The sequence below is a fragment of the Nothobranchius furzeri genome, chromosome 17 (genome assembly GCF_043380555.1).
Source record: "Nothobranchius furzeri strain GRZ-AD chromosome 17, NfurGRZ-RIMD1, whole genome shotgun sequence".
Classification (NCBI taxonomy): domain Eukaryota; kingdom Metazoa; phylum Chordata; class Actinopteri; order Cyprinodontiformes; family Nothobranchiidae; genus Nothobranchius; species Nothobranchius furzeri.
Genome location: NC_091757.1, coordinates 21,172,404 through 21,316,582, shown reverse-complemented (window position 1 = coordinate 21,316,582; position 144,179 = coordinate 21,172,404). Strand labels below are relative to the sequence as shown.

The 144,179-nt window shown below is 45.2% G+C and overlaps 2 protein-coding genes across 5 annotated transcripts; one reads left to right on the top strand and one right to left on the bottom strand.

Annotated features, from left to right (window-relative positions):
- Positions 1–36,965: 36,965 nt before the first annotated feature.
- ptar1 (protein prenyltransferase alpha subunit repeat containing 1) lies at positions 36,966–92,335 on the top strand. Of its 2 annotated transcripts, none has more exons than XM_015975045.3 (7): positions 36,966–37,111; positions 44,512–44,681; positions 62,135–62,201; positions 67,519–67,623; positions 87,929–88,178; positions 88,924–89,195; positions 91,513–92,335. In XM_015975045.3, the coding sequence occupies exons 1-7, from the start codon at positions 37,026–37,028 to the stop codon at positions 91,856–91,858; spliced, it is 1,296 nt and encodes a 431-aa protein (XP_015830531.1). In that variant the 5' UTR covers positions 36,966–37,025; the 3' UTR covers positions 91,859–92,335. The 2 variants fall into 2 exon arrangements, with proteins under 2 accessions (XP_015830531.1, XP_054590285.1); XM_054734310.2 differs by lacking the exon at positions 91,513–92,335 and adding an exon at positions 90,521–91,503.
- Positions 92,336–92,387: 52 nt separating this feature from the next.
- On the bottom strand, positions 92,388–128,425 carry rad17 (RAD17 checkpoint clamp loader component). Of its 3 annotated transcripts, none has more exons than XM_054734309.2 (16): positions 128,127–128,425; positions 106,276–106,470; positions 106,091–106,165; positions 105,795–105,933; positions 105,571–105,710; positions 104,744–104,796; positions 104,543–104,668; positions 103,955–104,024; positions 103,772–103,883; positions 103,537–103,704; positions 96,893–96,975; positions 96,672–96,818; positions 96,210–96,338; positions 93,131–93,251; positions 92,943–92,995; positions 92,388–92,861 (listed from the first exon to the last, which is right to left on the bottom strand). In XM_054734309.2, the coding sequence occupies exons 1-16, from the start codon at positions 128,166–128,168 to the stop codon at positions 92,772–92,774; spliced, it is 1,743 nt and encodes a 580-aa protein (XP_054590284.1). In that variant the 5' UTR covers positions 128,169–128,425; the 3' UTR covers positions 92,388–92,771. The 3 variants fall into 3 exon arrangements, with proteins under 3 accessions (XP_054590284.1, XP_054590282.1, XP_054590281.1); XM_054734307.2 differs by having other exon boundaries at positions 92,943–93,000; positions 128,127–128,424; XM_054734306.2 differs by having other exon boundaries at positions 92,388–93,000.
- Between the last annotated feature and the right edge of the window lie 15,754 nt (positions 128,426–144,179).

Below are 144,179 nucleotides of genomic sequence, written 5' to 3'. Positions count from 1 at the left end.
TGCGGAGGTGCTGCAGGAGGGTGAACGCACGCAAAGCTACTGGTCCGGACAGGATTTCCGGCCGCGTCCTAAGGTCATGCGCGGCCCAGCTGGCTGGAGTGTTTACACACATCTTCAACCTTTCCCTCTCTCTGTCTGTAGTCCCAGCCTGCTTCAAAATGGCCACCATTGTCCCTGTACCCAAATCCTCCACCATCTCCACATTGAGTGACTGGCGACCTGTAGCCCTGACGCCCATCGTTAGCAAATGCTTCGAGAAGTTGGTCAGGGACTTCATCTGCTCTGCACTGCCCGATTCACTGGACCCTCTACAGTTTGCATACCGCCACAACAGGTCCACTGATGATGCCATAGCCCTGACACTCCATGCTGCCCTGTCACACCTGGAGAAGAGCGACACGTATGTGAGAATGCTGTTTGTAGATCACAGCTCAGCATTCAACACCATCGTTCCATCGAAGCTGGACAGGAAACTGCAGGATCTAGGACTGAGCAGCTCCCTCTGCAGCTGGATCCTGAACTTTCTGTCCGACAGACGCCAGGTGGTCAGACTGGGCGGCACCACCTCATCCCCCGTCACACTGAACACTGGTGCTCCGCAGGGGTGTGTGCTGAGCCCTCTCCTGTACTCACTCTACACCCACGACGGCACGGCCACGAGAAACTCCAACATCATTGTGAAGTTTGCGGACGACACCACAGTGGTAGGTCTCATCACCAACGACGATGAGACGGCCTACAGGGAGGAGATCAGCGCCCTGACCCACTGGTGTCAGGACAACCGTCTCACCCTCAACGTCACAAAGACAAAGGAGTTGATAATGGACTTCCGGAGGTGCAGAGGAATACACACCCCCATCACCATCAACGGCGACGCTGTGGAGAGGGTGAGCAGCTTCCGTTTCCTTGGAGTTCACCTGGCTGAGGATCTTACGTGGTCAGTGCACACGGACAATACAGTGAAGAAGGCACAGCAGCGCCTCTTCTTTCTCAGGAGACTGAAAAGATTTGGCATGAGCCGCCGCATCCTCAGGACCTTCTATCGCTGTGCCATTGAGAGCATCCTCACTGGATGCATCTCCACCTGGTATGGCAACAGCACCGCTTACAACCGCAAAGCTCTCCAGAGAGTAGTGCGGTGTGCAGAATTGATTATTGGAGGTGAGCTTCCCTCCCTCCAGGACATCTACAGGAAGCGGTGCCTGAGGAAAGCGGGGAGGATCATCAAGGACTCGAGTCACCCCAGCCATAAACTGTTCAGACTACGTCCATCAGAAAGGAGGTTCTGCAGCATCCGGTCCAGAACCAGCAGACTGAGAGACAGCTTTTTCCATCAGGCCATCAGACTGCTGAACACCTCACCCTCACTACTGAAACTCCAACATTACACACTCCACACTGTACATTAATGCCACTGTTTGCACATACCAACCTCTGTACATTTTATATCTCTTATCTTATTGTTTACTTTATTCATTGGTTAAATATGTATATACGCGTTATACACACACTCACATGCACACACGTAGAAAAATAAAAAATAAAATACTAGCACACACATTTAGGAATGTATATACCTTACATAATATACATATTATTACTTAGATTAGACATTTTTATATTTTGCTTGTTTTTACGTAATTGTATTTTGCGCAACTGTTGCTGTGAAGCTCGCACACAAGAATTTCACTCGCATGTACTGTACCAGTGTACCTGCACATGTGACGTGACAATAAAAGCGATTTGATTTGATTTGATTTGATTTGATTGACCAACTAACATATAGCATTCTACCACCGGATGTTTGGATCAGAATGTGAACCAATCAGGTGTTAGATCAGGTGAGAACCAGGCCACAGTACGACTCTCACTCGTAGCTTTCAGCTTCTGCTCAAACAGTGCGACTTCCTTGCAGAGCAGATCTCACGAGTCATGCTCACACTGTACGTCTGGTAGTAACACGTCGGCCCTAAAAAAATGCTAAAAGTAGCAGTTTTTACACAACACGCTAGACTTTTTGGCCATGTTCGAGATTAGCCAGTTCTGCACATATTAGACCAGCGGTGACCGGCGAGCAGTGCATGCCGGTTAGATTTGTGTCCGACTTGACGCCGACTTGCTCTGACGTCATGCATACGTAGGCAACGATAACCTTGTGAGATCAAGGCGGCCGCAGATTTTGGAGCAAGGCGCTGCAGTTGCTCTCCACCGGCTGCAAAACCTAGAGGATGACGGGAAACGCCTGGCTCTCACCTGATCTAAGATCTGATTGGTTCATATTTTGATCCAAACATTCGGTGGTAGAACATGAAATCTTAGTTGGTCACATGTATTCTGTAAATCACGTTATGTTGAAGATGACAACAATATAGGCCATAAAGAGAAATGTGTTTTGTGTTCTTTTGTCACGTTTCCTATGAGCACGCTGAAGCTACAGCTGATAACCTTCACTTATTATTACAGTCAGGTTTTCATATACAATATATGATATCCACAAGCACGCGAGGATGTGTTTCAGCTGCTAACAGGCACCAGAATTAAAACTGAAAATTAAACAAGTATGAATGCTAACGCGATATCTTCATCCATCGTCACCCCCGAGCTACACATGTAGGAAATTGTGTCCGGCTTAAACGCCGGCTTTCAGCCACTCCCCCTGCTGCGACTGTCTGCTCTCGTCTGGTTTCCAGGCGAGGCGCAGCTCAACTTGAACAAGGTCCTTGTGTTGTTACTGATGTCTGTGGTGCTGCAGGAGGACACACAGGGATTTATGGGGGTTGGAGGAGGAAAACGAGAGAAAGAAAGTGTAGTATATTGAGCGCATTATTACCCTGGTCCGACAGGGGGAGCGGTCACCCGGAAGTGTTCAGTGTGTTGCCGGGGTTTTCCAGAGTGAGGGAGTTCAAACATGTGGATGCTGATGAAATGCATTAAAGCTCGAGAGTTCTACCCAATCTTGTGTGGAGCTGCTTATTACAAAGTCAAGTTGTCACATATTGGCGATGAAGATAGTGGGTGGCGGCGCTGTCTACCTGATTCCAGATGGATGACAAGCAAACTGGAAGGAAGGTGAACGAAAATGAGTGCTATGCTAGGAACGCGGTCAGCCTTTGATGTGAAGGAGCAGACCTGGGAAGAATACTGCGAGATTCTCGATCAATTCTTTGCAGCGAACAAGATCGGGGATGAGGAGAAGCAGAGGGCTATCCTTATTAGCATGGTGGGACCAGCCACATATAAACTAATGAGGAACTTGGTGAGTCCAGCTAAACCCAGCACCAAAACACAGTGAATTGGTGGCAGTGATGAAACAGCACTTCAATCCTAAACCGAGCGAGATTGTCTAAAGATGCAAATTTGATTCTCGGTTCCGCCAGCCTACAGAAACCATCAGCGCATTTGTGGCCGAGTTGAGACGGCTAGCACAGGATTGCAATATTGGCACAATGTTGGAACACATTTTAAGAGACCGGCTGGTTTGCGGGATTAATGAAGATAGGATACAATGACGTCTGTTGTCGGAGACCGACCTCACGTTCGAGAAAGCGTATCAGATTGCTGTGGCTGGGGAGGCTGCAAACAGAGACATTCATGACCTGCAGAAGCTGGCGGCGTGTAATAGCGTGGTGTCGGAGGACAAAGAAAGGAGCAGCGGGTAGAAAAGTGGAGCAAAAGAGTGCTACCGATGCAACGGTAAAAACCATAACGCCACGGGATGCAGGTTTAAAGACGCTAAATGCCGCGTTTGTGGAAAAGAGGGACATATTGCCAGAGCATGTCAGTCCAAAAGAAAGAATAAGGAGTAAGTGCACACCAGGCAGGACACCTCACACGTTCGTACAAGTCACATAAGGTACGTGAGACTATAATCCTGAAAGTGATTCTGATCAAGAAGAAGCATTTGCGCTGGCATGTTTGAGGACAGACTGTTCCATTCAGAGGGTTAACCCATTCGAAGTGGAAATGGAAGTAAATAGCAAAACAGCAAAGTTTGAAATAGACACTGGCTGCCGTGTTAGCATCATGAATGAAAACCAGTTCTGTGACACCTGGCAGGAAGGAAGTAGGCCAGAAATAAAAGAAAGTAAACTCTCTCTTAAGTCATATAGTGGAGAAAACATATCAGTGGTGGAGGTCGTAAAGGTTGAAGTGAAATATGCGAGCCAGAAGAAAAGGCTGCCCCTAGTGGTCGTGAAGGGAACAGGACCTAGTCTTCTAGCTAGAGGGTGGCTGGAAGAATTAAAGCTCAAGTGGGATAAAATCAAGCAGGTGAAAGCTGAGACTCAGGACTTACAGGAAGTTCTTGCAAGACATGAGGAAGTCTTTAAAGAAGAATTAGGCATGTTAAAAGGAACGAAAGCAACGATCAGAGTATCTGCAAACGCATGCCCCAAATATTACAGGCCCCGCTCAGTTCCATATGCCATGAAGACTAAGGTGGGAAAAGAGATTGAAAGACTTTCAAAGAATGATATCATAAAACCAGTTAAGTATTCTGAGTGGGGAGTGCCTATAGTGCCTGTCCTTAAGCTCAATGGTTCCATCAGGATATGTGGTGACTATAAGCTGACTGTGAATAATGCGTCATCACTGGAACAATACCCAATTCCCCGACTGGAAGACCTATGTAACGCATTAACGGGAGGGAAGAAGTTCACTAAGCTAGACCTAAGTCACACATATCAGCAGATTGTGATGGATGAGGAGTCTAAGAAGCATCTGACCATAAACACACATCGTGGGCTTTTCACCTACAACAGGCTGGCCTTTGGGGTGTCATCGGCTCCGGCCATTTTCCAGAGAACGATGGAAAGCCTGTTGCAAGATCTGCCTAACGTAGCAGTTTATTTCGATGACTTACTGTTGATAGAGAAAGATACTGCAGAGCACCTGAGAACACTACAGGAAGTACTAAAAAGCCTGAAAGAAGCAGGTCTACGACTCCAGAGGCACAAGTGTGTCTTCCTACAGGACCAGGTACAATACTTAGGTCACCAGATCGATGCTCAAGGCCTACATCCTGTTCAGAGCAAGGTGCGAGCCATTGTGGAAGCTCCATCTCCAACAACAGTAGCTGAGTTGAAGGCATATTTGGGTCTCCTGAACTACTACAATAAGTTCTTGCCTAACCTGGCCACTCATTTGGCTCCAATACATCAACTGTTGAAGAAAAATGCTCAGTGGAGTTGGGGTAGGGAGCAGGAAGAGGCGTTCACACAGTCTAAACAGCTACTGAAATCAGCTGAAGTATTATGCCATTACTCGGCTGACAAAGAACTGGTGCTGGCTTGCGACGCGTCACCCTATGGGGTGTGCACTGTATTGTCACATAAGATGGAAGACGGAAGTGACAAGCCTTTGGGTTTCATGTCAAGGACATTGACACCTGCTGAAAAGCGTTACTCTCAGCTGGACAAAGAAGGATCAGCTATTATCTTTGGAATCAAGTGTTTTCACAAGTACATACTAGGGGTTGCATGACTTAATTTTTTTAAAAGTCGACAGTCAAGTAATGAAAATCGAGTCGACTTCGACTAGTCGTTGATGACGTCATACACCTGAAGCGGCCGGGGGGGTCGGTAGGTTCGCTGGAGTTTTTGGCAATTAAAATTGTGCCCACATTTCTTTTAACAACGGTAGTTCCTGCTTCAGCCCTCTCCCCCCTCCCCCTGCGCAGCGGCCGCAATCTCACTGATGCGCCTGCAGCCTCTCGGAGTTCCTGCTGCTCTAAACATTAAAATAATTATTTCATTTTCTGTTCCTCACTTCTGATTACCTTCAATGGTGTCTGTTTGTCGCAACCACCAGGTACAAAAACTAACTTGTTTTTATTTAACTATTTTTCTGTCCGGCCTGTTTATTATCTTCCTGCATCTCCTCTCAATCCTAAAGAGAAACTGCTACCTGTGTTCATATATATTCACCTCATGAGTTACCTTTGAACTGCAGTTCTAAAAGATCTACCGACCACAAAAACAGCGGAGTGCCGCTGCTCGCCGGCCGACTACAATGGGACCGTTTTTGCTGTGGAGTTCGTGCCGGAGCGGAGCGGAGATAGTGGAATCTTGGGGGTGCGTCACCGGAGAACAAAACTGGTGAAAAAAGGTAAAAAAATATGGACCACGAAATTAGACTAGGCGGCACTGCTGCATGATTTGTGTAGTAGTAGGGCAGGCCTACAGTCTATGGTGACAGGCTGATAGCACCATCTCTGCTGATAAAGCAGGCTAAAAGTAAATAAAATAAAATAAATTTTAAAAAAAACATCCGGGGAACGGTGCAGTGCGTCGTGACGTTAAGTCACAGCGCATGTTGTAACAACAACACTGCAGGCTACAGCGAGCGAACAAATATTAGCATTAGCACCAAGTTGGTGCCACCAACTGCCTTGCCCCGAAAGAGCAGAACAGTGGAGTCAAATGAGGTCAAAATTGAGGATGCTCCTCCTGGATACAGGTCATCTGTCTGGCAGTATTTTGGCTTTCCGGTTAAAAAAGACAATAACGGCAAAAGTTAAGCCCATTTTAAAAAGGGGTCATCTCCATTCAGTTGTCCATGCATTTATTACTTCCCGTCTCGATTACTCTAACTCAGTGCTATACGGTATCTCCTCCTCCACTCTCGCTCGACTTCAGCTTGTGCAGAACGCAGCAGCTCGTTTCTTGACTGGCACCAGGCAGCGGGAACACATCACACCGGTTTTAGCAAATCTCCATTGGCTCCCCATCCATCTCCGGATAGAGTTTAAGATCCTGGTTTTTGTGTTTAAATCCCTCAATAACTTAGCACCTGGCTACTTGTCTGAACTCATTCACCCATATGTCCCTACAAGATCCCTCCGATCAGCTGACCAACACCTCCTACATGTCCCTAGCTCTCGCTGTAAGTCCAGCGGGGAGCGTGCCTTTTCAGTTTGTGCACCGAAGCTCTGGAACCACTTGCCCCTCCCGATCAGACTCTCTACCTCTCTTTCCCTTTTTAAGTCTCGGTTAAAAACTCACTTTTATTCTCTGGCTTTTAATTCAGTCTAACTTATTCCCTTTCTCCTTTTCTTTTCGAGTTGGATTACTTGATTTTACTGGATTTCTTGATTTTAATGGATTTAGTTTTTATTTTAGATTGTTTTTATTGTGTGTTTTTGTTCAGCACTTTGGTCAGCTCTCATGCCGTGTTTAAATGTTCTATATAAATAAAATTGGTATGGTATGGTAAGCTATGCTATGCTGTCATTCCGTACACCACCTCCAACACAACAAACATGAACCACCACCTTCAACGTTACCATAAAAATGTGAAGACGGCCTTGGCGAAAACAAGCCTACCGAAAGGACAGCTGACCATGAAACAAGCACTGACACCAACTCTACCTCCGTCAAGTCCACGTGCAAAACAGATAACCCGGCTCATTGGTGAGTTCATAGCGGACTACATGGCTCCATTTAACATAGTAGCGAACAGAAAATTCATCCAAATGTTCAAGGTGCTGGAGCCCAAGTTTAAGATGCCATGCCGGGGACATTTTTCAGAGAAGGTAATCCCGGAAATTTACAATGAAACGAAACAAAGCGTGAAAGAGTGTCTAAAAAATGCCGACCGCGTCGCTCTGACCACCGACAGCTGGACCTCGCGTGCAACTGTCAGAGTCCAAGCCCCCAGGCCGGGCTCTCCCAGATGACCGGCTTCCATCTGGGACCACATTACCCAGCATGCCCCTCGTGGGGATTCCCTCCACGTTGCACCTGCGTCAATCCATGTCTATATACGGAAGACGCCACACCGGCTCTTCACTCAGTCATCGTTCCACTGTGATCCATGATCAGAGTATTCCGAAGCTAATACAGCTAAACCTCTACCTTTCCCCCTCAGACCTCATCCAACTGTCAGCCTTTCCAGCAACACTTTCAGCCAGCAGTCTGTAATAAAAGCTCGTACTCCCGAACCCAGTCTTCGAGTCTATCAGGATGACTGAGTCCATTAATCCAGCGGAGTTTGAGCAGGTGAAGAGAAAGATGGAGCAACTGGTGAACGAGAACGTTCAGCTCCACGCTCAAGTCGATCGGCTTAACACCAGACTGAACTCCCAGACCGATCTCTCCATGCAGTTGTCTACTGCCGTCACGGCACTCCAGCAGCAGGTTCATGCTCTCCAGCAGCAAGCCCTCACTCCACCGACGGCAGAGCCACACTTCAGTCTCCCGGAGAAGTGGAATGGAGAGACGGGGAGTCCAGACGGTCTGCTCGCTAACCTCGACAGGCAGTTCGAGTGCCACCCGGGACGCTTCCCCACTGCACGCTTTCGGGTGGCACAGCTCACCTCCCTGCTCACCAGATGCGCGGCAGAGTGGGCTGCTGTGCTCTATTATTCCAAATCACCGGACTGCAATGACTACGCTGCATTCGTGGCCGCCCTCAGAAAGACATTTGTTCCACCCAGCAGCGAAATGGGGGCAGAGGCACGACTCCTAAAACTCCGTCAGAAGGAGCGCTCTGTGTGCGCATATGCGTCAGAGTTCCACACCATCTCCGCCAAGCTGCGCTGGGATGACTCTGCCCTTCGAGCCGTCTTCTTGGAGGGACTGGCAACCTACATCCGGGATGAGATGGCGGGAAAGGAGCTGCCCCAGACCCTGGATGAAGTGGTGGATCTGGCGTTGCGCATAGATCAGCGGGGTTTGGTTCGGCCCAAGCCCCTCATTCGCCCATCCAGGGCACCTGGACCTTTTTCTCGTCCTCCCACGTCTGCTCCCGGACCCGTTGCTACTGAGGAGCCCATGCAACTGGGCCACCTTCCTCCAGAGGAGGGACAGCGACGGTGGCGTGAGGGTTTCTGCGCCTATTGTGGCTCCGCCGACCACAGACGCATGAACTGCCCACTCCGTTCGGGAAACGAAGGAACCCACTGAGTCTCGGGGTTGCTCAGCCTGGGTTGCCTCCAGCCCCTGCCCTTTCCAATCGGCTCCTTCTGCACGTCACCCTCCTATACGGCGAGACCTCGCTCCAGATGCACGCGCTGGCGGACTCGGGTGCCGCTGACAATTTTATGGATGTGGACCTGGCTAAACGCCTACTGATCCCCACTACCCCCTTGGAGAGGGTTGTACCAGTGACTACGGTGGACGGCAGGCCCCTCCAGCCTTACCCTGTCCAAAACCGAATGCAGTCCCTCCAGATGACAGTCCAGGGCCACCGGGAAACCCTTCATTTCCTGATCATCCGTGCTCCCTCCTCTCCTCTGATCCTGGGGTTTCCCTGGCTCCGCCTTCACGACCCACGGATCTCCTGGTCTCAAGCTCGCCTTCTAGAATGGGGGGCCCAGTGCCGGACCCACCTCTCTCCTCCTCCTCCCCGACCTGACTGCCCGGAGGGTGGCTCCGGTTCCGCACCGCCCAATCTACCACTGCCCTATCGGGACCTGGCCGCAGTGTTCGATAAGCAGCGAGCCACCGCGCTGCCGCCTCACCGTCCATACGACATGGAGATCAAGCTCCAGCCAGGGACCACTCCACCCCGGGGGCGCCTTTTTTCTCTCTCTCCCGCCGAGTCCAGAGCTATGGAGGACTATATCGACCAGGCCCTCCAGCAGGGTTTCATCCGACCCTCGTCGTCCCCAGGTGCCGCAGGCTTCTTCTTTGTGAGGACAAAGGAGGGTGATCTCCGCCCCTGTATAGACTACAGAGGACTGAACAAGATCACAGTCAGAGATTCCCATCCTCTGCCGCTCCTCACGTCCACCCTGGATGACATCTCCCAGGCGCGGATTTTCACCAAGCTGGACCTCCGGAGCGCCTACAATCTGGTCCGTATCAAAGCTGGAGATGAGTGGAAGACGGCGTTCATCACCCCCACCGGTCACTGGGAGTACCAGGTCATGCCCTTCGGGCTGTGCAATAGCCCCGCCGTTTTCCAACGCTTCATCAATGATGTCCTCCGTGACATGTTGGGACTGTGGGTGTTTGCCTACCTGGATGACATCCTGATCTACTCCAAGTCAGAGGCCGAACATCACCACCATGTTCGCGCTGTCCTGACCCGGCTTCTGGACAACAACCTGTTCTGTAAGCCCGAGAAGTGCTCCTTCCACCAGCGGCCCGTTTCATTCCTGGGCTACCTGATTTCGGATCAAGGTCTAACTATGGACCCTCAGAAAGTCCAGGCGGTGAGAGACTGGCCCCTACCAACCAGCCTGAAGCAACTGCAGAGTTTTCTGGGTTTCTGCAACTTTTACCGTCGATTTATCAAAGACTTTAGCACCATTGTAGCACCTCTCACCTCTCTCACCTGACCGAGCCCACCTGGTCAACCGTTCTGGCTCACCCCAGAGGCCGTTCGGGCCTTCCACTACCTAGTCGCTCGTTTCACATCGGCTCCTATCCTGCGCCATCCGGATCTGGCAGTCCCTTTTGTGGTCGAGGTTGAAGCCTCGGATGTCGGCGCCGGCGCCATCCTGTCCCAAGGTCGGCCCAGATGACAGGCTACATCCTTGCGCCTACTTCTCCAGGAAGTTTTCCACCACCCAGCAGAAGTACGGCGTAGGGGATCGCGAGCTGATGGCCGTAAAATGGGCGTTGGAGGAATGGAGGCAGTGGCTTCTGGGCACCACTAAGTCGTTCACCATCTGGACTGACCACCAGAACCTAACCCACATACGGTCCGCCAAGCAGCTCAATCCTCGCCAGGCTCGCTGGGCCCTCTTCTTCGAACCCTACGAGTTTCATCTCGCCTATCGCCCCGGGACAAAGAACCAGAAGGCGGACGCCATTTTTTGCCAGTTCACACATCCACCGCCCACGTCCGAGCCGGCACCTATTCTCCCTGAGCACTGTTTCTTGGCCCACCTGAGGTGGCCACTGGAGGAGGCTATCCAAAACGGCCTCCGGGACGATCCCGCGCTTCCAGAGACCCCCGCGGGTCGGCTCTACGTCCACACGGCCTGTCGCAGCGAGGCATTGTCCTGGGCCCACTCATCACGCCTGTCTGGCCACGCGGGCTTCTCACGAACTCTTAGGTTCCTCAAACGAGCTCTCTGGTGGCCATGTATGGAGAGGGATGTGAAGGACTATACGAGCGCCTGTGACGTCTGCACCCGCTCCAAGACATCGAACCAGGCCTAGGTTGGTACCCTCAGACCTCTTCCGGTACCCAGCCGCCCCTGGTCCCATGTGGGGTTGGACTTTGTCACAGGACTTCCACCGGTCAACAACCTTAATACCATCATACCGGTCACTGACCGGTTTTCTAAGGCTGTTCACTTCGTCGCCCTTCCGGGCCTCCCCTCGGCCCGACGCACAGCTGAGTTGTTTCTGGAGAATGTGGTGCGTCTCCATGGGTTTCCTGTCGACATGGTCTCGGACCGTGGACCCCAGTTCACAGCCCGGTTCTGGAGGGCTTTTTGTCATGTGGTGGGAGCATCAGTCAGCCTATCTTTGGGCTATCACCTGCAGACCAACGGCCAAACGGAGCGGGCAAACCAACAACTGGGACGGTACCTCCGCTGCTTTGTCTCGGCCCAACCCTCGCAGTGGCCTAAGTACCTCCTCTGGGCTGAGTTATCCCACAATCTCCACACCTCCTCGGCCACTCTGATGTCCCCGTTCTAAGTCTGTTATGGCTACCAGCCCCCGGTCTTTGCCCACCAAGAACCCGAAGTTGCGGTGCCGGCCGCTCAATCCCTGGTGAGGCGCTGCAGGAATGCCTGGATCAAGGCACGGGCCTCCATAACACGAGCTAATGCCCATTAGTCTCACCAACATCTCCGCCGACACCGTCCTGGTCCCTCCTATGCTCCAGGGGATATTGCACAGCCCGAAGGGTATGACTTGGTACTCCCAATGACCGGTGGGTGTGATGAACGCGGTCTTCCATTCATCTCCAGCTTTAATACGGACCATATTGTAGGCACTCCGGAGGTCCAGTTTGGTGAAGATCCGCGCCTGGGAGATGGCGTCCAGAGCAGACGTGAGGAGCGGCAGAGGATGACGGTCTTTGACTGTGATTTTGTTCAGACCTCGGTAATCGATACAGGGGTGGAGATCACCCTCCTTTTTCCTTACAAAGAAGAAGCCTGCGGCACCCGGGGAGGAGGAAGGTCGGATGAAACCCTGCTGGAGGGCCTGGTCGATATAATCGTCCATGGCTCTGGACTCGGCGGGAGAGAGAGAAAAAAGGTGCCCCCGGGGTGGACTGGTTCCTGGTTGCAGCTTGATTTCCATGTTGTACGGGCGGTGAGGCGGCAGCGTGGTGGCGCGCCGCTTGTCGAACACCGCAGCCAGGTCCCGATAGGGCAGTGGCAGATTGGGCGGTGTTGGGCCGGGGTCACCATCCGGGCGGTCTGGCATGGATGGAGGAGGAGAGAGGTGGGCCTGGCACGGGGTCCCCCATTCCAAAAGGCGGCCCTGGGACCAGGAAATCCGGGGGTCGTGGAGACGGAGCCAGGGAAATCCCAGGATTAGAGGAGAGGAGGGAGCACATATGATCAGGAACCGGAGGGTCTCTCAGTGGCCTTGGACGATCATCTGGAGTGGCTGGGTTCGGTTTTGGACCGGATAGGGTTGGAGGGGCCTACCGTCCACCGAGGTCACTGGCACAACTCTCTCCAAGGGGGTCATGGGGATCCGTAGGCGCTTAGCCAGATCCATGTCCATAAAATTGTCAGCGGCCCCCGAGTCCACCAGCGCGTGCATCTGAAAAGTGAGGTCTCACCATGAAGGAGGGTGACGTGAAGAAGGAGTCGATTTAAAGGGGCAGAGGTTGAAGGTGGCCCAGGCTGAGCGACCCCGATACTCAGTGGGTTCCTTCGTTTCCCAAACGTAATGGAAAGTTCACTCGTCTGTGGTGGGAGGAGCCACAATAGACACAGAGACCCTCGCGCCACCGTCGCTGTCTCTCCTCTGGAGGAAGGTGGCCTAATTGCATGGGCTCATCAGTAGAAGCGGGTCCGGGAGCAGGCGTGGGGGAACGAGGAAGAGGTCCAGGCGCCCTGGATGGGCGAGCGAAGGGCTTGGGCCGAACCAGAACCCACTGATCGATGCGCAGCGCCAGATCGACCACTTCATCCAGGGTCTGGGGCAGTTCCTTTCCCGCCATCTCGTCACGGATGTAGGTCGCCAGTCCCTTCAAGAAGACAGCTCGGAGGGCAGAGTCATCCCACCACAGCTTGGCGGAGATTGTGCGGAACTCCGACGCATAAGCGCACACTGTGCGCTCCCGCTGGCGGAGCTTTAGGAGTTGTGCTTCTGCTCCCACTTCGCTGCTGGGTGGAACAAAAGTCTTTCTGAGGGCGGACACAAAAGCAGCATAGTCATTGCAAGCCGGTGACTTGGAATTATAAAGCGCAGCGGCGCACTCAGTTGCGCGTCCGGAGAGCAGGGAGGTGAGATGCGCCACCCGAGAGCGCGCAGTGGGGAAGCGTCCTGGCTGGCAATCAAACTGCATGTCGAGGGTGGCGAGCAGACCGTCTGGGCTCCCCGTCTCTCCATTCCACCTCTCTGGGAGACTGAAGTGTGGCCCCTCTGTTGGTGGAGCGAGGGCTTGCTGTTGGAGAGCATGGAGGGCTGTGGATAATTGCAGGATGAGATCGGTCTGGGAGTTTTGTTTGGTGTTGAGCCGATCGATCAGGGTGTGGAGCTGAATGAGATCATTCTCCATTTGCTCCATCTTTCTTTTCATTCGCTCGAACTCTGCTGGATCTACGGACTCAGTCATCCTGTCACGCTGGTCGACTGGGTACGGGAGTTGAGCTTGGTAAGGATGTTTGATGTCTGGATTATTAGGTAGAGAACTCTGATCATGGGTTTCAATTAAACGATGACTGAGTGAAGAGCCGGTGCGGCGTCTTCCATATATAGGCTTGGGTGTGACTGGGAGAATGCCGGGAGTTCCCACGAAGAGCATGCTGGGAAATGTGGTCCAAGATGGAGGCCGGTTAGCTGGGAGAGGCCGGTCCGGGGGTTTGGGTTCTGACACCATTGCTTGTGTCACAGAAAACGCGAGCAACATGGACATTGCTGTGAGAGAGAGCGGTCTCCACCCTCACATCAAGTGCTTGGCGCATGTTGTGAATCTGGCCAGTAAGAGAGGCTTGGCTGTATCCCGCGTTGCACGCCTTCTTGGCCGTGTGCGAAGAATAATTACATTTTTTCACAAGAGCACCACGGCCACCGCAGTCCTGACCAACAAGCAAACCCAGTTAGAACTGCCTCAGCATAAACTCATCACCGATGTCCAGACCAGGTGGAACAGCACGTAGGAAATGCTGGCGCGCTACCTGGAGCAGCAAGCAGCTGTCTCAGCAGCGTTGAGCTGCCCAGAAATCCGAAGGAATACGAGAGAAATCGACACTCTGGATCACACTGATATATCAGATGTAGAAGACATAGTGAAACTGCTTAAGCCACTGAAGACAGCCACAACTGTTGTCTGTGATGAAAAAGAGCCCACTGTTTCACTGATAATGCCACTGAAGTACATGATCGAGCAAAGCATGTCACCAAACGGAAATGACACACAGACCATCGCCAACATGAAATCTTACTCGACATCTCGGACCGATGCACCGGGGACTGTAATGACGTGCTGCAGGAGTGCACAGCGCTTGACCCACGATTCAGAAGCCTGTCCCATCTGAATGATGAACAACGTGAGTCCATCTATGCCCGAATATGTGAAAAAGCTTCAGCACTTCATGAGCAGCGCAACCAGGTAGGCTAACTTTTATTGGGGAAAAAGAGGTTTCCTGCTGCATGTGTGTAACTGTATGTATGTGCAGGCCAGAGTCTGAAAACTTAGTTCTCATGTTTTTTATTAGTCCATCAGAGAGAGAGTGAATGAGAGTGAAGGACAGAAATGTTTAACTAGTTTTTCTATTTTATTTATTTTCAGACCAGTTACACTGATGAAAGAACCACTAGGGCCAGTGCTTCAACATCAGAGGCAGCAGCAGAGCAGGCCAGGGTCATGGTTGAGGCAGCACAGGGAGCAGAGCAGAGCCAGGAAGAGCCAGTAGAAGGAGAAAGGCAGATGCAGGATGCAACACAGCCTCCCCCACCAAAGAAGACAGCGTTGGAAGATCTCCTTGGGAGCTCCTACACTACTGTTGAGACAGTGCAGACCAGCAGAGGGATTGAAATGGAGATACTCTCCTACAGGAGTGGGATTCCCATCCCACTCAACAGAAGTCCACTTGAGTGGTGGAAAGTTAATGCTTATGCTTACCCCATACTTGCCTCCCTTGCCAAAGCCTACCTTTGCATTCCTGCTACATCAGTGCCCAGTGAGCGTGTCTTTTCCACAGCAGGAGACATTGTGTCTGCTCAGAGATCACTGATTACACCAGAACATGTTGATATGTTAGTTTTTTTTGAAGAAGAACCAGTCCTGAGATAAGATAACCAAGGCCTATAGCAGCACTAAGGGTGTTCCTGTTTGTGTTTGGCCTGTTAGGCCTTGTGTTTCCCTGTGTGCAACTGGAAAAAAAATAAACAAGTTGTTATTATACAGTAATATTTTTTTCCTTTTTTTTCTTATCTGATATCGTATCGTGACGTATCGTTTCGTGCCTCAGACATATCGAGGTGCATCGTATCGTGAGTTTAGGTAGATCGTCCCATTCCTAGTTTGTACTGTATTGTATAATAAATAATTTTATATTTGACGTGTTTGATTAGAAACTATAAATGTTTACTAAATATATTTGTATATGTCATAACCTGCCTTCATTTTATTTCTTAAGAGTAAAATCCCTCTACTGTGGATTTAGTTCTGTGTTATAATCCAACCCCTCCTCTTTAATCCGGGCTTGGGACCGGCAGAAGTGACCCAAAAGGGAAACTCTGGCAGAGTTAGTTGGATTTTTTTTTTTTTTTTTTTTTTTTTTTTGGTGCTGGACGAGAAGCTCGTCCATTTGCCCTTTTCTGTCTGCTGTTATCTTTTTAATGCGTAACAGATTTAGGTGTTACACCTCTGAGCCAGAATCTTCTCCAGAACAGAGTGAATGCTGCCCAGAAACAAGCTGTTTCCTCTCTTACTGAAATGCACTCTGTCTGGGAGAAAAAGGGTGTTGTTGAAGAACCTGAGCTCAGGATGCTCGATGACCAGGCCCCCAAAGCTCCTAACGGCCCTCCTCAGTAAAGAATTAACCTGTTTTCTGTTGCTGTTAATTCTTCCTGGTCGCCCGTATCGCCACGACTGCCGTTCGTTGATGGCGGAAAAGGCTATTCTCATTTCCGGAAAGTCCTTATGGAGGTGGGACAAATCCTTTTGGATCTGAGAAGCCAGTTCCACCGGGGAAACGAGACCCAGATCGTTTCCTCCGGCGTGGACGACCAGAATATCTGGAGGACCGTGTGTGGGAGCCTCGGAGTAAAACCTGGGAAGGACACCGCCCCAGCGCATGCCTCCTTTGCCAAACCATTGGACCTTAGCTCTGAGTCCAAAGTTTGTCCCAAACTGCCGCTGAGCCGCCTCTTCACCCCGTCTGATGTAACTGGATCCAATAATCCAGATTACTGGAGTTCGAGGCTGCTCAGACTTGATGGTAGATGCAGTTTTTGGGGGTTCGGAGACACTTTTGGGTCCTGAATCCGTCCCTTTCCTACGACCTTTGAGGCGGATCATAGTGGGACGTTTCTGCTGAGGTGTGCCTTCTGACAGCCGCAGCCTTTTAGCAGCGCTGGGGAAGTCAGAGTTCTCGTGACCTCCGTCACTCAAACGCTTTCTTTTCCCAAACAGCTGAATGCGAGGAGTATCCTGGAGTTGGACAGAGGACGTCTGTCTTTTCTCCACTAAGGAAATTCCTCGGTACCTTGCCAGCGTTTTATATCTTTGGTCTTGTCGATTAGCCCGTAAAACAGAGGAGTTTTTGCTGGAGATGGATGTTAAACCTCCACTGGTGTCCACAGACGCGGCTGTCTTGAAAAGGACACTTGGTTCCTCAAAGGGCTGAATCTGACGAGACTTGTCAGGTTTTGATGCAGACAGACACAGGTTTTGTGTTTCTGCAAAGCTAGTTCCTCTGTAGCTAGCCAGAAGCTCATATCTGCGTCGTTTGTGAAGCGACTGTAGCTCAGAGGACCTTAGCCCTGACTGGAAAGCTGGTTGGCTGTTTGACAGAACAAAGACCATTTTGCACTCTAGGATTTTCGAGCAGTGAATAATTTAGCTATAAATATTCACCAAATGCACCAGATTTCTCTGAAGGAAGCTGTTAAAAGATGTTGTTTACACAAAACCAACAAGTTTTCTGAGAGCAACAATCCGTCCAACCTCCTTCTTCAAAGCAAGTCTGATACTGACTGACCACTGACTGCAGACCTTTATGTATATGTCCATGCTGCCAGCGTCAGTCATAAAGGCTTTGTGACGTCATCACGCCACCTGCGCTTCCGTGCGTGCAGACGATTACAATTGTACTGCTGCGCATGCGTCAACGCTGTGGCCGTCTTGTGTGTCGGGTTTCTGTCTCCAGAGGGTCCGGTCCGGTCCAGTTGGGACAGAAAGAACGTTTAGCTGCTTCTGCAGGTTCTAATGAAACACTTTTAAACACTAAAGACTAGAAATGTCAGTCCTACCTGCAAATACGAGCTCAATGAAGCACGTAAAAGTAAATACGTGAACTTTGCGCACATGCAGCAAAAACAGTAGAATTTAACGTAGCACACGGCAGGTCTCCATGGCAACAAGGGCTCGCTTCCACGTTACGTAAAAGGGGTGGACAATGGTTTCTGGCGCTGAATCCAGGAAGTAGAGAAAACAAGACTGACCAAACAGAAAAACTGTCATTAGAAAATATCAGGAACATGAAATCAGGCAGATGAAGTCAGTTGTCTTAACCACGGTGTTTCAGGTAAATGTAAACCGTCTGTTGGACCAATGTCGCCCTCCTGTGCCTGTTTGCTGGTACTGCACCTAAAATATTAACATTATTCTAATGGTTCTGAAAGAAAATGAAACAACTGTAATAAAACCAGAAAATACACCCATGCACCTAACATCTTCATCACGCTGTTGTAAAAACCATCTCTGACATTTCCTCTCCCTGGCTCGCACTGGTCAGCGAGGCGCTGTCTGCCTTTTCACTGCTCATTAATGGCGCCCAGTCAGACGCAAGCACGTGCAGCATGGAACGAGACACGTGTGTTAAAATGTATTTGTACAGGATTTAAAAAGCTGACATTGCTTCACAATAAATCTTAAGGCACCATAGATTAAATTGAGGACATAAAAGCAAAAATAAAATAGATAAAACAAAAAGTCATACAGCCAAAATCTAGTTAAAACCATGAAACATAAATCAGCTGCTGTTAAAAACAACATAGAGATGATTTTATTACCGGATGTAGTATGTTTGTGTCCCTGCTGCATAGTTCTGGAAACCCAGTTTTGTTATTGGTTGTTTTTAGTGGTTGAAGGTTACTATAATAGCTTACTGCCTTTGTGTGTTTACCTCTAATCTTATTAATTTTCCTTTTTCTTTTCTGTAAGTGTTTGTGCTGCTCTAGCAAATGAATTTCCCCACTGACATTACTGTTCTATTCTATTCATCCACCTGGGACCAGTGCTCTAAAACATCTCCTGTTGTGTGAAAAACGGGTGTGGGAGTTTCTACACCAGCCCACGACTAGAAGATCTCAGACTGTCCCCGTGTCCCCGTGATGGACTGACTGATGGAGTTCTGTAGCAGCTCCCTGAGACCACACTGAGAAATAAGCATGGGAGAGAGATAGTGGGTGGGTGGGGCTTATTTTGATTGAATTTATTATTTATTCATTTTATTTATTTACTTACTTTTTAATCTTCTGAGTCTTCTGAGTGACGTCAGCGTGACGCATAACTTCATGTTTTGCTGCACATCTCGACATGTCATGGCAACATAATTGGGGTGGCTCGCTCTTGGTCTCTCAGTCTAAGTTGAATTACTGAAAAAGATGGACTTTTACACAATATTTACATTTTTCCAGTTTCACTTGCATGTCCTCCATCAGATTTCTAGATGACCTGGTGTGACTTTTCCAAAGTGATGATTTGTGCTGGTTATTGTTATAAAATTTAACCTCACGGTTATTGTGACCAAAATTATCACGGTTTTCGGTATTATCGCGGTATTTTTTTAAACGTGTTACATTTTCAGACAAGTAAATAATCCCTGTATACCAGGAAATTATTGTCCTCGGTTTGTGTCCTTCCAGTGAGCTTTGCAGATGTGGGAAAATGTCATCAGGCAGGTTGTAACTGCAAGTTTTTTTAGTTACTGTAAAAATAAAAATGATTAAGAAATAGATTTTGAAAATAGCTCTTCGAGAAATGTTGTAATTTTTTATTGCATTCTGTTAGTCTAGAATAAAATAAATATGTTGAAATAAATATTTTTTTCAGTTTGTTTTTCTCAAAAAATAAAAATTAAAATGCTTAAAGCCACATGGCTCCAGATGTTCTGGCTGGTGTGTGCATCTTTGAACCCAAAACGTGATAAATTAAACAACTGCTTTTTGTTCTAACTTTTTATTAGCGAATGTGAAAGTCTCACACACACACACACACACACACACACATCTACCTGCAGCATCTATTACTTACTGTTCAAGCACTTTGTTTAAATTTCAAACATTTGAAACCTTGAAAACATGAAGAATAAAGATATTCATGAACATGAATTGGAATATATTGCTGTAAACAGTAGCAGTTTTAGACCTGGACAATGGGGGCGGCAAAATGGGTATTAGGTATTGAAAAATCATTTTTATTTTTGGTAGTGCTGTGTGTCTTTTGGAGAACATATGTTACAGCGGCGACGGCTACTTGCTTTTTTGCTCTTGCCTTCTTTATGCCTTGGGGTATAAATGCATCACATATTGTAATAAGTTGGTCAAGTAAATCACGCATAAGGAAGTGTGATCGCCCAGGGCACCAAACGAGCTAGGACTGCCCCTGGTTGTAGATCTTAGCTCATGTATTGTTTTCTTTTGACATTTATATACTTTTAACATCTTAATACTTATAATTATTTTACAGTGTCTGTTTCGTACCTTGCTTCTAACCTTTTTTTCCGTTGGTTTGGCATGGACCTTGTTCATTTCGTTCAGAATTGCCATCAGCATCATGAGCGTTTTTAGCCTATGTTGGGGAGTGCTGAAGCACCCCTAAATCATCTCCCAGCACCCCTAAAATGTGAGAATTTAAAATGTTTATTTTTACTAAATGTTTTAATCACACTTGTAAAATGTAAAAAGCATACAGTGCTTGGTTGAAACGTCTTATTTCAGTAGCAAAAATGCAGCAAAGCTCTCCCTCCTCAAAAGTAGTTTGATCCTGTTCACCTTTGCCAGAGTCCAGCTCCGAGCCTCCGTAGGCCAGCAGCCTCCATAGCTGAGTGGCTGCTGTAGTAAAGGGAGACCAGAATTACCCACAAATTGAAACACTGTCCCACGTTGCTGACGGGTTTCCGTTTCATGTTTAAATCTTAAATTAAACTGTTTGTGAAGAGAAAGCAGTGGCTGTTAATCCAGCAAGGACGCGAGATTCTATGCAGGAGCGCGCTCCGCGCATGAACCACACCAACAAAAGGAAAGACAGAGCGTGCGGAGGTAAGACTGTCATGACCCTGCCATGCCCTGACCTGCATACACCATAATTCATCTCATCAGCCTTCATTCATCACACCTGGTCCCCTCATCAAGTGCTGTAAGCAGACTCCAGGGGCAGCATGTTGATATGTGACGTTACCAGGGGGGCTGCCAGAGATTTTGGGCCCCATGAAAAAATATCAAGTTGGGCCCCCTGGGGGCTTGTCCATAGCTGGAGCTGGGGTTCCAACCTCCCAGATTCGAAGGGAGAAAAATATATAATACATATATTTTATATTAGTGTTTCAGTTTTGCTTAATTATGTAGGTCTACATGCATTCTTACTTATTTACATATCATTTTCACCAGCTGTCTCTCATTAAACAGTGAATTTCCTTCAACAGAATTAGCAATATCACTGCTGGAAAAAGCAGGAAATGCTGAAAGGTGTTAATCTCCTTTTCCTTATTACTCCCTTAAAATGTGTTTATTTATTCTAAAATTTTATTTGATGATAAAATTCAAATTTGGATATCTAATTAAATTTCCATGTTGTGTCAAAGCTTTACATGACTACATTTTCAACTGTCTTCTGTCACGACGTGCTGGTGAGTGGAGCGGATGTAAGGATCCAAACGCTGGGGAGCAATCAGGCAGGCAGACAACCTGGGACAGGTAAAGTCTTTTAATGATAAACACGCGCAGGACATGGGAACAACGAGCCAACCAGAGACACAGAACTGGAGGGGTTTAAATACAAGAGGGGTGGGAGCTTGGGTGATTGGAAAACGAGAGGCAGGTGGGAGCAATTAACAGAGACGCAGGTTGAACAAAATGGGGAGACAGGACAGGGTGTGACAGAACCCCCCCTCCACCCCCCTCCCCCCAAAAGGACGGACTCCAGACGCCCACAGGAACACAGAGCAGGGTGGGAGGAGGGGGAGCTGGAGGGAGGGCCAAGAGGGACCGAGGGGCCGATGGAGAGGAGGCAGGGACCAGTAGAGTCTGGGGGCCTGCATCTGGGGCAGAGGAGGCGTCGAAGGGCTCTTGGGGGCCTGCGTCTGTGGCAGAGGAGGCTGCGATGACGGGCTCTTGGGGGCCTGCGTCTGTGGCAGAGGAGGCGGCGACGACGAGCTCCTAGGGGCCTGCGTCTGTGGCAGAGGAGGTGGCGACCACGGGTTCTTGGGGGCCTGTGTCTGGTGAGGGCAGGACCGGCAGTGACCGGAGGCAGAGACACCGGAGGACACGTCTTCGACTTCTGGACTGGAGGCGGCGGCGACGACCTCAGGGCTGGAGGCGGCGGCGTCGGCCTCTGGGCTGGAGGCGGCGTCGTCGGCCTCTGGGCTGGAGGCGGCAGCATCGGCCTCTGGGCTGGAGGCGGCGTCGATCACTGGGCTGGAGAAGGCGTCGACCACTGGGCTGGAGACGGCGTCGACCACTGGACTGGAGGCGGCGTCAACCACGGGACTGGAGGCGGCGTCGACCACGGGACTGGAGACGGCGTCAACCACTGGACTGGAGACGGCGTCGACCACTGGACTGGAGACTGCGTCCACCACTGGATTGGAGACGGCGTCGACCGTTGGACTGGAGATAGCGGAGATGTTGGACCGGAGGGGACATCGACCTCTGGACTGGAGGGAACGTCGACCTCTGGTCCGCAGGGAGCGTCGACCTCTGGACACGAGGGAGCGTCGACCTCTGGACACAAAGGATTGTCGACCTCTGGACACGAAGGAGCGTCGACTTCTGGACTGGAAAGAGCGTCGACCTCTGGACTGAAAAGAGCGTCGACCTCTGGACTGGAAAGAGCGTCGACCTCCGGACAGGAAAGAGCATCGACCTCCGGACTGGAGAGAGCGTTGACCTCCGGATTGGAGAGAGCGTCGACTTCTGGACTGGAGAGAGCGTCGACCTCTGGACTGGAGAGAGCGTCGACCTCTGGACTGGGGAGAGAGTCGACCCCTGGACTGGGGAGAGCATCGACCTCTGGACCGGAGAGAGCGTCGACCCCTGGACCGGAGAGAGCGTCGACCCCTGGACCGGAGAGAGCGTCAACCTCTGGACCGGAGAGAGCGTCGACCTCTGGAGAGCGTCGACCTCTGGACTGGAGAGAGCGTCGACCTCTGGACTGGAGAGAGCGCCGACCTCAGGACTGGAAAGGGCATCGACCACAGGACTGGAGGCGTCGACCTCCATCGACTCCTGGTCCGGAGGCGTGGACTTCTGGTCCGGGGACATCAACTTCTGGTCCGGGGGCGTCGGCCTCGGGGTCGCCGGCTTCTGGACTGCCGGCCTCTGGACCACCGACTTCTGGGCCGGAACCGCTGATTTCTGGACCGGAACCGTCGAGTTCTGGACCGGAACCGTCGACTTCTGGACCGGAACCGCCGGCTTCTGGATCGTCGATTTCTGGACCGTCGACTTCTGGTTTGGGGGTGCCCACTTCTGGTCCAGGGGCGTCGGCTTCTGGACCGCCGGCCTCTGGACCGTCGGCTTCTGGGCCGGAACCGCCGACTTCGGGACCGCCGCCTTCTGGACCGGGACCGTCGACGTCTGGAGTGGAGGCGGAGCTGCTGCAGGAGGGGCCGCTTCCTTGGCTGGTACCGCCGGACTGGGCGCTGACCACTGGACAGGCTGGCCTGGGAGCGGAGCCTCTTGAACAGGCTGGCCCGGGGCGGAGACTTCCGGCCTGGGGGCGTCGACTTCTGGCCTGGGGGCGTCGACTTCTGGCCTGGGGGTGTCGACTTCTGGCCTGGAGGCGTCGACCCTTGGACTGGAGGAGTCGACCCTTGGACATGAGAAGTCAAACTAGGCAGAGCCTCTTGGACGGGCTGGGCCAGGAGCGGAGCCTCGTGGACAGGCTGGGCCGGAGCCTCGTGGACGGGCTCGACCGGAGCCTCCTGGACGGGCCAGACCGGAGCCTCTTGGACGAGCTGGACCGGAGCCTCTTGCACGAGATGGACCGGGGCCTCTTGGACGGGCTGGACCGGAGCCTCTTGGAAGGGCTAGACCGGATGTGGTGCGTCCTCCAGAACCACCACCGAAACAGGATGCGATGCGTCCTCCGGGACCACCCCTGAAGCAGGATGCGATGCGTCCTCCGGGACCACCGCCGGAGCAGGATGCGATGCATCCTCCGGGACCACCGCCGAAGCAGGACGCGACTTGTCCTCTGGGACCACCGCTGGAGCAGGATGCGATGCGTCCTCCGGGACCACCCCTGAAGCAGGATGCGATGCGTCCTCCGGGACCACCGCTGGAGCAGGATGCGATGCGTCCCCCGGGACCACCGCTGAAAAAGAATGTGATGCATCCACCAGGACCACCGCTGGAGCAGGCGCTGACTGGACTGGTGGCGCGGGACCTGGCACTGACTGGATTGGTGGCACGGGATCTGGTGGAACTGGTAACTGGAAAAGCAGGGAGGATAGATTGTCCAGTTGGAACTCCTGGAGACTGAGGATCTGACGGAGTCGGACCAGCTCAGCTCGGAGACCGGCAAGCTCTGTTGGGTGGGCTGCGAGCTCGGTCCTTTGGCCTGGAGACGAGAGAGCTGCTGACTGGGCCGGAGGCGGGGCTGCTGGCTGGAGAGAAACCTTCTCCTGGAGATACGGGGAGGATAGAGTGTCCAGCTGGAACTCCCAGAGGCTGACGAGCTGACGGATCCGGCCAAGCTCCGCCTGGAGACTGGCGAGCACTGTCAGCTGGGCTGTAGGCATGGTTCCTCCGCCTGCAGATGACGGAGGCGCTGATTGGACCGGAGACGAGACAGCTGGTCTGACTGGGGGTGGGTCCAAGCTGGCGCACCGAGCAGGGGCAGCTGCGAGCTCGCGGCTCCGTCCTGGGACAAGGGGTGACGGTGGAGTCCGGCATCCTTCCCAACGCCGTGGGCCAACTCTGGGGGAGCACACAGCCAGTCTGGTGCCCACAAAACAGGAGCGGTCCATCTGCGCCTCCCCGTCCAAGTCTCCATCCAGCTCCGGGAGGGTGGAGAGGATCGCTGAGGCCCGGGCTCTGTGGCGGCGTCCGCGGCGAGGCGATGCCGGAGGAAGAGGAGCCAGCCGGTGGTCCATGTAGAGAAACTGGAGCAGGTCCTCTCAAGGGATAACCTCCCCGCTGGATCCTTGTGTAGGTTGGCTCGTTCTGTCACGATGCGCTGGTGAGTGAAGCGGATGTAAGGACCCAAGCACTGGGGAGGAATCAGGCAGGCAGACAACCTGGGACAGGTAAAGTCTTTTAATGATAAACACGCGCAGGACATGGGAACAACGAGCCAACCAGAGACACAGAACTGGAGGGGTTTAAATACAAGCGGGGTGGGAGCTTGGGTGATTGGAAAACGAGAGGCAGGTGGGAGCAATTAACAGAGACGCAGGTTGAACAAAATGGGGAGATAGGACAGGGTGTGACATCTTTCCTCTTGAAATCAAGTATTTCTGTATGACTGACAAAAATTAAGAATTCACTGCTCACAAGGTGACTTCTTTATTAAGTCTCCATGCCTTCATCACAGACACAAAATGAATAAGCACACAGTTCAAGCCGAAGTCAGTTAGGGTTACATAAAATTTTAAAGTTGGGTAACTTTGCATGAATATGTTTATAAGTCTCTAGAACCCCATTTTTCTCAACAACAAAAAAACAGCTAAAATATATTCAGCCTTGATTGTACACAGCAAGATTTATTATTTACAGTGATATAATTAATAATGCTCCTGAGAGACATACTTAGTGACAGACTAAATAACAATGCTTCAACCTGCCCAGCATCCAAAACAATCTATACATTTTTACTGATTGATATATATAATTATCATTATGTGGAAAAACAATGTGTTTATCACCAAAAATAGCCTTTTTATATTCCTTTGTAATAGAACTGATAGAGAAGAGAGCCTTAAGTGATTCCCACAGACCCCCTTAAATGAGGCTGCTAGCTAACATGCAACGTTGCTCACCTTCTTGAGGTTCATTGGGTTGTGAGGGGACACCTGCTGACATATCTTCAGCTGCTGATTCTGGTACGGACAAGGACAAACCCATTTACCATAATTAGATGAAACATAGTTCTATTTCATCTAGTCTTAGCCCTTAAGATAGCGGCTATTGGAAGGATGATCTCAGTATCAGCCAATCATGAAGAGCTTAAATGTACGCCCACCAATGGTGGGGACCCCTTGTGGGTATATAAGTGGAGCAACTCCACTGTTCGCCTCCGTTATCTCTTCAAGCCAAGCTTAAGAGCTTTCTTTAAAGAGCAAATTATCTAGAAACAACATTCAACTCACCAGCCATGTCCAGCGACGCAAGGACCTGCCCGGCCTGCCAGACGGGCTCCATCTCCAGCGGCGACCTGCACGTCAGATGTGAGGTATGTCTCGGGGCTCATCACGCTGGCCTGGCCTTGACCCGCCAGGCCTCGTGCTCGTTTTGTGCTGCTCTGCCCGTGGCTGAAAAGATCCGCCGGGTCGAGTACTTCACCCCCGCAGCTGACAAGCAATTTCCAGATGCTAACACGTACTCGCTGCCGACTGGACGATGTCATCGACAGCAAGGCTGGCTGCCATAGCCCTTCTTCCCTCCTGGACAACACGGAGGTCGACAATCAATCAATCAAATTTTATTTCTAAAGCGCTTTTCAAACAAAGTGTTATTCAAAGTGCTTTACAAAATGACCCCAGATTCCCATAACAGGTTAAAAACATTAACAAACATATGCAATCACACGCACACGCACACACACACAGACTCACACACACACACAAGTAAAAATTATATTAGGCTGTGTCCAGATGAGCCAAGTATGGTAACGCAAGGAAACGCCATCAGAGGAGCCGTCTGTCCCGGCAGCATCAGGTCTTCCACACTAAATCAGGGTGCTCATTGGAGGGGGGGCATAGACCCCCACCCATAGAGCGCCCAGGAAGCTACAGTCGACCACCGCTCCCGGGGCAGAGGGCCCCCACTAAGGAAACACTGGATTAAAATGAGTAAAAATGTAATAAAAGAGCTAATATAAATGACAAAAATTAGAAAATAAGTAATAAATAAAATGATATAAACAGTAAAATAATAATTTAAATAATAAAACTGTGCTAAAATATAATCATATAGAACAAGCAAAGCAAGTAATAAAATATAATCATGTAAAACGAGAAATAAAACTGTAGTAAATATTTAGATAAAAGCTAACCTAAAAAGATGGGTCTTGAGTCTTGACTTAAAAACATGAACGTTCTCTGCGGCCCTGAGGTCCTCTGGCAGCTCGTTCCAGAGGCGAGGGCCATAACACTGGAAGGACGCCTCGCCGTGAGTTTGTGTCCTGACTTTAGGGATGACCAGGAGACGCCTGCCAGAGGAGCGCAGAGTCCGCGAGGGTTCATATTGTAAAAGCAGTTCTGATAGATAAGAAGGCCCAAGACCGTTAAGACACTTAAAAACCATTAGAAGAACCTTAAAATTGATCCTGAAACATACGGGGAGCCAATGCAATGATTCTAAAACTGGTGTCATGTGCTCCCGCCTCCTGGTCTTCATCAGGACACGTGCTGCCGAATTTTGTAGAATTTGTAAGCCTGAGATGCTCTTTTTGGGAAGACCAGAAAGCAGGGCATTGCAGTAATCTATCCTACTGGACAAGCTTCCCTCAGCGGGCTACTCTGCTCCAGTGCCTTCTCGATCCTCCCTGCCAGCAGTTAGAGCACTGCTCCAGGAGCTACCTGCCATCATCTCCACGGCTGCAGTCCGCAAGGGGCTAGCCGTGCCAGAACCGGCTCCGCCTGAAGCAGATGATTTGGCTGGAATTTTCGGGGCAACACAAACGCGCTGTCCAGACCCCATCTGGCCGTGCTTCCCCGCTGCCATGAGCTGCTGGTCCGCCGCCTTCTCCGAACCTGCTAAGCTCAAAGCGCCAATTTCCACATATGCGCCCATTACCAAGGTCAAGTGCTTCTCCGACCAGGGCTGGCCATCCGTTCCTCCACTGGAGCCGGACTTGGCCTCGCTGTTTGGCGCCAAGAACCACCTCACTGGCCCGCGAGCAGTTCCCGCTTCTAAGCACAGGAACAGCAGGTCAGCCATGGTCATGTCATATTGAAAAATCCCATGTCATTGGTGTCACCTGTTAATCAAGTTCCTTCTGTACCTTACAACGTGACAGATGAATCAACGAGGGACGGGACCCTCCCACTTAGGACTAGTCCCGTTTTTTTCTTTTGATTGCTTTTATGAACACCCAGTCCCCATGTTCAATAAGCTGTTGCTGTTCCTGTAAAACAGACGTAAAGCAGAGCAGATCATTTGCTCCCAAAACTTCTCTAGTATACACCTTTTTCATGTAATCTGCTAATGTGAGTTCTTCCTAAGCTAAATTGATGTTTGGTTAGCAGAAAGGAAGTCGATAAGGTTTGCCATGAATGATTTCAAACAGAGTTAACCAATAATTTGTTAATGTTGTGCACATATAGAGTTTGACTAGATCTAAACATTCAGGCCAGGCCTTTTGTTTCTTCCATACATTTTCTCAGTCTGCTTTTTATTGTGCCATTGTTTCTTTCAACAAGACCAGCAGATTGTGGGAATTTTTCCTCGTTTAGGGCACATATTTCCCTGATTTTTAAGGCCTAGTCCACACATAGCCGGGTTTTTTTTTTATGAATATCCGCCCCTCCAAAAACTTGCATCCACACCACCTCGTTTTAAAAAACAACTCTGTCCACACATACCCGGATAAATACGTTAAGGACATGCCAGACCTGTAGGTGGCAGTACTTCCCCCGTTCTTAATCTTGTCCTTCGTCTGTGGTCTTCCACAAGGAGCAGTAATTCTGCTTGCAAAAACAAAGCGCTTGGACGATTGATAAAGCGAGCGCAGCTCTGAGGGCATCCATGCTGTCGGCTAGTGTAAACACAGGTCGCACACGTGATGTCAGCATTTTTTTGTCGCGAAAAGTGACGTTGCGGACCTTAAAACTCCGGTTTTGTCTGTCCACACGCAGACACCCAAAACAGAGAAAACGCAGATCTTCACTTTGGCCGGAGTTTTTAAAAAGATCCGTTTTCGTGTGAAAAACTCCGTTTTCGTGTGGATGACAGGCCAAAACGTAGAAAAATATCTACGTTTTGGCAGATCCCCGGCTACTTGTGGACAGGGCCTAAGGCAATTCTACAAATTGCATGTTGTAAAATTCTTCTAAAATGCTGCTGTTACATTGTAATCTTCCTCCCCCCGACGACACGTTATTTACCATGTGTCGTCATGGACAACGACTTCGAATGACTTTGGGAGGATTGGTTTCCCACAAACTGTTAATAGCCCTGAATCGTCAAACGTCTGGTTTATATTCTGGTCCCTGGTTCTGATTTCGCTGCTCTCCCTTGGTTAAAGGTGACCTCGAGTCGGCTGTGTCAGATTTAGCGGCCCAACAATCGCTCAAAGACGAGCTTTCACGTTCAAAGGAAACCATGGAATTTTCCTAACTCAACGGAGAAAGTGTCTGCTGGTGGTGAGTTGGCTGCCTGGAAACATGCTCGGGGTGATGGAAGTTCTGACCGGGTAGGAACTGATGACTCGACAGTAGAAGGTTCCGAGTCGGAGAAACATGTCATCTCTGTAATGCTTTGAAATCAAGTTAAACAATGCTGATTTAGTCACTGGCTAGCGGACGAGCGCTGGAGCGTGTTGGGAGAGACGGCAGGCTGGAGGAAGAGAGGAGACTTGAGAAGAAGGACTTTGGAACGGACACGTTGGGACTGGGTCAGGAGTTCTGTGTTATTGCCCAGGGCCATTTAGGTTTTTCCCTGAGTTTTATGGGCCATTCCCATCTGTACCGGGTCGGCCCAGGCCGGGTAGCCCCAGTCGGCCCCAGCCTGGCCCGGTTGATTCCACACATCCTTGCCTTAAGCCCATGTGGGCTGATTCTACCCACCAATCAGAGGCTTGCTCTAATGGAAGGTGTGACTTTGGTGTCAGCAGTGGGTGTGTTGGCCCTGGTCGGCCTGAAGCAGACCCCCTCGAGAAGAGGGCTGAGAATGAGCCTTGGTTGGCCCGGAAAAATACCAGGCCACCCAGATATGTAAACAACCTACGCTGCCCGGCCCGGGCCGACCCGGTACACATGGGAATGGCCCATTAGTGTGTGTGTGTGTGTGTGTGTGTGTGTGTGTGTGTGTGTGTGTGTGTGTGTGTGTGTGTGTGTGTGTGTGTGTGTGTGTGTGTGGAGACTCAGCACCTGTCTTCCATCTCACTAGATTGCCTCCCAGGCACTCTCCCAGCTGTTCGTTGTGAACAGCTCTGCCAGCAACATAAAAATCAGCCAGCCCTCAGTTCAGGGAGCAGCTTGTCTCCTCAGCAGCATTTGGTTTTGTAAAATTAAGTTTAATGTAACAGCTTTGGTGGGCGCTTTGAAAAACTCTCTGCGTTTAACTGCAACCATTTTCAGTGTAAAGGAAACTTTACACTTTGCTTTGCTTTAAATAAGACATCACTCGGTTAAGGAAGTTATTTGATGGTCTTTTGAAGTTTTGATGTTGATTTGGTTAATGAGAGAGTTTAGTCGTTATTACTAGTTTTGAGTTGCTGCTGATGTGTCTTTTAGTTTTTTGATAATCAGTGTTTTGTGTTATATTTATGTAAATAAATGTTGTTTTGTTAATTTTAATACGAGAACATGCGTCTTCAGTTGTTACCCCAGCCTGGCTCGTAACATTCTGGCACTGAGAAAAGACGAGGGAACAACCTGAGGTGAGTTTGGGAGTCAGAGACACTAATTGGAGGCTGGCGTCCAGCTAACAGCGGGGGGGTATCTGAACATATGCGGCTTCCTTGTGTTGGACATGATGACGAACAGACAAATTTTATGTGTCCTTTGATTTAATTGTTTATTATTCAAACTCACAAGTACAGCAACGACGTAGCTATTCTTTTCTACTTCTAAGTTGAATTAGCAGACTTCATGTTTCCAGGGTGTATTGCTGCCCTCTGCTGGTTCTTTCAGGTTACAGTCATAGTCCAAATGGTAACGTGGAGCTCGTATGTCCCTAAACAGCTACTGTATTTTAAGATAGTGGGTGTGTCCGAATCCACGGGAAGGTTGCTTGTAAGAGTGCATTTTGAGGTCGATAACGTCAACGCAACGATGAGTACTGTCCGAATTCTAAGAATACTCATTCTCACGTCCTCAAATGCGTCCTCGCTCTGCCCACATTTCGAGGATGGGTTTTGTTGATCCTCACCGAGCAAGGCTATCCCAGCATGCTTTGCGGGCCAGCCGCTAGACTGCACAGATTTACAGCAATGGCTGATGGAGTGGGAGAGCAGTGCAGTTTCAAATGTAAGTTTTAAAACAAAATAGCGGTAAAAAAATTAAAATACGTGTTTGGGCTTTTTTCGTTTGTTTTTATATAAGGTGTAATACCGGGTATGGTTTTTTCATGTAATTTAAGGCTAAAAAACACCCCACCGTAAACTAGCTTGAATGTTTAATATGAAAATAATGGAAAAAAATCCCACCGTAAATTTGCTTGAATCTTATTTAATCCTGTGACTGAATGCCAAATAACAACCAAAACTAGGTTTATATCGATGAAATTTTAAGAAAAACATATAACTGTCAAAGAGCTTGAATGTTTTTAATTTTATTTTAGGCGGTAAAAAAATAACACCCGCCGTAAACTAGATTGATTGTTCTCTCATCACTATTATATATTTTTTTTGTGCTAGGGACATCAGAACAAACCAGCACCCTCATTAAGCTGAGAGGGCAAAATGAGGAGCTCTTTACAGGAGCCAAAAACTCTGCCACAGTGGCATGGAGGTACGAGAGTAAACCATTTACACATTATGAGTACAATAGTTCCATTTATGTTCTGCTGTGAAAACTACAGTTTGGCATTATTTTTTTAACATAGCTGACATGTTTTCTTTCTTCTCTGGTTCTCTGTATCATCTCTTTAGAATGATCCTGCAGAAGATAGGCCTTAGAGAAATAGATAGGTAGAGAAATAGGGTTTTTTTTTTGTGTCTTCTGGTTCTGGTTCTGGTTCAATATATTTGTTTGAATGCTTTTGTCGTCGTCTTCCTCCACTTATCCGGGTCCGGGTCGCGGGGGCAGCATCCCAACTAGGGAGCTCCATACCGTCCTCTCCCCAGCCTTCTCCACCAGTTCCTCCGGCAGGATCCCAAGGCGTTCCCGGACCAGATTGGAGGTGTAACCTCTCGAACGTGTCCTGGGTCGACCCGGGGGCCTCATGCCGGCAGGACATGCCCAAAACACCTCCCCAGGGAGGCGTTCAGGAGGCATTCTGACCAGATGCCCAAACGACCTCAACTGACTCCTTTCGATCCAGAGGAGCAGCGGTTCTACTCCGAGTCCCTCCCGAAAGTCCGAGGTCCTCGCCCTATCTCAAAGGCTGAGCCCGCCACCCTATGGAGAAAACTCATTTCGGCCGCTTGTATTCGCGATCTCGTTCTTTCAGTCATTACCCAAAGCTCATGACCATAGGTGAGGATTGGAACGTAGGTTGACCGGTAAATCGAGAGCCTGGCTTTCTGGCTCAGCTCCCTCTTCACCACGACAGATCGGCTCAGCGTCCGCATCATTGCAGATGCCGAACCAATCCGCCTGTCGATCTCCCGATCTCTCCTACCCTCACTCGTGAACAAGACCCCGAGATACTTAAACTCCTCCACTTGAGGTAGGACCTCTCTCCCAACCCGGAGTTGGCAAGCCACCCTTTTCCGGTCAAGAACCATGGTCTCAGATTTGGAGGTGCTGATCCTCATCCCAGCCGCTTCATACTCGGCCACGAACCTACCCAGCAAGAGCTGAAGGTCAGAGCTGGATGAAGCTAGGAGGACCACATCATCCGCAAAAAGCAGAGACGAGATTCTCCTGCCACCAAACTCGACACACTCCACACCATGGCTGCGCCTAGAAATTGTGTCCATAAAGGTAACGAACAGAACCGGTGACAAAGGGCAGCCCTGGCAGAGTCCAACCCTCACCGGGAACAGGTACGACTTACTACCGGCTATGCGGACCAAACTCACGCTCCTCTGGTAAAGGGACTGAATGGCCTTTACTAAAAGGCCACCCACCCCATACTCCACGAGCATCCCCCACAGGGTGCCCCTGGGGACACGGTCATAAGCCTTCTCCAAATCCACAAAACACATGTGGATTGGTTGGGCAAACTCACATGCCCCCTCCATCACCCTTGCAAGGGTATAGAGCTGGCCCACAGTTCCACGACCAGGACGAAAACCACATTGCTCCTCCATCCCCGGGGATCTGCAGCTGTGTAGTTGTTTGACTACCTCAGCAACTTCTGCCCCAGAGATTGGACTGTCCATCCCCAGGTCTCCCAGCTCTGGCTCCTCCTCGGAATGCGCGTAGGTGGGATTGAGGAGCTCCTCAAAGTATTCCTTCCACTGCCCGACTATAGCCCCAGTTGATGTCAGCAGTTCCCCATGCCCACTGTAAACAGTGTGAGTGAGTTGCTGCCTCCCTCTCCTGAGATGCCGGACAGTTTGCCAGAACCTCTTTGGTGCCGATCAATAGTCTTTCTCCATGGCCTCACCAAACTCCTCCTGCGCCCAAGATTTTGCCTCGGCAACTGCCACTGCTGCACCCCGCTTGGCTATCCGGTACCAGTCTGCCGCCTCCGGAGACCCACAGACCAGCCACGCCCTGTAGGCCTCCTTCTTCATCCTGACGGCTCCCTGAACCTCTGGTGTCCACCAGCGGGTACGGGGGTTGCCAACACGACTGTCACCGTCCACCTTGCGATTACAGCTAGCAACAGCCGCCTCAACAATCGCAGAGTAGAACAAGGCCCATTCAGAGTCGATGTCCCCCACTGCTCTCGGGACGTGGTCAAAGCTCTGCCGGAGATGGGAGTTGAAGATCGTCTTCACAGGATCTTCTGCTAATCATTCCCTGCAGACCCTCACTATGCGTTTGGGTCTGCCAGGTCTACGCGGCATCTTTCCCTGCCATCTTATCCAACTCACCACCAGGTGGTGATCAGTTGACAGCTCCGCTCCTCTCTTCACTCGGGTGTCCAAAACATACGGCCGCATGTCAGATGATACAACTACAAAGTCTATCATCGACCTGCGACCTAGGCTGCCCTGGTACCAAGTGTACAAATGGGCATCCCTATGTTCGAACATGGTGTTCATTATTGCCAAACTGCGGCTTACACAAAAGTCCAATAACTAACACCACTCGAGTTCAGATCAGGCGGGCCGTTCCTCCCAATCACACCCCTCCAGGTCATGCTGTCATTGCTCATGTGAGCATTGAAGTCCCCCAGCAGGACAATGGAGTCCCCTGATGGGGCACTATCTAGTACTCGTCCCAGGGACTCCAAAAAGGGTGGGTAATCTGAACTGATATTTGGCGCATAAGCACAAACAACAGTCAGGACCCGTTCTCCGACCCGAAGGCGCAGGGAAGCTACCCTCTCGTCCCCCGTGGGAAACCCCAACACACAGGCAGAGAGTCTTGGGGCTAACAAAGAGCCAACCCCAGCCCTTCGCCTCTCACCCTGAGCAACTCCAGCAAAGGAGAGTGTCCAAACCCTCTCAAGGACTTGGGTTCCAGAGCCAATGCTTTGTGTCGAGGTGAGTCCGACGATATCTAGCCGGTACCGCTCAACCTCTGCCACAATCTCCTGCTCCTTCCCCACCAGCGAGGTGACGTTCCATGTCCCAATAACCAGTTTCCTTGTCTGGGGATCAGATCGCCAAGGCTCCCGCCTCGGTCTGCCTCCCGATCCACACTGCACCGGCCCCTTCATGTTCCTCCTGCGGGTGGTGGGTCCACAGTTGGATGAGCCCGTGTATCCGGTTCGGGCTGGGCCCAGCTGGGCCCCATGGGCGAAAGCCCGGCCACCAGACGCTCGCTCACGGGCCCCAACCCCAGGCCTGGCTCCAGGGTGGGACCCGGGTAACCTTCTGGGCCGGGTACGCCGACTCTTTGTTTTTACGTCCATGAAAGATCTTCTGAACCGTTCTTTGTCTCGCCCTTCACCTAAGACCCATTTGTCATGGGAGACCCTACCAGGGGCACAAAGTGCCCCAGACAACATAGCTCCTAGGATCATTAGGGCACTCAAACTCCTCCACCATGATAAGGTGACGGTTCAAGGAGGAGAATGCCCATCAAAAGGGTTTGCTGGGCTGGCTCAATCGACTGCAGTCACATCACTAACATTCAGATATGTGCAAAAAAGGAGATCATGAGTATAATACTTGTAACTCTAGCAGATAACAGGACTAAATGATTTTTAAACTAGAGATTCCTACATAAATTACTTGCCTGGTAACAGTAATCATGGTCTGGTGGTACTTCCTCCAGAGCAGACACCTCAGCAGAAAGTTCGTCCCGCCAGAGGGCACCACTGACTTCCTCCAAACCAGCCTCCCCCTCATCTACTGCGGCATCATACTCAGGTTCATCGTCCTGCACCACAATGTCACCAGCACTGAGGCAGATGTTGTGCAAAATGGTGCATGATGTGATGACCTGTAATAGAGATAAAAATTTAATTTATATTTCATTCCAAAACAAAGATTACACCCAAAGTTTATTTCCACTTTGTGTTAACATACATGAGGTACAAAGGTGTGGTGCTTCTCCAGCGCTTTCAGGAAGATGGCCCTGAACCTGGTCTTCATCATTCCAAAAGCACGCTCTATGATGCAGCGTGCACTGGAATGATGGCTGTTGAAGCACTGGGCTCCCACACCTTGAACCACCCGTTATTAGGGGGTGATGAAGGGGAGTGGCTGTTGGAGGCATGGGTACCCTCCATCTGCGAGGATGAAGTGCCCTGGAGGAGAATAGGCTGACTGCCTGTACAGTGAGTTGTGCCGGAGCACCCTGGAATCATGGACCGACCCAGGCCAGCCCACATAGGTGTCGATAACGCGGCCCTGATGGTCACAAACTGTCTGCAGGATGATGGATGGAAACAGTTTGCTGTTTCTGTAGCACTGACCATCAGGACCGCTCGGAGCCTTGATCCGAATGTGACAGCCATAGAGTGCACCTACTGCTTTCAGGAAAGCTCTGTGGCGAGCCAGCCTAGCAAACCCACGAGACACAACCTCCATCTCCTCTATAGTTTTGGGGAGGTGTATGACCTGGTGGAGAATTGCGACCACATCCTCTTTGACTCGATGGATGATGTCCTGGACAGTTCAGCGAGGCATCCCAAACACTCTTGAGACCATCCTGTAGGATGTTCCACTTGCCAACCAGAAAAGAAACACCAGGGTCTCTATTGTGGCACCCCAACCATGTTGCCGATCCTGGTTCAGGAGGATTAGCAACACCACCAACGACTCCCTGCTCAGACGAAAATCTGGTCTGGGATCCTCCTGGTTAAAAAAGCGGTCCAGGACTGGTACACTCAGGTTAATCCTGCAGTACAGGGGTCTGTTCTGTTAAAAGAAAAGTAGAGAACAATAATAAAAAAAAAATGTATAAATTCATGAAATGTTTAGAAGAGAGCTAGGCATTATTAGGCTTAAGTTGAAAAGGACAATAAACATTAAACACATTTAAATGCTACCTTTACTATGAACTTCATGCACAGAAACAAGCATTAGGATGAAATAAAAACTTCTAAAATGCCATTTTATTAACCTTTTTTACTGTATATAGGTTAAATTAACTATATACATCTGAGTCTACTCTATACTAATGTGTATATTCAGCCACATGTCTTTCTGTTGCTTAAAGTATAAATGAAACTAGCACTGAAGTTAACATGTAATGCCTGAAAGCTGGTTCACTAAACAAAAAATTATTTTACCTGGATATGGCTGCTTCTCAGCCTTAAATCCAAAGGCGGGTGATGGTGATCAAGCAGTCGTAGCTCCTCAAATAACAAAAAGAAAAGTAAAAAACACTGCTGTGGATCCATTTTCACCTATGTCGATGATTTTCACTAGCCTGTTAGCTTGTTAGCCTGTTTGCAGCCGTCACTGTAGCTAAGCAACTGGACCTGGGGGTGGGAATAAAAACGAGGCTAGTACTGTCCGAATTCAGAGCCGCTGACTTCCGGTTTTAGCGGTCTAGCAAGGACCGGCGAGGACCCGTACTCATACGCATCCTTCCCGTGGATTTGGACGCACCCAGTGGATGACCATGGAGCCTCGACCACAGTTTATGTATTTAAAAATGTATACTTTCAAGTTGAGAGGAATATTTAGAATTGATGTTAGTGAGAAATATTAGTGAAAAGGGACAAGTTTGTGAACTGAAAGTAGGATTTATAGTAAACAGGTAAAATATTACACACTGGGGCTTTAAAGGCGTGTTTAAGAATGTGTGTTTAACTAAACACACATCCTTTAGAGGGCGCTGTCTCAAAAACAATACAAACCTGATTTTGTGGACGCTGGGGCCGGAAATAGTTAAGTGTCCACACACGTGACTCTACCAGTGACAGAAAATGGCGGAGTCGGAGGAGGAGGTGGACGTCCTGGTCCAGAGAGTTGTCAAAGACATCAGTAACGCGTTTAAAAGGCATCCGAGCATGTGAGTGTTGTTGAGTGTGGGCCCAGCTAACCTCCCGCTCCTCTGCGGAGTTAGCATGGCGCTAAATCATCTGCGGCTCGGACTATTATCTGGAAACGCGATTAGAAAGTTACCCTTTCCTAGCTGCTGCAGCAGCGTTTAAACGCCGACCGACGTGTTTATGTATGTTCGTGGTCTTTGCTACATAACCCACGTGTTAGTGAAACTGATTCTGGGTTGTGGACACGGGTATAACGCTGCGTAATTCAGGTTTAGCTAATGGGACCAAATCATTTCAGTAGGTTTTCTAGCAGTTGGTGGTTGGCCGCCCATCACGGTGCTCTGGCAGCTTTGGACGGCCTCTATCCGGATACAGCTGCTAGTTCTAGACCCTTTCTCGCTGATGCGAAGGTTCTGGTCCAGTTTCACAGGAAACGTTTGAAAGTAAAACCAGATGTTAGAACCTGAGCTGTGTTTTAAAAGATTTGCACGGAGAGGGTCCAGAACCCTGCTAAGCATTCTCTAGATACATGTGTGATGGTAGATGCATTAAATCTTGTTTAACCCATGTATCATCATTTAAAGGTGTGGTTCACTCGTTTAATCAGTACACTAGCGGTGGTCTCTAGTGGGGATGGTTGCTGTGTAAGTCGTACTGTGAGTGTAGTGTTGGGAACTCTTAGGAGAACCGGCTCTTATGGCTCGGCTCACTGAAATGAACTGGCTCTTTTAATGCCTGGATCACACTGTGTGATTTCCGGCCGTCTCACGTGATTGTTGATGACACACTGTGGGAACTCCAGAAAGGTGTCACATGGTACGGTGCAAGATTTCTGTGAAGCAGACTGCACGATGTCTCTCTCCAGCAAGACATGCTGCGCCATGAGTGCACCCCCTGAAGCATAGGTCACTACGCAGACCACCATAGGGAGCCTAAGTCGACTTCCGAACCACGGGTCTCCGGAAGAACGAAAAAATGAATGCAAGTCAACGGGGCTAAACACTTTTTTCTAATTCTGCTTGTTTTGTTCCATGGATTTCACATAAGATGTCTGTGAATTTTAAAGACACATGTTGATACCAAGAACGCGCTTATTTTCGAACGGGGGGAAACTTTATTTTAGGTTTTGTGTGAAAATAAGTCCAGCACAACAAATGATCTTCACCAAAGTGACGTCATCGAACCAGACATGGAGGAAACTGAGGGAAAAGGGCTGTAAGTTCAGCAAACTTCCCACAGGAGGAAAGAACCACCATAAATCTGGTCATGTGGTAAGTAGCAGCTAGCTAGTGGAGAGGAGATTATGTAGTGACGACACATGGGACATGTCGATTTCTAGTTTGTAGTCATGCTAATTACAAACTTTTACAAGCTAATAAATCTCAAAGTACGTGACAGGCATGGTCGAAACACCCATCATTACTTTTCATTTAAACTGCAGTACAACATGTGTGTGATCCAGGGTGTAAGGCAAAGCGGATTAGAAAATGGCGTTTTTAGCCCCGTTGACTTGCTTTCATGTTTTCGTTCGTCCGGGGACCCATTAGCCGACTGGAAAGGGAGGAGACTTAGGCTCCCTATACATACCATACCTTTTTATTTATAAAGCACGTTTAAAAATAGCATAGCAGCTAACCAAAGTGCTGTACAGGAGAGCCAAAGACTCGCACACAACAACAAAGACAGCATAGGAGTAAAATCTAAAGCTAAACATAAAACACACATAAAAGTACATTCAAAGTTAACGATCTATAAAACAAGCACTGTGATGAGAAATAAGAGAAACAAGTAAAAACTAACTGAGCAACGTTAGTGAGCTAAAAAGTACAGAAGCTGCCGCTGATAGAGGAGCGTCACATTGAAGTATGAGGACAGTCCTGTGGGAAAAGCCAGGCTAAAGTAGTGTGTTGGAGGGCAGACTAAAACCTACAGAGGGAAGGTGCCTGACGCACATGGAGGGGCAGCGTGTGAGGAGGCACGCTCACCCCGAGGTCTAACGAACCTTCAGAACAATCAGCAGCAGCTGGTCAGCGGAACGAAGGGCACGAGTGGGTGTGTAGAGATGCAGCAGGTCGGCCAGGTAAGAGGGTGAAGGGCAGTTCAAAGCCTTGTAGACAAACAGAACCTTCTGTATTCTGCCCAAGGCGTCACTCATCCCAATCAGGACTGCATTTGCATAATCTAGACGGGAGGTAATGAATGCATGGATGACTAAAACAAAGCTGAAAAAATAACAACACCTCTTTTTAGTATCAGTTCATGACCCAACTCCTCTTCAAAGAGGAAACTTCGTTTTTAAAATCCTTGCTTTGGCGTCAGTCTCTGGCTGCAGGTCTCCTTTTCCCGTCTTCCAGCTAAACAGCTCATCTGTTTGCTGGTCATTCATCCTTCTCCTTTATAAATAAGAACCCACTAAACTACAGAGAAGCAACCATCTGTCACAGATCGCTGTCTAAAATATCTCAAGTTTTGCCGTGATTCTGTCTCTGCTCCGCAGCTCCGCTCCGTGACAGCTCACACCCGCTGTCACGGAGCGGAGCTTCCTATGTCCCTCTGCAGCTAAACGCTACTGAACCATCCTTATCAGTTGAAAATGTGAGATTTCCACCAACAGCAAAGGGATCTCATGTTTTTGTGTTTTATTTTTTATGTTCGTGAGCTCATCGCCTCTCAGCTCTCACAGATGTTTTCACCATTTATGTGATGGTGTAAAAAGATAGTCACATTATTTTAGTATAACTCCCGTTTAACTTGGGCTGTTAACAGAAATAATAACTGGTGTGTAGTAGGGGCTGCATGACTTAATTTTTTCAAAGTCGACCGTCAAGTAATGAAAATCAAGTCGACTTCGACTAGTCGTTGATGATGTCATACACCTGAAGCAGCTGAAACAGCGGCCGCAAACTCACTGATGCACCTGCAGCCTCTCAGAGTTCCTGCTGCTCTAAACATTAAAATAATTGTTTCATTTTCTGTTCCTCACTTCTGATTACCTTCAATGGTGTCTGTTTGTTGCAACCAGCAGGTACAAAAACTAACTTGTTTTTATTTGACTATTTTTCTGTCCTGCCTGTTTATTATCTTCCTGCATCTCCTCTCAGTCCTAAAGAAAAACTGCTACCTGGGTTCATATATATTCACCTTATGACTTACCTTTGAACTGCAGTTCTAAAAGATCTACCGACCGCAAAAACAGCGGAGTGCTCGCCGGCCGCACCGGTGAGATGAAATCACCAGAGAACCAAACAGGTGATGCGCTCCGATCCACAGCAGCGAAACGCATCTGGCACAAATAAAAGACAGAAAACATAAAAGGAAATGAGCCGACATGAACGATAGCGTCTTAAATTAGTGTTTGAGGTGGCGACACCTAATTTGATAATGTTACTGTGGCCATGCTCAGGACGCAGATGTCTGGAGCACGTCAACATTCAGAGCTTTGCATGCGCAAGCTGGTTAAGGTTAGGATGGGGGTGAGGGGAAGGTTATCTTGCAAGCGGGTAAAGGTCACAATTCGGTCAAATGTCCGTTTTACGGCAGGCGTCAGATACCGACGCTCTGGCACAGCGCGTTGCCTCCCAACGCGCAGGGGCTCGTCACCTGCTGTCTTTTCCGAGGACTGCATCTTGTCGGTCATTATCACGTGACAGTGGCTAGTCGATGACGGGCATAAAAAGCACTGAGCAGTGAAGTCGACTAGTTGATACAACCCCTAGTGTGTAAATGGTAAATGGCCTGTATTTGATATAGCGCCTTCTAGAGTCCTGGGACCCCCCAAGGCGCTTTACAACACAATCAGTCATTCACCCATTCACACACTGGTGGGGATGAACTACGATGTAGTCACAGCTGCCCTGGGGCGCACTGACAGAGGCGAGGCTGCCGAGCACTGGCGCCACCGGTCCCTCCGACCACCACCAGCAGGCAACGTGGGTTAAGTGTCTTGCCCAAGGACACAGCGACAGACTGAGCGGGGCTCGAACCCGCAATCTTCCGATTATGGGGCGAGCACTTAACTCCTGTGCCACCGTCGCCTCATGTGTTTAATGATCCGCAATTTTAACATAAATTGGAACCGAAGCTCAGAGAGGCGGAGTCTTGCTGCTGCAGCGTACCAAAGGTGTGTTTTCATTGGTCAGTTGCAGACAGGAGTCATAGGTTTTAAGCATGCTTGTAGACTGTTTGAGGCCGATTTGATCGTGAAACGGCTCAAAAAGTCTGCCTGTTCCGATACCGATATCAAAAGTAATTCGATATCGGCCCAAAAACACTATCGGATTATATTGGGCGGCATCAAAAATCTCCGATATAAGCAACCCATTAATGTTCACAATTTTGCAACCAGTGGTTACAAAAATTATTTTTTTCATACTTGCTGTTATTGGCTCTTGTTCTCCAATTGAGTAATATCACTTGATCAAGCCTTTCATACATTTCACGCTACAGTATAGGTAAAAGTATGTATGATTTGTGCTGATATCATATAAGATTGATATCGGTGTAAGTCAGTACTGAAGGCTGCAATATCAATATGGAATCGGAAGTGAAAAAGTTGTATCGGGACATCCCTGTTTTTGACTAATGAACAGGTTGGGACTTTCAGGCACGGTCTACAGTTGGTTTCAATCATACCTCACAGACAGGAGTTATGTTGTTTCCATTGGTGATCACAAATCAAAGCATATTGCCCTGACATGCGGTGTCCCCCAAGGCTCGATACTTGGACCACTGCTTTTCAATCTCTACATGCTCCCACTGGGCCAGGTCATAAACATTGACTACGTTTACATGCAGCCAATATCCGGGTTATGATCGGGTTAAGGTCGGTATTCAGGTTTCTGAGTTGATCAGAATAACCCGTTTACAAGCATAAATAGAAAGAGTTACCTCTAACTTGCATAACCCGATTTAAATGCGGACGTTGGGGTAGCGTCAGGATGTATGGACTACGTCCAGACGCAATATACATCATTTCCGGTTCTTCTTGTTCCGGTATCCGTGAAAACAACAACATGTTTCCCAGTTCGGAAGAGATAGCGACCGCGTTTGTTTGCGCTTTAGTTTCCTCGTCACTCCAAAAGTGTGGTGCTGTGCCGACTCGCCATGTTGTTCCCAACTTGTTGTTTACTTCCGGTGTTCTGGCGCATACAAGACGCTAGCTCGCTACTCAAAAGACCAAGATTCCTTGCGAACAGAGCATGCACAGAACACACGCTTTGATGGGAATATCCCGATATGCGTTTACACGACCAAACATTCGGGTTAGAAAAGGGTTACCCCAGGTGTAGTAACCGGGTTTTTAAAAACCCGGTTATGAGCATATCCGGGTTTTTGGCGGTGTTTACATGGACCTGCGGAACCGGGTTATTGTGAATATTTGGGTTTTAAAAGGGTTACTGGCTCCATGTAAACACACTCAATAACATCACCTACCACAGTTATGCAAACGACACCTATGGGCCATTCCCATCTGTACCGGGTCGGCCCGGGCCGCGTAGCCCCAGTCGGCCCCAGCCTGGCCCGGCTGATTCCACACATCCTTGCCTTAAGCCCATGTGGGCTGATTCTACCCACCAATCAGAGGCTTGCTCTAATGGAAGGTGTGAATTTGCTGTCAGCAGTGGGTGTGTTGGCCCTGGTCGGCCTGAAGCAGACCCCCTCGAGAAGAGGGCTTAGAGTCAGCCTTGGTTGGCCCGGAAAAATACCAGGCCACCCAGATATGTAAACAACCTACGTTACCCGGCCCGGGCCGACCCGGTACAGATGGGAATGGCCCACTAGATGTACCTAGCTCTGTCAGTGCCTTAGAGCACGTTGATGACTGGATAGGGCTGTCGCGATTGAGGAATTCCCCCTGCGGTGAGTCAGGGCAGCTCAATATTGCGATATGCGATATTATTGCACCCCGTTTTTATTTATGTACTTAGCAAATTTGTTTGTTAATTACTAAACTCATGGCAATATTTCCTTTGAAACATTGTGCTTACACATTTAAAAAATGTTAGAAAAAAATACATGGCCATTTTAACACTTTATTGAATGCAGATCAAAGGGCAGTAACGGCATTCTCTGACTGAACTTAAAAACAACATTCAGGAGGTTTAACTTTGAAATGCAAATTTGGCTGCAACATCTAACAGAAATAAAAAAAAGTGCCCTACTATCTCCTCGATCAGCGCGGACTTTACCTCTCAGCATGCGCTGTCGTGAGATTTAATCAAGTGCGGTAATTGCGGTGGCACGTCATGCAGCGCGGTGGGCTTCTTAATATCGCGATATATTGTTCTTGCGATTATTGCGACAGCCCTATGACTGGATGCAATTAAGTTTCCTTCAGTTAAACAAAGACGAGACTGAATTTATCGTCTTTGGAAATAAGAAGGATAGGATGGAGGCTACTGCTCAGCTAGACTCCAGAAGAATACAGACAAAGACCGTCTTAAATCCCTACACTTGCTGTAAACTACAGAATAGACTTCAAAGTGCTCCTTCTAGTCTATAAATCGCTCAATGGCATGGGACCAAAGTACATGTTGGATTTCCTTCCAGTATCTACACCCAGCAGGGCTCTGAGAAGCAGTCAGCTGGTAGAACCGGGTCAGAACCAACTTTAGAAACTTTTAAATCAGAATTGAAAGCCTTCATGTTTTCGTCAGCCTTTGAATACATGTTTTGTATGCTGCAGGTAACCTTTTGACTAAGCCTTTTATGTTTTTAAGTCTGAAATGAATATCTACATTTCTTTGTTTGGTTTACTGTTCTTGCTTCTGTAAAGCACTTTGAATTGCTGTTTTATTTGAAATGTGCTACACAAATAAAGCTGCCCTTTCTTTTGGATACATGCTGTTGTCTTTGCTTGTTATCTCGTGAACTGCAGAGTAACGCTGTGATTTAGTGACATCGCAGGACATGCTGAGTGGAACACTTACTGCCAATTTGTGTGCGTATATTACTGTATTCGCTGTTTACGTGTCTAGTGGTAAGGCCGGGTTGAACTCCAAATCCTGCTGTTTTCAGTCCCTGCTGCTACTCTGGCTGCTTTCTACTTCCTAAAACAGTCACGCATTTTCTACACAGAACCACTCAAGGCATTCATTCATTCATACTAGAGACTTTGTAAATGTATTGAAATTACAAGCGAACGATGGTTTCAAAGGATTGATGGAGTCCATCGTAAAATGATAGTCACTCAAAGGTGGTATTAAAGTAGAACATTGTTTTCCCACTGAATGTTTTAGTAGGACTGAACACAAGGAAATTTTTACATCAATTCTTAATTCAAGTTTATTTATAAAGCACCAAATCACGACGAGAGGCGTCTTACGGCACTTCACATAGTAAACATTCCAATACAGGTCAGTTCATTAATGATGATATCGATGCTGTGTCCAGCCCTGATTGTGCTTATTTGCTTCCTCAGTGATGAGATCGGCTTCATCCAGTGCCCAGAGGCACGCTACAACCGCAGTCCCATTGTGCTGCTGGAGAACAAGCTGGGCGTGGAGAGCTGGTGTGTAAAGTTTCTGCTGCCTTACGTCCACAACAAGCTGCTGCTCTACCGCCAGCGCAAACACTGGTTGGACAGAGAAGGTACTACTGCTGGGGGTTAACCATTATTTTTAAAAATATTAATTGGGTGATTATCTTAGGTGTGTTCTTGCTGTGTTGTGGTTCTAATTCCATGCTGTCGTTCTTTTTTTAAAACACAGAAACCGTTTTGTTACCTGTTTTCGGGAAAACGGGTAAAGAGACTGTTTCTGTGTTTTAAAAAAACAACAGCATGGAATTACTTGGGTGATTATTTTATGGAATACGCAGCTGTTCTAATGACTAATTAGACTAATCTAACGATAATTTTTTTGTTGCATGATGAATAAAAACCAGAAATTTCAAGTAAATACCCCCCAAAATGTTATCAAACTGGTACTGTAAAACAGTAAACACTTTTCTATAACACTGCTTTTATTTTTTGCGGCACGTTGTGTGCTGGTGACTTGTAGAGCTTGCGAGTGCAGGCTACTGAGCCTGCGATGTGGTTGGAGATGGAGGTTTGTTCTCCATGCGGCGTTGCTGTGGTCACTCGCGTACGTGTGGTGGTGTTGCGACCCTTCCCTTCCTTCTCCGTCTGCGTCGGTAAGGAGACAACCAACGTCATTATGCGTCGGCGCAAGAGCGCTCCGATGAGCTCGCAGAGGGTGACGGAGACATGCCTAAATTTTTAACTATCCGTTGAAAGTGACTGAGACTGCAAGCTTGCGATTGGTCAGGACACCGCTTCCTGTAAATTCGTCACCAGCACTTGCCCCATCTAAGTGTAAAGGGCTATTTAGCAGCAGACCAGAGCAGACCGAAGAACGCATCATGGAAACGGCCTGAAAATATGAACGTTGATTCACCTGTGACTGAAAAAGCACGAAGATATGTGCAAGCGTTTTATTCGTAGACGGAAAAGACGAGACTTCAGTTTAGAGGTGCTGATGGCATGAAGAGGTGGAGGTGAATGAGGGACACATTTGTCCGTGTTCACAACTCTCAGAAATACATTAAAACAATGTCAACACAATAGTAAATACACTGCACACCCATTCCCACTGTTGTTGCTTCTGTTTACCGGCCTCCCAAATTGGGTAAAGGCTCTTTTCTAGCAAAACTCTCTTCTTTATCTCAGTGTTATTCTGCTTGTTGATTTCTATTTCCATTCAGACAATAGTAGTTGTTGGCAACCAGGGACTTGGTTTCCTGCCTGGATAGTCTGGATTCCAGTAGTGTATGGGCTCTCCAACAAATGTTAAAGGTCACACGTGGGATTTAATCTGCTGTTCCGGACGGCGGACTGTTTGTACTATTACCTATGGTAATTAGAAATGTATAGATCTGGACCACTTTCTCTCTTGCATTAGTGATTTTATGGGGGTTTTTTTTTTTTTGCTACCCCTCCCATTGACTTGGTTTCCTTTTACAATGATGACTTACTCAACCTGCTGAATTTAGTTTCTCCAACTCCGTTGGTCTCCTTTCGGTGTACTACTCCCTGGTTTACACGAGTGACTCCCAACCAGGTGGTCCGTGAGCACATTACAGGGGGTGCTCAGAAAAATGAATATTTCATTACCTAGATGATGACAGCACTCGCCCTGATAACAAAAAACGATTGGGCTGTGATGTGTTATGCTTAATGAATACTCAAGTAATGTACAGTAATTTAAGGTTGATATCATATTATCAATTATCTTTTTAGGCCAAACGCAACTGCATGAGTTTTGTCATTCTGGCAACGTGGATGTGCACCCAGGCCTCCTCCGCGGTTCCCCTCAATCCAAGCATTTGTAGAGAGGTCCACTTTAGGGGTCTAGGAGCTCAGGGTTTTATCAATTTTCATGGCGTCTCCCAATCTTAATTTTGAAAATTAGCCTTACATTTGAGGCCGTGTCAGTAGGGTTAGTACCATGGAGAACCGATGTGTGCACAATTTCCTGAAATTTAGTTTTTCAGCAATATAATTGTCACCAAGTAACCCATTCTTCATCCATTCAGTATTTCAGTTCAACTCTGAAATCAGTTCCCCAAAAACCTCTGATTTAAACCACAACACGGTAAGTTCTGTATCAATTCTAAGTAGTCATTACCTACAGAAATGTTTCTTATTTCTTAAGTAAGTATGAATCATGCCCTCCTTTATTTAACCATCCTCAAATAGGACGAGTTATCAACCCATAAACTAATCACACTTATCGTTCACCTTATTAACTCATTCACTGCCAGCCGTTTCCTGATCACTAACGGCCTTCGCTGCCAGCGTTTCTCACCGTTTTTACTGTTTTTTAAGAGTCACAGAATGTTGCGCGCTAACATGTCAATGCCAAAACAACCAAAACAAAGAGGAGACTCGCCTCTTACATCAGGAAGAAGCCGCGTGTTTCCAGCGTTATCCGTTCTTTCATAATCCGTTGTCGAATTGTGATCGGCAGACGCTTTTCCGGTTCGCGCCTCACTTTTTTTTTACAGGAACAGCCCAAAACGATCTCCAAACACATGGATGTGTTGCTTCCTGATCATGTGATCTGTGACGTATGCGGATGAAGATCGGCTTCAGGGCTGAGATGTTTGTTCTCTCAGCGCGGGGGCTCGTTCCGATGCTCAAACAGTAAAAAAAAATGCAAATGGCGACTTTAGTCGTCATTGGCAGTGAATGAGTTAAAAATACCACACATTATCATTACTTTTAGCATTATGTCATCTACCATAATTCTACACCAAGAACCTTTAATATAACCAATGGTGAATCAACCATCAACCCAAAACATCACATGTCCCTGAATACCATCCCCCATTACCTTGTGCACATTTAAGCCTTTCAAACAGCCATCCCCATTACCTTGTGCACATTTAAGCCTTTCAAACAGCTCTGGGTGGATCAGGTCCAGAACCACACTAACCCTTCCTCACCCAACGAGGGGTGTCACATTTTATTTTTGTTGATTTTCAAAACCATTACCTCATGTCATGACAAACCATTGATATTTTATGAGGACACCATGCATGGATTTCCCTTCTAGTTGGCCATTTAAAACGAGCGTTTAAGGAGCAGACCACACGCATTAGCCAGTGTTTTTTATTACAGGAATCATCACTTGGTCTTTCCCAGCCCTGAAGACTTAGGAAACAACAGAACAGAACATGCAAACAAACCGTAGACGAACGCACACACACCGTTGGACAACAGAAATCACACATTTCCTCACCCATCCAGGTTCTCAGGTCTCCTGACCCTGGTGATGATGTGCTCCTTCGACAGAGGCAGCCCTCTGCTATGCCTTACCTCTCCAGCTGTGAAGTAGAGTTAAAACAAACGGGACACAGCACTAGGGCTTTTCGTCGTCAATTCCTTGTGTTGTGCAACATTTATGTAACAGTGAATGCACGCAGCAGACCGAAGCAGATCAGAACAGAGACGTACATATGTGTAATGACTGTGTAAGGAAGATGCTTTTACCGGCACACTGAGCTACTGTAGGTGCTGTGGAGGACAACAGAGAAACCAGCAAAGACACAGATGCAGAAACAGTCCAGAGTTTGTAAAGTGTAACTACAAGCAGGTTAGCTAATGCTAGCAGGCAGCATGCTCATGATCAAGTGGGTTCAGAAAAAAGACGATGGTTGAACATCTAAACTCTACAAGCAGAAGTCCCATCATCACATCATCCTGTTCATGACCTGTCTGCAGCGCTACGGAGCAGAACCACTGCAGTCAGGTCGCTGCTTCCAGTCTGCTCTGCCCAACTGAAGGAATACGGCAATCCACTATGAACATAATTTAAACTGGATTATTGCTAACCCGTACATAATATGTCACCATGATGTTTTTGCATAGAAATTATGTTATTAGCATTTCCAGTAGCTCCTACTAAACATGTTAATGAAATACATTAAATGGTACCGACTATAGTTTAATCATGGATATATTTAGATGATAGATGTTGTTTTACACTCTACTGAACAATTTTCTAATCATGTTCTGTTGTTAAAGTAAAGGAAGGAGAGAAAAATGTTTGCCTAGACATTTATCAGGGGTGGACATTAACTTCAAAACCAACCGGCCAGCCGGGCCGGTAACTCTGAATATTTACCGGCCCCTCCAAGAATCTACCGGCCCCGCTGGTCAGCTGCCAAAACAAGTCAAAATAACAACTGAACCGTTTTAAATGTCATAAACCTTTATTTTGTACACATTCACAAACATAATAACGTATTCAAGTTTGAATTTGTTTGTTCCCTCAACAACTCGATTTTGTCGTTGCATACTTCCGGCATACAACGCAGTACATCACCAACTCCGCTTTGCTGTACTCGAGCCATTGGCCGTGTTCGAGATGAGCCAGTTCTGCGCAGATTAGACCACCGGTGATCAGCGAGCAGTGCATGCCGGTTAGATTTGTGTCTGACTTAACGCCGACTTGCTCTGACGTCATGCCTACGTAGGCGACGATAACCTCGTGAGATCAAGGCAGTTGCAGATTTTGGAGCAAGGTGCTGCAGTTGCTCTCCACCGGCTGCAAAACCTAGAGGATGACGGGAAACGCCTGGCTCTCACCTGATCTCAGATCTGATTGGTTCACATTTTGATCCAAACATCCGGTGGTAGAACATGAAATGTTAGTTGGTCACATGTAGAGCTGAAACAACTAATCGATTTAATCGATTATAAACGATTATTAAAGTAGTTAACAACTTTTTTAGTCATCGATTAGTTGTTTAATAATCACATTTTACCGCATAAAGTCTATTTTTTACCACAATCTGACATCGGTTACAATCTGTTAAATTTGCCGCCAGTGTGTGGCAGTAATGAGCCACTGATCTACCAGTGGAGCCGTAGAAGAAGAAACGAGCCAATAAGTGCCCTCGGTTTTCATGACGTGTCACGTTACTGACGCTCATCTTGCTTTGAGAGATGGCGGAACAAGAAGAAATACGGAAGAAAAATAGAAGCGACAATACAGAAGAGAAACCCTGGACAAATGCTTCACGAGTATGGGAGCACTTCACTCTAGATGCCATGAAAAGATGGGTGACCTGCAAAATATGCAAAAACCATCTAGCATGGCACGGAAGCACGACGTCCCTAAGTGAACATTTGAGACGAAAACATGTGGGGGCTGATGCAGCAGAGGAAGAGCCAGCCCGGTAAGTAACAGAAAATAAACAAGCTAACGCAGATCAAATTTGGGAGCTGAGTTCGTTATAGTGGATGTTAAACATGTTTTTTTTTTTTTTGCTGCGTCAGTCTATGGTGTTCTACTTCTGATTGACTAGATGCAATCGTGAATCTCCGTGTTGTGTATCATGCGCTTGCCAAATTTAGCACGTCTGTTTATAAGAATGTTCTCGTTAAGAGAAAAACGGCACAAACCCATAACTATGTTCCTCATTCAAAAAAGAACAGCTCCACGGAGAAAAATATACAGACGAGCTGTGTCCAGGTGAATATAACGCGGCATAGTTGTACGCTTTCAATTTTTAAATACAGGAGAATTTCAGAAAAAGTCATTTTTTTACTATTAAAAGGCTGTTTTACTCTCTAACGCTGTAATACGCCTCACAACACATTTTTGTCAAAATAAATGATCACTGTACATTGTTAATTAATTCAAATAATGTAATATTGATTTAGTGTTGTAGTGTGTGTGCTGCTTTATTTTATATGTGTACTTATTTCAGTCTTATTTGTGTTTCTCATGCAGAAAAAAACAAGCAACGATGGACAACTACATGGGGAACAAGACACTCACACCCCAGCAATGCATACCACTTACAAACTCTATTCTAGATTCTACATTATGTTTTATGGAATTTACCTCTTATATTTTGATGCCAAAAAATTATTCTGGACTGATATTTTGCACTGTTTAGCTCATTTTACACCGCTGACTGTTCATGTGCAATAAAATAGATTGCAGTCAACTGCACAATTCTCTTATGTTTTTCTTTTTCTTAACTGAAATGTATTCATCATTTGTATAGGTTAAATAGCTAAACAATAACAAACTGATTAATCGATTAATCGAAAAAAAATAATTGGCAGATTAATCGATTATGAAAATAATCATTAGTTGCAGCCCTAGTCACATGTATTCTGTAAATCATGTTACATTGATGATGACAACAATATAGGCCATAAAGAGAAATGTGTTTTGTGTTCTTTTGTCACGTTTCCTATGAGCACACCAAACCTATAGCTGATAACCTTTACTTACTACAGTCATGTTTTCATATACAATATATGATATCCACAAGCACGCGAGGATGTGTTTCAGCTGCTAACAGGCACCAGAATTAAAATTGAAAATTGAACAAGTGTGAACGCTAACACGATATCTTCAGCCATCGTCACCCCCGAGCTACACATGCAGGAAATTGTGTCCAACTTAAACACCGGCTTTCAGCCGCTCCCCCTGCTGCTTTCGTCTGCTCTCGTCTGTTTTCCAGGCGAGGCGCTGCTCAACTCGAGCACGGCCATTCTCTGCGCCTCCCGTCTTCTTTAAACCGCCAAGAATCATTCCGCCTACGCACACGCTTCTCTGCTTCATACCGTTTCGAGTTGTCTCGCTTCTCCTCACCAGTTTTAAAGCGTTTTGCCTGAGATTTCATCAAATCCCATCCCTGTGGTGGCGTCATCTTCCTGCGTGCTTGTGTGTTTCTAGTGTGGTTCCACTTCATCTTTTATAGTGAACTTACAGTTCACGTGACTAGAACTAGAATCGTGCAGTACGTGGCTAGAGGCGCGCAGGTTCAGGCACGCGAAATGAAAACGGCGGCTTCCTACAGGGCGGGGCCATGATGTAGGTGAAAGCCATGTATAAATGACAAACAAGGCTTGGGCGCCACCCAGGCGGTAAGTCGTCATGTGTTTACCGCCCGATGAGAAAATTTAGCGCCATTGGCGCTCGGGCACTTTGAAGGTCCACCCCTGTTTATACATGTTCTTGTTTAATCTGATTAATTGAGTGGAGACCCCATCTGATTCATTGATGATCCACATGATTTGTTGCAGCCCTATAAAGCAACGATCGGCGCGTCGCATTTAATGCATTCATTGTGATCCAACAGGTGCAACCCCTAGACTATATCAGTTTAATCAAGCGAAGCTTCAGCTCACAAGTCTTTTGCAACTGCGTGAGTAACAATGCCAGACTTAAGTCCAAGCTTTGTGTGAACATTGAAGTCACTAGGAAATCTTTAGCAAGCCTCTAAGGTGACAGAGCATCACTGAAGGTGTTATCTGTGACAGATGGCTTAGAAAAAGTATGAGACTTTCTAAAAAACACATGTGAGGTTTAACGTAGAAGTGTGTGTGTGTGTGCGTGTGCGTGTGTGTGTGTGTGTGTGTGTGTGTTTCAAGCTGCCCAACATCTGAGTGTGTGACCTTTGTTACATGTGATCCACTTCCTGCTGTAATCTGGGTTATTATAGAGCTAACTGGAGTAGATTACACACATGAGTAACTGGAGTAGATTGCACACCCGAGTAACTGGAGTAGATTGCACACCCGAGTAACTGGAGTAGATTGCACACCCGAGTAACTGGAGTAGATTGCACACCCGAGCGACTGGAGTAGATTATACACCCGAGCGACTGGAGTAGATTGCACGCCCGAGCGACTGGAGTAGATTGCACGCCCGAGCGACTGGAGTAGATTGCACGCCCGAGCGACTGGAGTAGATTGCACGCCCGAGCGACTGGAGTAGATTGCACGCCCGAGCGACTGGAGTAGATTGCACGCCCGAGCGACTGGAGTAGATTGCACGCCCGAGCAACTGGAGTAGATTGCACACCCGAGCGACTGGAGTAGATTGCACACCCGAGCGACTGGAGTAGATTATACACCCGAGCGACTGGAGTAGATTACACACCGGAGCGACTGGAGTAGATTACACACCCGAGGGACTGGAGTAGATTGCACACCCGAGCGACTGGAGTAGATTGCACACCCTATGAACTAGGAATTATGGGAAAAGGTTCCTAGTTCCTATCAGTCCGAACGTGCGCTAAAGGGGGCTGGTTCCTGAAAAGGTTCTAGGATCTACAAAAGGTTCCTACAGTCGGAAAGGGCCTAATGACTACAGACCTGTAGCGCTGATATCTGTGGCCATGAAGTCATTTGAGCACCAGGTTCTCCCCCACCTCAAGATCTTCAAAGCCCCCCTCCTGGACTCCCTGCAGTTGTCCTACAGAGCCAGCAGGTCTATAGATGATGCCATCAACATGGCTCTACCCTTCATCCTGCAGCATCTGGACTCCCCGGTTACCTACACCAGGTTTGTGGACTTCAGCTCTGCCTTCAACACAATCCTCCCAGACCTCCTCCATGTCAAACTGTCCCAGATGAACATGTCTGACCCATCTGCAGGTGGATCACTGACTTCCTGACAGACAGGAAGCAGCAAGTGAGGCTGGGGAAAAATGTCTTGGGCCTGCAGAACATTAGCACCAGTTTCCCTCAGGGCTGTGTTCTCTCCCCTCTGATCTCCCCGTACACCAACAGCCGCACCTCCAACCACGAGTCTCTCAAGCTTATCAAGTTTACAGACGACCCCACTGTCATCGGACTCATCTCTGATGGGGATGAGTCTGCCTACAGAAGGAGGTGGAATGGCTGGTGTCCTGGTGCAGCTACAACAACCTGGTGCTAAACACCCAGAAGACAGTGGAGGTTGTTGCGGACTTCAGAAAGCACACAAAAGATGGGAAATATGACAAAGCGGTATCATAGCTCTATAAATGTTTACAATCTAGTAAGCTAGGGAATGCTCTTGAGATAAAGGAAAAATGAGAATTAGAAATAATTATTGTGATTACCAATCCAGATTGAATGCAAATGTATGAAAATGGACACAAACTGACCAGCAGCCCAACATGGAAAGAATTATATTGAAAAGTGTGTATTAGATTTTTTAAAACACCCTTAATGATTTCTAAGTTCGACAAGACTAAATCAAAAATGTGCTGGAGACGATGCAGACATATCGGAGACCACACACATATTTTTGGGGATTTTCCAAAGCTCAAGACTTTCTGGGAGGGAATTAGGCTACGTTCTTACGGCAGGCGCATCAAATCTGCCTTTTTTTCCCACATGCAGCCAATTTTTTTTATGACCGTCTGAACGCACAGATCCGATTTTTTTTAAATGTGATCCGTGTCACTTGAATCTGTAGTACTAATTCCAACACAAATCTGATGTTTTTGAAAGCGACTGCAGTCTGAATGGTCATGTCGCATTAAATCTGTCTCCTACGTCACTGAGTCAGCAGAGTTGAGCGTCGTGTGTGGATGTTCCTGAGGAGAAGCGCTGTCAGAAGGGTTCAGGAGTCTGTCTGGATATTCTGTTTTAGGTTTAGGAATCAAAAATGCAGGAAATAATGTGAACGGGAGGTGGAGGTGCTGCTGGAGCGAAGCGTCTCACCCGTCTCCGTGAGAGGGGGATTCTCCATGAATGAATTAATACCGGAACATTTTCGGTGAATAATAATTCAGGTAGATGGCAGTGTAAAGGGCTTAATTTACATGCTATTTAATGAACCATGAGACGATGAGATTCCATAGGACATATGGAATCAATATGGATCTTTGGGTATTTTTAACCAGAAGATTGGAACTTTTTATTGCAGGGATTATGTAACAACTTCGTATTAACTCCAGAGACAACAGAAGAGAGAGTCAGGTTTTAAAAGTTTAAAGATTTATTAATAAACAAATTAAACTAGACTAGGGCTGCAACTAACGATTATTTTCATAATCGATTAATCTGTCGATTATTTTTTCGATTAATCAGTTTGTTATTGTTTAGCTATTTAACCTATACAAGTGAATACATTTCAGTTAAGAAAAAGAAAAACATAAGAGAATTGTGCAGTTGACTGCAATCTATTTTATTGCACATGAACACAGTCATCGGTGTAAAATGAGCTAAACAGTGCAAAATATCAGTCCAGAATAATTTTTTGGCATCAAAATATGAGAGGTAAATTCCATAAAAAATAATGTAGAATCTAGAATAGAGTTTGTAAGTGGTATCAGGGGTGGACATTAACTTCAAAACCAACTGGCCAGCAGGGCCGGTAACTCTGAATATTTACCGGCCCTGCCAAGAATCTACCGGCCCCGCTGGTCAGCTGCCAAAACGAGTCAAAATAACAACTGAACCGTTTTAAATGTAATAAACCGTTATTTTGCATACATTCACAAACATAATAACGTATTCAAGTTTGAATTTGTTTGTTCCCTCAACAAAACACGATTTTGTCGTCGCATACTTCCGGCATACAACGCAGTACATCACCAACTCCGCTTTGCTGTACTCGAGCCATTGACTGTGTTCGAGATGAGCCAGTTCTGCGCAGATTAGACCAGCAGTGATCGGCAAGCAGTGCATGCCGGTTAGATTTGTGTCCGAATTGACGTCGACTTGCTCTGACGTCATGCATACGTAGGCAACGATAACCTTGTGAGATCAAGGCGGCCGCAGATTGTCGAGCAAGGCGCTGCAGTTGCTCTCCACCGGCTGCAAAACCTAGAGCAGGGGTGTCAAACTCAAACTCACAAGGGGCCGAAATGAAACTCTGGGACGGAGTCGAGGGCCAAACTTAATATTTTTGAAAAAGTGACGGCAAATTTGCGCATTTTCTTTATCAACATATATGCAATTTTGAACTTTTAAATTTGGAAACAAACTTATTTCTGCATTAACACTGAATGTGGAATAACCAAATGACACACGAGCAAGTCAGTTTTAAATAAAAGGCATCAGTGGTATTCATTACTTGTGGTATAATCAGCATTTTTAAAATCTATTCAGGATTTATGTTTTCTTGTTGTTTATTCATTTTTCTTATTTTTTATTCTCCTTTTTTCTCCTGTAATACGTGTCATCGCTGCTGTGACATCTAGCTTTCCCCACTGAGGAACAATGAAGGGATTTTCTATTCTATTCATCTATCTGCAGCCTTTCCACTTCCTGTTTACTGTAGGTTAAATCTTTTCTCACGGGCCAACAACAAAATAAAAATATCATTTTATCTTAAATGAAAATGCAACATCTCACCTGTAAACTTTCATGTTTTGGAGCAGAAAAAGAGCATCAAACCAACATATTTAAAGCTCAGTTTGCTCCACTGGTTTACTGTGATGCTCACCTGTTCCAGCCAGATACCTGCATCATGGGGTTGATCTGAGCTGAGGAGGAGACTCCTGTTGTTTTGTTCATCTTCATCATAATAATGACAACATTAGATGACAACAGGTGCTCACATAGGTTTGTGCTGCTGAACATGTCTGAGCAGCTTGACCGCGTTGGTGTGTGTCGGGGAGGAAACACAACGACAGCAGCCACAGAGCCGTGCTGGTTTGAGCGTGTCGCTGCTCGCTGGAGTTATATCGGCTCTGTCTGGACGTTAGTTGGAACACTTTTTCTTTCAGTCGTGAACACTTTACTGAGCGGCTAGAATCTCCGTTTCTGGGCTTCAACGTCAGAAAACAGCTGAGTGAACTCGGCGCTGAGTGAGAGGAGTGTAGTTTGTCCGAGACAGCGGAGCTGCAGAGACCGGCAGCAGGCGGAAAAAACACAAAGGAGGGGGCTTCGTCGGCTCCGCACTGACGCCGCTAAGCATCATGGGAGTTGAAGTCTTTGCAGTAAAATCGGCCAGCGGGCCAGTTTTAATATATTTTTGATATTTATCTCGTGGGCTATATAAAAATGCTCAGCGGGCCGCATCTGGCCCACGGGCCTTGACTCTGACATATGTGACCTAGAGGATGACGGGAAACGCCTGGCTCTCACCTGATCTAAGATCTGATTGGTTCATATTTTGATCCAAACATCCGGTGGTAGAACATGAAATGTTAGTTGTTCACATGTATTCTGTAAATCACGTTATGTTGATGATGACAACAATATAGGCCATAAAGAGAAATGTGTTTTGTTTTCTTTTGTCACGTTTCCTATGAGCACACCAAACCTACAGCTGATAACCTTCACTTATTATTACAGTCATGTCTTCATATACAATATATGATATCCACAAGCACGTGAGGATGTGTTTCAGCTGCTAACAGGCACCAGAATTAAAATTGAAAGTTGAACAAGTGTGAATGCTAACGCGATATCTTCATCCACCGTCACCCCGAGCTACACATGTAGGGAAATCCAAGAGATTCAACTGGCAGAAACAACTGGTTCACACCAAAGGTTTTCTCTCTCTCTCTCTCTCTCTCTCTCTCTCTCTCACACTCTCTCACTCTCTCACTCTCTCTCACTCTCTCACTCTCTCACTCACTCACTCACTCACTCACTCACTCACTCACATAGATGAAAAGGCAGAGAGGAAATGGAGGACACCAAGTAGTTAAAAGAAAAACTATTTTCGTGAACGATTCGCTTCGGGCGCTTCCGCGGCCGGTGTGTCCCCGGCGTTAAACGCCGGCTTTCAGCCACTCCCCCTGCTGCTTCTGTCTGCTCTCGTCTGTGTTCCAGGCGAGGCGCTGCTCAGCTCGAACACGGTCATTCTCTGCGCCTCCCGTCTTCTTTAAACCGCCAAGAATCATTCCACCTACGCACACGCTTCTCTGCTTCATACCGTTTCGAACTGTCTCGCTTCTCCTCACCAGTTTTAAAGCGTTTTGCCAGAGATTTCCTCAAGAAATCCCATCCCTGTGGTGGCGCCATCTTCCTGCGTGCTTGTGTGTTTCTAGCGTGGTTCCACTTCGTCTTTAATAGTGAACTTATAGTTCCCGTGACTATAAGTAGAATCGCAGTACGTGCACGAATCGTACAAGTGCAGTACGTGGCTAGAGGCGCGCAGGTTCACGCGCGCGAAACGAAAACGGCGGCTTCCTACAGGACGCGGCCATGATGTAGGTGAAAGCCGGTGTGTAAATGACAAATAAGGCTTGGGCGCCACCCGGGCGGTAAGTCGTCAAGTATTTACCGCCCGACGAGAAAACTTAGCGCCAATGGCGCTCGGGCGCTTTAAAGGTCCACCCCTGGGTATGCATTGCTGGGGGGTGAGTGTCTTGTTCTCCATATAGTTGTCCAATGTTGGGGTTATTAAGTAGCGAACAATTAGTAAGCTTTAACTTACTTTTGGATTCTTCAATAAATTCTGTAAATATGGGAATATTTACCGATGTATTAATTAATTAAGATACTCTTTAGGTGTCCCGGGGCACCATCCCCTTCAACCAGGGAAAAATTTAATCCAAAACTCTTATCAGTCTTTCTTGAAGTTTGTAGAATCCTTGGAGCAGAGACTTCGCTTCGACACATCAAATCTACTGGAGGCAAAAATCTGAATTTCGTAACATTTAATTAACAATTTGTCAAATGAATAAACAGTGGAATAAATGAATAATAACCATGTGATATAATTGAAGATGGATGTGTTTGCGTGTGATGGAGGATGTATGAATGGGGTCCTTTGTTCTCACAAAGGAGTGGTGTGTGTGCGCGTGTGTATGGATTCAAAATGGAGTCTTGAATATAAGATGGCTGACCCCTTTGTCTGGCTAAAGTGTGGGTGGCAACTTGCACTTTAACTTCCAAAGCACTTAGAATCAGAAGTAACTTAACCTTAAACCACTCAAAACATTTCAAAGGATCATGAAGCTTCACCAAAGATTAATCACGAATTAATATCTTTTTTGTTTAACCGCTTGGCCATAGCAGAAACCATTTTAAGATACCAAACAATGATCAATAAGCAGTTTATTCTTTCAAAATGACCCGACGGACGTATTTGGGAACGAAAGAGGAAAACACGAAGCTACTTTTAAGCAATAGCGCAGTTTTATTGCTTATTCTGGACTATAGAGGAAACGGGAGAAGAAAGGAGAGAAAGAGATGAGTTTCTGATCACCAGAAGAGCGAGGCATCCCTCACTCTTTGAGTTGACGGTTCTCCGTGTTTCTCCACAGTTTTCGGCGTCGTCCGTCGGTTTGATGGCTTTCTCCGCTGTTTCCGGCGTTCTCCGTGAGTTTGACGGAGTTGCTGATTTTTCAGCCCGGTTCTGTGTTCTTCCCTTCAGCAGCTAGGGCAGCGAGCGGTTGGACAGACCTGATGGGCTTGTAGCTTAGCTTTCCAGCGGTTCCGTGAGCTCTACTGGAGCACTTAGACTTCCCGCGTGCTCAAGTTAGTCGGAGCGTATGACGAGCGTGTCCTTTACAGCCAGTGAACTGGGCATAAGAACCGAGTTTCTTTGTCTTTGTTGTGATTTATAGCCTGAGTTCGCGGGAAAGCTCCATGGGCTCCCGCACATGCGCAGAACGTGTTTCTGGTATTAGGCGGTGACGTCATCACAATGCTTCCGTGTGCAAAGCATCATGGGAAATGAAGTTTCTTGGCGCTGATGTGATTATTTGCTTTTCCGAGCAATTTAGCACAGTCTTTTGGAGAAAATTACTGCAGCAATTTCTCACGAGGGCATATTCTCAACACCATCGTTGCTTGTTTTTTTCTGTATAAGAAACACAAATAGACTGAAATAAGTACACATATAAAATAAAGCAGCACACACACTACAACACTAAATCAATATTACATTATTTGAATTAATTAACAATATACAGTGATCATTTATTTTGACAAAAATGTGTTGTGAGGCGTATTACAGCGTTAGACAGTAAAACAGCCTTTTAATAGTAAAAAAATGACTTTCTGAATTTCTCCTGTATTTAAAAATTGAAAGTGTACAACTATGCCGCGTTATATTCACCTGGACACAGCTCGTCTGTATATTTTTCTCCGCGGAGTTGTCCTTTTTTGAATGAGGAACATAGTTATGGGTTTGTGCCATTTTTCTCTTAACGAGAACATTCTTATAAACAGCCGTGCTAAATTTGGCAAGCGCATGATTCACAACACGGAGATTCACATCTAGAGTGAAGTGCTCCCATACTCGTGAGGTTTTTGCCCGGGGTTTCTCTTGTTTTGTCGCTTCTATTTTTCTTCTGTATTTCTTCTTGTTCCGCCATCTCTCACAGCAAGATGAGCGTCAGTAATGTGATACGTCATGAAAACCGAGGGCACTTATTGGCTCGTTTCTTCTTCTACGGCTCCACTGGTAGATCAGTGGCTCATTACTGCCACACACTGGCGGCAAATTGAACAGATTGTAACCGATGTCAGATTATGGTAAAAAATAGGCTTTATGCGGTAAAATATGATTATTAAACAACTAATCGATGACTAAAAAAGTTGTTAACTACTTTAATAATCGATTATAATCGATCAAATCGATTAGTTGTTTCAGCTCTAAACTAGACTAACTTTATCACAAAATGTATGGTGTAACTAAGGTGAAGTGAGACGGAGAATGGTGTGATGTGGAATGTTGTTCAGAACCAGCAAATCCGAATAAACGATTAGTTCTGATGGGAGTGAAGGTGATGTCTTCGTGCTAAGCTTTGGTTTGGATCCATCTTTTTGTTTTTACAACTTTACAGCCTCATTGACAATGACATCTTTAAGTAAGGAGACAATTTCAGATGTGTATTGCAGGATGTCTTCAGATTATTTAATATTCTCAATGCTAAAATAATGCTGCACTCATTGTGCCAAAAACAAGTATCTGGTGTGGATTTAAATAAATTAATTTTGCATATCGATATATGTGATAAGCCGTTTAATTTGAAAAAGTCCGTTTCTACTGCTGATTACAAATAGCCCTAACAACTAACTTACTCACCTGGTTGTAGATGCTGAGACTGTAGCTCAGTAAATGTTCTGCTGCTGCCTGATGCCTGGATGAAGACGCTGCAGCGTAAACAAGAAAGAGACGGGCATAAGATGTCATGCTGTGTTTAGGCAGAACGATGGGCAATTCTCACTCGCTGGGCCCGGCGACAGTGGGGGAGTCCCCGCCGCGGCGGCGCCCGCCCGATGTGTCAGACAAAGTAGAAATTTTGCTACACAAACGCCTAGCGTTCTTCTGATATGAAAATATTAAATTAATATTGTATGCGTACTTAAAACTTGAAACAAAGTTCATAAAAAGGCTGCAATCATACTCCAAAAAACAGTAAAAAATCTTACATTCTTCATCATCACAGTGAGACTCATCGGGTGTAGAAGACAGTCCCGCCCCCGTGGTGTCAACAGGTGCCTGTCGTGGCTGCAGATATTGTCTCACTGCATCTGGACACGACGATTCAAAAGTAAAATTAATTGGTTTAAGTTATGAGATACCGTATTGTGTGTGTAAACAGCTAGCGAGGGTCCGTCCGTGGACCTTGCATGGCAGGAGAGGCAGTTAGCTACAATGGTAACGCAAAAAGTTCCTTTGCTAAATTTATAAAGTCTACATACCTCTGCTTTGGGCCCGTTTTTTTCTTCCTCCTTCCTTCGCTTTGGGAATGCTGATCCCAATGGCTTGGGTGTTTTCATCGTAAAAGATATCAAAAGTTTAAATGCGACGACGACGTGATGTCCTTCTATAGTGCTACTCACACACGTGATCTACGGCACCCTTTTAATGGTCAAAAGCGTCGGAGCAGTGGCCCAAGCGGGAGCTCGTCATGTGGCTAGATCTTTTGAATTTAAATATTGATGTTTCAATTTCATGTCATTTCAGAGGGAAATTTTGAGTATGTAGAGGGTGCATTTCATATAACAAACATAAATGTAATAAACTTTTTATTTATTTATTTTTTAAATTTTGCGCCCTGTCCATCAGATGGCGCCCCAGGCGGCTGCTTTTGTCGCCTGTCGGCAAAGCTGGCCCTGTGTAGGAAGATAATAGAGACAGGACAGAACAAAGTGTTAGAAAAGGAAACTTTAGGTAGATTAATCCACCTACATGTTTTTAAGTTTGTAAGGCTATAATTTATAAGCATGTAATATTTATATATTTGATACAATTCAGATCTCCTTCAAACCTCAGTCCCTCACAGGACCGTAAGGCGTTTCGCGGGCCAAGGCAAGAATGAAGCCACTTTAAGCACGACTTTGATTTCGGTTTCGTTTTTTCTCTCTCGGAAGGTCCTGCTGAGAGACAGCAGCTTTCTTTTGTCGTTTTTATTTAATCTGGTGGAATGCCAGTGTTTTTTTGAGACCGCTTACGTGAGCTGCCGTGTTGGGCGTTCATTTTTGTACCTGCTGGTTGCTACAAACAGACAACATTGAAAGTATTCATTGCCACAGAAGTGAGGAACAGAAAAGGACATTTTTCTTTCAATGTTTAGAGCAGCAGGAACTCTGAGAGGCTAAAGGAGCATCAGTGAGAAAGACGTAGAAACACTACTTGCTGTAGTGAAGCAGAGGAACAGTAAAGATGAAAAAGCTACCTTTGTTAAAAGAAATGTTTGTTAGCTTTGAAAATGTGGGCATAACTTTTAGATACTTGTCTAAAACCCCAGCGAACCCCCCCCCATACATGTTCCGGCGTCTGCTTTGCCTTTAGTGAATATTGTTTTGACATCAGTATTTGTGTTCTGGGAAGGCTTGATTTACCATTCAAGCACTGATGGTAATCATGTGTTTTTGTGTCTCACAGCTCTAGTTGACATCACATGCACCCTCCTGCTGCTGAATCCAGATTTCACAACTGCCTGGAATGTCAGGTAAGTTTTCCTTTGAGAAATGGCTTTTCCGTTCCAAACAAGTTAGGTCTTTGTGTCTACGAAGATGACATACAGTGTGGCGAAAAGGGTGTTTAGCAGCCACTGATTGAGCATGTTGTTCTTCAAAAAAATAAAACGTCTGTAACATTCATCATAGCTACTCTTCAATTTTGAGAGATGGAATGTAAACATATGTGTCCAGGAAATAGGATTGTTCTAAAAATTGTAATTGTATAATGGTATAATGGTGCAGAAATAAGTGTTTGGTCAGTTACAAACATTAACTTCACTTTGCAACGTTACCTTGGTTGACAATAACAGAGGTCAAACTTTAGCTGTGGGTCTTCACCAGCTGGGCACACACTGTAGCTGGTACGTTGGCCAGTGCTTGTACGCAGATGTTCCCTAGATCAGATGTTTTGGGGCTGTTGCTGGGAGATGCTGACTTTCAACTTCCTCCACAGATGATCTGTTGGGTCGAGGTGTGGATACTGGAGGGAGTAGCCACTCCTTTGTTGCCACGTTTTATCTTCAATACTCTCACTGATGGAAGGAGGTTTTTGCCCAAACTCCTACAATACATGGCCCCATTCAGTCTTTCCCTAACACGGATCAGTCTTCTTGGGATTTTAATCTATGACGATGAAGTATGCCACTGTTGTCTGAGCTCTCTCCAGGTTACAGTTTCCCCTGTGTAGTTCTGGGCTGTTTCCTCACCATCCTCAAGAACATTTGTACCCCACAACATGAGGTTTTGCATGGTCGAGGGAGCCTGACAGAGATCTTGTAATAATTGCTCCAGATGTTGAGCTGCTGGCCTAATGTAGATGGGTTCATCCCAGTCTTGTACAATTTTGTCCCTGTTGTCCTTAGACAGCGATCTGGTCATGGTGAAGGTTGAAGTCTTTGGTGCTTTCACATCTGGGTCGCACGGACCCACCCTGGTAGCGTATATTATCTGGGTAGCCTGTGTGTTTTTTTCTGCCCAACCAACCTTTTTTTTCAGACCTCCTATCGTGGCAGTCCGCTTTGGGCTGAACTGTCTGATTGGTCAGCTGAAATTTATACCCATCTCAGATTGGCCGTTAGAATGATCCAGCAGGGGCTTCCTTAATGCACGATTCATTATCACTCTGGAGTTAACATCTCCTCTGACTGCTTCTGGGAGTGCTGCTCCAGCCACGGCAGCATGAGGACACACAGCATCCTCACTCCGAGAGAGAGCAGGAAGCGATTTCAGAGTCAGAGTCTCATGGCCGCCGTTGTTTACTAATTAAGGAGCACACCACGGACTTCTCTTTTGCCCCACCCATGTGCTAGGAGATTCCTGCATTCCCGAGAAGGCTGTGAACAAAACCTGCTCATGCCGACCCAGATGTGAGTGCGCCAGGTCTGTATGAATGTATGGACAGGTGACTTTTATACAGATAGTTCAAACAAGTGCTCTTGAACAGCTATTAAGTGGAGGAAACAAGGGAATCTAAAATCACACATCATCACTTCCTGGATTTTTTAAAAAGTCTACCTATGATGAAGAATACAGACCTCTGTCATCTTTAAGTGGAACAACTTCAACAGTCGGTGGCTGCCAAATATTTTTTGCCCCAGTGTAATCAGTTAAGTGAGAAAGTAATTTCCATTGTCGTCAAAATGTCAGTAGGAGCTTTTGAACCCATGGGTAGTGATGCGCCAATGCCTATACACTCCAGGAGATCTCTGAAAATGGTGTCGAAGGTCACTAAGATACGTATCAACTGGGTATGAATTACCTGGTCGAGGACTGAATCTCTTGACACCACGAGACATCCTATAGATGTCAGCCACGGTCACAGGTGAATGTGGTTGGGCTGGCTGGAAAGCTGGCCCGAACATCGCAGCAGCTGGTGGATAATGTTGAGCCGCTGGTGGGTAATGTTGCTGAGCAGCAGGAAGGTATTGTTGAGCTGGTTGGGGAGCTGGAACCATCACCGCAGCAGCAGGTGGGTAATGTGGGGCTGGAGGCCCCAGTGGGTGTGGTGGAGCTGACTGGGGAACCAGTTCAGCCACACCACCAGATGGGGGCAGTGGTGCTGAAGGAGGTGGGTGTGGTTCAGTCAGCTGGAGAGCTGGCAAAACCACACCAGCCGCGACGGCAGGTGGAGTGGCAGGTGGAGGAGCAGGTGGAACCGGGAGGGTTGAAGGGGTCCCCCTTCTTTCTCCAGTGAGCGCAGAAATCTGTGATTTTAAATCAGCAATTTCAATATCCCGCTCACGTATGTCATTCCTGATTTTGAAGAGATCAATCTTCAGAGCATTTTTCTCATCCTCCAAAACAGCAACTTGACTTTCTGCTCTCGATTTCTTATCCAACAACACTGCATTCTCTTTTAGAGCTTCATCCAGCTCCTTTCTGCTAGACTCATCGTCAGAGACGGAGCCGCTGGCTCCACCTCTATGCCTCTGCTCAGAAAGCGTGCGCATCGCACCTTGTGTAGCCACGTGACTCAACTTCCTTATCCCAGAGGTGAGCTAGAAGAACAGCAAACCGTCCCAGGTTCTCCGTGCGGGTTGTTGTTTTGACTCTCACCCTCGCCGGGTAAGGCAGCTGCATTCTCCTGCAGCTTCTTTAATAGGTCACCTGGTGTAAGATGCTCAAAGGACTCGTCGTAGCCACAAGCATTGAGGTTTGCAGAACCTATACATATTAAAACAGAATTGATGATTCCTTTCCCCACAGTGGAAAAACCAAGCTCTTCCTCAGACATTGTTTTGTCATTAATTTAAGTGTAATGTACCAGAAAACACAAAAAGAGTGTAATGTACGAGAGGTGCCACAAGATGGAGCACCTCACCTTAGAGCGCTAGGCAACAGTGCGGGAGGGGTAGTGAGCGTCACTCCGTTATGCACAGTGATGCCGTCCAAAATGGTGGACGGGCCTGGTGGAGACAGTCTTCTCACAATAAAAGTCAAAAATACGCCCAAAACTACTAAAAACATGCGGAGAGCTTGTTTTGTAGAGTATAGCGAGTTATGACGAGGACAAACGCCGCGTCGAACGGTTGACGGTGCCCCTGGATTTGTGTTTGCGGGCGTTGTCAGGCCTTGCTAATATTTAGCTTGCTAATATTTAGCTCACCAAGCTCGCGGGCGTTGTCAGGCCTTGCTAATATTTAGCTTGCTAATATTTAGCTCACCAAGCTCGCCGGCCTTATCAGGCCTTGCTAATATTTAGCTTGCTAATATTTAGCTCACCAAGCTCGCGGGCATTGTCAGGCCTTGCTAATATTTAGCTTGCTAATATTTAGCTCACCAAGCTCGCCGGCCTTATCAGGCCTTGCTAATATTTAGCTTGCTAATATTTAGCTCACCAAGCTCGCAGGCATTGTCAGGCCTTGCTAATGTTTAGCTTGCTAATATTTAGCTCACCAAGCTCGCGGGCATTGTCAGGCCTTGCTAATGTTTAGCTTGCTAATATTTAGCTCACCAAGCTCGCCGGCCTTGTCAGGCCTTGCTAATATTTAGCTTGCTAATATTTAGCTCACCAAGCTCGCGGGTGTTGTCAGGCCTTGCTAATGTTTAGCTTGCTAATATTTAGCTCACCAAGCTAACAGGCTTGGAGGTCTTTGTGAGGTGTGTCTCTTGGCGTAATTCTCACGGGAATCAGCCCTTCGACCACGGTATTCCTCCCACAGGTTCTCGTGCTAATTTGTCAGTATAGCGTGTAATTTGCGGTATATATATCTCGCTACGCTCTTCCGGTATGGGCTTAAGATGAGCTTTCTTCAGCTAATCAAAGCAGCGGGCAATAAAGCACTTATTTCTGCTTCAGGCATCCCTGGTTAATTCCGAGCACAGAATTAATGTCCAGAATTCTCGTCGGAAAATGTTGAGTGATTCACGATTGATCAGATCGGAATCAGAGGTAGCTTAATGCTAAGTGGAGATCAGCATTTCCTGACTCATGTAACACAAGCTTTTCAACGGTGACAAAACCACACAAATAAACGTAGCAGAATCACTCAAAGGACGTGACAAACTCGATCACAAATGTATTTACCTTTAAATCAACACACAGTTAATCTCTTGCAGTTTTAAACTGTAGCTTCGCTATAGACACATAGACTGCAAGGGAGGGTAGCGCCCCTGGTGGGGGACGGGAGTCTCCGGGTTTTGGGAAATAGGTAGGGACAGCGTCCCCAGATGGCGAATAATGAGATTGCCCTCGTTTTCCACCCAGACAGAAAATAATAGTTTTTTAAGGAATAATTAATGGATCAGAACCAACACGAAGTGGACAATTCTAATAAAGTCTGGCTGACTTCTGCCAATATGTAGGGTTTGGTAAATTGAGTGCTTTAAGAGCTCAATACATATTACCTCTACTTATGACCAATAAGCTGTGATACTCTATATAAATATAGAATATCAACCCTGCTTGGTCTTTACGGTGTTTAATCAGAAGATCTAGGGATCTTGCTTTATCAGGGGATTGTACACACTTTGTTTTGATTCAGAAAACAGTCAGGTTTATAAAAGTAAAAATTTATTTTACCAACAATTAAAACATTAACTAACATTTTACTGTGATGGATGGAACTAGATGTGATGTATGAACCTATGTGTGAATGTGATGTTATCAGAACTTCCGTATCTAGGAGAGCTGAGTTCTGGATGCAAAAGAATTTGGTTTACGTTAAGCTATGAAGTTTGATTTTATAGCCAGTGTGAGTCCACCTCACATGGACTCACACTGGCTAAATACAAGGAAAGTAAAAAAAAAATACACTTAGTCCTTATTTTTTAACTAGTTTACCAATAAAGGCTGAGAATTATACTGGCAAGTGTAGCTACTAAAGAATAAAGTTACTGCCACGACTGAGAGGTGAACCTGTGCAAAACAACATGCCAGTCCAACCACTGGACCATGGAGTCTGTTAGAAAGCGATAGTCGCCTAACATACATTTCCTTTGCTGACCTATAAGTGCAGCTATGTAGACAGGATGCATGGTTTATACAGTGGTGTTTTATCCCCAGTGCAGAAGTAATTTGCCAGAATATCCACAGAATACCTATGTTTTAAAACAAAGACAGGGAGGTGAAATGCCTGATGATGCAAGTAGTTTTCATTCAGGCATTTTCAGAATTTTCAAAGTAAAATGCTAAATTTGCAGCTGATACAGGGAAATGCATGAATGCAGTCAACAATAGGTTTGTGGGTATTATTCATTAGGAAATAAAAATATCACATGGTATAAAGCTCAGAAAAGTGGATTCTTCATTACATGGCCCCTTTAAATGAGTGCTACATACAGCTGAGTAATGTGTGTGTATTACAGGAAAGAGTTGCTGCAGTGTGGTGCTCTTAGCCCAGAGAGGGATCTGTACCTTGGAAAGCTGACACTCACCAAGTTCCCCAAGAGCCCAGAGACATGGATACACAGGTAACATTGACTTATAAGTAAAATGAGTAAAAGAGATACACGCATAACATGAATACGCTGCTAACGCTGGTAACATGGGTTCGAAGGTAACATAAGTATCATGGTTAACATGGGAAGTGTGTGTGAGGCAGTGCCTTTCAAGCGTTTGTGTGTGTGTGTGTGTGTGTGTGTGTGTGTGTGTGTGTGTGTGTGTGTGTGTGTGTGTGTGTGTGTGTGTGTGTGTGTGTGTGTGTGTGTGTGTGTGTGTCTTACGCTGCAAGTTGTGAAGCGCGTTCCATCCGCGAGCGGCATCACCAAGCGGAAAGGCTTCGCAGGACAACAAATGTGAATATTAAAATCGCCAAGGATAATCACTCTATCATATTTCGGAAGAAACTCTGCTAAGATGTCAGAAAATTCATTTAAAAAGTTAGAATTGTACTTTGGTGGGTGGTAACAAAGTAAGAACAGCACTGGGGAGCTAAAATCCAGCTCAAAAAGTGATAATTCAAAGCTACTTGGAGTCACAGAGGCCGAGAGTCGTTTCAGGTGGAGGGTAGAATCAAACAGAGTTAGTAGACCCCCACCACGACCGGAAAGTCTAGGCACGTTGAGCACTGAACATTGCAAAGGACAAAGTTCTGAGAGAGCAGCCGACTCACCAGGCGCGACCCAGGACTCCGTCATGCAGAACAGGTTTAGCTTGTGATCGACGAAATAATCCTTTAAAATGGCTGTTTTATTTCCAATTGAACGTACGTTCTGGAGAGCAACCCTAAGGGGTGGTGCAGGCTCCGAGCAGATTGATTGGAAGGACGGGGCAGCATCGTCCAGCATTGGGTAGCTCAGGTTAGCAGAGTTAACACCACCACCAGGCGGCCAGGTTTTCTTCAGCTCGCCTCTTTTTCGGCTTAATATTTAAAGTTACTTTTTTCGTAACGTACGTGGTGCATTTGACAAGACAGCTGAAAACGGCTCGTGCATGCATCGGTCACTGCCTCCGGTCGGGTTTACTCTCTCTCTCTCTCTCTCTCTCTCTCTCTCTCTCTCTGTGTGTATTAATTCATGAACTTAAATATCAATGTTCTGATTTCATTGAAAAACTTATTCTGTAATAGTTCCTTTACTATTGTGATTAAAAATATTTAATCTAAGTTCTGAGGCTGCTCTGTAAATAGTTTTCAAATAAACACACATAGCAACTTCTGATCAATCCATATCAATTTCAGACTTAAAATAATGTATTGATGTAAACCACACCCACTTCCGAGTTAGGCCACACCCACTCCGAGTACAGATACAGATAATTTAGATGGTTGAACAGATACAGATACAGATAGCTGTGTACTTGCACATCCCTAACTGGTACCAAAATAAAAAAGACAAAGAACTGTTTGTTAAAACATTTTATTTCTTTTATTGGCCATTAGTTATATAAAAAATGTCCAGCCAGCATTTTCAGCTTTATCACTATTGTCTGAGTCTCATTCATTCCAATCTTCTGAAGTTGCCAAACCTTCTGGTCCACAAATCCGATTTTTCTAAGCTTTTTTACTTTAAATGTATCTAACCTGTAAGATACTCAAATAACAAAGAAAGTGAAGGGAGGGTGTTACAACATGGAGATGTTGTGAAATTGAATGAGACTCACTAACATTACAACGATAGGAACTATATTAAATTAAATCCATTAAAATGGACATGGTAATTAAAGAATCTATTAAAATCCCTAACTTGGTAATCATAAAAGGACTTTCCAACAGTGACCTTGATGAAGAAGTAGCAACTTACCTTGAGAAACTGTTCAATCAACCGCCACATCCGGATAGATGATGCTCTGTCAGAGTATGGTAGACTGATGATAGCGGAGTTCAATCACACTAGTTCAATGCATTCCTTAAACCTTCTTTAGCCACTTACTATCCAAAGCTCTGCTCAGCCCGAAGTTGCATTCGAAATTAAGAGTTTAGCTGAGGTGTATGCAGCAAATGCGCAGAATGTTACCAGAGCATACATGAAACAACGAAGAAGAAGAAGAAGAAGATATTATTTCTATAGCGCCTCTCAAGATAAAAATCAGGAGGCGCTTCACAAAAACAAAATGTAACTAGAACTGCAAGCAGTTATCAACGGGTTCCAAGCCCCCAGCGCCAGTCGCCCACCCGCCCCGCCCTCAACTTCGCCAGTCCTCACGCGGTCCCGCCCCAAAAACACGTTCTCCCGCCGGCGTCCCGTCAGCTCACTTCAACCGGCGCAATGAAAGTAACACTCAGGATACGTCATTAAACCTGCAAAGCCTATACACATATCTTTCAGAGGCATGGCTGACTTCTCAATCGTGATTACAATGGAATTCCACTGTTTCCTTATTAAAGAACGTGAAGATTTAATGAGTGAGATTATCAAACAATCATCTATACATCAACAGAATATTACAAATAACATAAAGACTTGATAATGTCTTTAGATTTAATAGATTTTCAACAAAAACAATGAGTTTCATTTTGTGACTTACTGATCAATTGTTTTAAAAAATCATGAAAAATACATAAATCATCATAAAATTACCAAAATATTCTCACATGGCAGTGTTAACATGCGGAATAATATGATGTTGTTTTTAAATCAGTTGACTCAAAGCTTTTTTGAAGAAAAATTAGGAAATATAACTATAAAGGTCACAACAAAAATTTAAATATTCATAAAAAAATAGTGCTACTTTCTATAATTAGGAGAAAAATCTCAGATCGCCATAGGTACGTGTGGAATGTTGTAAATGGCTTATATTTACTGTATACCTAAAAAGTTTTCTAACAAAAATTAATTACGTTGTTGTCCAACTATACAGAAAAACTGGTAAAAAGTTAAAAATTAATTAAAAATCTATGCTTTTGTACAGAAATCTCAAAATATTCCCAGGTTGCCTCTGTGATGTGAGAATTCTTCTTATATTTTTGTTGGGGTCATAAATGTAAAACTGTACTTACAATAAAATAATATTTGCATTAGTGTCTGTAGACAAAAATATTTCCTAAAATTAAACACAAGGGGGAGCTCATATCAAGACGACATTTTTTTTGTTTCATAAACCACCTAAGAGTGAACTTTGTAGCAAATTACAAGAAGGTTGTGAGAACAGAATTTGCGCTACAATTGCTAGCCTAAAAATGTATTTTCATAAATATAAAGCGTAAACCTCAACATGGAGCTGCGGCTTTCGTGACATAAGCTCTAGCCTATCCAGCTAACACAATCTGGAAATCTTAGCCTCTTACATGCAAAGAATGATTTTTAGGAAATTTTTCAAATTTGAAATTTTAAATGATAATAAGCCACGCCCACTTTGATAAATCATTACCATATTGATAATGTAATCTTAAGACTCTATAGTGATGACAACCACTAAGTTTCGTGCAGATCCATTTAGCCAGTTCAGCAGTATAATTTCTTCCCAGTTATAGCGCCCCCTATTGTTTAATCAAGTTGAAAACCAGGACATACACTTGAATTGACCTTAGGTATGACTGTTATGAACAGCTTTGAAAAATGTCAAAATCTTTTGAAGTTACTCTAAAAAAACTTTTTCATTCTCCAAAATTTTTAAAAAAAAATCATATTAAAAAAAATAAGCAAATTATCCAAAATCCCTTCACATCTTTTGGTCAGCCGCTCCTCCTCTCTTGTCAGGGAAAGATGTGATGTGATTGAGTTTGACGGCCGGGAGGAGTTAACGAAAGTACGTTGGACTTACTATGCAAATTTCTACTAATTTGCATAAGTTTAAAACATTTTTTAAAATACTCATCTAAATTTGACTGACTCAATGAACATACTGGATGAGATCATTTGTTTTTTTACGAAAGTAATGGGGAGAAACATGCCAAAAATATTTTTGGGGTACCACAGCACCACCTATTGGACAAAATTCAAAAAATTTTCTGTGATTGTAGATGTCATTATGACTGATATGAATTGTAATTTTCTGTATAGAATATGTATTTTTCAGGAGTAAATGGGCGAAAACGTTTAAAGCCTATTTATAGCCTATAAGCCACGCCCACTTTTTAATCATTTTCAAAATATAGCTTAAGGGTCCGATGATTAACATATGTGCCAAGTTCTGTGGAAATCCATCAAGCCGTTTAGCTGAAACAAACTTTTTGACTCTTTAGCGCCCCCTATTGGTGAATCCACACAAAATCGAGTAGATAGGGCTTACCGCTCATACTTCATAAGGGTGTAGAGTCTCATCAATTTATCTTGAGAAATGGTGAAGATATCATCAATTACCACATGTGCTAGCTAGCACACTGATTTTGACATGGTGTCATTAGCCCAATTTTCAATATTTCTGCCTTTTTCTTCATCACCACAACTTATCTTAGTCCATAGATCATATGTACGAAGTTTGAAGTTGATTCGACGAAAAATGACGAATAGGTGATAGAAAGTAAGTTTTGAGTTTTTTGCGATCTAGCAAAAAATCTAGTTAGGCGGAAATGGGCGTGGCCAATACAAAAAAGATGGAGAATCACCCAAGGATCATGTACATATAAAGTTTATGACTGTAGGACCTACGGTTTGGGAGCTAGTAGCTGAAACGTGTTGACCTCCGCAATAGCGCCACCTAGGTGACGCGGGGTCCAAATTTTCGAATCTGAGTAGCGGTCAGGATTTTGTATCAGACTGCCATGTCAGATTTTTCCTGGCAATTTCTGGCTCCTGCCCCCATACAAACGTAGCGGAGAAGAATAATAAATAATAATGAAAAATCCGTAGAAAAACAATAGGGTTCCCTGCCCTTTGGGCTTGGAACCCTAAAAATATAAAAAAGAATTTAGAAAATGGTTAAAAATATATTTAAAATGAGCAAAAAATAGACAATTGTGATTAAAAAAATGTTAAGAAAGAGAGAGAGTGGTGAAGAAGGTCATACAAAAGCCAGCTTGAACAAGTGAGTCTCCAGCTGCTTTTTGAAGGAGACCACTGAGTCCACTGATCTCAGGCTCAGGGGAGAGAGTTCCAGAGTCTGGGGGCCACAGCAGCAGATGATCTGTCACCTTTGGTCTTTAGTCTGGTGCTGCACAACCAGTAGACTTTGATCACTGGACCTCAGGGACCTGCTGGGGGTGTAGGGCCTAAGAAGATCACCAATGTAAGATGGTGCTTGTCCATGTAAGGCCCTATAGACCAGAACCAGGATCTTGAAATGAACCCTGAAGTTGAAACAACTAAAGGGGCCAACCAGAGTGGACATTCACTAGAGAACATGCTTAAACAGGAGTTAGCCAACCTTACTGTGTCCTCTCATCAGGTTCAGCTTCCAGTTCCTGGTTCTGCAAATAGCAGTGAAAGAAGTTCACAAACACAGGATGAACATCTTCCTGATCAACTTCTTGTTGATTCTTCACAGCTTAATGATTCAAACTTAGCCTTAAATCAAAACCTGACTGATTTAAATGTGCCAAAACAACCCGATCAACCCTCGCTTGATCTTAACCCACCAAGTGTCCAACGAGTAGTGGTGGAATATGTGGTGCGCAGTAGTGAGATGTCGACACACTCACCTCTGCCAAGTAGATTCAGAGCCTTCTCTGGACACATTCTTGTCCAAACAATGAAGCAGATTATGATAGATGGCACACAAGTATCGCAGTTCTCATGAATGACCCATTCATTTCTGATATGAACTGCACACAATGCATACTTGACTGTCTTTGACCACCAGCTACAGATATCTCAAAACATTTAGGCCCAGACGCTAAACCTTCTGAGTATCAGAAAGTGCTAGACTCCGCTTATAGAGCAGTCGAAGATGGTGATGAGCTCTTGGCATGTTTTATGAACACACTTCAGAATGAAGGAGAAAGACCATCAACTTACCTGCAAAGACTACATGTTTGTCTGACAAAAGCCATGCGACGTGGTGGTGTCAAAATATCAGAGGATGACAAATAGTTGCAAAGACAGATCCTTCGTGGTTGTTGGGAGGATAGCTTTATCACTGATTTCCAATTGGGTCAAAGAATAGAGTCCACCTTCTTTCCAGGCTTACTCTTGCTTTTACGGACTGAAGAAGATAAATAAGCGTCAAAAGTCAGCCGTATGAAACAACACTTTGGTCGGAACTAACTTGGTATTAGAAATATAAAACAACGGGCCATATCAAACAGTCAAGAATAAAGTTATGTTCAAACCAAGCACACTATTGTTTTTCTTGTGAAATTCCGTAGACAGCTCAGAATATGACCCTCCTAGTCTGGGTACTCTTCAGGTACTGGCAGGAAGCTGGAGAGTGTTTTGCGTCTAAGGCTGTTCAGTGGCTCCTAAAAGAGCTGTTGTGTCTGATATCACCCGCAAGCGTTGCAGAGAGGCTTTGACCTTGAGGTCAAAAGAGAGGATGGTCTCAAAATGCTTGTTCACCGGTTTGGCCGAACCGGTAGGCAGCTGGAAACTTAAGTAGATCAGGAAATAATTCTGTTTTATCAACTCCTGTTGATAAATTTGGCAAATCCGGATTTGACACATGGCGCACAACGTGAACAACAGACTCCAGCTGAGGCTCCACAGCGATCCACAGAGAAGCCAGGAGACATTACCAAAAATATCTCAGAAAACCAGTCAGATACTCGGAGGTTAACTCTTAGTGTGAAGTGAGAATGTTTTTACACATTTATGTGAAGTGAATGTTAAACATTATTACCCCCAAATTCCACTACCTCCGCTCCGCTCCGGCACGAACGCCGGTGCAAAATCGGTCCCGTTGTAGTCAATCAGAGCAATTCCACTACTGCGGCCGTGCTCCGGCAGTGCGGCGCCCTCTGTTCCGGCGTCCGGCAAAAATAGAATCGATCCTATTTTTGCCGGACGCCGGAGCACCTCCGCAGTCAATGGACAGAAATCACAACCGCCCAACAGGAAAAGGAGCAAGCACAACTTCCGTTTTTCACAATAAATCGATAAACAAAAGGCGTTTTTTGTTTCATATGCACCGGTTTAACAACTTTTAACAACTATCAATGGTGGCTGAAGTTTAAATGCACAAAAGTAAGCCATAAATACAGTTTCTACTATCAAAGTAATCACACTTTGTTGATCCAAACACTGCTGATCTCTCAACACAAGTGATGGGCAGATTAAACAGCTCATTTCGATGCTTCTCCCACACAACGGGTGTTTGGATCTAACTTCCGCGTTTATTGCTCGGACTGTATCGCAAGATCTCGAAAATCCCGTGCATGCTTGTTTGCCCCCCTCAGGTCTCCGCACCGGAGCGGAGCCGTTGTACAGCGGGTACCAGTAAAAATTGAGTTCGGAAGCGAGCGGCTGCGGAAGGCGGGGGCGGAGCGGAGGTAGTGGAATTTGGGGGTTAATCATCTTGTTATATTGTGAATGAGTGTACTGATAGATTAACTTGTTAAATCAACAAAAACTGATCTGGTGTAGTTTAAGATCTGAAATGAATCATTGCTGGAAAAATATTCATTTTAACCCATCATTGATTAATGCACACATTATTCACACACTTTGGGATTTAAACATCTTGTTTATTCAACACATTTGATTATTTCAACCTATAAAGTTGTAAAGTCATTTATGATTCAAGGAAGATTAACTTAAATCCAAGTGAAAGTGCAGAAGTCTTCGCATGAGACCTAGAGCAAAGATATTATGGCTTCTTTTGTCAGTGGCACGTTGCCTATCCCTTTCTTTCTTGGAGGCCAGGCAGATGTAATGCATCCCTGGATGTGTGACGCAGTTTGTGGCTGCAAATTAAAAGTTAATTTCTGCTCATGTTGATGAAAACTTGACCATTGGTACGCTACCCCCCACCCCCACCCCCCTTGGGGCAGCAGTAGCTAAGGAGGTAGAGCGGGTTGCCTCATGATCGGAGGGGCAAGGGTTCCAGCTCCCGCCAGCCAGGGTATTCTGCTGTTGTGTCCTTGGGCAAGACAGTTCACCCAACTTGCCTGTGTTGGTGGTGGTCAGAGGGGCTGACGGTGCCAAATGGTAGTCTCACCTGTGTCAGACCGCCCCAGGGCTAGGGATGGGTACCGAATTCGGTACTTTTTAAGGTACCGACCGAATTCCACAGTACCGACCGAGCACCGATTCACGTCATTTCAAACGGTGCCTCGTTTCGGTACCCGTCCTTCATAACGAGAACTTCCCTAGACAGCTGTGCATGCGCAAAAGCGTTATGTCGTCGGTCCCTGCGAGCGAGTTGTAAACGGAGCGGCATGGTAGAAAGAAGAACGCACGCTAACGCTTGGGTCCACTTCACTAAATGTGACGGGTAACTGGGTGATGATAAAACCAGCGACAACGATCTAAGTGAGACATCCTCATCTTAATCTGCTCTGGTAGGTAAATAAAATGTTTAAGATAACGTTACCTTGATATGTTAGCTTCCGTTTCGCTAATGGTGCGTTCGCTTTCTCCTCGGAACTCAGAATTTCCGACTAGAAGAACATGAACGCGCTCTAAAGGTTGGCTTCACTTTACTAAATGCGACCGGTGATTGGGTGAAGATGAAACCAGCGACAACGATCTAAGTGTGAGGCATCATCGTTTTAATCTGCTCCAGCAGTTAAATAAACTGTTAAAGATAACGTTAGCTTGATATGTTAGCTTCCATTGCTACCATTGTTATCAGCTAATGGTGCGTTCACTTTCTCCTCGGAAATTCTAACTTCCCAGTAGGAAAAATCAAATGAACAAAGACGGCCAAAGGAATGAAGATACACAGTAAATTTAGTTCACATTAAAGATGTTTGCTTCAGTTTAATTATCAGCTTATAAAACTACAAGGACGATGTTAAAATACAAACAGTTGAATGTTATTTATCTTGATATTTATCAAATATTGTTATATATTGAGAAAAATGTATATTTAATTATAAAAGAGAATTAAAATAATAAACACTCAAAAGTATCAAAAATTGGTACCGTTAAGTACCGGTATCGATTCCTAGGTACCGGGAATTAGTACCGGATCGATTCAAATGTCAAAGGTACCCATCCCTACCCAGGGCGACTGTGGCTACAGAGTAGTGAATGTGAGAGTGCATGAAAGCCTCTTTGAGTGTCCTAAAAAGGGCTATATAAGTTTAATGTATTATTATTATTATTCAATGTATTACACACACACACACCCCTTTCCAAGGGCACGGGGTCACAGACAGAAGACTACGAGGTGTTGGAGGACCTTAGAGGCCCTGATGACTCAGCAGAGGAAGACAGAGTTAGTTCTTAGGCACCAAAGTAGCAGGATTGAGGAAAACTAAACCCTCACACAGCAGAGCAGTCAATAGATATCCCAGTCAGCAAATTGTAATTCCATTTAGCGAAATCCGCAGGCTGGGACCACGTTGAGGAGGAAGCCAGAACCATGAGGAGAAACGGACCAGACCATAGCAAACCACATCGATCCACAGAGAAGCCAGGAGACAGGAAAACCCAGAGGACATCCAGAACTCCAGAAGGACCAGAGCCCAGAACAGGAGGAAGCAGAAGCCAGGCGATGGTCGAAGAATGCAGCGATGGCATTTCCAGGCAGTGAGGACATCTGACGAAACTCATCCAAGCATCAAAACACACACACAGGGCATTTGACCGTAGTTCCTCACAGATGGCGTCTGATGGAAAATTAAAAATAAAAAAAAATAAATCCCTAGTACAATATGTACCCTGTATGTGCTATGTATATGGAGATTATGTGAAAAGAGGTCAGCTGAAGGATGTGGATGTAGTAAACTGTGTGTACTGAAAACGGTGCACAACCAAACAAAATAAACAAAACTATAACATATGTTTGGGAAAAACGAAAGCTGTCAAAAGCAAATACTGTAATCAAAAATGGAAGACCTCTTATGATGAATAATATAATTTGAAATCGTGTTCCCTTGCTCGGACGCGGGTCACCGGGGCCCCCCTCTGGAGCCAGGCCTGGAGTTGAGGCACCTTGAAGAGTGCCTGGTGGCCAAGCTTTCACCCGAAGAGGAAAAGTGGGTCCCGCTTCCCACGGGCTCACCACTCGTGAGAGGGGCCAAAGGGGTTGAGTGCAGCATGTGACGGGTGGCTGTCGAAGGCGGGGACCTTGGCGGGCTGATCCTCAGCTACAGAAGCTGGCTCTTGGCACATGTAATGTCACCTTTCTGGTGGGGAAGGAGCCTGAGATGGTGTTTGAGGTTGAGAAGTTCCGACTAGATAAAGTTGGACTCACCTCAATGCGTGGCTCCAGCTCCAGAACTAGTTTCCTTGAGAGGGGTTGGACTTTCTACCACTCTGGAGTTGCTCCCACTGAGAGGTGCAGAGCAGGGGTGGGCAAACTAGTTAGCCTCCATCTTGGTGTCTGTTTGTTGGGGTTTACCCCAGTGAATGAGAGGGTAGCCTCCCTCCGCCTACATGTGGGGGGCGGGTCCTTACTGTGATCTGTGCTTATGGACCAAACTATAGTTCAGACTACCCACCCTTTTCGGAGACCTTGGAGGTGGTACTGGAGAGCACTCCTACCGGTGACTCCCTCATTCTACTGGGGGACTTTACCGCTCGCGTTGGCAACGACAGTGAGACCTGGAGTGGTGTGGTTAGGAGGAACGGCCCACCTGATCTGAATTTGAGTGATGTTTTGTTATTGGACTTCTGTGCATGTCATGGATTGTCCATAATGAACACCATGTTCAGACATAAAGGTGTCCATATGTGCTGTTGGCACCAGGGTACCCTAGGCTGCAGCACAACGATCGACTTTATTGTTGTTTCATCTGATCTGTGGCTGCATGTCTTGGACATTCAGGTGAAGAGAGGGGCAAAGCTGTCAACTGACCACTACCTGGTGGGGAATTGGCTCCGATGGTGGGGGAGGATGTCGGCCTGGCAGGCCCAAATGTATTGTGAGGGTCTGCTGGGAATGTCTAGGAGTCTCCTGTCAGAAGGAGCTTCAATTCCCACCTCTGACAAAACTTCCAAAATGTTTCAGGGGAAGCGGGGTACATTGAGACCAAATGGGCTGAAGTTATTTTCTTTGGGAGCAAGAAGGCTAGAATGGGTGTTATTGCTCAGCTTGACTCCAAGGGAATAAAGACAAAAACCCAGATTAGAAATCTTGGTGTTATTATTGACTCTGACCTGAGCTTCTCTGGACATATTAAGGCTATAACTAAATCAGTGTTTTATCACATTCATCAAATATCATGAGTCAGAGGTCTCATGTCCAGACCAGACTTGGAGAAACTCATTCATGCTTTGATTTTTAGTCGGCTGGACTACTGCAATGGTCTCCTAACTGGTCTTCCCAAAAAAGGTGTGAAGCAACTGCAGCTTGTTCAGAATGCTGCTGCTAGAGTCTTAACAAGAACTAAGAGAACGGAACACATCACTCCTGTTCTTAGATCCTACACTGGTTACCAGTAAACTACAGAATGGATTTCAAAGTGTGCCTACTAGTTTATAAGTCAAGCAATGGCTCAGGACCAAAATACATGTCAGATCTCGTTCCTGTATATACACCCAATAGGGCTCGGAGTTCTCTGGGAAAACATCAGCTGGTAGAACCTTGGGTCAGAACAAAACATGGTGGAGATGCATTAAGTTATTATGCTGCTCACATGTAGAATCAGCTAGCCTGGCCTGCCAGACTCCTCTTCAGTTTAATTCTGCACAGAGAAAGGGTCTGGGAACTCTCCTATTCAAATAGCCCCACCCCGTGAGAATTCTAACCAGACCATCAGCGCTGAGTAGCGTACATCTCACACTGTAACGCAGAGTTTGTCATAAACATGGCAACTGAAGCGGAGTTCGCAGCGGCTCTTTCCTCTGTTCTAAATGACTTGGACACGTCTTTAAAACCACAACGAGTAGAAGTGCCAAAAGCCTTTCTTCTAAAGAAAAATGTTTAATAAAGTACATCTGTCTATCTGTCTCTCTCTCTGGTTGATAAATTTTGTAAATCAGAATTTGACACGTTTAAAAACTACCAAAATACCTCAGAAGACACGCCTTCACTCAGATACTCAGAGGTTAACTCTTATAGTGTGAAGTGAGAATGTTTTTACACATTTATGTGAAGTGAATGTTAAACATTATTAATCTTATATTGTGAATGAGTGTACTGATAGATTAACCTGTTAAATCAACAAATACTGATCTGGTGTAGTTTAAGATCTGAAGTGAATCATTGCTGGAAAATATTCGTTTTTAACATCATTGATTAATGCACACATTATTCACACACTTTGGGATTTAAACATCTTGCTCATTCAACACATTTGATTATTTCAACCTATAAAGTTGTAAAGGCATTTATGATTCAAGGCAGATGAACTTTATTCAGAGTGAAAGTGCAGGAGTCTCCACTTGAGACCTTGAGCAAACATATTGTAACGTCCCGACAGGCACAGTAACGGTCGGAGACGCTCACTTATGCTTTAGTCTTTTTAATGACTCCAAAAGAGTTGCCGTTGGCCGCAACCACGCCGAACACAGAGCCCAAAAAACCCAACGAACAGAGAGAGAGCGAGACCAAAAACCAACAACTCCTCCTGAGGGTTTTTTTTACACACACACACACCTCCCTCACTCTCGCTCCTCCCTTTTCCTAGAACCGCTCATCCATTCCACTATTACAGTAAAAGAGAACCCAGCACAGAATGTGGCACATGGAACACATACCGCTGACATTCTCACATGGAACACCGCTAAAGTGCAGAACGTTACACTATTATGGCGTCTTCGACTGGTTGCACATCGCCTATCCCTGATTTTCTTTCTTGGAGGCCAAACAAGTGTGATGGGTCCCTAGATGTGTGACGCAGTTTGTGGCTGCAAATCAAAAGTTCATTTCTGTTCATGTTGATGAAAACTTGGCCTTTAGTACGCCACAACGTAGACTATAATGGATTCTATTTGAAGCAGTGACGTTCCGCTGCCGTTCTGTGCCGCTGATGCTTTCAGTGTGAAACCGGGGTTAGGCTCTCGCTTTCATATTCTTTGCAGGTGATTTTAATAGGACAGTTTATGGCTTGGTGCTTGGTTGACCCATAACATTTAAAGCAAATGTTTCTCTTTTAAATTTGTCTTCCTCTCCTCTAGAGGCTTGCAGGGGGAACTGCGACACTCTCTCAGAGTGTGCAGTGGACATTGTTTGTCAGGATCCTCACTTACATTTGTTGTTTTTGTCTCATGTGCTACTTCTGTTTTTCTGACTGGTATTGTTGGGAAGTTATTAGGCCCGAGCAGTGAAGCTGCGAAGGCCTATTGTATCTGCTCCGTTTCTTCTTATTATTCTTTTTTCTTCCGCGTCTTTGAATGGCCTTTAGGGGGTCTTAGCATATCCAAAAAGTCACCAAATTCTGGCCCAATATAGAAAGTGCGTGAAATTTACGTATTTCACTGGCGATGTGAAAGTTCGTCAAAAAGTGACTGAACAGCGCCCCCTAGAAAGTGAAAAATACCCCTCTCCATAAAGCTTAGTTTATCGTACAGTTATGAAATTTGGTATACTTGTAGTACTCAACAGTCCGCACAGAAAAGTCTCTTGCAACCATGGTCAATATCAAACAGGAAGTCGGCCATTTTGGAGTAAAGTGGCCATTTTGACCCCATTTTGGCCATTTCTAGGGTCTATATTTGGTTGAACAGTTTGGTCATTTTTCGCACCATCGTCTCAAAAATAGTGCAAGGTCGAACAGAAGCGATGGACGATTCAAATGAGACAATAAAATTGACTTTTCGTAAATACTGAAGGGGCGGGGCCAGGCCTCAAAATTCGAGCACTCGCCAAAAAAATTCAAATTGCTATAGATTCATAAATGAAAGAATTACAGTTAAAGAAATGTTCTATGGAAAATCGTCGTCGCCCTCCGAAGACAAATGAATGGTCGATTGATGATGTCACATAAGCCCCGCCCCCTCAGGACTTAAAAGGTCAAGTTTTACTGGGAAATTTTCCAAAATTCGCCCTTTCCAATAATCACCCCAAATTTGTAGCGGGTAACTGAAGACAAGTTGGGGTTGCTTGGCGTCACTTTATGGGAGTTTTCTCCAGAAGGCGGGGCTGTGGCGGCGCGGCGAAGTCAGGCGTACCGCTTAGGCCTTACGTTTGCCTCCCATTTCGTCATTTCTAGAGGTATCGCCACGAAACTTCTTGTGAGTGATCCTAGTCTGGCCCCCCAAAAGATCTGATGTGAAATTCTGGTGGGCGTGGTCTATTTTCTGAAATAGCGCCCTCTAGGACCATTAAAACTGACAGCCCCAAGCCATGCTTTGACTGAGGATTACGAAATTTGGTACACTAATGTGGTGTCTCAGGACCTACAAAAAAGTCTCTTGGAGCCAAGTGCAATGTCGCACAGGAAGTCGGCCATTTTGGTCCAAGTGCGCGATTTAGTGGTTTTCGCACACGTTGTTTGGAGAGTGATGCTCCGTCGCCCTTTTCACCAATCGCCTTCACACTTCTGCTATATACTCTTAAGACATAGATGAAAAAATTCAACCGTCGGATTTTAAATAAGTATAAAGGTGTGGGCGTGGCTAAGCCTCAAACTTTGACCTGTTGCCATGCCACTCTTTTTTTCACAGCTCCCTATTGGGCTCCTTTTAACCAATCACCACCAAACAGTGGCAAATAGCAGCAGACAAGTTGAGGTCACTTGGTCTATAGTACTGGCAGGTTTCGAATAAAGGCGGGGCTTTGGGAGCATGGCAAAATTCGCCATCACGACATGGAAATACGTTTGTCTCTCATTTCTTCAGTCATTGTGACATCGCCACACAAGTTCTGATGAGTGATCCTACTCTGACCCCTAATAGAATTGGACAGCTGAAGTTTGTGGGCGTGGCCTATTTTCTGAAACAGCGCCCCCTAGGACCATTAAAACAGTCAGCCCCAAGCCATGCTTTGACTGAGGTTCATAAAATTTGGCACACTAATGTAGTGTATCAGGACCTACAAAAAAGTCTCTGGGAGCCAAGCGCAATGTCGCACAGGAGGTCGGCCATTTTGGTCCAAGTACTCGATTTAGTGGTTTTCGCACACGTTGTTTGGAGAGTGTTGCACCATCGCCCTTTTCACCAATCACCTTCAAACTTCTGCTATAGACTCTTAAGACAAAGGGGAAAAAATTCAACCTACGGATTTTAAATAAGTATAAAGGTGTGGGCGTGGCTAAGCCTCAAACTTTGACCTGTCGCCACGCCACTCTTTTTTTCACAGCTCCCTATTGGACTCCTTTTAACCAATCACCAGCAATCACTGGCAAATAGCAGCAGACAAGTTGAGGTCACTTGGTTTATAGTACTGGCAGGTTTCGAATAAAGGCGGGGCTTTGGGAGCATGGCGAAATTCACCATCACGCCGTGGAAACACGTTTGTCTCTCATTTCTTCAATCATTGTGACATCACCACACAATTTCTGATGAGTGATCTTACTCTGACCCCTAATAGAATTGGACAGCTGAAGTTTGTGGGCGTGGCCTATTTTCTGAAATAGCGCCCCCTAGGACCATTAAAACTATCAGCCCCAAGCCATGCTTTGACTGAGGATCACGAAATTTGGCACGCTAGTATAGTGTCTCAGGACCTACCAAAAAGTCTCTTGGAGCCAAAGAACAATGTCGCACAGGAGGTCGGCCATTTTGGTCCAAGTACTCGATTTAGTGGTTTTCGCACACGTTATTAGGAGAATGATGTCTCGTCGTCCTTTCCACCGATCACCTTCAAACTCCTGCTATATACTCTTAACACATAGAGGAAAAAATTCAACCATCGGATTTTAAATAAGTATAAATGTGTGGGCGTGGCTAAGCCTCAAACTTTGACCAGTCTCCATTACGTTACTTGACTTAATAACTCCCATGTGCATGATCAGATCAATTTCAAACTTTGTCTGTGTGATCACTGACCACATCTGAAGACAGTGACAATGTGGACAGCTGACATCACCTAAGCCCCGCCCCCTGACTACAGGAAGTCTACTGTTTTATGGTGAAATGCCCATATTTGTCCCCTCTAATTTAGTCAACATGACACTAAGGTCATGCACTGTCTTCATAATGTTGTAATGACCATTCAGATCTGATAGCTTTTCAGAAAGGGAGGGGCTTTGATGCCATGGCGATTTCTGGCGTGACGATGTGACCTTACGTTTGACTGTAACTTCCACAAACAGCCTCCGATTTGCCCGAGACTGAACATCACATCACCAGTGTGGTAAAGATAGAGTATCTCCTAGTGGTGAGACGTGTAATGGTGGGCTCAGAGGGGATGCTGAGTCAGGGTGAGGTGTGGACGAGGAGGCCATTCACGGTTTCTGGTGTCGGGGTGGTTGACTTTCTGTTCCGCCAGACGTGCCCTGGTGCCCCGGCTGCCGGCCAGGACATAGAAGCGCGGAGCTGGGTTTGGAGAGCATCTGGGATGGAGCGGAGGGGGCGCGGACGGAGGACGAGCAGCTTCGCTGCGAGGGCCGAACGACGCTGCTTGCAGCTTTAATTATTTTTACAGTTGTGTCAAATTAACTCTGGACTGTTGACAGACATGAGAAACTGGGACCATCTCTAATGCGTGCTTGCTCTTGTATGAAACTAGAAAAGGTACTAAATGGTGGGAATGTGACCCGAAGTCTACCTTGATTTTTGATGCACGTGAAATCCACTTTTCTTGTAGTGAGTAACACTCATTTTTAACTTCGTATGTTTCTAAAACAAGCTGAACTTATTACACAACACTCTACCAACAAACACACATTAAGATTAAACAAGTGTTGACTTACAGGCTTATGTGGGGCAATACTTGGCCAGCAAATGTTTCCACTAGGGTTGTCACGATACTAAAATTTCAAACTCGATTCGATACTGGGGAAAAAAACTCGATACTCTATTTTGATACTATTTTAAAACACCAATTTTTTGAACAAGTTTATTCAAAAAATAACATTCCTCAATTTATATTGCAAAAATTAAATGTTAAGAATTAAGTGTGTAAAGTGCTTAAACCTTTCAAGTATCAGCATTTTTTAAAACGTGCATACAAAAACTGGTGAAAGTTAACACTTTAAATCATGAATTGTCTCACTATATATACACTATCTGCAGAGTGATGTTTTGCTGCTTAAACTCTGTTTATTTTTGTCATAAGATGTAACGCCATATGTTTTGTTCTGTACTTTTGAACAACTCTGTTGGTCAATAAAGGGAGAAAACAAATTTCTCCACAGTAGGACAAAGGTACATCTACCGGTAATCTTAATAAAAACAGATTGGCGCACGGCAGTGACGTCATTAAAACCGCCGGTTAGATTAGCCGCAGCTAGTCTGTTCACGCCTAGAAATCCCAGACCCGCTCCAAACGAACAGGGGAATCACGTTAATGATTCCTAACTAAACCTTTCGACATTGAGATGTTTTGGTGCAGATAATGTCTTATTTCGAGGCTGCACCATGGGTGCCCGTCCGCACCCGTTATATGGATATACACTGATGGCGATTCGCCGATGGATCTACGGTAAATACCCCCGGGAATCCAAGTAGCACCAAAGTTGTCAGCGTGAGTAAACAAACGTACTGCATGCTAGAAATTAAGTCCGGGTTGCAATAAACGGGAGTTTCCTTTAAGCACATAAGCGTGAATATACAACTACGTGTCGGACTTGGTATGCTAATAAAGTTGGGCTGTGAAGCGCCTCCCAAATTCGCTGTTTATGATTTTGTTTATTTATTTGGCAGACAAAACTTGGATCGGAGACAACTCGCGTGGGAAATTGTAATGTAGCCATGCGGCGTCTTCTTCTTCTGTTTGTCTGGGAGGCGGAGGCTGCTTTACGGCATCTGGCTGTCGTGCGTGTCGGTGTACTTGGAGAAGGCCGTGTATAATAGTCCATAATATCGATACCACAGGGATGGAATATCTTATTTAGATACCACTTTTAGTATCGATTTATATCTGGGTATCGATTTTTTGGACAACACTTGTTTCCACTCATTCATCATCATAACAACACTCAGAAATGCAAATTTAAGCTTACATTTCTTTAGATGTGTCCTGTAAGAAAAGTCTCAAGAATATGTTAAAAACAGAAAACAACAGATTTTCATTAGAGTGGGTCTTTAAGGATGGGCCTATCTGGCTGTTTGTGGTTTTTCTGAGACATCTGTTTCATCTGCTACACATCACACCTCAGGTATCTGAGTGATCACACTTCTTCAGTTGTTATGGAAGGTACGAATACATCAACAGGTCTAACAACTAGCTGTGTTGATTCACCTTTAAACCACTTCAGCTGCATAACAGGTTTGATGTATTGCAGCACTCATCTCTCCACTTATGCACTTCATAATGAGAGATATTAAAGCTACAGGCTTGTAGTCGTTGTGCCTTGTTATTGCAGACTGTTTGGGTATCAGTACTATTGTGGAGGTTTTTAGACGTGGGGACAGAGCACTGGGACAGCCACATGTTGAAGATGTCAGTGAGGACCTTAGCCAGCTCCACTGTACAGTCACCTAGCACCCTGCCTGGACCAGCTGCTTTCCTTGTATCAACACTTCTGAGTGTACGCTTAACCTCAGCGGTCTGCAGGATGAGCACCTGGCGGTTGCTTGTTGGTGCTGTAGATGGAGTTGTGGTTCCAGCAGTCGTCACCTCTGAAGCTGTGGAGCTCTTCAGCCAGTCTGGCCTTGTTGGATGGTGAGTTGGTGCTGGTCTGATTTGTGATGTGCTGTATCCCTAGCCATCCATGTCAAAGTGTCAAGAGTTGTCAAAGTGGCTGTTGATCCTCTGATGCCCCCCTTCAGCTTTGACCTGCAACACTGTTTTGTTGAGCATCACCAGACCTGAAAGCTTAGTCACGGGTCTTGAGCAGGAACCTGACATCTTTGGTCATCCATGGCTTGCTGTTGGGGAAGGTGCAGATCTTCTTTGTTCTACTGTTGCAACCACAACCTTCACACACTAGATGTTGCTATAGTGTTCACCTTAAACATCAAGTCCAACCTGGGGCCTCATTATCAAGCTTGCTTACGCACAAAACGGGGTCGGAAAACTGCGTAAGCAACTTTCCACGCAAACTTTGGGATTTATGAAAGAAAACTTAGCAGAAAAATGTGCGTAACTTTAAGTTGACTAAGGACCTGGCTTACACACATGTTGGACATGGAGAGCACCTGCAGTGCTGCTGCTGAGAAGGATAAAATTATGAAATCCTGCAGCATTATCACTTGTACCGCTTCGTTTTCACACAGAACAAGACCCCCCCCCCCCCACACACACACACACACACACACACGCACACGCACGCGTACACACATAGCCTGAAGTGCAGAATATGGAATGCAGAATATCAGCAGGGGGACAGCTTGAGACAGAATGTCATGCGTCTGTGACAGGGTGTGTCCTGTCACTGTGACCCGATTGATCATGCGCCCTGGCTACTAGGACAAGGGAGATCTCTGTTTGGCTGACTGGTTAGCACGTGTGACTTTCACCTGGGAGTCCAATCCCGATTGGACCATTTTTTTAATATCCGCCACAGATCTCTCTGAAGAATTTACAACATTGACGGCTTCAGCAACGCTGTGCCACTCCGTGGGTTTTCTCTTATTTGTTTTGCAAAAGCACTTCCTTACATTTCTCCACCTCACCCACAAGTACCTCAACTTCTGCTTCTGTGAAATTGAGCTTCCTTGATCTGCCTTGATCTACGGTCGCCATCGTCAGCGCTGCAACAGCCGGCTTATGTACATGCATGAGATCCACAAGGCACTTTGCATTGACTATTTATGGCAGTAAGGGGGCGTGGTGAGGGCGGGATGTGACTAAAATGCAGCTGACAACCTTTCTAGATAGTTTCTGATTTATGAAGCGGAGATTGCTTGCAGCTGTGCGTCCTCCATGTTTGATTGATCACAAACCTACTTGGCGTAAGTAGGTTTTGTTTGTGCTGAGCTTAAGTACGGTTTTAGTACGGATTCTACGCATTGTTAGATAAATGAGACCCCTGGACTTTTGAGGGACAAGCTAGAGATGGCAGCTGTGGCCACGTCTTAGTGGATATTGGACTACCTCACAGATTACAGTTTTAGATCACAGGGTTGTGTCTCTGATAAGCTGGTCAGCTGCACGGGGTACCACAGGGATCTGTGCTGGTATTTGTGCATTTTTTATTGTTTACTCTTTAATCTTTCACTGTCCTTTTTTTAATATTATTTTCTGATGTGACACTAATGTGATGTATTTAATTTTATTCAGATATAGAGAATCCCTGTAGATGCAGGATATGATCCAGGTTTTTTGTTTTTCTTGTAACGTGTTACCATTCCTTTCTCCTTACAGGCGGTGGGTGCTACAACAGATCTTGAATCGGTTTCCTGCTGTGGGTCACCATAAAATTCTGCTGCGTCGGGAAGCAGAAGTTGAAGTTGCTGATGCAGAAATTACCCAACATGCCAATGATCATCTGGCCCAGATTATTCTTCAAGAGATGATGGTGTGCGCTGACGCTGCAAGCCGTTATCCCAGCAATTACAACGCATGGTCCCATCGCATCTGGGTCCTGCGGCACATGGCCCAGGGCAACTCTAAGGTCAGGCTTTTGTTGGCTGTATTAACTCATTCGCTGCCAGCCGTTTTCTGATCAGAAAGCCCTTTGCTGCCAGCGTTTTCACTGTATTTTTAAGAGTCACAGAACGTTGCGCGCTAGGATGATGTCAACGCCAAAACAACCAAAACAAAGAGGAGACTCATCTCTTACATCAGGAAGAATCTGCGCGTTTAGAATTTTATCCGTTCTTTCATAATCCGTTGTTGAATTGTGATCGGCAGAAGCTTTTTCGGTTCGCGCCTCACTTTTTTTTTACAGCAGCAGACCAAAACGATCTCCTAACACATGGATGTTCTACTTCCTGATCGCGTGACGTGTGACGTACGTGGATGAAGACCGGCTTTAGAGCTGTTTGTTCTCACGGTGCGGGGGCTCGCGCCAATGCCCACACAGTAAAAACATGCAAATGACGACTTTAGTCGTCAGTGGCAGTGAATGAGTGCTTTTTGCTTTAGTGGTGTGGAGGTGGGGACTATGGAATGCATTTCTGAGATTTAATCACTTCAGAAGTGTTCTGGGACACTTACTCATGTTCTTGGAAGGAGATCTGTCCTCATCCTCTCTGAATGACCACCTGCTGACCTGATGTGACCCTGTAACCCACCTAAACTCAACATGTTGTAAAAAAATAAGTTGGTTATATGATGTGTTACCGTGGTTACAGAGGCTTGTATTTTTAGATGGATTGTGTTTTGCTTTTGGTTTCACCTGTATGGTCTCCTGACAGGTGTTCCATGATGAACTGTCATCGCTGCGCCTGTGGGTGTCTATGCATGTGTCTGACCACAGTGGATTCCACTATCGCCAGTTCCTGCTCAAGGAGTTGATCACAGACCTGAACCTGGGGCCTGAGCTCTGGAGCAACAGCGGTCCTCAGAAACAAGCATCCTCTTCCCCTGACAGCTCTTATTTAGTCGATCAGCTTTTCTACCAGGAGATGGAATTCTGCTCGGACCTGATTCTGTCCTTCCCTGGACATGAAGCACTCTGGAGTCACCGGTGGGTTAACCAGGGTATTTGGGTGGGTCTTGTAAAGCCGATTTAAGGGAAATTAAGACCCTTAAAAAGGCTCAAATCGATTTAGTAAAGTGCTACATTTTGTTAGCATTGACGTGAATTTAAAATGTTTGTACCATATTTGCAAACTTGGCGCTTTTCGCCAAAAATTGCCACATTTAAAACCAAATATGGCATTCATGTGAATCGAGGAGTTTGTTTTGGGAGGTGGGTCTTTGGTCGGGTTTTAGTCACTCTATAAGAATCAATTTTCAGAGAAAGAAGGGGTGTTCATCTTTAACTATCTTTGTTAATGGGGCACGAGTCGTCCAGTCATGGAAACTGCTTGCCAAAAACACCAAATAGGACCACGGTGCTACAGCGTGTTTGACTACTGTTGCTTCAACATGCCGCAGTGGTTAGAGCTCAAGTACAATACTGGGTGTAACGGTGCGCTAAAATCTTATTCAAGCTCTGTTTAACTTTCCGTTTATTATATTTATTTATTATCTGAAGCGGCTCCTATACCGAGCAGAAGCAGGTGTCATCACAGGCTGCTGATCTAACACGATCTCTTTAATTATTTCACAGGTTATTAGTGCAGCTATGAGTGTCACGCTCATACAGACACGTGTTGTGTTTGACTGTTGATGCTCCATGTTTTTATTTCTGCAGCGAGCCGTAAAAACTTACCTCACACCGCCCAGTTTCTTCTGTAAAGCTTGTATGAAGTAACGAGCTTCCTTCGCGCTGTATTTTGGTGACGAGAGAGCGGAGTCAGAAGACAATGTTCTCAATTTGCCGGTAGATCTACGGTCCTACCCTCACCTATGCTTTGGGCAGTGACCGAAAGAACGAGACCACGGATACGAGCGGCCTACATAAGTTTTCTCCGCAGGGTGGCTGGGCTCTCCCTTAGGGATAGTCAGAAGCTCAGTCATTCGGGAGGAGTTCGGAGTAGATCCGCTGCTCCTCCACATTAAGAGGAGCCAGTTGAGGTGGCTCGGGCATCTGGTCAGGATGCCTCCTGGACGCCTCCCTGGTGAGGTTTTCCGGTGACGTCCTACCGAGAGGAGACCTAAAGGGAGACCCAGGACACGATGGAGGGACATGTCTCTCGGCTGGCCAGGGAACGCTTTGGGATTCCCCCTGTAGAGCTGGTCCAAGTGGCTGGGGAGAGGAAGGTCTGTAGATGTAGACTGCTGCCCCTGTGACCCGACTCCGGCTAAGCAGAGGAAAATGGATGGATTACTAATCCAAATGAAGCAGGGACTTCTTGAATGATCTTTTAGTGCAATCAGTAACCACAGCTTGCCCTCTTTGTTCAGATTCCACCACGGCTAACCCAAACACGAGCACACAGAGGACGCCGCTAAAGTTCAGAGTCAAAATGGCCGAACATCTGTGAACATGAATCCTGGAGCCCAGAGCCCTTTTATATAGTGGCCATTTCTCTAATTATTGCCACTCTATACTACCTCCTTATGTGGGCTGTCTTTAATGTTTTTATTGTGCAATGACAATAAAATGATTCAAACAGGTGGGAGTGACTATCAGTGGGACTAGACGCTCTGAAGAAGGTCGCACGCAAGCGAAACGTGTCGGCTTATAATAAAGTATATTACGGAGTGCCTTAGATCATGACTTTTTTTTCTTCCATATCTACATTTGACGATAAACGGATCTTGAATCTTGATTATTATGTTTTTACTTCGTATATTTGCACCAAGTCCTGCAGCAGTTTCTCACAGATTTGGCAATAAAGCCTTTCTGATTGTGACCTAGCTCTGAGGCTCGTGCCATCTGCCAATCAAATCTAATTATTCAGATTTTTAAGCATTAAACTCCACTTAAACAAAGGAATGCACCCCGGTGTTGTCATGAGTGTAAACTAGATCAATTACACCTAGAATGGTTTTTGAACCAGGCTGTAAACACATTTTTCTGCTGTGAAGTCGGCATTTTTAACATGGGAATTGATGAGGATCTGCTCACGTCTGCTGCCAGCCCCTAGTGGACGAGGAGGGAACTGCAGTTTGTCTCTTCTGTTTGTTTATTTTATTTTTATGTTTATGCCCTGAGAGATCTCTTCTGTGCTGGGAGCAAAGTTGGATCAGTGGTGTCTCCCCTTGCTCCCACCCACAGCTCCACCTCTTTCCCATTTTTGGATTGTTAGCGCATGACGAGTTGTGTGACACGGCCAAGATGGCGGTGGTGGTAACCTCGTATTTGTGGCCTTTTGTACATTAAGAGTGGAATGAGTGGGCTATGTCCAGAGATGTATATCTATGTCTGGTTTTAACATGTCCTCCCATTCCAGGAGACACGTGTTCTACTTGTGGCACCAATGGAAGGAGCATCATCGTGACTGCAGCAGCAGTAGAGACAGCCAGTTAAAGCACCTCAGTGAGCTGGAGGACCAAGGACGATCATGTTTGAGCAGACACGGACATGGCAGCGTCCTCATGGAGGTAGACCTGGTTTCCTTGGAAGATCCAGAAGAAGAGAAGAAGCTGAGAGGTGTGCTGCCACCTGGAGTCCTGAACCTACCGGCTGAACACCTGTTTGTCAGCAGTTTGCTGGACAGCTGTTGTTCCCATGAGCAGAGGAGCTTGGCCCTGGCATACAGGAAGTGGTTAGACATGGTCATTGGTGTGCAGTCCTGAGACCAACCTGTAGGTCCACCCCTTCTCAACACTCCAGTTGCCTTAGGAACAACTAACCTACCAGTAGCTCGAATTCAGATCATTAGTGATGCCTCTGGGTCAGGTCGTAGTGGAGACACTTCCTGAGAGGAGAATGTCTGATGTGGCACCTGCCTACTGAGTCAGCTGGTCTCAGGGCCCACCTCGTCCTCCAGACCTACTGTAGAACTTCAGGAACTGGTTCAACGGAGACAGCAGTTATTTATTTGTTAAGAAGCCGGTGTGGTGCTCGTGTTACATGGTTTTAAAACAGACGATAACGTTTTATCTGAAACCAACAAGGCAATAATGTCCAAGAGAAGCTACAGATTCAGCCTTGTCTGCTAACAACGAGCTGTAGGGGTACATGTCGGTTTATCTTCACAGCTTACAGATGCTCTACCTGTAGCTGAAGGGAACAAATCACCTGCTAGAACACATTAAAGAGAGTAAACCCGTCTGCTCTTGCCTGTTGCCACACACACACACGGCCCTGAGAGATCTCCATACATCAACTTCTCATATTTTTATTCATGTGCTTCTTCACAACTGAACAACCCTGGAGGAACAGCTACGGTCTGAAGGACCCTGGAGGAGCAGCTACGGTCTGAAGGACCCTGGAGGAACAGCTACGGTCTGAAGGACCCTGGAGGAACAGCTACGGTCTGAAGGACCCTGGAGGAACAGCTACGGTCTGAAGGACCCTGGAGGAGCAGCTACGGTCTGAAGGTCAGGAACAGCGGTGGCTGTAGTAGCACCAGTAAAAGCCACAGCTGTTACTCCTGCTAAATAAATATGGGAACATCAGATCAGATCAGGAGAAGCGGGTCAGTCGCTGCTATAGTCCTCTATGTTCAGGTCTTCTTCATCGAGGAGAACTTGGTTTGTTGACAGTTCAGGCTGACTGGACGGAAGGTCCCTCTGCTCCTCCTCCACCTCCTGCTGCTCCCCTGTCTCCTTGTCTGTCAGAGTCTCGGGTTTCAGTCTGAATACAGAACAGCACAGTAGGAAGTTAATGAATGACACCACCGCTCTGACCCTGCCAGACGGGTGAATTGTGCCATACCTTCCAGAACATCTCGTCAGAGACATGTGGCCCACAGCCTGGATGAACGTTACCTGTGCTTCGGGACAGAACGCAGCAGGTCATCTCGGTTTCAGATGAGTAACACAAGCATAGTAACTTAGATCAGAAAGAGTTAACGAGCACAAGAAGGTACAACAGCACATGAAAGTAAACCAGATGTGTGTTACTTTGGCTCCTCATGGGGTTGGAGAGTTTGGCCAGGTAAGGCAGCAGCTGGGTCTGCAGGCACACTGGTGGAAGACCAAAGCTCCTGAACAGGGACTGGGCAGCCAGACAGTTGTCCCGATACTGGAACCAACAGAACCACATCCATCAGAACACTGAGGGTGAGGGCCTGAACATTCCTCAGCACGTTTCCTTCTGAGGGTGAAAGCTCACTTGGAAACCAGCGCTGCCAGAGGAACTGATGACGTGCTGAACACCTAGACCCAAACATCTCCTTGTCCGTGATTTCAGACGGTGCTTTTATTCTGGGACTGCGGCAGCAGCCAGCGTCTGTACTAGATTGGCTCAGGGGCTTGCGCCTGCTGATGACATCGCTAGGTGGGCGGAGTGTACGACTAGCAGTTACATTACCACGTTGACAATGAAACGTCTGAGTGGTAAATGTGCAGTTGTGGTTCTTGGTAGGAACCAACTTTGACACAGAAGTCCATCGTTACCATGGCTGCGGCATGTTGAAGGTTTCCGCTCAAGAGGGGTGGTTCACGGCCTTTGGCTAACATTTGTACCAACAGAAAAATGTACTGGTCTAATAAATAATCTCAGCTGTAAATGCATTTGTCCCCAAATTCATTTAATCCCACCGGAAATTTAAACATATCGAAGCACACCCTAAGCAGCTCTGATGAAATGGGGCAAAATGAGTTAAAGGGACGTTAAGGAAGTTTAACCAAAACGTGTTTCCCAGACGTTCTCCTGCACCACCCTGGTATTTACTGGGATGGCCCTATCCTCTAGAGCAGGGGTGTCAAACTCATTTTAGCTCAGGGGCCACATTGAGGGAAGTTAGTCCCAAGTGGGCCGGACCGGTAAATTAAAAAAACAAACTTCAGATTGTTTTCTTTGTTTTAATACAATCAACATAAAACAAGGCTGGAGCCTGAGGACAGTGTAGTACAAGTACCACACCTAAAGTGTACTTGAGAATTTGAAAAAATAAATAAATAAATAAATAAACATTCCTTAGTGATTCAAAGAGCTTACAGATCACATGGCTAGATCAGTTTCATGCAGCACTTAAAGTATATTTGACTCATTTTACTTTACATCTTTTAGCTTTCACCAGCACATCAACATCAGAATTCACATCCTGAGTGGCGGCCAACTTCAGGATGTGATTCAAGTTCTTGTGTGAACCTTGAGCGCAGCTTTGTTTTATTTATACTCATCACAGAGAAAACTTGCTCACAAAGATACGTTTATGTTCACTCTACATTGTAAAGTATAAAAATAAAGTTTACACAACCATCTCGCGGGCCGGATTTAACTCGCTTGCGGGCCGGATCCGGCCCGCGGGCCACATCTTTGACACCGCTGCTCTAGAGCATGTTCGGGTCAAACAGCTGGCTTCCCCAGCGCCGCCCAGAGGCAGCATAATGACGTCATGCTCATTCAGCGTTTGCTACCTGTAGCTTAGCGGCTGAGCGAGACGCGGTGCCGCCAGCTCAGCTACTTTGTTGCTGTTCCTAGCGACAAACCTAGCAACATCTGTGAGGACCCTTTGCTACTTTCTGTAAAACTTTCTTGTAGATATTCCTGCAGACTAGCAACAACAAACCATTTGTGCTCTGAACCGTTCTTCCAGGAACAAGAATGATGATCTGCGCATGTGCACGAGAACAATCATGAACCTTTCTCAGCCGGGCCTGAAACAGCTGCAGACCGCCCATTTACGCTTCTACAAGCAACAGCGCGGGCGTCAACCTGCAGTCTCAGACAGTGAGCCTACGTCATGCCCATCTACTTCCGGACCACGGGTCCCCAGAAGAATGAAAAAATGAACAGAAGTCAACGGGCCTAAAAATGCTATTTCCTAATTCCGCTTGTTTTGTGCCATGGATTTCACATAAGACGTCCGTGAATTTTAAAGAAGCGTTTTGATACCAATAAAGAGCTTATTTTTGAACAGGAGGAACGCTATTTTAGGTTTTGTGTGAAAATAAGTCCAGCACTACAAATGCGCTTCACCAAAGTGACGTCATCGAACCAGACACAGAGAAAACTGAGGGGGAAAGGCTGCAAGTTCAGCAAACTTCCCACAGGAGGAACAAACCACCATAAATCTGGTCATGTGGTGAGTAGCAGCTACGCTAGTGGAGAGGAGATTCTGTGGTGATGAGACATGCCAATGTCTGACGCCATGCCAATTACCAACTTTTACAAGTACGTGACTGGCGTGGTCAAAACACCCGTCATTAGTTTTCATTTAAACTGCAGTACAACATGTGTGTGTGAGCCAGGGTCTAAGGCTAAGCAGGTTAGAAAATAGTTTTTAGCCCACTTGCATTCATTTTTTTGTTCTTCCGGCGACCCGTGAGCCGACCGAATAGGGAGGAGACTTAGGTGCCCTATAGTCCCTTAAACCATCCCACTGTCCTATCGGGTCACCCCTCCAGGAGAGGTCACCGTTGTGCAGGGTTGATGGTTGATCCCTTGAGGTCCAGGCGGTGGGGGTGAAGAGTGAGCACCAGCTCAAAAGCTCAACAGTGACCTCTCCTGGGGGGGTCACCAACAGCACGGTGGGAGGGTTAAGAACTTTATAGAACAGCAAGTATAAAAGCTAAAACTACTGAAACATGCAGAATAAGTGACATCCAGGGCTGCTGAGCATATACGTATGTTTTAAAATCCCATTAGGACTGTTGAGGCCGTTATGAAGAAAACATTTAGTGTCAATCATATTTAACAACAAACCTGGGAAACTTTCCATAGCCTATGTGTGGCACAGCAGTATCTAAAACGTTGTGCCATGTTTTTTGTCCCAGTGGCTTTGCCGTAGCGCCGCCACAGACCCAGTTCAGACTGGTGTTGCGGAGCGGAGAAGCTCTCACACCAGTGGTGTATACGTGTGTGATGAGTGGAGGACCAGGGAGCTGCGGCGGTTCGCTGAGACCGATGGTCCAGTAGTAACCTTTGGTCCGAGCCGTGTTGTTGGTGCAGCTTTCAGACAACCACCTCATTTATTTTATCTCCGCAACATGTTTACAGCTATAGTGTGCGTGTGTGTGTGTGTGTGTTCTGTACCTTCTTGTTGACCAGAAACCAGCTGGGTTTGTGCAGCGGCCTGAAGCCAGATGACACCTGGTGTGAGTGTGAGTGGAGGAGTCCTCTGCAGGCCACGGAGGACCCATAAGGCTCCAGGAGGCTGCGGCTCTAGAACCACCAGCAGAGACAGACTTGGCATAAACACCAACAACACTGGACCATGTCACAGTGGTTCCCACCGTGTTTTCAGTGCTGAGCTTGTGAGATTGTATGGGTAACATGCCAATGACGTGGTCGACAGTGAAACCATAACTTCTTATGTTTATTCACCCTAACCCCCCTAGATCTGAACCACCCAGCTCTAATAAAACCATGGCCTTTGGGTTGGGCAGGACATGGGTCCTCATGACAACAGGTTGGGAACCACTGCTTCATCTCCATGGTACATCTACTCTGTGACAAGTGTGTGTGTGTGCGTGCGTGCGAGAGAGAACAGCTCACTGTCCAATCAGCTGTCAGCAGGTCAGCATCAGACAGATACTGGCTGGCTCGGTCAACATCCTCCAGGTCAGAGAAGAAGTCCAGGTAGTTCTGATGGAGGTAGAGGCTGAAGAGCTCTCCAGACATGTGTGAACGCTCAACGACCAGCTGGGCAGACAGACGGACAGGCTGTAGAATGGGTCAAAAAGGAGGCGGGCCTTCTGCTCATGGAGGATAGTTACCTCTGGGGTCACTAGGAGTGTGTGTCTGTGATGCTGCAGGAGGTGGGGGGGTAAGCCAGGGACAGAAGCATCCTGATTCCCTCCTGTCAGTGGATGAGCAGAGGCAGAGCTTTAGACAGGTGGCTATCTATCATCTACTGCAGGGCGATCCAAGTTTGGTCCTGGAGGGCTGGCATCCAGCACGTTTTAGTGGTTTCTCTGCTCCAACACACCAGATTCAGTGGTTGAGTCACCTGTGCAGCAGCTCATCAGGCTCTGCAGAAGCCTGTTCATCACCTGCTGATTGAGACCAGGTGTGTTGGAGCAGAGTTAAAACTAAAACATGGATACCGGACCTCCAGGACCAGGATTGAATAGCCCTGATCTACTGGTATGCACGCAGTAATCCTGCTGCGTCCAACACCAGGGACAAATCAGAGCTCTCACGCTGTAGCGTGATGAACTACATATTTATTAATTAAGACCAATAAGATGTGATGATTCCATATATATATGAAATATCAACCTGATCTTTGAATGTTTAACCAGAAGATTCTAGGGTTCTTTGCATATTCACGCACGTGCGTGCGAGTGAGCGAGCGAGTGGAGCACAGAGTAGGAATCTATATCGGTCTCCAAAAGCAACATGGCTGCCCTTGTTCAGTAATTAAGGACACCATGGACTTCACGTTTTTAGCCCCACCCACATTCTCAGAGATTCATAATAATAATAATAATAATACATTTTATTTAAAAGCGTCTTTCTGGTCACTCAAGGACACTGTACAGAATAAAAACACAAATCATTCAATAAAACAAAGTAAACATACGTAAACATCAGCAAACAAGGCACTCTAAAATTCAAAGCTGATATGTGGTTATGAAGAGGTGAGTTTTGAGTTGTTTTTTGAATTCTGAGAATGAGTTAATGTTCTTGATGAGAGGGGGAAGGGAGTTCCAGAGTTTGGGAGCGGTGCAGCTGAAGGCTCTACTCCCCATGGTGCTGAGACGGAAGGAGGGCACAGAGAGATGAATGGAGGAGGAGGACCTGAGGGAACGGGACGAGGTGACGTTGTGAACGAGATCTGTGAGGTAGTGAGGGGCGAGGTTATGGATGGCCTTGAAGGTGAGAAGGAGAATCTTGAAGTTAATCCTGGTGTGGACTGGAAGCCAGTGGAGTTGTTTGAGGATGGGGGTGATGTGATGAGAGATGGGAGTTTTAGTGACGATGCGTGCTGCTGCATTCTGAACCAACTGGAGCTTACGGAGGGTTTTCTGAGGGAGGCCTGAGAGAAGAGAGTTGCAATAATTGGTACGTGATGTAACCAGACTATGGACAAGAATAGAAGTAGAGTGGACATCAAGGGAGGGGCGAAGACGATTAATGTTACGAAGATGGAAATAAGCTGACCGTGTGATGCTATTGATATGAGATTGGAAGGATAGTGTGCTGTCTAGGATGACACCCAGACTCTTGACCTGGGGAGAGGGGGAAACTGAAGTATCATCAACAGTGACAGAGAAACTGTCAAATTTTGAGAGGGTGTTCTTGGTACCAACCAAAAGAAGTTCTGTTTTGTCTGTATTTAATTTCAGGAAGTTTGAACTGAACCAGGATTTTATTTCTTGAAGGCAGGTGATGAGGGAGGAGGGAGGAAGTGCAGAATTTGGCTTACTGGACAAATAGAGCTGGGTGTCATCCACGAAGCAGTGAAAATGAATATTGAATCTGTGGAAGACATTGCCAAGGGGAAGGATGTATATAATGAAAAGGACGGGCCCCAGGACAGAGCCCTGGGGCACACCAGAAGAGACAGGAGAGGGCTGTGAGCGGGAGGATTTGATAGTAATGAACTGAGTGCGACCTGATAGGCAAGACTGGAACCACTGAAGTGGGATGTTAGCAATGTCGATGGAGGATAACCTGTGGAGGAGAATGGAATGAGATATTGCGTCAAAGGCCGCACTCAGATCAAGGAGGACCAGGATGGATAGTAGACCGGAATCAGCAGCAATGAGGAGATCGTTAGTTATTTTGAGGAGGGCTGTTTCTGTGCTGTGAAGTGGGCGGAAACTGGACTGGAAGGGTTCATAGAAGGAGTTTAGTGTCAGATGGGTGTGGAGCTGGGCAGCGACTATTTCTTCTAAAACTAGAGGGTAGGTTGGAGATGAGACGGAGATTAGTAAAAATGTTAGGATCCGAACCAGGTTCTTTAAGTATTGGAGTAACTGCAGCAGTTTTGAAGATAGAGGGAACAATACCGGAGGAAAGGGATGTGTGTATGAGAGCGGAGACGAGAGGGAGCAGGGAGGGGAGGCAGGATTTAACCAAGGCCGTGGGAAGGGGATCGAGAAGGCAGGTAGAAGGCTTTGACTTGTGGATAATATCTGATATCTCAGAATCACTGGGAAGTTGGAAAATGGAAAATAACTGTGTTGGTTCGGGAGGATCATATGGGGAGGTAGGGGGGATGCTTTGGTTGATTGCACGGTGAATGTTTATTATTTTTTCGTTGAAGAACAGAAGAAGGGCATTACAAGTAGCAGTAGAGCACATGTGTGGGGGCAGAGTATCGGATGGCCGGTGAATTTTATTGATAATGGAGTACAGTGACTTAGTGTTGCCTCGATTGGAGTTGATTGGACAGGAGTAATACTGTTTGGTTAGTGTAATTACGTCCTTATACTGAGTCATGTGATTTTTAGGGCTGGGACGACGTGTCGACGTAATCGATTACGTCGACACGTAAAATACGTCGACGCAAATAATTTCCGTCGATGCGTCATCACGTTCAAAAACAAACATGGCAGCGGCGAGTAGTGGCAACATGAGCGGGGCAGTCGACTTAAATCACTCAACCCGAACTCGCAGTTCAAAAGTATGGGACTATTTTAACAGAAAGGGAAGCGATTCACTCATTTGCCGGCTGTGTAAAATGGAAATGGCCTATCATAAAAGCACGACGGCTATGCACCAGCACCTCAAACGAAGGCATCCAGGAGCAGCTTCTGCAAACGAAAAAACACCGTAAGTTTTCAACTTTTTTTTCACTAACGCTGTTTTATAACATCCAAACGCCCCCACGTAGCCATGCACTCACTCACACACACAAGCAGACCCACTCACACACAAAGATAAACACTCAACCCCTGGAACTCACTAACCCTCATTTAAGCTGCTTAGTAGTAACATATAGCAGCAGCGGTTATCCGTTTTGTTGGTTTTTATTTGTGGCTCATGATGGCCAAATGAGTCGTGCTGATTATGAGAATCGGCGAGAGCTGATAATGTGAGAGAGCGCTAATTAGCCGCAGTAAAAATGTTAACAAAGACAATGTACCACCTGCTAAATGTAGCCGTCGTGGACATTATTACAGTATTGTTGAAGTTCTTGCAAAAGCAAAATGACAAAGGACTCTTGATTATCAAGTTATGTCCTGTTTGAATCATGCTCCTCCAGCTGGTTGATCTTATAGATCTAAGTTGCACCATCTAATGACTACAAAAAATGTGCAGCATTTTGTGTTAACAACCTCCTTTTTAACAAATCTTATAGATTAAATATTTTGAGAAAACACAGAAATACAGATCTTCAAATTATTATTTTGATGCTTTCTACATAAATATTTTTGTAATTATTTTAATTTATCTGTGTGTTGTCTGTGTGATTTATGTTTTCAGGAACAAACAGAAAAGTCTGGAGGACTACTGTCAGAAAAGAACGCCCTGCACCCCCCAGGAGGTGGCTCTACTTACTGAGAGCGTCCTATCTATTGGGCCATTCCCATCTGTACCGGGTCGGCCCGGGCCGGGTAGCCCCAGTCGGCCCCAGCCTGGCCCGGTTGATTCCACACATCCTTGTCTTAAGCCCATGTGGGCTGATTCTTCCCACCAATCAGAGGCTTGCTCTAATGGAAGGTGTGAATTTGCTGTCAGCAGTGGGTGTGTTGGCCCTGGTCGGCCTGAAGCAGACCCCCTCGAGAAGAGGGCTGAGAATGAGCCTTGGTTGGCCCGGAAAAATACCAGGCCACCCAGATATGTAAACAACCTACGCTACCCGGCCCGGGCCGACCCGGTACAGATGGGAATGGCCCATATGATTCTGAAAGACATGAGGCCACTTGAGGGTGAAGGATTCAAAGAAATGCTGACCACTTTTCAACCAGGTTACACTCTGCCGCCTAGGCGCCATTTTACAAGCATGATGGAGAGAAAGTATCAAACTTCAGTTGAGAAACTGAGGAACGAACTAAAAAAGGCCTCATCCAAAATCTCCTTTACCACTGATGCTTGGACAAGTCTAGTCACAGAGTCCTACTTAGGAGTAACTTGTCATTTCATTAATGACAATTGGGATCTTCTCTCCTTCAAATAATCAAACTGCTATACAAGTCAAATAATTGGGAAATAATCAATAATTTAAAGGGGCATTATGGAAGTGTGACAGCCAAAACATGTATAGAAATAATAAATGTCTTCTTCATACGTTCTCCTGCAATGCCCTGGTCCTGTAGAATGAGCCCTGGCATTTTTACTGTGATTGCCTGTTTTTCTGTAAAATCACAGAAAAAGAGAGCTGCTTGGGTCGAGCAGGCTGCTTCATTATGGAGCTAGGATTGGGACAATATTCAGTGTAACTTGTACCAAGTTTTGTAACTTCGAACATGTTTCATCACATGTAACTTTGGATTTGTAACTTGTACGGCATTGAATTCACAGATAAAAAAGATGTGGGTTCAACTTTCATTTTGGAACAATTTTTCAAGCAAGGGAAGGGAATGATCTGAGCATGCAGGAGGACTGACCCATCATAAACCTTTGTCGGCTGTGCTGAAGAGAAAGGTACAGAACCAAATTATTTAATTAATTAGCTGCGTGTTCTCCTGTCCTCTGTCCCCCCCCCCCCCCCCCACACACACACACACACACAGGACTGTCTCAGCTGTTATTTTCGTTAAGGAGTGTGCACGTACAGCATGCGCGCCTCGTCCACGAGCCTACTATTGAAGCTGCCGTTACGCTTTTGGCCTGAGGGGCAATCTCGAGCATAAAAATCCAAAAGTCCGTAAAGTCCCTTTAATCTAATCAAATTAACAAATTAATTGTTAGATTAATCGACGTATCGAAAAAATAATCGCTAGATTAATCGATTACAAAAATAATCGTTTTGCCCAGCCCTAATGATTTTTATATAGTTCTTTGTGAATGGTGAGACCAGTTTTTCTGTAGAGGCGTTCAAGCTGTCTGGATTTGGTTTTCGGCAGCCAGAGGAGAGGGGAGATTGTCCGGTAGCTGAATATTATCAATATAGGAGGATAAGGTGTCGATATTGATGTCCTTTATATTCCTAAAAGAGATGAGCCGGGTTGGTTTGGTAAAAGAAAGCTGGGTTACAATATTGAAGGAAATAAAATAGTGATCAGTGATGTGGAGATCATCAGCTGCACAGTTAAGAGGGGTGAGACCAGAGCAGCACAGCAGATCCAGGCAGTGTCCTTTGGAGTGAGTTGGAAAGTTGATGTGCCGATTAAATCCAAGGCTGTCCAGGCAGGATGAGAAGTCTTTGGTGAGGGGATGATCGCTGTTGTCCATGTGTATGTTAACATCTCCAAGCACTATTACATTAGATGAGAGCGTAGATAAACGAGTGAGCAGTACTGAGACTTCTGACAGAAAGTCTTTGTGAGGTTTAGGGGGGCGGTAGATTAATCCAATGATAGTTGGGGCAGGTCCATTAAGTTTAAAAACCAAATACTCAAAGGAATTAAAATCAGGGACAGACACTGGCAAAACTTTCCAATTCTCGCGATAGATTATCGCGAGACCTCCTCCGCGAGAGCCGCGTGGTTTGGTGAGGTAAACAAACCCGGGAGGAGTAGCGTCGTTGAGCTGGGAGAAATCAGCTGGCTGCTGCCAAGTTTCGCAATGGCACATGAAGTCGATTCCACGGTCCTTGATGAGATCGTGAATGAGATGACCTTTCCCAGTGAGAGAGCGGATGTTGAGAAGGGCGAAGTTGACGGGGGTGCTGTCACAACCATGAGCGTTAGCGGTCCTGGCGAGGCTGGCTAACGAGGAGTGATCAACTGTTCGGCGGTATGAGTTCCTGTGAGGACGACGGCGAGTGGTGGACCAGAAATAATTGATTGAAGAGTTGTTGTGGTAGTGGAAATTCCTGCGTGAGCCGCGGTGGACATATCTCCGACGGAGAGGATGAGAGATGTCCGGGTCGAGGTGCAGCGAAGCCGGTGGAGATCCAGGGCGGTGGCGAATCCTGAGGAGCTCAGCGGCAGTGTACTGGAGGAAGCCAGCAGCGGGTCGGTGGAAGATGAATGCTAAAATCCAGATGAGTGCGGACCACATGTGAATAGCGTTGGTCCACATAATAGAGGTTAGGATTGATATTGATGCCACAGTCCAGTCACCAATCCGACAGTGTCAGTCCAACATATAAAATCAAATAAAATCAAGGCTTATCTGTGAGCAGCGGCAGCCAAAAGCACCGCCGTTCACTCAACCGTAATGTCCACAAAAAATAAATGAATAAATAAAAGATTTCCACATTTCAAGGCTGTGTGGTGAAAACATGGCCATGTGCGACCGGGCCGGGCCGGGCCGGGCTGAAAACACCAGTGGTGACAGGTGAGTGTGAGGTGCTGCTCACGTTTACAGTGAAGGATCTTTCCCAGAGCTCTGAACAGGAACAGAGAAGCATCTTTCCCTCCGATGGCCTGGTCCTCCTCACCTCTCGACGGCCCTGCCTTCATGCTGATGCGTTGTACCCTTTCCCGCGGCGCTACACACCTCCTTTTGGCCATAAACAGCTCCTTCTCTAAAGACACACAAACACACTGGTGGTTGGCCCTGAATCTCCTATGTAAACAGGTAGAGCTCTTTACCTGGGAGACAGAAGAACTGGAGACTGTTGACGGCGCTCCGTATGTCCCCTGAACTTCCTGAACACAGGACTTCCAGCTGTGCGTGGTCTGGGACACACACCCTCTCACAGCTCTGCTCAGACACAGACGTGGTTACGGGTATGTCAGGTAGGCGTCGGAGCGGAGGCTCAGGTGTGCGCTCACCTTTCTCGTCTCCTGCAGTAAGATGTGATTCAGAACCTTCTTCATGGCTGTCGGAGCAACAGGGTTAAAACTGAGGAGGAGAACAAACAGCCCAGTTACTGGGACCTTCCACCAGAGCAGCAGCAGGTCCAAACCCCCTGGTTCTGATAGACACGTGTGACCCGCATCAACAGAACCGGACCCTCAGCTGCCACACTGGGCTACTTAAGACAATCCCACCCTTATAGAGCACCAAATTATTACGTCTTAATAATATTCAAAATCATCTAAGACACTCCCTAAATAAGCAGCACGAGGAGAAGCTAGTGAGGAAGAGGAGGATGAAGACCACAGCCAGCCTGAACAGGTGGACACCACTCAGTCCACTGCTCGTCTGGGCCCACAGCAGCAGGTGATCTGTCACCTTTGGTCTGTAGCCTGGTGCTGCACAACCAGTAGGCTTTGGTCACTGGACCTCAGGGACCTGCTGGGGGTGTAGGGACTGAGAAGATCACCAATGTAAGATGGTGCTTGTCCATGTAAGGCCCTATAGACCAGAACCAGGAAGCCTGATTTCACATGACAAACAGCAGAACCCAGAATGAAAACCTGATGCAGCTGATGCCGAGCTCCTCCTGGAGCTCTCTGGGAAAAAGAGCCTGTGACCTGCTGCCTCCACTCTGAGACTCCGACACAACGAACACCAGTGAAGAATGACTACTGTTCACAAAGCGCCTGGAAAACACAGCAAACAACAAGAAGCTCAAACAGGAAATGGGAGAGGACAACAGCCAGCACCCACCACCTCACCTCAGAACCGCGTGCAGGCTGGCAGGATGCCTGTAGAACTGGTTTGGGAAGTCCTGAGAACAAGCAGGTAAGAAGGTGAAGCTTCCTTCACACCTGTGGACTGGACAAGCAAACAACTCCAACTGCTCATTAACACCTGGAGGGCTGAAGGTCCAGGCAGGCTCCGCCCATCACAGCACAACTCTCCTGAAGGGTCTGGGTTGGGGGGGCACTGGTCTAAACCTCATGGGTGAACATATTTGGATTAGTGATGCCTAGGGTTGTTCAGCTGTGGCCGACACCTTCCACTGGACTCAGCGAGGGCCTCGACCCACTCTCCTAAAGGCCCTCACAACTTTTCTTTATTGTGATTATAATTCACCCCAACTCGCTGTAACACGAACCAGCGTCCCCATAATTCAAAACCACGAAGACAAACACAAAGTTTAGAGCAAAGCATTGACCCAGAGCAGGGTTTCCCCCGGCGCTTTGCTTGCCCACCCACCAGGCTAAGCGTCATGCCCCGCCCCGCCCCTACCGTGTCCGCTGGCACGAATGGTGCAGCTAGTTTAGAGCCCTCCATCAGCTAACTCTGGTGAGAAACAGCAGCGGAACGTGTGCAACCACCCCGCCCTCGCTCTCACAGAGGAGCGCTGCGGGACGAAGCAACCCCCCCCCCCATTCAACTAGTTATATTGATATAAAGTCATCTTGTTTCTTGATTGAAAATACACTGATATGGTAAAAATATCGATGGTACTCGTGGTCCTTTTAGTACTTACTAAACAATCATCAGTGTTCCTCCTCCAAACCAGCAGCTTTATAAATAGTCAATCATGTTTTCATACCTCCACCAGGATGAGTTTCCTGTTAGTGGTCCCTTTGTCGCTGATCATCTTCAGACATTTGTACTTGTTGGCTCTAAGTAAAAACTCCTCGAACTGGGTTAACTGGGAGCTGTAGGAGAAGCCATTTGTGCTCCAGTCAGCTGGAGACCAAACACAATAGGACCTAGTTATTAATGACACACACACACACACACACACACACACACTTCCCTTTTTCTCCTCACCGTGCTGACTACTGCCGTACGATTCTAGGTTTGATGTGTTGGTCCACTCCTGGACCTGGACACCCATCTCCTGGGACAGGACCTGGACGGTGGCGGTCTTCCCACAGCCTGAAGGTCCAGTCAGTATCAGAACACCTGCCTGGAGACAACAGGGAAAGAGAATGGGAATCTTCTGAGCTTCAAAACGCCAACAGTAAATTCAAGCCTGAACAAAGTCACATCTGTGGTTCCAGCATGATGCTAAAGCAACAGCAGAGCCTTCTCACACAACTACTGGACAAGTCCCCTTTAGTTACCTTTGAAGTGTTTGTGTGTGTCTTTATCCACTTCTCAACTTCTTCAACCTTCTTCCTGTGGACAGCTAGGTCAGCCTTCAAACACAAGCATTGGTGTGAGTGAACTTCCCTCCTCACAACCCAGTTATTAACCCTAGCCCTGGTAATAAGGTCTGAGCTGAACTACGAGTGGTGATGAAGCTGACCTGAGAACGAGGTGAGTATGTGTCCACCCATGCCTCACCCCCGTCTCCCCCAGTCGTCTCAGTCAGCAGCTGTGGGCTGCTCCTAATCTTCTCTTCAGGTTTGGGGAGCGACGAAGAGCTAGCTTTTCTCTTTCCAGAGCCAGAGAAACTTCTCGGTGCCAAATCAGAGAAGGCCGGGTCCACCCAGCTGCTGACCTGTTACAGTTAAATATTTCATGTTACGTGAATCAGACACACAGGTTTACAACAGCGACCAGACAAACTGCTCCTAGGTTAGTGTGACGATGAACCTGTCTGAGCCAGAGGACCCCAAAGCGCTTTGCACTTCAGTGAATCATTTATCCACTCCCACACCGGGTTCCTTTCCCAAGTCTTGTTTTTGAAAAACAAAGACAATAAAGGTGATTCTGATGAGCTACATCATAGCCACAGCTGCTCTACGAGGCTGACGTACACAGAAGCCCCCCGGTCCCACCGTCCACCACCAGCAGGTGAGGAGGGTGAGGTGTCTTGCTCAAGGACATGACTGACATAGATAAAGCCTGGGTTTTAACTGGCAACCATCTGGCTACAGGAAGCATTCTTTAATAACTACATCTTGTATTTGTCTCATTAAATGATTCTTACTTAACAGGTAAGGAAAATTACAATGAATCAATGAATGTTTCATCTAAAGTGAATTTAATGTCTTGACTGCTTTACATTAAGGAAGGAATCAGCACAAAAGTTTATTATCATGTTTTCTGTAAAGATTGTAAAATTACACCAAATGAGTCTACTTGTTCAATTTAATATTATTCATCAATACATTCACGAGTTAATATTGGTGTATTATTATGATTTGATGCACAAATTAACACAGTAGTACGTTCCAGTTCATTTTTTTCATTTGAGACGCTTAGCTAAGACCAAGCCCCTGTTGTCTAGGGAGCTTCTACAATCGGTTATTCATGCATTCGTCCTGTCCAGACTTGACTACTACAATGCTCTATGCCGGTTTGAGTCCGGGTGTGATTGCTCGCCTACAGCTAGTTCAGAACTCCGCTGCTAAGTTTCTGACAGACACAAGACATCGTGTCCATGGCTGTGTCTCAATTCAGATCTGCATCCTTCGAAGGACCCAGTCTACTCGGCCGACGTGGGCTGGGTCCTCCGTCGGCCGAGTTGACCGGATGTTAAAGGCTGTGAATTTGGACAGGCATAGCCTTCATGAATTCCCGCCACTCCCTCGGCGAACGTTCCGTCACCTAGCAACCGTGGAACCGCTGAGCAGAAGGGAGAAGGAACTTTAAACGATGGAGCTCGAAGTTTTATTTAGCTTTTTAATTATTTCCTTGACTGTTGGAGAGCTAATTCAGAGAAAATACTTTCGGCAAGCTGAGCCTGAGCAAAGATGTGATAATAGTTTTTAATACTTTCTAGGGGTCTTAATTTGACCAAAACCGATTTGTCACCTTTTAAGTCTTTTCAAGACCCAGCGGAAACCCTGTAATATTAAACAATTCTCATTTGTAAACAAAAATAAAATTCAAGAGTTTAATGCAGAACTGATTTTATTTAGATATTTCTTTTACATGTACATGTTGGTCATACGACAACGTCTTGTCCACGGCCAAAAACTGTTGCAGTAGGACGGCTTAAATTGGTAAAAAGCATACAGGTGTGTTATTGTTTGCATAAAATATATGATTTGAGAATTCTGCACTGCTAATTTTTATATTTGTTTTCCGTTGTTTGATTTTGTACCTGCAAAGTAGCTAAACCGTATTGTTAAGATTAAGTGCCAGTAGCTATGGCATAAACGGCACATACATATCACAGATAAAAAAGGCTTACATTTTAGGGTATTTTAATTTTCCCAAAGCAGATAATTTGTTTATTTTGTGCCTGTATAATTCAATTCAATTCAAGTTTATTTATATAGCACCAAATCACGACAAGAGTCGTCTCAAGGCACTTCACATAATAAACATTCCAATTCACAGTTCATTAAGCCAATCAGAAATAATGTTTCCTATATAAGGAACCCAGCAAATTGCATCAAGTCACTGACTAGTGTCAGTGACTATACAGCAATCCTCATACTAATCCGTTGTTGAGGGTCTGACCTCATGAGGAAATTACTATGCAGTGATTTTCTCCAAAATGACTGTGCTTAAATTGCTCTGAAAAGCAAATAATCACATCAGCGCCAAGAAACTTCATTTCCCATGATGCTTTGCACACGGAAGCATTGGGATGATGTCACCGCCTAATACCAGAAACACGTTCTGCGGGAGGCGGGAGCTCATGGACGCTTTCCCGCGAACTCAAGCTATAAATCATCAACAAAGACAAAGAAACTTCGTTCTTTTGCCCAGGATACCTGGCGGTAAGGACACGCTTGTCGAACGCTCCGACTCCCTTGAGCACGCAGAAGCTCTAAGTGCCCAAGTTGAGTCACGGGACCGCTGGAAGGCTAAGCTGCAAGCCCATCAGGTCTGTCTAACCGCTCGCTGCCTAGCTGCTGAAGGGAAGACCACAGAACCGGGTTGGGGAAATCCGCAACTCCGTCAAACTCACGGAGAACGCCAAAACAGCGGAGAAAGCCATCAAACCGACGGACGACGCCAAACTGCGGAGAAACACGGAGAACCGTCAAATCAAAACAGTGAGGGACGCTTCACTGTTCTGGTGATCAGAAACTCATCTCCTTCTCTCTCTTTCCTTCTTCCGTTTCCTCTATAGTCCAGAATAAGCAATAAAACCGCGTCTATTGCTTAAAAGTAGCTTCGTGTTTTCCTCTTTCGCTCCTAATACGTCCGTCGGGTCATTTTGAAAGAATAAACTGCTCATTTATCATTGTTTGAATATCTTTAAATGTTTCCTACTGTGGCCAAGTGGTGAAACTAAAAGATATTAACTTGTGATTAATCTTTTGTGTTGTTTCATGATCCTTTGAAATGTTTTGAGTGATTTAAGGTTAAGTTACTACTGATTCTAAGTGCTTTGGAAGTTAAAGTGCAAGTTGCCACCCACACTTTAGCCAGACAAAGGGGTCAGCCATCTTGTATTCAAGACTCCATTTTGAATCCATACACACGCACACACACACACTACTCCTTTGTGAGAACAAAGGACCCCATTCATACATCCTCCATCACACGCAAACACATCCATCTTCAATTATATCACATGGTTATTATTCATTTATGCCACTGTTTATTCATTTGACAAATTGTTCAATTAAATGTTATAAAATTCAGATTTTCGTCTCCAGTAGCTTTGCTGTGTCGAAGAGAAGTCTCTGCTCCAAGGATTCTACGAACTTCAAGAAAGACTGATAAGAGTTTTGGATTCAATTTTTCCTCGGTAGAACGGGGTGGTGCCCCGGAGATGTCTAAGAATATCTTAATTAATTAATAAATCAGTAAATATTCTCATATTTACAGAATTTATTGAAGAATCCAAAAGTAAGTTGAAGCTTACGAATTGTTCGCTCCTAATAACCCCAACACCGTATAGCATTAAAGACACATAGAATGTCAATAAAAGGTTTAACTAATATCTAGTTTCTTTATTTTTATATTTTAAGCTGCTTTAAACTGATGATATAAAAATAAATCGTGATTAAAATCGAAATTGAGCGATATGGAAAAATATATCATGATCATTCTTTTTGCCATATCGCCCAGGCCCACAGCCAAGTTACAGTCCTGGACTTGCCACTAACATCAGCGGAGCTCCAGGAAGCCCTTAGGAAAGCTCCAGGTCCACACGGGTTCCCAGCAGAGTTCTACAAAGAATTTCGGATCATTCTGGCTTCAACATTCTTCAGAATGATGAGGGAAATCGAAGAGAGCGGCAGATTACAGCCAAACATGAATTCAGCCAATGCTAGTCTTTTGTTAAAACCAGGCAAAGACCCTGCATTTCCTACCAGCTATCGCCCAATTTCTCTTATTAATTAATTAATTAATTAATTTCTCAAATTTATTTATAAAGCCCTGGCAAAGAGATTAGAGAATGTAACCCCCTTCATAATACACCCTGACCAAACGGGTTTCATTAAGGGTAGACAGTCATCCACAAACTCACGTAGATTACTTAAAGAGCAGGTCAAGTGTGCCTCAGAGTCCTTCTCCACCCATGTATCAATATTAAAAACTGCAACATTAGTAGGTGTTGCCTGGCGGACCGAGAGGGCGGAGCCGCAGCAGTGACGAAGACAGATGGGTAACGAGACGAAGCTAGCTCCCTTCACTCTGAGCAGTTATTAGAAGTGGAGGACGTTTCTCCCCCTCCTTACCCAGACACTCGAGAAGAAAGGGACCAAGTCTATTTGGAGGAGACAAGCGGACCTGAGCCTTATTGTTTTGAGCTTGTGAGATGCCTGAAACTAGCGGAACCGACCAAACAGAACCAGCTCTGAATGGTAAGTAGCCGTTAGCCATAGCATTAGATTAGCTGCAGGGTTTGGCTCCACGGCCCTAGAGAGCTAGTATTCAGCATGTTCTAGCTCCGCAGGATGTCTTCCGCCATGGCTCTCGAGCGTTCGGATGTCGCACCTTTTTGTAATGTTATTTGGCAGTGTGATTTGTTCTGCTATCCAGGCTTGAGGGACGCTTCAAGCCCTGACGCGGAGTCGGGTATTGAGCCTAATATCCGGTGGAATACAGCGTGAAATATATGTGAAATAAAAAGCTGCAACAGTTGTCTCGCTGTATAGGTTGTAACCGAGACTGACTCGTCAGCCCATTGTAGCTAGAAACCTTAGGTGCTGGCCTGGGCGAGCAAACAGAGGAGAAGACCAGCGAGAAAGGCACTACGCTCAGTGAAGCAGAGTTCAGTCCCACCCCTAGGATGATAAAGTACACCAGTACGGTCGTAAAAATATTGAATAGCAGAACAAAGATAGACTGTGCCACCCTACAAGGTGTGCACGAAATAAGCACAGCATATGTGGCACTCGCTACAACCGGTGTGCAGGTGTGCTGGCAACGGCCTGACTCCTCGTTAAAAAGCAGTCGGATCATGACTCTAAATTTTTCTATTTGGTTTGGCGCATACTCCTTTGCCGCCATGAAAGGAGGGTTTGACGGATTCGGTGGATGCTGTCTGCGTTGAAGTGCTTTGGAGATGTTTTGATGCGGCACAGAAGAGCATTGACAAACCATTAGAGATGCGGATAGCGGAGATTGATGAGGTCAGCCTGATATTTTATGGTGTAAAGGACGTGATGTGCAGATAAATTAAGGATAAATTAGGTTGATAAGTCACACTGCCGGTTTGATTAATAAGCATTTCTGTAAGGTGCTGTAAAGGTACAAAATTAAAAATATGATCACCGCTATATTTTACTCCAAGGCTAAAATGAAAGCAGATGATTCTGTAGGAGTAAAGATGAACAGATAAAACACAAGCTGTGAAGTTAAAAGAGAATGGTGTGTTTGCTGTGTGTGTGTGTGTGTGTGGGAGCTCTGTCTGTGTGTTTTGTGTGTGTGTGTCAGAAAATGCCTTTGAAGAGTATGCTGAAAGTCTGTGTCTGTCTGTGTGGGCTCAATCTGTGTGTGTGACGGGAGAAAATTGGTATTCGGTACTGAAATGGTTTCCTAAATAACATTTTTGATAATTGCTTTCAATATCAACCTGATTCTAATTGTAGTAACAATTGTCCTCAAAATAATGGGTGTTTTCCCAGCTTATTTCACAAAACCAGTAAACACGACCTAGCCGTGCTCATACCAATCCTCAGCATGATCACTCCCGATTCAGCCAGGAGCCGAGAGATACGGTTACTGTGCCCTGCGCTGAAAAGGTCTTATTAATTGAGGCTTTTTGATGGGAAGTGTAGGTTAAATAGGTTGGCACGTTTGTGGTTTGTTTGTTTTGCTATTGAGTACAGCTGTTGAATATTTTTTCTCTTCATCTGAGTCTCTCCAAGTGGGTTTCTGAAAATCCAACCATTTTCTTTCTGTCTTGGTCACTTTTCACTGAGGTGCATGTGTAGAAAATTATTTTGTAAACTGTTAAATGTTGCTCATCAATACAATGATTTTGATGTACCCATTTGACTGATGGCCCCTTATCTAGACTTTGAATGATTTTTTGTTTTACATTTTATATGGAATTATTCTTGGGAAGAAATTATCAGGATTGAGATTACCATCTGTAAAAGCCAAACATATGCAGCTCCACATGCTGTGATTTCCCTTCATCAAGCTGTTTCATCATTATTTTTCTTGTTTTGAGACTTTTATCTTTGTCGTGAATTGCTTGATTTGTACCGGATTGGCCCCTATGATTACAGAGATGGCCGACTCTCCTGGTTATATCCTTTCCCTTTTCTTTAAGCCATGCTTAATGAGGCTTTCATAGAAATGGTGGTGAAAGTAGATAAAATTGTTTAAATTCTGGTATTAAAATAAGTTGGATTGTAAACCGGGTCACCTTTGGTGACCCAAACAAAACGATGAATATATATTTGGCTCAAAAGGTATAAAATATTATTATATTTTAACTCATTAACTACCAAACAGACAAAAGTCGTCATTTTAAATCCAACCGCTCACTGCCATTGACAAAGTCATTATTTTTGCATCAGTATTCTTCCTGATGTAAGAGGGGAGTCTCCTCTTTGCTTTGGTAGTTTTCACGTTGACATCCTCCTAGAGCACAACGTTCTGTGACTCTTTAAAAAAACGCTGAAAAACGCTGGCAGCGAAGGGCTTTACTGATCAGGAAACAGCTGGCAGTGAATGAGTTAAACATAAAAATTTTCTTACACTAATTCTTGCTTTAGCTTCAGTCCTCACTAAACATAGTAAAATATTTGTGTGTTTTTAAGATCTAACCCCTTTAGCACTATGTTTTGTAAAAAAAAAATCATAATAAATTTTTTTTTTTTTACTGTTATGTGCAGAAGACTAATTTTGGTGGTGAATTATGAGGGCTTTGGAATAGCGGTCGACCGATTCATCGGGCCGATATTTAGCATTGTTTTCACCATCGGCCGATAAGCCTCTTTAGTAGAGCAGATTTAAAGTCTGGCACCTCCGCGGGCAGCCCGCTGATGCTGGAAGCCGGTGAAGGACCCCCATCCAAAGCACTGGGAGTATTTAACTCTGAGTAAAAAGTAAGACTTCTCTTTGGTGTTTCAAACCCTACAGCTGTGTGTTTAGTGTGAATTAAAAGTAAAACATGAAATAAAAGTTAGCTGAGTGAAAGCAAAAACGAGCTGTAAGAACATCCGCTAACCGGTGTTGGTACAAGATCTGCTCGGGTGCAAGATCGGCTCGGGGTCCTTCGACTGCCGATGACGTCAAAGTACGGCAAACCGACTCGGACAAAATACACTACACATCTATACAGGTGCTGGCCAGTAAATTAGAATATCATCAAAAGGTTGAAAATATTTCAGTAATTCCATTCAAAACGTGAAACTTGTACATTATATTCATGCAATGCACACAGACCAATGTATTTCCAATGTTCATTACATTTAAATTTGATATTCATAAGTGACAACTAATGAAAACTCCAAATTTGGTATCTCAAAAAATTAGAATATTCTGAAAAGGCTGAATATAGAAGACACCTGCTGCCACTCTAATCAGCTGTTTCACTCAAAACACCTGCAAAGGCCTTTAAAAGGTCCCTCAGTCTTGTTTTGAAGGCACCACAATCATGGGGAAGACTTCTGACTTAACAGCTGTCCAAAAGACAATCATTGACACCTTGCACAAGGAGGGCAAGACACAAAAGGTGATTGCTAAAGAAGCTGGCTGTTCGCAGAGCTCTGTGTCCAAGCACATTAACAGACAGGCGAAGGGACGGAAAAAATGTGGTAGAAAAAAGTGTACAAGCTCTAGGGATAACCGCACCCTGCAGAGAATTGTGACGACAAACCCATTCAAAAATGTGGGGGAGATCCACAAAGAGTGGACTGCAGCTGGAGTCAGCGCTTCAAGAACCACCACGAGGAGACTCATGAAAGACATGGGATTCAGGTGTCGCATTCCGTGTGTCAAGCCACTCTTGAACAAGAAACAGCGCAAGAAGCGTCTCGCCTGGGCCAAGGACAAAAAGGACTGGACTGATGCTGAGTGGTCCAAAGTTATGTTTTCTGATGAAAGCAAGTTCTGCATTTCCTTTGGAAATCAAGGACCCAGAGTCTGGAGGAAGAGCGGAGAAGCACAGAATCCACGTTGCATGAGGTCCAGTGTAAAGTTTCCACCGTCAGTGATGGTGTGGGGTGCCATGTCATCTGCCGGTGTTGGCCCACTCTGTTTCCTGAGGTCCAGGGTCAATGCAGCCGTCTACCAGGAAGTTTTAGAGCACTTCATGCTTCCTGCTGCTGACCAACTTTATGGGGATGCAGACTTCACCTTTCAACAGGACTTGGCACCTGCACACAGTGCCAAAACCACCAGCACCTGGTTCAAGGACCATGGTATCCCTGTCCTTGATTGGCCAGCAAACTCGCCTGACCTTAACCCCATAGAAAATCTATGGGGTATTGTGAAGCGGAGGATGCAATACGCTAGACCCAACAATGCAGAGGAGCTGAAGACGACTATCAGAGCAACCTGGGCTCTCATAACACCTGAGCAGTGCCACAGACTGATCGAGTCCATGCCACGCCGCATTACTGCAGTTATTGAGGCAAAAGGAGCCCCGACTAAGTATTGAGTGCTATACATGCACATTCTTTTCATGTTCATTCTTTTCAGTTGGCCAACATTAGAGAAACAAACATTTTTTCATTGGCCTTTAGAATATTCTAATTTTCTGAGATACCAGATTTGATGTTTTCATTGGTTGTCACCTATAAATATCAAAATTAAACGTAATAAACATCGGAAATACATTGGTCTGTGTGCATTGCATGAATATAATGTACAAGTTTCACGTTTTGAATGGAATTACTGAAATATTTTCAACCTTTTGATGATATTCTAATTTACTGGCCAGCACCTGTACTGTTGGAAAGAATTTAGCAGTTTCGTTATTAAAATAATGTTTCTTAAGACGCAAGTTTGTGTTTATAATGGTATTTGTAAAATAAAACACTATTTTATTCATAATGTTGAACTCCTCTTTGAGCACATCCCTTGAAGAATCATAGGTATTAGCAACACCTGTGAAATTGTATTTGCAGGAAAGAAGTGTGTCCCGTTTATTTACGTATTTTGTGTTTAGAGTTTTTGACATCTTGTCCATGAGTAGTTCAGTTACGCTCATAGCTGCTAGCCAAAACTCTGGAGTTAAAAGTTTTCTGGCTTTACTAAAATACCTGTCTGTACTTATTTGATTGATGGTATTTTTACTTTCTATTACACTCCTCCTTGAACCGTCCCCTTATCGTGGTGGAGGAGTTTGAGTGCCCTAATGATCCTAGGAGCTATGTTGTCTGGGGCACTTAGTGCCCCTGGTAGGGTCTCCCATGACAAATTGGTCTTAGGTGAAGGGTGAGACAAAGAACGGTTCGAAGGATCTTTCATGGCGGTTAAAACGAAGAGTCGGAGTACCCGGCCCGGAGGGTTACCGGGGTCCCACCCTGGAGCCAGGCCTGGGGTTGGGGCCCGTGAGCGAGCGCCTGGTGGCCGGGCTTTCGCCCATGGGGCCCGGCCGGGCCCAGCCCAAACCGGATACAGGGGCTCGTCCAACTGTGGACCCACCACCCGCAGGAGGAACAGGAAGGGTCCGGTGCAATGCGAATCGGGTGGCAGACCAAGGCGGGAGCCTTGGCGGTCCAATCCCCGGACAAGAAAACTAGTTTTTGGGACATGGAACGTCACCTCGCTGGCGGGGAAGGAGCCGGAGCTTGTGGCAGAGGTTGAGCGGTACCGGCTAGATATAGTCGGACTCACCTCGACACATTGCATTGGCTCTGGAACCCGAGACCTGGAGAGGGGTTGGACACTCTACTTTGCTGGAGTTGCTCCGGGTGAGAGGCGGAGGGCTGGGGTTGGCTTTTTGTTAGCCCCGAGACTCTCTGCCTGTGTGTTGGGGTTTACCCCGGGGGACAAGAGGGTAGCTTCCTTGCGCCTTCGGGTCGGGGAACGGGTCCTGACTGTTGTTTGTGCTTATGGGCCAAATATCAGTTCAGAGTACCCACCCTTTTTGGAGTTCCTGGGACGAGTGCTAGATAATGCTCCATCAGGGGACTCCATTGTCCTGCTGGGGGACTTCAATGCTCACGTGGGCAATGACAGCTTGACCTGGAGGGGTGTGATTGGGAGGAACGGCCCACCTAATCTGAACTCGAGCGGTGTTTTGTTATTGGACTTCTGTGCAAGCCGCAGTTTGGCCATAACGAACACCATGTTCGAACATAAGGATGCCCACCGGTACACTTGGTACCAGGGCAGCCTAGGTCACAGGTCGATGATAGATTTTGTAGTCGTATCATCTGACCTGCGGCCGTATGTTTTGGACACCCGAGTGAAGAGAGGGGCGGAGCTGTCAACTGATCACCACCTGGTGGTGAGTGAGATCAGATGGCAAGGGAACATGCCGCGTAGACCTGGCAGACCCAAACGCATAGTGAGGGTCTGCTGGGAACGCCTGGCAGAAGAACCTGTCAAGACGGTCTTCAACTCCCACCTCCAGCAGAGCTTTGACCACGTCCCGAGAGCAGTGGGGGACATTGAGTCCGAGTGGGCCTTGTTCCACTCTGCGATTGTCGAGGCGGCTGTTGCTAGCTGTGGTCGTAAGGTGGCCGGTGCCAGTCGTGGTGGCAACCCCCGTACCCGCTGGTGGACACCAGAGGTTCGGGGAGCCGTCAAGCTGAAGAAGGAGGCCTACAGGGCGTGGCTGGTCAGTGGGTCTCCGGAGGCAGCAGACAGGTACCGGATAGCCAATCGGGGTGCAGCAGTGGCAGTTGCCGAGGCAAAATCTCGGGCGTGGGAGGAGTTTGGTGAGGCCATGGAGAAAGACTATCGATCGGCTCCAAAGAGGTTCTGGCAAACTGTCCGGCGCCTCAGGAGAGGAAGGCAGCAACTCGCTCACACTGTTTACAGTGGGGATGGGGAGCTGCTGACGTCAACTGAGGCTATAGTCGGACGGTGGAAGGAATACTTTGAGGAGCTCCTCAATCCCACCAATGCGCATTCCGAGGAGGAACCAGAGCTGGGAGGCCTGGGGATGGACTGTCCGATCTCGGGAGCAGAAGTTGCTGAGGTAGTCAAACAACTACACAGCGGCGGAGCCCCGGGGGCGGATGAGGTTCGTCCTGGGTATCTCAAGGCTATGGATGTTGTAGGCCTGTCATGGTTGACACGTCTCTACAACATGGCGTGGTCATCGGGGGCAGTTCCTAGGGAGTGGCAGACCGGGGTGGTAGTCCCCATCTTTAAGAAGGGTGACCTGAGGGTGTGTTCCAACTATAGGGGGATCACACTCCTCAGCCTCCCTGGAAAGGTCTACTCCAAGGTACTGGAGAGGAGGGTCCGATCAATAGTTGAATCTCAGATAGAGGAGGAGCAATGTGGTTTTCGTCCTGGCCGTGGAACTGTGGACCAGCTCTATACCCTTGCAAGGGTGATGGAGGGGGCATGGGAGTTTGCCCAACCAATCCACATGTGCTTTGTGGATTTGGAGAAGGCTTATGACCGTGTCCCCAGGGGCACCCTGTGGGGGACGCTCCAGGAGTATGGGGTGGGTGGCTTTCTGTTAAGGGCCATTCAGTCCCTTTACCAGAGGAGCGTGAGTTTGGTCCGCATAGCCGGTAGTAAGTCGGACCTGTTCCCAGTGAGGGTTGGACTCCGCCAGGGCTGCCCTTTGTCACCGGTTCTGTTCATCACTTTTATGGACAGAATTTCTAGACGCAGCCGTGGTGTGGAGTGTGTTGAGTTTGGTGGCAGGAGAATCTCGTCTCTGCTTTTTGCAGATGATGTGGTCCTCCTAGCTTCATCCAGCTCTGACCTTCAGCTCTTGCTGGGTAGGTTCGCGGCCGAATGTGAAGCGGCTGGGATGAGGATCAGCACCTCCAAATCTGAGACCATGGTTCTCGACCGGAAAAGGGTGGCTTGCCACCTCCGGGTCGGGGGAGAGGTCCTACCTCAAGTGGAGGAGTTTAAGTATCTCGGGGTCTTGTTCACGAGTGAGGGTAGGAGGGATCGGGAGATCGACAGGCGGATTGGTTCGGCGTCTGCAGTGATGCGGACGCTGAGCCGATCTGTCGTGGGGAAGAGGGAGCTGAGCCAGAAAGCCAGGCTCTCGATTTACCGGTCGATCTACGTCCCAATCCTCACCTATGGTCATGAGCTTTGGGTAATGACCGAAAGAACGAGATCGCGGATACAAGCGGCCGAAATGAGTTTCCTCCGTAGGGTGGCCGGGCTCAGCCTTAGAGATAGGGTGAGGAGCTCGGACATTCGGGAGGGACTCGGAGTAGAACCGCTGCTCCTCCGGATCGAAAGGAGCCAGTTGAGGTGGTTTGGGCATCTGGTCGGGATGCCTCCTGGACGCCTCCCCGGGGAGGTGTTTCGGGCATGTCCTGCCGGCAGAAGGCCCCCGGGTCGACCCAGGACACGTTGGAGAGGTTACGTCTCCAATCTGGTCCGGGAACGCCTTGGGGTCCTGCCGGAGGAGCTGGTGGACAAGGCCGGGGAGAGGACGGCCTGGAGCTCCCTAGTTGGGATGCTGCCCCCGCGACCCGGACCCGGATAAGCGGAGGAAGACGACGACGACGATTAGACTCCAAATGTAATCATTTGGCACGTTTCTAATTCATAATTTGCAATAATGTAATCGGCGATATTAGCATTAGCATTCCTATGGGTTTTTCCATGTATATTAGCATTGCGCTAACCACTCGCTGCCAAATTGCAGCCTTTGAGATTAGAAAATCTCCTTTTGTCACATCGCAATTTAATTGCACATGCAGTTAATCGTTCAGCCCTAATATACATGCAGCTCTATGCTAAAAGTGTATTTTCAAAGAGGTAATGATGGATTTCTTTGTAAAAGTTGTCCATCTTTCCAATAGAAAGATTTGCCTGGACCAACGTAACATGATTACGTAATTCCTTGAGGTTCATGTTCAGCCAATCAACTACTTAGACGTCATCGGCAGTCAACGGACCCCGAGCCGATCTTGCACCCGAGCAGATCCTGTACCGACACCGGCAGCGTGCTGCTAATGCTAGGCTAGCTTGTTGTCAGCTTTAGAGACCGTCTGAAACTCTCAGCTGCTTTTAGCTTAACATGTTAGCTCCAGTTTTATAGATGACATTGTTTTCCTGTGTGGGAGTCAGGCCCCCACAATGCGGATTTAAAATTGAGTCAAACCCGGAAGTACCAAAAATTGCAGTTCCACCCTCATCCGCTGGGGGCTGGTGTCAGAAGCGAGCAAATCCTCATTGACTCCCATGTCAAGTATTTAGTCAGCCACCGATTGTGCAAGTTCTCCCACCTAAAATGATGACAGAGGTCAGTAATTTTCATCATAGGTACACTTCAACTGTGAGAGACAGAATGTGAAAAAAAATCCATGAATTCACATGGCAGGATTTTTAAAGAATTTATTTGTAAATCAGGGTGGAAAATAAGTATTTGGTCAATAACAAAAAATCAACTCAATACTTTGTAACATAACCTTTGTTGGCAATAACAGAGCAGATCTTCTCGAGAGCAGTGATGTTTTGGGGCTGTCGCCGAGCAACACGGACTTTCAACTCCCTCCATAGATTTTCTATGGGGTTGAGGTCTGGAGACTGGTTAGGCCACTCCAGGACTTTCAAATGCTTCTTACGGAGCCACTCCTTTGTTGCCCGGGCAGTGTGTTTGGGATCATTGTCGTGTTGGAAGACCCAGCCACGTTTCATCTTCAAAGCTCTCACTGATGGAAGGAGGTTTTGGCTCAGAATCTCAAGATACATGGCCCCATTCATTCTGTCCTTAACACGGATCAGTTGTCCTGTCCCCTTAGCAGAAAAACAGCCCCAAAGCATGATGTTTCCACCCCCATGCTTCACAGTAGGTATGGTGTTCTTGGGATGCAACTCAGTATTCATCTTCCTCCAAACACGACGAGTTGAGTTTATACCAAAAAGTTCTACTTTGGTTTAATCTGACCACATGACATTCTCCCAATCCTCTGCTTTATCATCCATGTGCTCTCTAGCAAACTTCAGACGGGCCTGGGTATGCACTGGCTTCAGCAGCGGAACACGTCTGGCACTGCAGGATTTGATTCCCTGCCGTAGTAGTGTGTTACTGATGGTGACCTTTGTTACTGTGGTCCCAGCTCTCTGCAGGTCATTCACCAGGTCCCCCGTGTGGTTCTGGGATTCTTGCTCACCGTTCTCATGATCATTTTGACCCCACGGGATGAGATCTTGTGTGGAGCCCCAGATCGAGGGAGATTATCAGTGGTCTTGTATGTCTTCCATTTTCTGATAATTGCTCCCACAGTTGATTTTGTCACACCAAGCTGCATGTCCTATTGTAGATTCACTCTTCCCAGTCTGGTGCAGGTCTACAATTCTTTTCCTGGTGTCCTTCAAAAGCTCTTTGGTCTTGGCCATAGTGGAGTTTGGAGTGACTGTTTGAGACTGTGGACAGGTGTCTTTTATACAGAAAATGAGTTCAAACAGGTGCCATTAATACAGGTAACGAGTGGAGGACAGAAAAGCTTCTTAAAGAAGACATTACAGGTCTGTGAGAGCCAGAGATTTTCCTTGTTTGAAGTGACCAAATACTTATTTTCCACCCTGATTTACAAATAAATTCTTTAAAAATCCTGCCATGTGAATTCATGGATTTTTTTTTCACATTCTGTCTCTCACAGTTGAAGTGTACCTATGATGAAAATTACTGACCTCTGTCATCATTTTAAGTGGGAGAACTTGCACAATCGGTGGCTGACTAAATACTTTTTTGCCCCACTGTAGCTCCGTGGAAAGGCCTCAGTAGAGCCTCGGTCTGGCCTGGAAACTGTTCCGGCATTTTGAGTCTCTGTGTTTGTGTATTCTGTTTTGGATATTTTTTGTGCAATTGTTGGACAAAATGACTTGCTGTGGCATTAATTGCACTAATAGAGCGTCCAAGGATTCTCCACTTCATTTTTTTCGGTAAGTAAAATTATATTTATGTATTTTAGGTCACTGCCGAGCTGAGCTTAGATTTTAACATGTACTGTTTAACCATGAAATTTAAATGTAATAGGGTAAAACCCAGTGCATTTAACATAATGCCGCACTTTAGAAAATGGGTTGAAATATAACATGTTGGTGGAGCTGGGTTCCAACTATCGGCTTGTGGAGCTCTCGGGAGACCAATGTTTTCCACCCGGAATGCCAACTGTTTCTCCCCGCAGCCCGGTCCATCTCTGTCTGATCGCGGCTCCTATGTGCTGCAGGGGCTGCCGGCTTGTGGAGCTCTGGGATGGAAACCTTTCCACCCGGTTCTCCCCAGCAGCAGCTCTGCGCATCTCAGATCGCAGTGGCGTTTGTCTGCTGTGCGGCTGCCGGCTTGTGGAGGTCTCGGAGACCTCTGTGTTCCACCCGGTTTTACCCAGCGGTCAGCCCGGCGTATCTCTGACTCAGAAGCTCCGGTGTTGTGCACAGTTAACTCCGGTTGTAGCTAGGTTGCTACCTCCGTTAGCTTAGCTCCCACCTCTGCTTTAGCTTTGGGTTAGCTTCAGGTTAGCTTGTAGCTAGTTTGACTGGGTGTCATCAGTTGATCCCAGCCTTACAGCCCCACCCTCAGCTCCACCTCTCTTCCCTTGTCTGGGCTTGACGGAACCTGTGACACGGTCAAAATGGTGGTGGTGGCCACCTCCCATTTTGACTCAAAAACGTGTTATTGGAGCCTATTAATGTCGATGGTGGGAGTCGGAGAAATTTACTCTGTGTGTTAGAGAGGAGTCCTGCAGCGTCTGCACCCCCTCCTGGTGGGAGGAGCTTAAGAACGTCACACGCTTCTCTAGTTCTTACGTGGATGACACGGTGAACAGAAACACAGAAAAAGATCTGTACATAAACGCAGCTCTTGTTTTTCTGTTTAGCGTGTAATCTGAGGTCAGAAACAGCACAGACGAGTAAAGACTAGTTTTAATTTGTACGTAAAATCTAACATCAGCAGTCAGTAGCACTAGTGAATAGTTAGGGTTATTAATAGATGAGTGTTTCTCTAATAGTTCTCATATAGACTGTAATGTGCTGGGTTCTCCTCTGCTCTTTCTGCTACAGACTCAACTGAAGATGGATGCTCTACACAAACACTAACAGCTGTTTCTCATGTTTAGTTTCTGTCTGACGGCTCAACTAGAGTCACATCCAGCATGGCAGCAAGTCATGGAGCCAAACCAAGGAAAGGAGGTGTGATATCAGCAGGAGGCTGGTGAGCTGGGAGCTGAAGAAGGTAAAAACACAACCTGAAGGTTCTCCATCTCCAGACTAACACACAAGCTGCTGCTGAGCCAAGCGCACTAAAGGGTTAGTTAATACTGAAGCTGTTTTACATGAAGATGTTATGAAATAGTCCGTTAAAAAGACTGGATGTACTTTAGATGTTGCTATTATGTATTTTTATATATTATAACATCAGTTATTTTTCTGTAGAATGTGTCTTTCTACTCTAAAGGTGCATTTACTTATACTTACATGTAAATGTGTACATCCCTATAAAACATCTGCTTAATAAATGCTCTGAAACATCAACTGATATTTCTGTTTCTGCCTGTTTTGTTTATTTATGTTTATAATTATTCATTTGACAGACGCTTTTATCCAAAGTGACTTACAATTTATAACCTATGGGGCAAGTTGTGATCTGTGGGGGAAACCGGAGTACCCGGTGGAAACCCACGCATGCATGGGGCGAACACACAACTCCACGCAGAAAGGCTGCAGCCGAGCAGAGTTTCGAACCTGCAACCTTCGTGCTGCGAGGCAACAGTGCTAACCACTGCACCACCATGCAGCCTTATTTAATACTTGGACAGTTTATTGTTGTTTTTATTAATCTTGTTATGTTTGATTTTAACACTGAGCAATGACTAAATTAAGATTAAACAGTTGGTTAAATTCAGATTAGGTTCAGAAATCTTGTGCATCCACAGCTGTTATTAGTGATAATTAAGCATTCTGATAAGGTGCCATATCGGTATCGGCAATAGAAAAACCAATATCAGTCAACCTCTAGTTTGGAGAGTTCAATTCAATTCAATTCAATTCTTTATTTCACTCAAAGTTTAAATATACAAACTTCAAATCAGAATATAAGCATTCAAGTGAAATAGGGGGAGGAAGAAGAAAAAGTCTTATATGACCTACCCCCTTTAACTAAGACAAGATAAATAACAAAAAGTACAAAATAGCCTTATACACAAAAAATAAACCGCTCTCTTACTTCCACAAATAATATCACTACTAAAACATTAATCCTCCATCCTCAACTTACCACATCATACGATTTTAGCATTTTATCTTTATACATTTTTTTGAATTGATCAGTAGTTGCACATTTTTTTAATTCATCATCCAGGTTATTCCATAATGTCACACCATATATTGAAATACACATTTGCTTTAATGTAGTACGAACAAATATCCTTTTAAACTCTGGTTTCTTTCTACTCTTATCATTTTTTGGGATTAAAACAAAGAACCTTTGTAGATTAGTTGGCAGCAAATTATTTCTAGCCTTAAACATAATTAGTAAAATTTTCAAGTTAACTAAGTCTTTGAATTTCATAATTTTAGATAGAACAAAATATTTGCTAGTATGTTCTCTTGGATTTGCTTTATGTAGAATTCGCAGAACTTTCTTCTGTAACAGAAACAAAGGATTAGTGTTTGTTTTATATGTATTGCCCCAAACCTCAATACAATAAGTTAAGTATGGTAAGATAAATGAGTAATATAATGTCTGAAGCGTTGTAATTTCTAGAAAACCTTTGACTTTGTTTAAAATTCCAATACTTTTGGATATTTTTTGTTTTATATATTTTATATGGGATTTCCAAGTAAGTTTATGGTCCAAGAGAACCCCTAAGAATCTGACTTCATTTACTCTATCAATTAAAAAACCATCAATAGACAATGTAACTAAATCATTAGTTTTTCTGTTACCAAAAACCATGAATTTTGTTTCATTCCAATTGAGAAATAATTTATTGTCATTAAACCACTTCTTAAGTTTAGACATTTCACAAACCATATTTTGAATAATAATTTCTAAATCATTTCCAGAACAAAATATATTCGTGTCATCAGCAAACAATATGAACTGTAATACTTTGGACACATCACAAATGTCATTGATATATAGAATGAAAAGCTTAGGGCCCAACACTGACCCCTGTGGGACACCGTGTGTAATCTCTAGTGAATCTGAAATTTCATCATCTAATTACTGTACAAATTGATTTCTATTGGTCAAATAACTACTTAACCAGTCATGGGCGATTCCACGTATCCCATAATCCCTCAGCTTGGAGAGTAAAATACTATGATCTATTGTGTCAAATGCCTTTTTTAAATCAATAAACAACCCCACTGTATATTGTTTTTTTTTCTATTGCTGATGAAAGTTCTTCATTTAATTCCAATAAAGCCAGGGATGTAGATTTATGTGATCGAAACCCATACTGACTCTCACTCAGGAGGTTTTCCTTCTCAATAAAGTTATCTAGTTTCTGAACAAACCATTTCTCAAGCACTTTAGAAAACTGAGAAAGCACTGAGATTGGTCTATAATTATCAAACTTATGTCTATCACCATTTTTAAAAATTGGAATTACTTTTGCAGTTTTCATTTTTTCTGGAAATGTACCACTCTGAACAGACAAATTACAGATATAAGTGAATGGTTTGACAACATAATCAATAGTTTTCTTTACAATCATCATGTCAATCCCGTCACAGTCTGTGGATGTTTTATTTTTACTTTTCCTAACTATCGTCAAAACTTCATTTTCACTTACATCCCCTAAAAACATAGACTGTAAAATTTTGCTCCCTCTTTGTATTTTTCCAGCTTCATTAGTTTGTGTTTCCAGAGATTTGGCCAAACTTGGTCCTATGTTTACAAAAAATGAATTAAGTTCATTTACCACCTCAGCTTTATCCCTCAAGATCTTATCTCCGTTAGTAAAGAAATCTGGATAACGGGCATGCTGAGACCTGGATCTTATGACACTATTCAGAATTCTCCATGTTCTTTTCATGTCACCTATGCTTTCCTTCAGCCTTAAATTATAATGATCTTTTTTTGCTTGTCTTATTAATGATGTCAATTTATTTTTGTATATTTTGTACTTCATTTCTGTGGCTTTGGTTCGGTATCTGACAAAATCTCTGTATAATTTGTTTTTCCTTTTACAAGATTTTAGTAGTCCCTTAGTTAACCACGGTTCTACATTCATATTCATCTTTTTTCTACAGACAACTACAGGGCAGTTCTTATTATATAAAGATTTATATGTTTTTAAGAACGTATCATATGCCACGTTCACATCCTTCACATAAACCCCACTCCAGTTCTCCTTCAACAAGTCATTACAAAATGCTGTTATAGCATCCTCTGTCCTTATTCTAACATGTTTTATCTGATCTAACTCCTTAGGTTTTTTGAATGCATTTTTATGTATTATAAAAATTGGTAGATGATCACTTATATCACTAATTAGGAGACCACTGTTAGCTGTCTTCTCAATTTCATTTGTATAAATATAAATACACAGTCACAGATGAGCAAAACTAGGGATGCACCGATGGATCGGTATTTGATCCCAATCGGCCGATAGCGGCCCTATCGGTTTTGATCAGAGTTTTCAAAATAGATCAAAGCAGACCGATCAGGTAGGGTTGTCACGGTAACCGGTGTAGCGGTAAACCCCGGTAAAAAAAAGGTTGACAATAATAATAACCGTCTTGTTTTTTTAAAAAACATATATTATCTTGGTGGATTACCGTGGCTGCGGTGTAGGCGCGGTGACCCTTACCAGCCACCGTATCATCTGCTGAAGTTGCCGGCGGCACATGCGCACTTTGTTGTTTACGACCAAAACTTTCTTGAAGCTAAAGCTGAAATAATGGTCAAAGGAGGAGACAGCAGCTCTCAGGACATTTATTATCCCTCAGACAAGACAAAGTGGGAAGTACGGGCATCTTTTGGATATTTGAAGAATGCCGAGGGACAGTTGATAGAAGACGGCTATCCTGTTAGCAGCACGTGCAGAAAAAGTGTCTGTGAAAGGCAGCAACGCTTCAAATCTCATGACACATCTGCGTGACCATCACCCACAACTCTGCAGTCAACGCAAGGCAAGCTAACGTTAGCGTTTTAGCTAAAATGCGTGATCCGAGGATTTGGGTTGAGGGAGAATGCAACGAGTCGCTATATAAAGCAGCTGCAGCGCCGCTACCTGCATATAAACCGTGTTGCGGACACCCCCATGTTGAAATGACGCTATGCATTACGGGGCTCCCAGGGGCAGATAAGAGTTGGTCTCTCTCTGAGAATAATTATGAATTTAACAATGATTACTGCCTGATGACATTTTCCCACATCTGCAAAGCTCACTGGAAGGACACAAACCGAAGACAATATTTTCCTGATAGTGTTTATTACTCAATTAAGGGTAAAAAAGTATCTGATTAGAAGGCTATTTGAGTACTGAGTATCATCTGATCTAATATTTTTAAATGATGACATCAAACAGACATAAAATAAGAAGTATTGGTATTTTAAAGACTAAAGGGGAAAAAAATGTAAACAAATAAACAACATAATTACAAAATAACACATTTTAGGCAAAATTTAGACACAAACTGAGGACAATATTTCCTGACATACAGGGTTTATTTAATTGTGTGAAAATGTAGCACGTTTAAAAAAATACCGCGATAATACCGAAAACCGTGGTAATTTTGGTCACAATAACCGTGAGGTTAAATTTTCACACTGTGACAACCCTAATACAGACCATTTTAGATTAGGTTACATTTCCTTTATTCCCAGATTATGTAGTTAGTAGCACTCATTATAATGTTGTAGAACATTTCTGGCCAATCCACGTGATCGGTACCGGTGATCGGCAGCAAAAAACCTGATCGGTGCATCCCTAAGCAAAACAATATCTTTTTGTTTTCTCTGTGTTTTTGTGTAGTGTCAGATATTAGTGTGTGTGTGCTTGTCTTTAAATGTTTAAGTGGACAAAGTTTGACTTTACCCTGTACTGTGTGGACATTTTGCTGGTCTACACAATGATAGCACCCTAAAACTTGGTTTTGGAGGCTAGTCTGAAGTTTAGATTAGGAAAAGAAACCTACTGGTTATGGTTAGGGTGTGGGTCAGGCATAGTGGAGTCACTAAAAGGAGTGGAAGTCAATGGAGGTTTGAAATTTGCAGCACATCCAGTTTATACCCAGCTACCACAAAGTTTTATGTAGATGAAAGAGTCTCACAGAGGCATGCAACCCCCCCCTACAGCATGAATACATCTTTCCCCTGGTAATATGTCCGTTGCACTGAGGCATATAGGAGCATGTATGTGTGCAGAAGTAGGCACTACATTAGACTTTGGGTGAGAACTGCTTTTTAAATGAAAACTGAAAACAACACAGTAACCACACTAAGAAAACACACGTGCACACCAGTCTATGCCATCTCTACGGAACACTCAACCCAAATGTGTTCGAAAGAATGACTGCATTGTGATGCAGCCAGGGGCCACACACAGCCATTACTGAAGTGTAGAGTAGTAGAGAACTCGTGCCATTTGGTGGAAAACAGTAAAAACAACATCCCTCCTGATGGCTGCAGGAACACAGGTGGAGTACCAACACTGCACACATACCTACGTCATCTACCATCACTACTGAACGCCTCTGGAGGTTCGGCTTAGGACCACTTACCCTTCTGGACGAAACCTCTCCGAACCGTCCGCGCTTGCTCATCTTGAGGCTGTTTCCCACGGAGCGCCTGACGGGCAGAGGAGACCGTTTGAGGGGCTCCCACTGGGCTAAGGCTCCGGCAGCGTGGTGCAGCAGCTAGCTAAACAAAACTCCTACATCACAAAAGCGCTTTCAGAGGTGGAAACGTTTACCTCGCTTTAGTCTGGCGACAACTTTCACGGTTTTAATCTGCACACACGCTTGAAGCACCTAACTTCTGTTCCTGTTGTCTTCTTCAAGGTTTTGCTGCTTGGATAAAACAACGTCATGGTGCGCCACCGCCCCCAGTGGTGTGGCTGAGGACTGCATACCAAAACACTGCGTGGATGTGGTCCTGGTGGGGAGTAATAAAAATACCTCCCCTTATGAAACTTTGATTTAAAATAAAAATAAAATAAATAAAGATAAAATGTAATCATTTTAATACGATTTTTTTCCTCAAAAGCTGCTTTATCGAATCGAAAACTGTTTCTGACACCGTGCACGTTTCCGCAATGATTGATGGTTGTTTGTTTGGCCCTCGGGCCACATGAAGGCACTTTATAAATAAATAAACCCCAACCTGACGGCACACAGCGCCTGACCAACCAGTGGTCAGATGTGGAAGAGAGACATGGGATCCAACAGAAGTATAGATGAGGAGCATGCACAAGAAAGAAAAAGGAGTGAGTTGTTGGAGTAAAAAAGAAAAACATCCCAACTGCTGTTCATGTGGGTGTGGACTGAAGATGGAATTGTACAGCAGCATCATCATCATTCATTCAATTCAGTTCAAGTTTATTTATAAAGTGCCAAATCAGGACCAGAGTCGTCTCAAGGACCTGCACACAGTAAACATCCCAATACAGGTCAGTTCATTAAGCCAATCAGTAACATGTTTCCTATATAAGGGACCCGGCATCGAGTCACTGACTAGTGTCAGAGTCTTTACCACCAATGTGAAACTCATACCACAGCTTGACAATAAAACCTGATCATATGACGACACGTCATTCTAAACAAATAACTGAAAACAAATCACTTAACTGTGCTGTTGAGAAAAGGTACAAGTATCGTCGCACTACAGGCAAAAGTGCATCAAATTCGCTTTTTTCCCCACATGCGACCCAAATCTGATATACTGTAGAATTGGAACAGATCTGATGGTTTTAAATGCGATCCGTGTCACTTCAGTATGTGGTACTGATTCCGACACATATCTGGTGTTTCTGAAAGCGACTGCAGTCTGAACGGTCATGTTGCATTAAATCCATCTCCTACGTCACCGAGTCAGTGGAGGTGAGCATCGTGTGTGGATGGTTTGCAAACCAGTATAAATGAACTAAAAGAGTCTGTGGAATTTGTGCATTCTCAGCTAAAAAGACGGATGGCTGAAACCATCTGCAGAGTTAAAAAAGCTGCAAGAAATGGAAAACAAGAAACTCAAGTTATCTCGATCAGGGGTGGACATTAACTTCAAAACCAACCGGCCAGCCGGGCCAGTAACTCTGAAAATTTACCGTCCCTGCCAAGAATCTACCGGCCCCGCAGGTCAGCTGCCAAAACGAGTCAAAATCACAACTGCACCGTTTTAAATGTAATAAACCTTTATTTTGTACACATTCACAAACATAATAAGCTTTTCTGTATATATTTACAACCAGCACTGTGTCAGTCTCTGGCACCATTGTGATGCAGGCTGAATATTTGGCTAGTGGTTGTCTATTATGTTACTCCACCTCAAAGTTCTTGTCAAGCTCGTCCTCATATTTCTTGCTCATCATAGAGAGCAAGCGGCCCTGACCCAAGCGCATGAAATCTTCCTCTGGCTCTGCGTCGTCCATCTCAGCAGCAGTGGAAGTCTTTCCATCCATGAAATCAAGACGTCATGAAACCATATGTTTATGGCTGGTTTCGGGTCGAAGTTTTTAATGTCTTCCGACAGTAACAGCACCGACATGTCACCACGCCACTCTTTCCTCCAAGCATGACTGCAGCCCCGTCTGTTGACACAGTGACAAGTTTCTTCTTCCAGGTGCCTTCCTCCACACCAAGACCTTTGCACACCCCGGCTGTTATGGCAGACGTGATGTTTTCAGCATTTAGCAGTTTTGTGACTGCCTCGATACCCAGGAACTTGACACTGATTTGTCCTTTAACTGCTTGTCGGCCATAGATGATCTCTTCTTCAATGAGCACTGTCAGCACAGCCATCTGACATCAGAGAAAGAAACTTTCCAGCTGCAAATTCTTCTTGCACACTCTCCTTCTCTGCCTGGGCCAGGGGGGCCGTAAAGGGGGGAAAGGTTAGGACGATTCTAAGGGCCCACGGCTGTCAGGGGGCCCAAAAAGTTTCAAACTTCAATTAAAAAAAAAAAAGGTTAAAAATAACGTACTTTACTTTGCAGTATTTTTTCTAATGTAAGGCAGTAAAAAACATATTTTCATCCTAATGAAATGTATATTTATTCTGAGGTCTCTACTTTAGTTTGACAAATTAATTTGATTGGGGTTTGTTTCCACCGTTAAAATGTAAATCCCTCTGTTATGGTTCAGATACCTCATGTTAAACCTGTTATGCATCAATTTGGACTGTTTACTGAATTTTCCTAGAATAAATTCAGTCTAGAATAAAGCACTAATATTGTCTGGCTGAATGTCGCAATATATTGCAATGCATCGTACCATCTCCCGGTATCGTGATACACATCGTATCGCCAGAATTTCACCAATACACATCCCTATAAATAAGTAAGAATGCATGTGCATAATTAAGCAAAACTGAAACACAAGTATAAAGTATATATTTTTTTTTTTCTAAAATTTTTCTCCCTTCGCATTTGGGAGGGCGGAACCCCAGCACCCTCAATGGATGAGCCGCCAAGGGGGCCCAACGTGATATATTTTCATGGGGCCCAAAATCTCTGGCAGCCCCCCTGGCCTGGGTTATATACCCAATGAATGTTTTGGCCTGCTTTCTGGTTCGGTACGTTTCGCCTATCTCCATGCCCCTCTGCTCATCTAAACTGAACAAAAAAGAAAAAGCAAATTACAGTTCATACATTGTCAATTTTGACAGACAGTCTTTGACTGTACTAATGCACATATCTCTCACAGTGGAAAGATGGCAGTAAAAAAAAATCAAATAACAAAAACGGATAAGAAAAGGTGGGGAAAAATAAAAAATTGATTAATGAAGAAAAGGTGAAAATAATTTTAAAAAGGAATGTTTTTTAAGGAAATCTTTAATAAAAATCTTTTTTTTATAAAAGAAGAAGCAGAAGATGGCAGTTAAACAGAATTTTTTTTAATCAAAGATGACTTACAGTGCATCTTTTCTGGTTCTTTTTTTCTCCATCAAACAATGAAATGGACAAAAACACATCGTTAAACAGATCAAACCCAGCATTTTGATAATTTGTTAAGCAAATAATACTTACTCGCACAGGGCCGTTGCTAGCTATTTTGGTGCCCTAAGCACAAAGGGCTTCGTGGTGCCCCCCCCCCCCCCCCCGCAGAAAAAACAACACAGTATGTGCAAGCGCTTCGCCTTAGATTCTCTTTAATTATCTTGTATGCACCAACTGCTTATTATTTCCAAAAAGTAGGATTGATATTTACATAATACAACATACACAACACAGGAACTCCATATTGTTATTATTTAGAACCATGTAACAGGTCCACACACCACAAGCACCGGTTGTGGCACATGTGTTTCTCCAATGATAACCCTTCTCCTCTTTGAATGTACTTGTTCCTTGAGCCTGCATTCAAACACAAAAAGATAATTCGTCATATTCATTCTATAGTAAGAAAAAAGTTTTAAACCATGGTAAAAAATACTGAAATAGATTATTTATAGGTTTATATTGGCTTATAAATCACTTGCATGTGACATGACTAAATTCAAAACTATTTAACCTTTATTAAGAACTAGAGAGGCACAATAAACACATTTTATACACAACTAGAAAATTCTGAATATGAAGGGAGGAGGTTAGCATAATGGACTTTTTTCTTCAAATTATACCATCAGCAGCTGATGTTCCCTTGGCCCGTAAATGTTTATGAAATAAATATCAACATAGAGCAAATACCTAGTTTGAAAATAGGTTTGTCTGATTCTTCATATTAAATCTCAGTTACATAGCCTATAGGCCACATGGGCTATTTAATAATGATATAAATCATGTCCATAGTTAACTCATGATTAATCACAAACAGCCGCTTATTTAAAAATAAAACTTCTTACTTGACCTTGACGGTGATCATATCCCTGTTTTTGTGGTATTTAAGTATTTGGGTGGACAAATATGATTCATTTGTTTATTTCTGTTACAAAACAGCACAGATGGGCCTATCTGACCTCACAGAGGAAACTTTATTTTACTTCAGAAAGATGTTTTAAGATGAACTTATTAAAACAAAAAAATCTTCAAACTCTTCAAGGTTTATTTTTAGATGAACAACCTTTAACACTGTTCAGACTTATTTTTTGATCCAAGTCTCATGAACAGGCTGAATAAAAGGATATTTTCCTTTGTTGCATTTAACTATTTCTTCTTTAAAGAAGTGATGATTAAGAAGAGAATATCTGCATTTGGGAAGATGATGACTTGCTACGTTTTTTCTCCAGCAGTAAAAAAGCTCTAAAGCTTCTCTGAGTTTCTCTCCCTCTCAGCCTCTCTCACTCAGCTACTAATGAACGCCCGGTAGACAGGGCCAGATTAACACTTTGTTGTACCCTGGGCAACAATATTAAAGGGCCCCATCATCACGACCCAAGAACACCATAATATGGTCACATACAGAATATATTACTGTAATATGCAGTAAATATACTCAATACTTGAATACCTGATGTCACGTAACCCACTCAGGGTAACCTTTGACCCACCTTGTGTGGACTGACCAATGAAGAGAGGGCCTTAACTTAAGGCCCTCTCTTCATTGGTCAGTCTGCATGAGGCTGACTCTCAACTGACGTTCAGTCATAGGCAGCGAAGCGTCTCTATGCAGCGCAAAAGCCCGGGTGGACAGTTTGTTTAATATGGAGTGACTGTATTTCCATTTCCAAACAAGAGGACAGGGGATCTGTGCCTATGATGTCACACGTGTGTGCTCTCTATAATTAATGTTTCTCTGGTTTCTGGTCAGGTCCCTGCTTACTTTAAGAACGCTGTAATCCACCCGCTTCTTAAAAAACCGAGTCTCGGCCCCTCTCTCCATAGCAGCTTCAGACCCATCTCTAAACTTCCGTTCATCTCCAAGATCTTGGAAAAGGTTGTGGCTAAACAACTCACAGCTGCTCTTGATGAACATAACATCTATGATAGCTTCCAGTCAGGTTTTCGTAGAGCTCATTCTACTGAAACAGCTCTTCTTAGGGTCTCTAATGACCTTCTGACCCACAGTGATGCAGGGGACTGTTCTGTTCTGGTCCTGCTGGACCTGACTGCAGCCTTTGACACTGTTGACCATCACCTGCTACTGGAGAGGCTGAGAGACTGGGTAGGCCTATCAGGATCTGCTCTGGAGTGGTTCTCCTCTTATCTTTCTGAGCGCTCCTTTTCTGTGGCCGTCTCCAAGTTTAGGTCCTCCACCACCTCTCTTACCCATGGTGTCCCACAAGGTTCTGTGCTGGGGCCTCTGCTCTTCATCCTCAGTCTGCTTCCTCTTCAGCACATCCTGAGCTCCTTCAAAGGAATCTCCTACCATCTTTATGCAGATGACATCCAACTCTACATCTCCTTTAAGCCCCATGAGATGTCTAAGTTGCAGCTGTTACACACCTGCTTAGACCTGCTTCTCACACCAAACCCTCTGTCAGGAATCTTGGTGTGACCTTTGACCCAGCTCTCACCCTGGATTCTCATGTCAGTTCTCTTGTTCGCTCTTCCTTCTTCCATCTCAGGAACGTTGCTAAGCTGAGTCCCATTCTGTCCCGCTCTGAATTTGAGACAGTTCTCCACACCTTCATCTCCTCACGCTTAGACTACTGTAACTCTCTTTTCACGTGTCTGAGCAGAACCTCCCTGAACCGTCTACAGGTGGTTCAGAACGCCTGTGCTCGGCTTCTGACCAAGTCCTCCAAACACACCCACATCACCCCGCTTCTCCTCCAGCTTCACTGACTGCCAGTCAACTTCAGGGTTCATTTCAATGTCCTGGTTCTGGTCTATAGGGCCTTACATGGACAAGCACCATCTTACATTGGTGATCTTCTTAGTCCCTACGCCCCCAGCAGGTCCCTGAGGTCCAGTGATCAAAGCCTACTGGTTGTGCAGCACCAGGCTAAAGGTCAGAGGTGACAGATCATCTGCTGCTGTGGCCCCCAGACTCTGGAACTCTCTCCCCCTGAGCCTGAGATCAGTGGACTCAGTGGTCTCCTTTAAAAAGCAGCTGAAGACTCACTTGTTCAAGCTGGCTTTTGTATGACCTTCTTCACCTCTCTCTCTTTATTCTGCTCTCCCCACCTATTCCACCTTCCTCAGGATCCACTGATTTCCCTCTTTCCTGTTCACTCTCTCTCTTTCTTAACATTTTTTCTTTTAAATCGCAATTGCTTATTCTTGCTCCTTTTAAATATATTTTAAAACATTTTCAAAATGCTTTTTTATATTTTAACATTTTTTTATTTTTTGTTTTCGTGAAGTGCCTCGTGAATTTTATCTTGAGAGGCGCTATAGAAATGATACTTTCTTCTTCTTCTTCTTCTTCACTATGGCAACACCACACAAACCACCTTGGGACCCATTTTTTGTAAGAACTAAATTAATATCAGATTCTGCCAATAAAAGGGCTCTAAAACAATTCATATGTAAATATTTTGGAGATTTATTGCAAAATCTCATTTTTCTGCTTTAGTGCTGCAACAAGGTTTTATTAATAATAAATTATTATAACTTTTGTTTTACTACAGCATCGGTAAGCTTCCTGTGCACAGATTATTAAGGATGCTTGTTTCAGCTGTGAAATTAGACGATGTAGGATATACACAGCTACTGTGTGTGCAAACCTGGTAAAGACCTATAGTAATCGTTTGGCCTCTGTTATTGCCAACAAAGGTTATGTTACAAAGTATTGAGTAGAATTTTTGTTATTGACCAAATACTTATTTTCCACCCCGATTTACAAATAAATTCTTTAAAAATCCTGCCATGTGAATTCATGGATTTTTTTTCGCATTCTGTCTCTCACAGTTGAAGTGTACCTATGATGTAAATTACTGACCTCAGTCATCATTTTAAGTGGGAAAACTTGCACAATCGGTGGCTGACTAAATACTGTTTTGCCCCACTGTAATTTTTAATCTGAAACTACATACAGTATTATGCATATTCAGGGCAGAGTATTGCTCCTGTTAGTGTTTAGTGTGAGATGATAGTAAATATTCCCTTTCTTATATTATATATTATATATTCAACAACGTTACCTGATAGTAAGCTAACTTTAGGCAAACCAGCAGCACAACAAATATTTTCTAATAAGACTCACAAACCTGAGTCAACACCAGTCTCATCAAAGCTGGGGTTCTGTCGCCGTACTTTTGGTCTAAAAAACGTCCTTATGTCCATCTTCACTCATGCCTTTCAGACAGAGAGTGTAGAAGAAGCCGACTGCTGAAGGGCTTCTTCTTCAGTGGTGGAGGCTCAGGCAGGCTTTATACAAACTACTGCCTGCTGCTCCCTCTCTGTTGGACTTTGGTACTGCATGTTACTTCCACGATTTAGATCCGGAGCTTTCCATGAAAGATCCGGGGCTTCAGCCCAAGTAGGCGGGCCTAACCCCGCCCCTGAACTCAACTATAAAATTATCCAATGGCGGCTCCAGAAGACTTTATATCAAAAGAGGCCTTAGACAAGGCTGCCCAGCTTCTCCCTACTTATTTATATTGGCAATGCAAATCTTATCGACTTTCATTTAAAAAAGTGATTTACAAGGTGTACATATGGCTAATAGTTTGAATGCTGTAAAGCATTCAAACTATTGTTTTCCTGTTTTTCTTTATTCTTATAGTTTATTATTCTGCTTCCGTACATTTTTGGCATTCAACTACTTCCACAATTCTTCAACTATTTACACAATTTTGGTATCAAAATGTTCAGCTCGTTCAACTTATGCTGGCAATGATTTTTGCTATTAAAATATTTTATACTTTTTGAGATATTCAGCTTTTCTGCGATTTTTGGTCCCATTGAAATGAATGGGATTGCTCAATTTTCAGCTAAATCCTATCACTTATTTGAACTCTTACTCTTATAGGTTAACTTTAACCTAGAGACTTCATTCAAGTTTCAACAAACTCACAAGACCATCCGCTATTACTGGTTAAAAAATCTTTGTGATATCTGTGACAGTTTTTCTAAAATCACAGGTTGAAGTTGAGGTACGGCTTGAGATTTTCAGAAAAAAATCACAAAAATTATAATTGGCAGAGACAGGAGCAACGACCCTCCTTTGCTCCATTTCTTGCATTGTCCTGAGAAAACCGTAAGTCCGATTGAAATGAGACACATGGTTTGTAGCTAACGGATATACCTTTGTTTTGAGCTATAAATCATGAATGTACTCTAAACACTGTGGTCGTATGGTTCATTTGTTTGAGAAAATTCAAAATAAAAAAATGCTTCCCGCCACTCTAAACAGAAAATTCCACACTCTAACTTTTGACCTTCACATTTTCTGGAAAGAACGCCTTCCCACACCCAGACCGTTTGGAGTACCGAAACAAATTACATCTCAAGAAGTAGGAATTTTTTGTCAGCTTTTCAGATTGGGTTTGATTTTGTCCTTAAGTGTTACGGTTCTTTCTCTACAAGCCTCAGAAGGAGGAGAGACCCTGATTCTGTCTCATTGAAACCCATGTTAAAGGAACAGAGATTTTCTCCTCTGATCAGCTTCTGACAGCTAAAATGTTCTCGTCATAGCTTCTAGAAAACGGTAGGCACATACAAATTCACAGAGATGACCATCAAAGCCTTCTGCCGCTCACGCTTTTTGAAAATTTCCAATAGGTGCAGCAGTTTTTGAATGGGCGATGAGACGTGTCAGAGGTCTGAAATGACATCCGAGAAGCTGAGCACTGTTAACTGCATGATTTATGAAATCTTGAAACAAAAATTTCCACCGACCACTTCTTTTATAGTGTACTAAGGATATTCTCAAATTCGTTAGGTTATTTTGTCCGCTTCGAAGTGATGTCTTCGGTTTTACGGTTGGTATTACATTTTTTGTGCTACAAGCCCCAGAAGGAGGACTGTGCCAGCTTTCCTCCATTTAAACCCCTTTAAAAAAGGCACTTGTGGCCGACAGACAGCTGAAATGTTCTCCTCATATCTGTTATGGTTCACGAGCTGTGGTGAGTACGCCTCTTCTACTAACTATCTTGGAGTTATTTCCCACAGGTGAGGAGCGGAGGGGCCACCAGCTGCGCTGGATTTCCAATCAGGAGTACTGGTGTAAAGGGAGGATGGAGACACCACTCGATGCCGGATGATTGCTCCAGTTTAGGTTGCCCCAGCCACTTGTGTTTGTTTGCTCGCTAGAACTCGTGATTTGGATTATTAGGATTTATGACCACGGACTAGGGCTGGGCGATATGACGATTTTAGACCGTTTTACGATCTACACATCTGACGGTCTGTCATTTTTGAGAGACCGTTTTATCACGATTCACAGCTCTGCCACGGACTGTTTTTGGATTACATTTTTTGGATTCGCCTCTGAACCCCTGTCTGCTTTGCCCTGTTCAGGAACTCTCAACTACATCCATTACCTTCGCCGCTCGAAACCCGGATCACCAGAACCATGTCCCATTCTCCTCCACAGTACCTGCCTTGGTCCTCTCCGCTGCCTCACCCATCTTGGCCAACGGGCCTCCACCCAGCTCACCACGGCCAGCTCGGCTCACCAACTTCCTCGTCATTCATGGCTTATTATCTGGACTAACACCTTATGGCACATCATCCACTGGACTTCCCAGTGCTACTTAAGTTCCTGGTTTGAAATGAAGAACTTTAACTTATCCAGTGGTGTCGAGTTGAATCTGCATGTCTTGCGTTAAACACCTTCCGCGAGTCATGACAATATCTACAAGACTTCACACACATGACCACCAAAGCCTTCTGCCACCCACGCTTTTTGAATTTTTCAAATCGGTGCAGTACTTTTCGAATGGTGATGAGAAGTTTGACAGGTCCAATTTCACTTCTTGAGCTGTACTCATTAATACATTACACATAAATTCAACCTGCTTGGTTGTATTAACTTGATATTGTGTTCTGTGTTACCATGGCAACGTGCTTATCAACAACATTTTAGACAAATCCTCTAATACAGGCCCGGGCCTGTATTTGACTCAAGCTCATCAAGCTCCAGGCCTTTATTGGAAGGAGGGCCAGAATTAGAGGCAGGCCTAAATTTCTATTTGAGCAAAATGAACTAATGGTTCGCTGGAGTTTTTGACAATTAAAATTGCGCCCACATTTTCAAAGTTAAACACATTTCTTTTAAGAACGGTAGTTTCTGCTTCAGCCCTCCCCCCTCCCCCTGCGCAGCGGCCGCAAACTCACTGATGCGCCTGCAGCCTCTCGGAGTTCCTGCTGCTCTAAACATTAAAATAATTATTTCATTTTCTGTTCCTCACTTCTGATTACCTTCAATGGTGTCCGTTTGTTGCAACAGCAGGTACAAAAACTAACTTGTTTTTATTTGACTATTTTTCTGTCCTGCCTGTTTATCATCTTCTTGCATCTCCTCTCAATCCTAAATAAAAATTGCTACCTGGGTTCATATATATTCACCTTATGAGTTACCTTTGAACTGCAGTTCTAAAAGATCTACCGACCGCAAAAACAGCGGAGTGCTCGCTGCTTGGTGGCCGCATCAGTGATCAGTGCGTCACCGGAGGACAAGGTGATGCGCCCCGCTCCACAGCAGCGAAACGCTTCAGGCACAAATAAAAGACAGAAAACATTAAAGGAAATGAGCCGACATGAACGATCGCGTGTTAAATTAGTTTTTGAGGTGGCGACACCTAATTTGATAATTTTACTGTGGGCGTGCTCAGGACGCAGATGTCTGGAGCGCGTCAACAATCAGAGCTTTGCATGCGCAGCTGGTTAAGGTTAGGATGGGGTGAGGGGAAGGTTAAATTGCAAGAGGGTAAACGTCACAATTTGGTTAGATGTCCGTTTTACAGCGGGTGTCAGTACCGACGCTCTGGCACAGTGCATTGCCTCCCGACGCGCAGGAGCTTGTCACCCGCTGACAGCAGGCTGCTGTATTTTCTGAGGACTGCATCTTGCCGGTCATTATCACGTGACAGCGACTAGTCGACGACAGGCATAAAAAGTCACTATAGTGAAGTCGACTAGTGACTAGTTCATACAACCCCTGCTACTGCTCCCCAGAGTGTTCTGCAGCATAATCAGCACGTTCTCTTTGAACTTGATATCAAACATTCACCTCCTCTTCGTCTCCGCACCTGCCAAATCGCGGTCTGTCACTGGCAATTTAAAAGTGAGACGATGACACAACACCCCCCCCCCCCCCCCCCCCCCCCCGTGGTACTTGTTTGTTACCACATTCCACCCGGCCACAATAAAATACCGGCCATTATCCACCTCCGCCGACTCCGACACCGGCCAAAATATGATACCCGGCCGTTAATTGAATACAGGCCAATATTAGAGGATTTACGGTACTTTAATATAGAAATGTTATTCAAAGTTTAAAAGAGTCATGTGACATTGTGCATTGCTTTATTAAAGCAGACTCCTGTCATCTGTTACCATGGCAACACAAGGAACTACAAATCACTTTAACCAAGTCTCATAGGAATGAACATAAAAAGCTGAATATTGAGCCAATAACAGACTCCTGTTTTTGATCTTTTTGAACTATCTGTACTTAAAACTAGAAACAAGTTAAATTTGATTGACTGTCAGAAAGTGCCCCGCTCCCTTCCAGCTCCCTGATTGGTTGAGAGAGGTCAGTCATCTTCTGGCTAAATTGACTTACACACCCACGCATGTGGGACATAAATCGATCGGCTTGGCCTAAGGAATCCATCCATCCACATATAAATCCATCCATCCATCCATCCATCCATCCAATAAACCATCTAACATCCATCCAACAGTCCATTATTCATGTCATTCATCCAACCATTCATCCATCCCATACCAAATCTGAACATATGTTAATCTATCAGTTTCAGATATCAGTAAATGTTTCTAAATTCACACTTCAGCCAATTGTAAAAATTTACCTATTAAACTATTCTCATTCAAATGCCAGCTGTTTAAACATTTCAACTTTTGAGTTTTTAATCAATGTTCAAAGATTTAAATTTTCTGCTGTTTAGCATTTTTTGTCTATTCTTCACCTATATTCTGAGCTTTATTACACTTGTTGGTGGTTTTTGCTTCTAAATCTTTAAATACATTCAGCTCATTTTGACAGTTTAGCTTAGTTTCAGCTTCACTTCAGCTATTCAGCGGCTTCAGCAATCAGTTTCCAAATTTAGCTTATGCTGCTAATTTCACAGTTCAGCTAAATGTAAAGATTAAACTGTTAAACTAGTCCTACTGAAATAACATGTGTTTAGGCATTTTAGCTGTCCAGATTTTTATACAATGTTCACAGATTTCAGTTTTCTGGTGTTTAGGATTATTTTTCTCTATTGTTAGCTTAATTTTTGTATTTTACTTGGTTGGTGCTTTTTGGTTCTACATCTTTCAATACATTCAGCTCATTTTGACAGTTTTGCTTAGTTTCAGCTTCAGTTCAGCTGTTCAGCAGCTTCAGCTTACAGTTTCAGCTATTCAGCATTCAAACAGCATTTCTGCAAGACATGCAAATTTTTCTAGTTGAAATTTCATCATCTCCCAACTCGCTGATGAAATTTAAAAAGCTGCTTACATTATCAATACATTCTCAAATGTCTCAGGATTAACACTAAATATTAGCAAGAGTGAACTACTGCCCCCTAAAACCACTTCTAAAAAAGTGTTATATGGCATCCCAGTAAAAAAAACATTATTAAATACTTAGGAATAACCGTACAATAAATGAAGGTGTAGGATCATTTGAAAACCAATCCCTTGATAATATCTGTAGAACAAAGATTTAACCGCTGGCTCCAGAGGGACCTCTCTCTTGCTGGGAGATCCCTGATAACAGAGGCAGAAGGATTATCTCGACTAGTTTGCATGGCTCTTGCTCTAGAGGTCCCACAAAAATGCTGTGCCAACACAGACAAGTTGATATTCAATGTTATATGGAAAAATAAATGCCATCTCATTAAAAAAACATCATAATGAATAAGCTAGACGGAGACGGAAATGATGCATTCGATTTTTCATCGCAAAACACCACTTTTAAAATAAAATATGTTAAAAACCTTTTTAAAAATTCTTATTCTATATGGAACACAATACAATAAAAATATACATTTTTAATATGGTTGATGGTTTAGCATTTTTACTAAGATGTAACTACAACAAGTTTAAAATCCCACTGAAACTATCACTTTATCACAAGCAAATGTTACGACGCTGGTCACTCATGTACAAACACAATTTTTCACCTCACAAAAATTGCATTTGGAACAATAATGATATCAAAGAATAAAACACTTTTCAGTAAAAAGTGGTATGATAAAGGCATTGGTCAGTCAGTTGCTAGATGCAAATGGTAATTTACTGTCATACTCACAATTCATGACTCTTAACCAATTCCCTGTGCCAACCAAAGACTATGTTGTTATATTTGATGCAATACCCAGTGGCATACTTTAACTTTTATCATCAGCACCCAAAGGAAGACTTCATCACACCTTCATTTTAACCAAAGGACATTTTTATTGACTCAGACTACCCTTTTATGAGCAACAAAGTGTCCAACAAAGTAATTAGAAACACTGTTATGACCACTATTGTATCTTCACCAGCGGAATTGGACATGGCTGCTACCGCGAAAATATTTACTGTTTAAAATAAAAGAAACATTGTTTAAGATTATTCACACATATGCTATCCGGTTAAAGCTTTTCTACAAAAAAGCTATAAATGGGAAATGGATTGTTTGTGTACTTTCTGTAAAAATGATGATGAAAGTCTGTTACACTTGTTCTGGGACTGCACTTATACAAAAATATTTTGAACTGACATGATGAATTTTCTAAATAGAAAGAACATAACTTTCTCACTAGGAAAAAAAGCCTGTGTTTTTGGTGTTGAAAAACATGATCTCAAAGACTCAGAAAAACTATACATCACTGCTTGTGATATATGGGAGATATCACATCCACACCTCTAAATTTCAGCATCATAAACCTAACTTTAAAGCATTCTTAGCTACGTTAGATATTTATATAGACAGGCTTAAATCTAGTTCCAATTCTGAAGCCATTAGAACGAAATCTGCCCTTGAAAAGACGATTCTTAATCCTCCTGCGTCACTTTTATCTGTAACTGTAACACTTTCGTTCACTTTTCTGTACTCTTTTGCAATAAATCGCAATTTCGTAAATGTTCTATTTTACAAATAAAAAATTAAATGTGTGTGGATGTTCCTGAATAGCGCTGACAGAAGGAGTAAGGTCTAGCTGCAGACGCAGCCCCGGCCAAACACGCGTGCATGTACGAAGACGAGAACTCGCATGCGTGTTGCAAGAGATGGAAATGACGGTTCAGGTAAAGACAGATTTATATTTTTACAACTTGCGAAGATTTTGTACTAGAAATGTGAACGTTGAAGACATAGTTTGATAGATAGCGCATTCGTAATTTTTTTCTGAAACACTTTTATATAAAATTAAGCATTATTGGCAGTGGGGGAAGACGTCATGGACGCAAAATTTTTTATATAATTTTTAATGAGCTACATGCAAGCCTTTTGGCCAAAATAAACATAACAATAGGCTATTTATTTGACCGTTTATGACTCCTCATCTAATAAGCAGCAAACTCACGATGGCAATGTGGTAGCCCGGAGGTATTCTACAAACACAAGAACAGTGCTAATGCCTATATGTATTGTTTTCACATTGTTTATGACAGCCTCTAGGTGTAAATGTCATTTTTACTAATTGCTATTTATCTTTGTCTCATTAGTGAGAGGCAGCTGATGTCCTATGCCATGGAAAAAACATGAGCAAGGAGGCTAAACAGAAACTGCTCATATACTCGGAGAAATTCAGAAAAGCTCTGGACTCATCTGAATTTTTGAAGAGGCTGTAGCATTGTGTTGACATTTCTTTTTTTTTTTTGGAAGGTTTTTGTAAGACCAATAAAAGTTGTTGCTGGTTGTTTCAGTTGTCTGAACTTTTTTCTAAAGCCAAACTTTTCTGCTTTTGTGTTTACAGTATATTCTTTACAGATTAGTGTATGGTCAATATCAGTTTACTAGTCATGTAAATTGTATACTTAATGCAAAATATTTTAGTAATTTCTAAATCAATACATTTTGTGTCGGGCCTGCAATTATTCCTGTTAACAGAATATACGAAATACATAAATACACATAAAAATATGCCTAAAAATTACACATCAGCAGCTTTTTACTGTAAAGAAGCAATAAAAAATCATAAATAGTAACATAAATATTAACTACTCACTCGTATGAACTTAGACCCACTGTTAGTGCCTGTAATAACAAATGGTTGAAAGTTAAATGTTGCTGTAGGAGGCGTGCTCCCGAAAATGGAGGCCAGTGGGCTTAAGGGGTTAATTAAAACGATTACCACTAATTACTTTCTCTGATATTTAATTTTTTTGCTTTTAAAATAAACACTTGCACATACATTACTCACCTGCTAACTTAAGTATGTTGTGCCTATTGTCCGGCAGCTGATTATTTGTTGGTGGTATCTGTTTTATAATCCCACTGGGGATGGCCATAAAGTGTATGCAAGAAACAAAATCCATACATTCATATTTAAACCTGGAGTCCTGTCTGTTTAATTACATTATTACTATTTCTGTACAGGGGCGGATTTAGGACTGAAGAAGATCCGGGGCTTAA

What these genes read in the sequence shown, in the direction of transcription:
- ptar1 (XM_015975045.3), top strand. Translation starts at nt 37,026, where the DNA reads ATGGCGGAGTCGGAGGAGGAGGTGGACGTCCTGGTCCAGAGAGTTGTC. An exon ending in ACACTGGTTGGACAGAGAAG is followed by an intron (nt 44,682 to 62,134) that starts GTACTACTGCTG and finishes TGTGTCTCACAG; the next exon opens with CTCTAGTTGACATCACATGC. An exon ending in GAAGCACTCTGGAGTCACCG is followed by an intron (nt 89,196 to 91,512) that starts GTGGGTTAACCA and finishes CTCCCATTCCAG; the next exon opens with GAGACACGTGTTCTACTTGT.
- rad17 (XM_054734306.2), bottom strand. Translation starts at nt 128,168, where the DNA reads ATGAGCAAGCGCGGACGGTTCGGAGAGGTTTCGTCCAGAAGG. An exon ending in TGCTGACAGCTGATTGGACA is followed by an intron (nt 96,339 to 96,671) that starts GTGAGCTGTTCT and finishes TGGTGGTTCTAG; the next exon opens with AGCCGCAGCCTCCTGGAGCC. An exon ending in CAACCCCATGAGGAGCCAAA is followed by an intron (nt 93,001 to 93,130) that starts GTAACACACATC and finishes TCTGTCCCGAAG; the next exon opens with CACAGGTAACGTTCATCCAG.